This window comes from Cricetulus griseus, chromosome 3 (assembly GCF_003668045.3).
Source record: "Cricetulus griseus strain 17A/GY chromosome 3, alternate assembly CriGri-PICRH-1.0, whole genome shotgun sequence".
Taxonomy (NCBI): Eukaryota; Metazoa; Chordata; class Mammalia; order Rodentia; family Cricetidae; genus Cricetulus; species Cricetulus griseus.
Window position 1 is genome coordinate 6,224,367 of NC_048596.1, and position 129,083 is coordinate 6,353,449.

Here is a 129,083-nt window from a genome sequence, read left to right on the forward strand (position 1 = left end):
CACAGCCACACTCTGAAACAAGTAAAGTTACTACCTAATACAAAGTCCCAGGCCTCACAGACTCCTGGTCCCTGGGAAACAACTTTGATAATTGAGCTGAATAAATCAGTAAAGATGGCTGCCGCCACCACTGGTTAAAAAAATCAGATAGGAAACCATGCGCTGGCATGGTCATGCTGTGGCTTTTGATTTAGTGGTCCAGAGAAAGGTTCAGGAATCTTATAGAACTTACTCCTCCCCTCTGCTTCAATGACATCTTCACGTCCTCCAAATCTGGAGAATGACCATCTTTATAAGAAATGTGCTTTAGCCACATCATAAAAATCCAACCAAAATCCCTAATGGCATCTTCCTCCCCTTTGGGCTCACACATCTGACATCACCTTCCCCAATCCATGTTGTTATTTTCCATGTTTTCATTGTAACTCTGTGACCTGTCAACCACACTCCTCTACGAAAAGAACTCCCTTATATGCAGCCCACAAGGACCTCATATTTTCTAAATTAAAGCCTAAACTCTACTCCAACATTTAGCAAGGAACTTTCTATATGGAAAGTTGCACTCATGGACATCAGAGCTCTTTCCAGTTCAAAATGTGCAGGCGCCTCTCCTGGCTTGTACTTCCACTTACAGGCCCTGAACAGCCATGGTTGCTCATCCTCACCCCCCAGTTCGGGCTGTGGTCCAGGCTGTGAGCATCTGCTCAGGCTTGTGACATCATTTAGCCATGTGTCCCCCTTCTGATTCTCAGGTACACTAAATGCTGCCTATATCATGCTGGCCTGATGCTTCTTAACCACAAACTGCTTGCCTTTAACAGTCCTAGGACCAGCTCTCCTGACATCACTGGCAAAAAGCTATGACTGGAAATTCATCTAATAAAGATCTCCATTTTACTAAATATGCTCCAGGTTCAAGTTATTTATTATGTATTAATATTTCAAAATACTTCCTGTCAAAAATAAAAAAGTTCAATAACACAAACTAGAACCGTAACAATCACCATAATGATTCCACAGTCTGATGAGGAACTGGAAGCATCGTCAATGCTTCCAATGTCTATACGTAATCTGTGTTCTAGAACACTGTTCATTCTCACTACGGCTCAGTGTGGCCTCTGGTAAGACTTAATGGCAGTATTAGAATGAGAGAAAAGGCCCAAAGCATATGAGTGATGGCATCATTTCTTTGGGCTCCAGGTCTATGGCATGACTTGGCTTATGTCGACACTCGTTGGGGCTGGGATAGAGGTGGAATTAATGCTGTCAAGATGCAGTCCCCTAGAGCCTCTCAGAACAATCCCAACAGAACAGGGCTCCTACCTTATCATAGACCCTGTTAAGGAGTCGAGGCACCGTGGGAAACACCGTGGGTTTCAAAACCTTCATGTCGTCAGGTAGCAACCGAATATCTCCTTGGAAGAACCCAACTTTGCCTCCACAGGAAAATATGACAGCCTGAAACAAGATGGAAGACAGGGCTCAGAGCCATGGATCACTGTAGGTGGGGCCAATCTCTGATGGAATTAAGAAAGTAAGCAGAAAGCCACAGGCACTTTCCTTGGCCTAACCCTGGCTTCCCACCAACCCAGAAACCTAGGTATCTCTGAGATGCTCCCCCCAATAAAGGATGGAACTGTATTACTGTTGAGGTGGCAAGACAGATAACAAGCTGTGAGACTGTGGGTCCCGCCCTGAGGCTCTCCCACAGCTCTGTGTGCCAGCCTAAGATACCATCCTTCAGAAGAAACACTCATCTTGTGGTATTAAGAAAATCCACTGCCAGTTAAAATAAAAGAAAAAAATGCCTTCAGTTAAGAGCATCCCAATTTGAGAAATGCTAAAACATATGTAAAGTTTTGTTATAATCACTGTGGCATTTTATGTGTCAACCAATCATCCTGAGTAAAGGGATCCTCGGCAGAGAGTGAAAAGACCTTCCACCCACAGCACCTGTGGTTGTGAAAGCTTGGGGCTTCTATTGTTCTCAAATTGGCTTTAGAATGGCTGCAAATCTTGTAAACCATTCCCAGTAGGGACACACACTGTACCTGGCAATACCACCTTACACACTCAAGTGAGGGTTAGCAATGCTCCTTGATGACAGCTGATCCTTACACATTCAAGTGGGGGGTTAACAATGTTCCTTGGGGACAGCTGGCCCTTGGTCTAGGTCACATGTTCCTTCCCTGGTCCCTCTGTGGACACTTTTTCTCTAACCCTAGACCCTCTCAAAATGCTAACCAATACAGAAGTATAAAAGAAGACACGATGTCTGGTGAGTCACCTCAGGGCTAAGGAAAGACAGACAGTATGTACTGTGTGAAGTCAGAAGCAAGTATTTACGTCCTTAGGTATGCAGAGTTTCTACATGAAGGACCTCAGAAAGCCAGGGCACTACCATGATGATGACACAGGATCCAATGGCATGCCTGTGTTTGATTCACTACACAAAGGACTAGGACTAGGACTGCCCTGGCTTTTAAATAAATGTGGGGCCAGCAAGTCAGAAACTCTATTTCCTACATGCAAGGCACACAGGACACTCACCTGAACAACCCTCTCAAACATATGGGCCAAGGGAAGATAGGATATGGTCACATCCTCAGGGGTGGGATGGAAGATAGGCTGTAGATAAGGAAATAAAACAACAACAGTGAATCGATGTTAAGTTTCTCTTCCAATAGCAACTCAAAAACTACCACTCTCAGTCTTCTCTAAGTAAGCCTGGCTGACTGAAACCATCCCATCTAATTGAGAGACTGGTCAGGTAGACAAAAAAAAAAAAAGGAAAACCTGATATTTTGGCATCATCTTTAGGATTCTTAAAATCAGCACACGAACACCTTTCTGTGTACTCCATGTATCCCACAACTCGTTATGCTCTGCAACCATTAATTGCTTTGAACTATATGGAGTACAGGGAATAAATAACACAGGTTCTCAAAGACTGAGGCTTGACATGGAGTCCTAAAGACCATGTCAGTGTTTTCCATACTTAGATATTCTTGTGGCTTACATGCAAAAGGCCCTGTAGGCTCGTGTGTTTAAACAATTTGGTCTTCAGATGGTACTACTGTTTCCTAAGGTTGTAGAACCTTTAGGAGGTGGAGCCTCACTGGAGGAAGGGGATGACTTGGGGCCTGTCTTGAAGTCTAAGGCCCAACCCCACTTCCTGTCTACTGTCTCTGGATCCACCAAGATATGAAGAATTCCTGTTGCGCATGCCTCACAAATGAAGCTGCCTGAGTCAAGCCTTCTCCTTCATGCTGGACTATAACTCCACAAACGTTAAGCCAAAATAAGCCCTTCCTCCCTTAAGTAACTTATATTGGTTATTTAGTTCACAGTAATGAGAAAAAAATAGTAGACTTTTAACTGTATTTTCCCACCTCTTCTCCATCTAAATTCCACAATTAAAAATCTTACAGCAGATTCACATTTTAGTGAGGGCCTCATTTTTTGACTGACCACTTACTTCCAACAATCTGAGGAAAGCAGCCATGTTTGAAACAATATTTTGATGGGTTATCATAGCTCCTTTGGGGTCACCTGTAGGAAATCAGAGGTGAAGAGAAAGATCCTTAGTGTGGCTAATTGATAAGATTTGGCCTTGAGAGAAGCAGTTTTCAGTTTGGTTCCATTCTAGAGACAAAGGTGTGGCCTCTTGCTGTAGCTCTCTGTAGATATATATGCCTCTGCTTAGGAATGATGGCCCCCGAGATGCTACACTTGACCTTACTGATACATCACAGCCCACAATCTCAGGTGACAATGGTCACGGAGAAGATTACAAATAAGCCCTTCCTGTACTGTTCACATGTTTAAGACTTTATACCTAAGATCATCTAACAATACTGCTAATAAACTTTATAAACCAGACATATTGGAATGGAGCACAATAAATACAATTAAACCTGATACTAAATGTTGTTGAGTAAGGACACAACCATCTCAGTGGCGTGGGTTTTTTTTGTTTTGTTTTTGTTGTTGTTGTTGTTTTTGATATGTCTAATTGAAACAGTGGAAAGGTAGAGGACAAAGCTGACATTTTGACATCATCTTTAAGACTGCTGAAATCCATAGTATGTGAATATAGCCATGTGTATTCAATGGAATCTATTTCTTATGCTTCTGTTTTTCTATCTGGGAATCTACTCATTAATGCCTCAGGTTGCAAGCAGGGCTAGTGGCAGGGTATGCCTCAGGGACTTGAGCCTTGTTTCCCGTTCCCTGGGAGCTCTTGTCAAGGTCTCACAGGCACTGACCTGTAGTTCCACTGGTGAAGCAGACAACACTTAGGTTTTCTGGGTTTGGAGGCTGGAAGAGAAGCACAGGAATGTGAGTCTGCCATGAACTGAGAATGGACTATTACAAAACTCAAATTCAGGAAGAGCACTTACCACTGGCTTTTTGAAGTTCTCTTTGCCTAGATTCTACGTGCACAGGAAATCAAGAAGAAAAAAGAGTTGTTGAGGATGGATAAAGTTATGACCAACTCAGCTCTCTTTCCCTGTTCCCAGCTTCCCAATTCCCACCCTGGATAAGGTCCATAAGCCAGTGCTGATGGAAAATTGAAGCACCAGAAAAAAGCAGAAGGGTTCTCAAGCATGTTGATCTAAAGAAGGCAATCTCAAATGTCCTAACTTCTCACCATTTCTTAAGGTCCAGTCATCTAAGACCATGATTAAAACCTTTCTTGGATGATGTAAATCGTGAACATGCCAGGATCTACACGATGCCAGTCATTTTGCTGAGCAGTTCACACACACACACACACACACACACACACACACACACACACACACACACACTAACTCATTTAGCTCTTGCCAACATGCCTGTGAGAATAGGACCATTTTAATCCTCCATTTATAGCTAGGGAGAGATGTGCTTCCAAACAGATGAAGAACTAGAATGCAGACCAGGCAACCAGTATCAGGGGTCAGATTTATAAGCATACTTGATTTCTATCCAGACATTCTCTACTCAGAAGTCTATACAGCCAGTCAAGGAACCTTGTCATGAGTTTTGTAGTCATCTTGAAGAAAGGTTCTTCAAGCATCAGAGTCTGATTTATGTCTTGTATGCCATCCCTGGACAACAACAGCCCATATGTTTTTGTGTAGATGCCCCGCAAGCCACTCATAATGATAAATCATGTATAATCTGCAAGCCAGTTTTGATTCATACCTCAGCATCAGACAGGGATAATATCTCAATCCCACTCTTCTCTCCTCTTTCTGTCAGGTCATCATCAAAGGGATCCATGATGATGACTATCTTCAGGCCTGGTGTAAGGCCCTTCTCTACATTTTCTATTAGCATTGTTGCTTTTTGGGGTGTATCACAAATGACCACAGGGATATCAGCTAAAAGCAAAAAACAAAGCCAGAGGTCACCAACCTACTCTGCTAAATACGTGACAACTTTGCAAAAGGAGGAGGGGAATTTTTTTTAAGTCAAACCCAGTAGGTCCCTGAATGAGATTACATCTACAAATTAGATTTACAGAGTTCAAGCTGAAATACTCTATTAGTTATTTTTAAAATAAGAAAAAGAAAAAATGAATCTAAATGGAATACAAACCCCACCCTTTTAACGTTCCTGACACATTTTATTTTCTGGAATTATGCAAATCACTTTAAGAAAACTCATTCAAACACTTTCAGTTGGGGCTCATCCCTGCTGATGGGCTCTGCAAAGCAGATAACCCACAAGGAAGCAGAGCACAAATGAGATGTTTCATAGATCAATGCTTTAGGATTCTAAATGCCATCATTTTCTGATTCTTATCCTCACAAATAGAATGTGTGACAGGGTTGCTGCTTGCCAGTAGTCAGGGTAGGATATGTTTCTCTAACAATGGCAATTTTCGTCTACATATTCACATGCATATTGGTGCATACTGCTTAGCTAAACTGACTTAAGCTTTCAAAGGACAGGAAATAAGCCCTATGGTTATACTGTTACTTAGGCAGGCCTATTGTATGCAGACTTTTATTCCACGTGTTTAAAGTAGTCTTGTCTCTAAACATGTTACTGTCCTACACCATCTTAAATAATTTCACTGAACCTCTTATCTGCGTATCTTGGTCTCATAAGAATTTTTGAAGTTCCCATGTAAATGATATCCTAAGTACTATAATATCAGAAAAATAAGAAAAGAGAAAGAAGAAAAAAGAACTAAATTGAAGAATGACTCTGCATTAAGAAAGCATAAAGTTATAACGTAATAGCAAAGCTTTACCCTTGTTGATAACGTATATGATGGCTTCTGCTCCCAAAGTGTCATACAGGGGCACAGCTACCATGGAATATGTGTAACAGGCCAACTCAGAGATGACCCACTGCAGAGAGAAAGTTTAGGTGAAGACCTAGAAGACAACTTTGAAAACATTGATTCAGACATTCAATTAACAGATACTTATTTGACATGTTTATGTTTAAAAAGAAAACTTTAGGAACAGCCATAGGGACTGTCTCTGATCCTGCTATAAGGGACATTTAAATAAACAATGTATGTACAGAAATAACCACCAAACGGAGGTAGACCAGTACACAAAGGAAGAGAGTGGCCATTCCACCCACAAGAGAGGTGGGAAGCATTATGGAGACAATGGGAGGCAGAGATCATTTTCAGGAGTTGGGGTCAAAATTATCTGGGACTGCTCCAGCAGCTAAATAAACTGGACATTGAACAAAACTTCAAAGGATTGCTAGTATTGAGTTATGAACATGGAGGTAAAAATACATCTAAATACAGTGATAAAAAATACATCTGGGAGCCAGGCATTGGTAGCACACACCTTTAATCCTAGCACTCGGAAGGCAGAGGCAGGCGGATCTCTGTGAGTTCGAGGCCAGCCTGGTCTCCAGAGCGAGTGCCAGGATAGGCTCCAAAGCTACACAGAGAAACCCTGTCTCGAAAAACAAAACAAAACAAAAAACAAACAAAACAACAACAACAACAACACAAAAAAATACATCTGGGGGCTGCAGATTGGACTCAGTAGTTAAGAACACTGGCTGCTCTTCTAGAGGACCCTGGTTCAATTCCCAGCACCCACACAGCAGCTCACAACTGTCTGTAACTCCAGTTCCAGGGGATCCGAAACGCTCAAACCAGTATACATAAAATAAAACAAAATATATTATTTTTAAAAAATACATCTGATGTGGTGGAAATGAACAAAGATAAAACCATGCCACTATGTCCACACACTCACAAGCATGAAGAGTGTCACAAAGAATACCATTATCTTCTAACCATTGGCCTTAAATGGCAGCCTAGGTCTTATAGGCTGATTTGTGCCCCTACTCTCTTCATCAACATTCATGTTGAGACCCTAACCATCAGTAGGGCTGTGAAGCTAAATATGAACATAAGAATATGGTCATGATCCATAGATGAAGAGGATAACCCAGGGATGCATGTACACAGGGGAAACAGAGAGAGAGAGCAGGACGAGAAGACAGTCACCTGCACATCAGCGAACCACTGTAGGCACCTAAATCTCATGCTTCACTATGGCAGGTTTGATGCTGAGTTCCCAGAGTAAGGCCACTTGTTCTTACTGAAGCGCCCAAACTGGTGTAGACAGTGCTTTTCAGGACAAATTTAAAAATCTAACTAAAGCAACAGGCTTTAGCCAATGCATGGGCCTCAAAAAATCTCTTCCTGAGGATGTTGGGGCTAAGGATTTTTTTTTTTTCTTTTTTGATTTTTCAAGACAGGGTTTCTCTGTGTAGCTTTGGAGCCTATCCTGGCACTCACTCTGGAGACCAGGCTGGCCTCGAACTCACAGAGATCCGCCTGCCTCTGCCTCCCAAGTGCTGGGATTAAAGGCGTGCGCCACCAATGCCCGGCGGGGCTAAGGATTTTATTGTAACTTGGGAATAAGATCATTTTCAACCTTCTTAGTATGTAGCATCTGCTTCCAGCTCACTGTGGAAAGATGGTGATGGCCAGACTCAATGGTTGATCAGGTCAAGTATAAAGCAGAAATTCTAGTTCTAACCCAAAGTCATCCTGTTCTTCAACACCTTCAAGGTTTTATTTGGTCATCTCTCACACTGTCTTTATTTCCCTCATAAGAAAAGCAGACTGACTTAAAATGACCCACATAGAGGTAGGAAATGCAAGTCCAGCCACTCAGACTAGAGCAGTGGACATTCGGCAGGGATATAAGGAGGCTCTGAAGACCGGCTCTTTGACTAGAAGAATAATATGGTATCTTTAGGTAGCTTTGGAAAGTGATTAGCAGATGTCAGGATGCTGTATTGGGGATATAATTTCATTTAGTAAGCATCAACATGGTACCTCTGGCCTATTTTGAGCAAAGATGCCAACAAATTGGTCCTGAGATGGCTTATATCCTTTGTGCAAAAGACAGGAGCCCAGGTACTCTGCTCGATCAGACACCTAGGAAAGAAAATAAGGGTGAGGGAGAAAAGGCCAAGATCAAAAAGACCAAATCAGCCCATGACATATCAGCAAAGGCATTTCCTAAAGCACAAGCTCAACTTGCCTGTTTGTAGGATATCCATCTGTAGGGCTGGTTTGGCTTTCTGTATCCCAGGCATGGTCCATTGTCTAAAACATATGACATTGAAAGCGAATCAATTCTAGCTGTAAATTGTTTGGACCAGACAATATAAAAGAGCACCCAGAAGAGGCAAAGACACAAAGAATAAATCTAGCAAGAATCTGAATTTTTCTAGTATCCAGGAAATTTAAGGGCAAACATTTAGGAACTATTACAAGATAGGGTAGTTCAGTATTGATTCCACAGCTACCACAGCAAGTCAGGCAATCAGGCCACCAGTATGGATTAGCCATGTAACATGAAAAAAATAAGTTGCACAAATAGACACAAACAATCTGTATTAAATGAGAGAGAAACTGAGCATCTCTATAATAAAAATATGCTAATAAAAATAAAAATATGAGTCATCATCATTCTTACTATAGCATTATTAATACTATTTCCTTCCATTGTCCCTGTACACAGATGTGCTCTGAAATGAACAGAGAAATTTGGTCCCATGCCTCCATCCCCATTTCCTATAAACATTTCCATGCTATCTTTTCTCTGTAGAGATTTCCACAGCCATCTGATGGAGGACTCTCCAGTAGTTGACTTCTTTCATTGTGGATCTGTATAATAGCTCCAAGTTCCTGAGTCCCTCTAAATGCTACGGTAAATATTGTCACATTTACCATTTCAATTTAGAATATCCCCTTAAGCAGTGTTCCTAAGTATGAAATAAAAAGGTTGGTTAGTTTTTTGTCAGCTTGACACAAGCTGGAGTCATCTGAGGAAAGGGAACTTCAACTGAGAAATTGCTCCATCAGATTGGCTCATGGTTGGGCCTGGGGGCATTTTCTTGATTAGTGATTGATGTGGGAGGTCCCAGCCCACTGTGGGTGGTGCCATCCTTGGGCAGATGAGCCTGGGTTGTATTAAAACTCAAACAGGTAAGCAGCCCCCCACCACGGTTTTTACCTCTGTTCCTGTTTGAGTTCCTGCCCTGACTTCCCTTAGGAAGTGACTATGAAGAGGAAGGGTAAGCCACACCCCTTTCCTTCCCAAGTTACTCTTGGTCATTTTTATTTTTTCACACCAATAGAAAGCAAAGTAGGACAGAAGGGGTTGGAACTTTGGTCACCTAGCTCTGTGCTACTTGGCAGGACTGTTGTGAACATTCACTTCTGTCCAGACAATTGGGTTTTGACACACCCATAGATGTAAATAGTGCTATTTAAAATTGATTTGGGGGCTTTATAGATTGGAAAGTTGTTACTTTCATCTGTTTTAGCAGATAATGAGACTGGACCTTTCCCAGTATTTTTATAATGATCTATTCTCATGAATCAGCTGTTCCTGTACTTTATTTGTTTATCTGAGAGCATCTTTTAAGATGGGGAGTCTTACACAGACCTGTAAGAACACAGGCTTGGCTTCAGCATTTCCAAAATTTGTGCCTCACAATGGACAGTAAGACACTTATAAACATCTAAACCTCTTGGCCTGACTTAAAACCAGAACAAGTCTGGGGGATTCTGGGGGTGTGGCTGAGTGGTGAGTGTGGTTCTGGCAGGCACAGGGCCCTGGGTTCAATCCTCAGCACCACCAAAATAAATAGGGAGGAATGAGTGACAGTCCAGGAACTCAGCCATGTCGCTGAGAAGAATTCAGGTCTTGCCCAGGGAATCATCGCTGACAATTGGGGCAAAATGTGAACTTCTCAATCCAGTGGAAAGAGATAACCATTCTGATTGGGGGGATATAGAGAAAATGAGTGAGGAAACTGAAGGGACACTTTCACTTCTCTCCCTGCTGAAACAGCTATGGGAAGTTCCAGAAGTAAAATCCCAAGCCAAAATACTCCCTGGAGTGTATCAAGTCCTGATATGCCCATTGACCATAGTCGCTAATCCCCAAGGGCTGTGTCTCTGGGCCCACCAATGAGATCCTTCGTCCTGATACTAGTCACTAATGACAACCACTGTCGATTGACAGCATAGGCTATAGCAGGCACATTAAACACCTGGTCTTCATGACCATTGTCGTTCCCACTGGACTGAGAATTATGAGGGACTTGAAACTCACCTAATAAGAGGGGGAGTCCATGCATGTGGGGGAGGCTCTTCCACACATTCTCATTACTTCCTGATTAATAAAACTGCTAGCAGAGGCCCTAGCCAAGGAGCAAGTCAAATAATTAGCCCAAAGGGGCAACAGCTCAAATCTCATTAAATTCTATGCCCGTCATCTTGAGCTTGCAAACTCCTGACCTCTTTGTTTAACTTACTCAGCTTGGACTTGGTTGGGTTCTAGGGTGTGGCTAGCTTCAAAGAGTACAGTTGAGAATAACACCACAGCTAGGTGGACACCCAAAGCTAAGCAGGGTTTAAACTGCATGCAGAATCCCCAGAAGTCCTCTTCTTAACTCTTCCTAGATCTCAATTCCTGGAATTCTGATTCAATGGATAAAAGTTTGAACCATGAGTGCACATATTAACCAATGTTCCCAGATAAGTCTGGGCACTAAAAGGACTGACTGATACATCCAAACCCCAAGTAACATCAGAATGGTTGTTTTCTTCTACAGCGGTAGCCAAGCCAGTCCATAAGCCTGCTTGCATAATAGGCTATACTAGCCCTACCACTTGAATTCTCATTTAAATTTTTCAAAATGTCCTCTCAGTCACATATAACATGTGGAATGACTTGTTTTTTTTTTTTTTTTTTGGTGAAAGACAGAACATAGAACTTCTAAAATCACAAAGGAAATTTCATTTTAGCCATCTATCATCTGAAGTCCCCAGAGAAATAAAGCCTTTAACATTTGATTTGCTTTCTTTTTTGTCTGCATGGAATCCAAACAAATGCTGATTTAGAGCCAGAAGTACTAAGCAAAGGCTCTTGTGAAGACATCTTATGGACAGTTCTCTTAAAATAAACTTACATGATTTTGTATCTACAAAATCTAGGAACTACAACTGAGAGAAAACCTGACATTTGCTTTCTGAGACTGATTTGATTCACTTAATATTATTATTTCCAGTTGTATTCATTTTCCTGCAGACAACACACTTCACTCTTTTCTAAGGCTGAAAAAATTCTATCATTTGATAAACTGTATCAAAACAATGCACTGTGCATCCAATCTGCATTTTAAAAGTCATAGCGTGGAATCTGCTCTAATTTTAAAATCAAAACAGATAGGTATGCCTTTGTGTGACCAGGAGGTTGTATTTATTTATTTATATATAGTCTTGTATATATACACTGAGCAAAAAAGGAAAATAAGCAAAAAGGTGAAATAAGCAAGTAAGTTTAGCAAGTCGTCTTAGGATTTCCATTGTTGTGATGAAACACCATGACCAAAAGCAACTTGGGGATAAAGGGGCTTCTTTCACTTACATTTCCAGGTAACAGTCCATCACTGAGGGAAGTCAGGACAGGAACTCAAACAGGACAGGAACCTGGGGGCAGGAGCTGATGCAGAGGCCATGGAGGGTGCTGCTTACTGGCTCCCTTCCCCTGGCTTGCTCAGCCTGCTTTCTTATAGAATCCAGGGGTGGCAGCACCTGTCATGACCTGGGATCTCCCTCATCACTAATTAAGAACATGTCCTCCAGGCTTGCCTACAGCCCAGGCTTACAAAGGCGTTTTCTCAAATGAGGTTGTCTCCTCTCAGATAACTCAAGCTTACGTCAAGTTGACATTAGCTAGTACACAAGTGCAATATTATGTTCCAGTTCTCAGTTTAATTTTTTATTATTGTTTTATTGACTTTCTGTATTTATCATCATACATAATAAATTTAAATTGACATATATATCTTTTCCATAAATATTTCAGCATTTACCATGCAGAATGTCTTTTGCACCCAAATCTTTGGCAAAAGAAAATGCTCATCTCAGTAACTTACATTTCAAAAAATAATATTTAAGAATTCACCTGTGAGGATATTTTTGTGTTCTGCTCACACAAATTATTTCTTTATGGACATGCCATTACACCATGCACTGAAAATTTGCCAAGTCTACACTTTGAACAATATCTAAAGTCATTTTAGAAATGTACTATCTTACTCTGAATAAACAATATGCAAAGAAAAATTTGTATATTGTATGATGGGGGATGTCCTTCTGTGTATATGTCTCTCTTATTGGTTAATGAATAAAGCCCTGTTGGCCAATAGCACAGCAAGATATGTGGGGCTAGGAGTCCAGGAGGATTCTGGGAAATGTAGTAAAGACACAGTCACCTTGTGATCCCAGGAAGATAGGATGCTAAGGCCAGCGACCTCAATAAGGTAAGTCTTTATAAAAATATATAGATTAATGGTTATGGCTAATAATTAAGACTGAGCTAGCAAATAAGAAATCTTAGTCATTGGCCAGCAGCATTGTAACTAATATAAGTCTCTGTGTGTGATCTTGGGGTCCTAACATGGTGACGGAACTCAGGTGGCTGGAGGAAAGAGTTATCGTTACAAAATGGCGCCCACGTGGCTTTACGAACCTCCACATAAAAACTTCACAAAAGCTTAAAAAGGGATTTTAGAAGCAAAAGAACAGAGACAAGCACAACTTCTTGGTAGCAGCATTTTCTCGGGTGGTCTCTGTTTTGCTAGAGACAAGCAGAGACTCGAGCGGCTCCCTTAAGGGAGGTTTCCTGGCTCAGCATAAGCTGAAAAAACCTCTTTTAAGAGGCCCTGCTAACAAATGAATGGTGTGTACGAGCAGCTGCCAGTGGCGGTGACCACATCTCCAAGCCGGCAGCATGCTCCTTGATGGCAGCATAGACCAAGGCAGTGAGCACAGCTCTCAGTGCTGGTAGTAAACATACCACCACCATCTTGGAAAGATGGCAGCTAAAACAGCCATGGCTTTAGTTTTAGCAGTGCTGTTTAAGAGATAAAAGGCTCATGGCCAGAAAAAGATAAAGATATACAGTAAAGACAGGTTCAGAGGGGAAAAATAAGACCTTTTTGTGTTTAAAATATGCGGCGGCTTGTTAGAGAAAAGAAACAGGATAAAGAGAAAGAAAGAAAGAAAGAAAGAAAGAAAGAAAGAAAGAAAGAAAGAGATGAATGAAAGAAAAGAGGCCCGGTAGTGGTGGCACACGCCTTTAATCCCAGCACCCCAGAAACAGAGGCAGGCGGATTTCCACAGAGAAAACCTGTCTCAGGAAAAAAAAAAAAAGGAAAAGAAAAAAAAAGCAAGTAAAAGAAATAGAAAAATAAAAAGCCAGGTAAAGATGGAAAATGCTCACAGAGTCTGGATACTATATGTTATACTGTTGTCTTTAAATTGTTTGATTGTGGAGAAAAGAGCTACAGCTGCTAAAATACATTTGATTATAAGTGCTGCTAAATTAATCCAGCTTATATATTTTAAAAATGCTTTGACTTCTAAATTTAAATATAAGGACAGGTTACTTGGAAAAAGAATTTTTGCTTATGTTTCCACAGAAAATGTAAAGCTATGGATTCCTTCCAGACTAATATGGTTTGATCTAGCAAGACGCCCTGAAGCAGTGGCCCAACTGATCCTACATCCAAAACAGCTGAGATGATGCAGTTATAGACCTGGACAAGTTTCTGTGTTTTATCATGATCCCCATGGTATGGACATAGTCCCCAACCAGCAGGAAGCGGTTTGGAATGAATGAGCCCCAAATTCCCAAATATTGTTTATAAATGTTTGTTTTCATTTAAATGGGGTTAGTTATAAATGGTAATGATCATAGTCAATCTCTTTTTAAAGAAAAAAAGGGGAATAGGATATAGAAATGAATACTTTGCATTGGTTTAGATTTTCATTTATTGATACAACTTTAAGGTCAATTTTGTGATATGTGTATGTCTTCTCTTGTTTAGGTATTGTGCTTATACAGATCTTTTAAATGTAATGTATTAATTAAATACAGATCATATAGTCACCTATAATAGTCAGAACTTCTAATTAGGTTAGTTAGGTTTTCTAGATATACAAAGATGTATTTGAGATGGATAAATATTCTCCAAACCTTTCAAAGACCTATAGAATATATGGCATTTAAATGGCTTAGGGTTTTTTCATGACAGTGAGACACAACTGCTCCTGGCACACCAATTATGTCAGAAAGGAGGATGGACATCGAAGAAACTCAATATGGAGTTTGCCTTCAACATGACAAGATTACCCATTTGGGCAAGAAACTGCTCTTCCCTGGACTGTTTGATAAACTGGACATGCAGGACCCACAGGAAAATGACTGCTGAACTTGCAAAACAAGACAGTCCTGAAGGGTTCCTGCTTCATGGAGAAGTCTGCCAGACACACTGTGGCCTATAGGCTGAAGATGGATGCTCCAACATTACAGAGGAACTTTGGGTGACTGTTCAGGTAGCGAGATGTCTCTGTCAGATCTACAGTTATATATTATCATTCTGTGGTCTTTGATGGAGTTGAAGACAGATAGTTATGGTTATAGTTTTCTTTAATTATTATAAAAGATAAGTTACATATAAGACCTTAGACTCACAAAGATAGGATATATAATAGAATATTTTCTTTAAATCTTGCTAATTCTTACTTGATAACTGTTTTGTTATATATTTTATTATGTTAATGTTAAAACACTTTTTATTTAGACAGAAAAGAGGAGATGATGGGGGATGTCCTTCTGTGTATGTCTCTCTTATTGGTTAATGAATAAAGCACTGTTGGTCAATAGGAAAGCAAAATAGGTGGGGCTAAGAGTTGAGGAGAAATCTGGGAAATGTAGTAAAGACACAGTCACCATGTGATCCCAGGAAGATAGGATGCTAAGGCTGGCATCCTCAATTAGATAGGTCTTTATAAAATATATAAATTAATGGTTATGGTTGAATTAAGACTGAGCTAGCAAATGAGAAATCCTAGTCACTGGCGAGCAGTATTGTAACTAATATAAGATTCTGTGTGTTATTTTGGGGTCCTAACATAGCGCCAGAACTCAGGCAGCTGGCGGAGTTATTGTTACAATTGCACATACATGTGCAATTGTAACAATATGCATATATATTTATATATGTACGTATATCACATTTCCTTAATCCATTCTTCCATTCTTAGACACCTATGTTGGTTCTATACCTTAGCTATTGCAATGCTACTGCAATAAATACTGGCATGAAGGGTCTTTGTGATGTGCTGACTTGGAGTCCTTTGAGTAAATACTCAGGAATGCTGTAGCTGAGTCATTTTTCTTATGCGTTTTATTTTTATTTGTGAGGAACTGATCTCTTTGTACTTTATTCTAGGGAGAATGAGAGAATGTGCTAATGTATGTTATATACTTACATGAATGTGTCCTTATGTCAAAGTACCGTGTGCAATGAATATACACAATAAAAATTAAAAACAAGTGAATAATTTTTAAAGGGATAAAAAATAAAATCTTTCCTATGGAGGAGTGATGGGGGATGTCCTTCTGTATGCTGTGAACATATGTTTCTTGTATTGATTGATGAATAAAACTGGTTTGGTCAATGGACAGGCAAGAATTAGCCAGGCAGGAAATCCAAACGGGAATAGAGAAAGGTAGCAGGGGAGTCAGGGAGACACCATGTAGCTGCCCAGGAAGAAGGAAGCCCAGGATCACCAGGAAGCCAAGATCATGTGGAGATACACCAATTAATAGAAATGGGCTAATAATTAAGAGAGAGCTAGCCAAAAGAAGCCTGCGCTATCGGCCTAACAGTTTATGATTAATATAAGCCTCTATGTGTTTATTTAGAACTGAATGGCTGCAGGACTGAAGAGACAAAAATCTCCTGCAGAGGAGTAACTGTTTTTGTTAAAATATTGACCAACCTATCTAATAGAATCCATCAGACTGCAACCTAACAGACGTACGCTTAATACCAGCCCCAGCCTTCTCTACTTTTTTAACCTCATGAATGTCCTTGAATCCTGGAGTCTCCATTTCCTAATCTTGAAGATGGAGAGTACCAATAACTAGCTAGTAATTGTTGTGTAGATAACGTGTCCCATAGTTGTTGCATAGTTAGTTAATCTTGGGGGTTGACTACTGACTTGGTTCCCCTAGCCCCCAAGTCCCAGAGATAACTACTTAGTGTGATATTAAACGTGATGGCATGAGGTGGAAGTCAAGAAAGAGCCAAGAACATTTTTATGTCTCAGCTGTTAATCATAACTCTGGTTGTCTATGTGATTGACTGCCAGGGAATACATTATGAAAAAATGTTCTTAACCAATGCACCTGCCTACACAGTACTGGTCCATGCCTGGGCAGGCAAGCTTCCTGTCTGTTGAGCGTAGATTCAGAAAGCACATTGCACTGAACCCTGATGTGGAAGACCTGACCTCCCAGCAGCCCTCATTGTGATACGGTGCTTCCAGCCTCTCTGTCACTGTGGATCAGTGTGGAACACAACTTTCCCACTGTTGGAGGAGTAGAAGCCCAGCAGGGAGGACCAGGGTGAACCGAAGCCAGCCAGGGCTTCTTACAGACAAGGCCGGGCACTCAGGCTTACCAGACACAACAAGTCCTCTTTGGAAAATCTCATACACCGTCTTGGCGTCTGAGAAGTAATAAAGGATTAGCTCGTTATTCTTCTGGAAAGCCCCACGCCGTGCTCCTCCCTAGGACACAAGACCAAGGTTAGGCAAAGTCTGAGTTTCTCTCTATTCTCTCCAAAATGTTAAGGAGATACCATAATTGCTGACTCCTGAAGTCATAGAACACTGTCTTCCTCAGTCAACTTGTAAAATTACATTTGTTCATTGAAACTTTCATACATGTATGTAATTTGATCTGATCACTTTTGCCCCCTTACCCTCCCTGACCCTTCCCACTCCCCCTTCTCCCACTCCTACCAACAAGTCCCCTCTCACTTTCATAGGGGCTCGGAATCTGTATAAACTGATGGCATGACCACCCAGTGGCCTGGCTAAGGGGAAGGTTTTCATTGTAGAGAGCAGAAAGACCAGGCAGAGGCACCTGGAAGAGTTCAGAGCAGAGGGAGAATGGAGTAGATGAAAATGGCCAGCAGACTGGACGTGGCCACGAGAGGGGGGCAGGGAGTGGAGCTGAGAGAGAGAGAAATAAAAAAGCGGGGTTATAAGGAGAATGGGGGTGGTGGGAGCCTATGAGATGGAGGGAGTTGAGAGTAAGGGCTAAGACCCTAGCATGCACTTAGAATGTGTAACAGCTACTTTTGTGATAGTGAGGGAGCCTGGAGACCAGCACGGGCTGTGGTATGCTAATAGTTATCATAGACAGCCGTCAGTCCCTTCTGCCAGGGAGAAGTAATGTGGCTTCACTAGTTCTGAGGAATGCTGCTGCTGGCCTTTGTCTCCCATAGTCCAGGATTGCCTTTTGGAGTTTGGGAAATTAGAGTTTCCTTTTGGACCTGACGGAGTCCACGTGAGTATGAGTGAAGAACATTCCAGTGGATTGTAGGAAACTTGCCCTTGGTGACATGACTGAATACTCTAAGTTCCTATATATAAAGCAGCTTCCAGCAGTTGACAGTTGCCCAAGGGGAGGCCAGGCACAGCCCCCATGAGCGCCTCCTTCTTCCATGCTCAGACAGTTAAAAAATTAATGTTTTTACTTATTTATTGCATGCATGTGCATATGTGTTGGCATGTGGACCATACATGGCACACTTGTGGAGTTCAGAAGGCAACTTGGATTTGGTTCTCACTTTCTACTCCATGTGGGCCCTGCTAGGTGTCAAACCTGGGACAAACCGGTGGTGAGGCACCTATTTAACATATCAATTGGCCACCAGGTTCTCCCAGCATCCCCCAGTACTCAGTGTTACAGGGCAAGGCTGGCATAACATGGCCTCTACCCTAAACTTCTCCAGCCAAGGAGCTGGGTTGTCCTTCTCTATATAATGCAGTCATTTTGGTTACACAGGCCGTCTTGTCTACCCTTTACCTGCCTGGCCTCCTAAGGTGCGTGCGGATCATTTGTTTCTGCTGGCTCCTGCCATCCATCAAATCTGGTCCCAAATTCTCGGTTCACCTTCTTAGCTACTCTCCCCTCCGCATGCTCCCCTCCCACCCTGAAGTCTACAGCATGAGTGTTGAGTGTCTCTCCGGCTCCTAGAGCCTTCTATACGCTCCCAAGCAACCAGCCTGGGCGCTCATCTCACACCTCTCAGCTCCGGCCTGCTACACCCTTCTGGGTATCTCTACTACAGACACTTAGAGCCTCCCTTTCCCCCTGCCCTCTGGTCCTCTCTAGCTGTCTCTTGCCTTCCCCTAGCAATTCCAGTCCACCTCTAGTCTCACCTCTATGCCACAGCTTCTGCCTTCAGCTCCTTCCTCCTTCTTTTTTCTTTTTTTCAAATTCAGGCCCCAGGGGATTGAACTCAGAGAGTCAGCTCCTTTCCCCCTGAGCATCCCAGCAGCCCCTCAGTCAAGGTCTTAAACCTCAAAGTTGTGGTAGGGTCAGATTACATTTTACATGTATGTGTGCACATGTACATGTGAGTACATACATGTGTATGTATGTATTTTGTTGGGATAATGTCTAGGTGTGCATTCCACGGCACGTGTATGGGGGCAGAAAACAACTCTGTGAAGTTCATTCTCCCCTTCCATCCTTCCACAGGCTCTGGGGACTGAGCTCAGGTCACCAGCGGGCAGAGCAAGCACCGTTATCCACTGAGCATTTCACTAGCAAAAGCAGAAGACTTCCCAGAGTGGCCAGGCAAGTGTCCGAATCTGGCCTGCCTGTGTTTATATGAATAAAGTTTTATTGAACGCAGTCCTGCTCATTTATTTACACAGTTGCTGGTGCTTTCACACTGTAACAGACACCATGTGGCCAGAAAACTGACACAATTTACTGTCTTCCCCTCACAGAGGTTTCCTTGCTATAGGGGGATCAAAAGATAAGACGTAAACCACACAAAAATGAGCGGCATGGGCCTAGATGACAGCGATGTCTTTCCTAGGGGTGAGGAGGTAGTCACTGAAGGGGAGGTGTAAGATGGGGGCGGGAGTCAAATGAGCTGACAGGAAGGCTGAAAGGAGGTGGGTGACAAGTGGAGCAGGGGAAGGAGGCCTGAAAAGAACAGGAGGGGCCAACAGGCCGTGGAGAAGGGTTCTCCTTTCTCTGAAGAGGGCACAGGGTGAAAATGGGTTGTGCCGCTCGTGGAAGGTGAAGGAGGAAAGGATAGGCAGGAACATCCTGGTTACTTTCTCTCAGAGGTCAGGAGGGAACTGAGCATCTGTGTGGCAGACAGAGGAATCAATGAAACAGCTTCTCTACCGTTCTCACGCACTGGATGTTTCCTTGAAGCAGGTCTCCCAGCAAAGTATCTCTCTGAACAGCTAGGCAGTGCATGGTTTAGGCTTCATAGAACATATCTGAGCTGCCCTTTATAAACTATCCATTTAAGGATTTGAGCACTATCCTCGGCTTTCCATCCACAAAGAAAAGGGAGTGACTTCCAGCCTGTGGTCCAGACCACTGTCACCCGAGGCTCTAGTACTTGCTTTACTTTATTTCAAGGGAAATGTGCCAGAAGGAGAAATTTACATTTGGAGAGTGAAAGTTCACTTTCCCACATTCTCTCTGTTCGCATGCTACCTCCAGGTTTTGCATTGCAGTTTGTGTTCAGTCAAGCTGACAAACTGAAGATGGTGGGAACATTACCTCAATCCCCACAGACTGCTTGTCCAAGTCAATGAGAGGTAAGACTGGCTGAGGCCTGTTGATCAGCCACAGGAAGATGGCGGTTCCAAATGTCAGGAGGCAGATCAGGGCCGGGGTCGGAAGTGGGGAAAACAAGAAGTTAAAAATAAAAAGCATCTTTGTGAATACCAACAGGGAATTCAGACCTTAAAAAAAGAGAGAGAAGGAAAAAGTTAGAGGAAGTTCTGTTTACAGAGGTGCGTGTACATACACACACACACACACACACACACACACACACACACACACACACACACACAGACACTCCTGCTCTCCAAGCAGAGCTGGGCCTCTCTAGAATTTCTTGCACTGTTTACCTTAGCAATGCCGGAAATAATGGAAGCGATCTCCACCCTGGCCACTTGACCGTCCTCACACAAGGCAGAAAGGGTCAAAGAAGACAAGTTAATCATTTCCCAACTGTGAGAACCAACTGCCTCTTAGTTTGTGGCCCACAGAGCCTAGAAGGCCGCCTTGGCACCCAGTACATGCTAGTAGGAAAGAGTACGCCAGACAGCTTCCCCTGCTCAGCAGAGTCTGGCTCTTCCGTCTGGACTTCCCTTGGCATACACTAAACAGAAGGGACCTCGGCAGAGGTGACGTCACAGATTTCACAAATCAATCACTGTGTACAAAAGACATTTCCTGCTGGCCAGATAGGCCTTGCTTATTGCTTTCTGTTTTGAAGCACCAAGAGGATCACTAAGATTAACGGCGGCCGCACAACCTCCTGCATCCAGTATCCCGCCCCCACACCCATCTTAGGAGCCCTGAGGAGCCATCTTCCCCTGAGACAAACATGTGAAATACAGAGAAAGGCCGTCAAGAGTGTACTCAACACACGGTCGACAAATAAGGGCTTGGGCCAGGGAAGGCTCTTACAGGGACTGAAGCTGCCTCTCCCTAGCTTTCCCTAGCATTTCCAGCCACATTCTGCTACCAGGTCCTCTGCAGGAAGAACTAACTTGCGGGAAGGCCCTAAGAGCATCCCCATAAGGGAGCCAGCCATTCTTATGTCTGTCTATCTCATAGCTTTCAGACTTGGTTAGGCTGGTAGCAGCCAGTGAGCGCTGACACTGAGGCCACATGAAGAACCATTTCACAGACAACACACAGAAGCCTCTACTGGTACAGTGACTTTTCCGGGTTCTCTCACTGGTTTCCTTATCTTAGGAGGAGCTATAAAGCATATACCTTGTTGTTTTCTTATCATTTCTAGGCTCAGGACCCAGAAACCAAATATCTGAGGGCTTACAGATCACAGCAAATGAAGTTCCAGATCTGCATTCTTCAAACTTGATGGCAACACACGACAGAGCAGCATCTCAGAGTCCAGGCCAAACTGATCCTACTCAAAAATCAAAGTGGCAAAACGAGCCCAATAAAAAGTTTTATCAGATCAGGATACTTAGCTACCTTTAAGAGTGTTTTGAGGCAGCTGTCATTATTTGGCATTTGGAACCTTCTTCAGTGAAGGTGACACTTCATTCTAGTCCAAGCAAAGCCATAAGGCATGGGAGCGGTCAGGGGCAAGAACAAACACAAGAGAATTCTGGGTCACTGTTCTCATGGGTGGGTCCGTTGCCTGACTGTGGAGTGCTTTCTTCCCATTTTATGGAGGAAAACCAACTTCCAGAAGCTGAGACAACAGACCTCAAGCTCCATGTTTTCTACATTGAAGTCAGGGATCGAAAATAGAGGAGGAGCAGGACCCAGAATTACCTGGCTGGGATGTGGAACAATAAGGAGCTATTGTGATTCCCTGTAGGGCTCTGCCAGCGGGGGCTTGGGAATCCAGCTATGCCTGGGCTTGTGCAGCCACGAGGGACTCCAGGAATCAGTGTGTCGGTGCAGCCAGGTAGGTCACCATTTTTCAGACAGCCATTCCAACACAGGACAAAAGGGAGATGGCCCCAGGAAAACTGTGGCTTTGGCAGCAAGTAGCAAATCCAATTAGAAATCTGCTTGGTGCTTGCCTGCACCTGCCCCCAAGTCCTCTCATGGGGCTGGGGCACTGCTGTTAGCCAAGCTGGATCTTATCACTTGCGCTTTCTCCCTCTGCCCCAAGCTCACCTGCAAGCAAACAGAGCCTTACCTGACCTCCTTCAACTGTGGAAACAAGCTTGTGGCGCGAAGAATGTTGCCCTCTCCTATAGATGGCAAGCTGACATTAAATGGGAGACTTACAAACACTATCTCAGAGTAGAGTGAAGTTTCTGTTCCGTGGTGGTAGGGTGGGGTAGGGGTAAAAAGGGAGAGGGAGGGCCAATGGCCTGGTAGGTAAACCACTGGGAGAAAGGAGACTGGGAACCCCTGACTTGTCTCAAAAGGGGCAAATGCTCTCAATCACAGCTAATTGTTACCACATAGTCACATGGGCCCAGGGTCACTGGGCTGTCAAAGTTTTGCTTCTCAGATAACCCAGAAGACTAAGATATTATAAAACCTCAGTTTTTAATGAATGGGAAGCTTTCAAAGAAACCAATAGGAACACGTCTCCTACTTTAATTTGAACCACAGCCTGGCCATATTTGGCTACTCCTTTTAGACCTACTTTTGTCATATTGCCTATAAAGAGAATGAGTCTAACCGTGTCACTACAAATAATGGGCAGGTATTGTTTTTCGAGACAGGGTTTCTCTGTGTGGCTTTGGAGCCTGTCCTGGAACTTGCTCTGTAGACCACGCTGGCGTCAAACTTGCAGAGATCCTCCTGCCTCTGTCTGGATTAAAGGCATGTGTCACTACCACCAGGCCGAATTAAACATTTGAAGAGAATAAAGGCACCTCAGGTATGCCGGCAAAGGATCTGACTAGCAGAAGGTACTGAGGGTCCATTTATCTGTCCTCAGAAACCGCTTACTTGCTCAGCTTGTTGCCAACTGAGTTTCAAACTCAAGAGGATTCCTCACCGAATTTCAGATGGTTCTCCTTTGCTGCCCTCACGTTGTTTTTGAAACTGTGACAAAAATCATCCAGCAGAATTAGCCATTTAAAAATGTATCACTCAGGGGCCAGGGAAGATGAATCAGTCAGTGAAGTTCTTGCTATACAAGTGTGAGTTCCACCCCCTGGACCCATGTCAAAACTGTGGGGTGGTGGCATATATTTGTAATCCTCACAGTGGGAAGGCACAGATCCCTGGATCTCACTTCCCAGCCACTCTAGCTTCATGAGCAAGCCTCAATCCCAGTAACGGAGCCTCCAGGCTCCTGGAAAACCTCACCCGTGTACACCCCCCCCCCAGTGGTGTATGAATGCTCCATGCACACTCACATAAACACACCTGCACACACACATACACCCGATGACATTGGTTTAGCACTACATAGGATACAGAAATGTAGCTGTTCTGCGGGGAAAAGGCAAAGTCTGAGAGAAGGTGAGTTTCTTAGGTTCTTGGGTTAAAACGTCACTGGATGAGGGTGCTATGGTTACCATTCTATCCCTTAGAATCTACAAACACTGGCAGACATACTCAAATAAACCAGGGCAAAGCCACCACCCCTCTTGTCCTGGGTTCTGTGTGAAACAAACTGAGCTTGCGGTCCAGTCCCCTCTAGAATCCCCTGCAAGCATTGGTGTGGTGTGGTGTGGTGGCTTTTGCTATTTGCTTCAATGCCATGCCTCTGTGGGAAAAAATAGGGAGAAGTTCCATCATCGTAACAAAGAGAGGAAGGGGGGGTACCCTGCTGTGACTGGAACCCTGTAGAACCCTCCAGGCTTCTACACCCAGAGAGGGAGCACGTTATACACGAGGACACCCCAACGGGACAGCTCCCTCTGCTTTTGGATCTAGGGGGACAACATACCTCTACCCACATCCAGCATGGCCAATTGTCAGGGCCCTCACCTCCTGGACGGCCACGGCCAAAGCCACTCATTTCCTCGCTCCTAATGTGTAAGTGTCTGGGCCATTCGGAAACACACCTCCTGTTGTAGACCTTCTCACACGCGCCCTGGACCAGGGCTGCTGCTGAGGTTATGAGAACTCTATGTTCAGCTTTGGATTTTGCCCTCCGTGGAGTCACAGCAACACTTATTAAGTTTATTTTATTCAAATGAAGCTCTTAAAGGCCCCTTCTCTATGCTACCACTCAAGCCACCCTTGTTTGTTGTTGGAAGTCTTTTGGGTTAAATCTATAGCCTAGCATTTCCCCTTGATAGTCCCTTCCTTAGACTATATTTTGTGCAAGGGACTTGGGTTGGAGTCCTAGCAGCACAAAATAAATCCTAAAATTAAACAAATAATAGACAGGTATTTGGGGGTCTGACAAGATGGCTCAGTGGTTAGGAGCATGTCCCGCTCTTATGGACAAGCAGAGTTTGTGTCTTAGCACCAAGAGGGTGAGGATGGCTCACAACCACCTGAAACTCCAACCTCAAGAACCTAATGCCCTTCTGGCCTCCACAGGCACCTGCACACACATGGCATTCACTCACACAGATAAACACACACACACACACACACACACACACACACACACACACACACACACACACGATTATGATGATAATCTGAATTGTTTGTTTGTTTGTTTGTTTGTTTTGTTTCGTTTTTTCAAGACAGGGTTTCTCTCTATTGCTTTGGAGCCAGTCCTGGAACTCTCTCTCTACAGCAGGCTGGCCTCAAACTCACAGAGATCTGCCTGCCTCTGCCTCCTGAGTGCTGAGGCATTCACCACAGACATCAGGCTAATAATCTGGAGTCTTTAAAGATTGTATTTGCTCCACTTCTATTTTGTTGGGAACCTTACGGTGACATTCCTTCTCAGCTCAGAGCCTATGGATTTGCTCATTTCCTTGCCTGCTGCCCCCCCAGCTCTGATAGGACTGTGCGTTGTTCACAGGTCTGGACTTCTCCCCCCCCCCACTTGCCCTATTTAATGCTGCTTTCTTCTCTCGAGTCATGGACCACTCTCTCCTCTAGTACTGGTCACCATCTGAGACAGGCCCAGCCCTGTCACCCACTGTCCTGAGATAATCTCCATACACAAAGGGAGGGGTTAGTTTCATTGGCTGCTGTGCCTCCCATGTCTACACCATGCTGAGCTTCTAGTACACTTTAAACTGAAATCCTCCAGTTTAGGATAATCTGTTCTAAATAGTTTTGCTTAACCCACTTTCTCAAATCTTAAACCACAGAAAAGTCAGACACCACGGCATACACCTGTAACAATCCAAGCATTTAAGAAATCAAGACAAAGGAGTAACAAGCTCAAGACTAGCCTGGACGATATAGTAAGGCACTGTTTTGCTTTTGTCTTTTTAAGAAGCTGAGCTGGAGAGACAGCTGGTTTGGTATAGCACTTACTACACAAGCTTGAGTGTCTGAGTCAAACCCCAGACCCTACATAAAAAAAAAGAAAAGGTAAGCATGGCTGTGCATGCTTACAACCCCAGTGCCACACGGGGAAGGCAGAGAAAGGTGGATCCCTACAGTTCAGGGGCAAGCCAACCCAGCATACTTGGTAAGTTTCAGGTCAGTGAGCGACTGGGTCTCAAAAATAGATAGATCTGGGCAGTGGTGGTACATGTCTTTAAGAAAAAAAAAAGAAAAAAAAGATAGATAGATAGATAGATAGATAGATAGACAGACAGACAGACAGTGTGATAAGGGGGAGGAGATTCTCCAATAAGAAGCCTATACCCGTGTTCTTGGTATTTCTTTCATTTGAATCTTTCCCCCAATTCTGGTGCTTAAAATCTGCACTCCAACTCTTCTCCTAATGGGAAAAAGTAAAACTAAACAGGAAACAAGGTATATAGTATAGTGCTCAAGGAATGACACCTGAGGTTGTCTTCTGGATGCTACACTCACACACAGAGACATATACACACATACTCACACACACACACACAAACACACACACACACACACACACAGAGAGACATACATACAAACACACACTCACACACAGAGACATACATACACAGAGAGAGTCATACACCCACACTGACACACTCACAGACAGGCACACACACACACACACACACACAGAAAGAGAGAGAGAGAGACATACATACAAACACACACACTCACACACAGAGACATACATACACAGAGACATACACCCACACTGACACACTCACAGACAGGCACGCGCGCACACACACACACACACACACACACACACACACACACGTGCATGCACTTCACTCCTCCTGCATCAATATTTTGGTGAAAAATGAATTAGGGATGGAAGATGGTGGAAAGGTTGTGTTTATAATACCATCAGAAGCAGGCTCAGAGGAACTGGAATTAAGTGGTCTGGGTTTTCACATCTGTAGAAAGTCTAGCCAGCAATCACTATGTAATTGGAGCCTTAGGAACTGTTGATGATAAGGCAGGGTATCTTTGCTTTCTGTTTCTGGAGAACTAATTATTTTCCAAGCAATAATGATATCTAAATTTGCAATTATAAAGTTAAAAAAAAGCTGCCTTCTAGAAGGTGGCCAGGCTCATTTAGACCTAATTGGTTTCTCTGTTTTCCTACTGCATAGACGCTTATCCTGTGGTGAGTAAAAGCTCATTAAAAGTAGACCGGGCCCCCCCAAGTTCTCAGGCCCAAATAGTTAGCACACTATTCCATACTCTGGTGTGCTTTTTTGTCTCCTAGTGACTATGCCACATATCTTAGAACTCCCCAGGATGCCAAAGGGGTCACTAGGATGCTGAGTGTGAAAGCTCTGGCCTGGGCTTCCCTTTTCTAATTCAGCCTTCAACTTAGGAGGACCCTCCTCAGCTATCAAGCCTGTATGTCCAGAAAAAGCCATGGCCAATAGCATCATTAGCATACCTGGAAGGATGGGATAGCCTCTTCATTAATGGGCAATGAAGGTCAGTTGGATGCATGTTCTTTTTCCAGGCAAGGGAGAAATGCTGTGGGGGGGGCCTGCGGGGGGGGGGGGGGCCCATGCCTGTAGTCTCAGTGCTGGGGAAGCAGAGCATGGAGGATCCTGGGAGGTTGGCCGACCACAATCTAGCTGAACTAGTAAGGCCCAGTTTCATTGAGGGACATTGCTTCAAAAAAAAAAACAAACAAAAAACAGGTAGGAGACGCTCGGCTGTTGGCCTCTATGTGCACCATGTGCATGCATTCCAGTTCATACTCATGACCAGGTACATACATACACATACAACACACACACACACACACACACACACACACACACACACACACAAAGTATAGCATCAGTTTTCACTACCGAACAACACAAACCTTGATAGTATATTCTCATGAAACAGAATCAGGAAGAACATTTGATCCCTGGAGTTGGAAACCAGCCTAGGCAATATAGTGATGCCCTATCTCAAACAAAACATAAGCCAGGAGGAGATCCTACCGAAGGAACAGGGGCTGTCTCTGACTCTTTCACTGACTTTTGGGACCCTACTTCTCACACTGCGTCACCTTGCCCAGCCTTAATACATAGGGAGGTGCTTAGTCTTACCGCATCTTGATATGCCATGTCTAACTGCTATTCATAGGAGACCTCTCTTTCGTGGATGGAGACAGAAGTGGAGAGGATTAGGGGTTTGGGGGAGAGGTACTGTAAGGGGAGGATGGAGTAGGGGCAGGCTGCAGCCAGGATGTAAAATAAACAGATGGGGAAAAAGCTGAGAGGAGAAAAAAAAAAAAACTTCTACGGGAATAGAGGCAACTAGTTCTTTTTTAATTTGTAATTACTCACATAATCCAGTAAGGTGGCTAGAATAAACTCAGCAAATAAGGAAGCCAAAGCCCCCCATACTTCATACATAAAACTAATTTAAAATTCATGGAAAGAAACAATTATGGGGTAAATGTAAATGCTTAGGGCTGGTGAGATGGCTCAAAGGGTATTGGTGCTCACTATCAAGGCTGGTAGCTTGAGGGTAACTCCTGGAAGCCCCGTGACGGGAGGACAGAGTTGACTCCCAGGACTACCTCCTAACCTCCACACGTGCACGGCGGCATGTGTGACGGAACACACAAGCAATAATGTAATAAACTAAAAAAGACACAAGTTCACGTAAGAGAGCTTGAAGATGGAAGAGTATGCCTGAAACAGTTGAGAGCTCTCTCTTCAAATCTACACATCCGCCACAACTCTAAAACCAAGATGATTTTCCTGGGAACCTGATGCTATCTGTGAAAATACCCAGAAAAATAAAATGCACAAGGATAGTAAAAAATGCTCTAAAAAAAAAAATAATGGAATTGGGCGATCTTCATCACATTTGAATTTCACTAATGAGCTATGAAAGATTTCCAGTGGCTGCTGGAAAACAGTCATGAAACACACTCAGTAGGCAGCATAGACATATACTAGATAACACTGAAGATCAAAATAGATTTTCTTTATTTACAATAAATGCATGGGATAATGTGCCAGCCACTCAGAGAGAAAACAGGTAAAGCGGATTATTGGCTTACTCCAAAAAAAGGAAGCTGGAGATGGATCCAAGTCTTCAAATAGACACAATGAAAAGCGTAAGAGTATCTGGGACAGAGGGTCACAGAAACAGTTCACAATGCTGGAGGAAGAGACTCAAGATGGACATGTAAACTGAGATGCAGAAATGGAAACAATGACAAGCTCGATGACATAAAACATGAGGGAAATATCAAACACCTCACACAGGCCAAGAGCTAACTCACTGCACTAAACACTCAAGCCAGATAAAGATAAAAATCTAACCCAATGAGACAAGGGCAGGGGCTTCAATAGCATGGATGCGGCAAAAAACAAGTCCTTAAAATGAGGACACAACATTCGACTTTTGAAAAATACTTTTTGAAAAACACAAACTTAAAAGTGCTTGTCTGCCTCCCATCTCCCATTAAACCAGCAGAAACAAAGTACAACTTACAATGTTACTTATGGAATATAAATTTGGTATAACCTCTTAAGAGGGGAGTTGCTCTCTGCTATAATTTAAATGTTTGCCCTTTGCCCCAGTGATTCTACCATCAATTTATCCAGTAGACAATTATTAGCTTAACAAAGGGCATTAGAAACATTGTATGAAGTATAGCCTGAGGATTTGGGCTTGAGTCAGTGCGCAAGCTTAATTCCTGCATGCAGTCTTCTCTCATCCAGGAAAAGTAAGTTATTCTCTGGGTGGCTTCTGTCTACAAAATGGCCACAATATCTCCTAATCAGGCTGTTGCTGTGATTTAAGGACTAGACAGAAGTATGCGTAGAGAAATAGAGCTATGGCCATCCAGTCTTCGCTATTAAGGTCAACACCATTAAAATTAAATGGCTGTTTTGAATACAAAAGCCCAGAAAAAGTCTACCTGTTTAAGTTGGCAACCAAACAATAGCACTTCAACACAATGGAAGTCTTAGTAGGCAAACAGATCCAAAAGCAGCTCTAGCTGCTGAGTGAGGAGCATGTGGACAACTGTGATGGATTGCATAGGACTTGGTGCTTCTGGGGGGATAGGAAAGAGAGATGGAAGGCAAATAATTAGAAGTAGATTTTTTCCGAAATGTTTTAGGTATCTCATCATTCAAACGCTTTTAAAGGACCCAGAACAAATGGGGTAATTATTATTGGTACTGAGCGTACAGCTGTGAAATCCTGCCTTCATGGGATTGCTATTATTTTGTGTGAGGGGTGTGCAGACAGGATCTTATGTAGCCCAGGTTAGCCTTGAATTCACAATTCTGATTCCACCTTCTGAGAGCTAGGATTACAAACTCAGGCCAGCTGGGCGGTGATGGCACATGCCTTTAATCCCAGCATTTGGGAGGCAGAGGCAGGTGGATCTCTGTGAGTTCAAGGCCAGCCTTGGCTATAGAGCAAGTTCCAGGACAGCCAGAGCTGTTACAAACCCCTGTCTCCAGGGGAGAAAAAGAAAAAAAAAAAAAAAAAAAAAAAAAGCACAGGCCGTTCTAGCCAAGTGGGATTGTTGCCCATTGGAGAATCTGAGTACTGCATAGATGACTGTAGTGTGGTGGAACACTGAAGACTAAACAACACAAGCAAAAGGGTCTGGGTTCTACAGGAAAGGGTGAGGTTTGGTCAGGGAGTCCTGAGTAGCTCTAACTGGAAGGAAATACTTGATGGTATATATTGTTTAATCTGAAATGCATATTTTGTTTTATCTACAAACTAATATAAACAACTATTGTCCTGACTCTGACTTGGGCAGCTGATGTAGAATGTCCCACGTCCAATTCAGCACAGCATCTGTGCACACACCTGGGAACACCATCACCTCCCAGCCTTGTTTCCATCAGTGCCACTCTCCCCTCGCCAAAACAACATTCCACAGGGGCCTCTTCCAGGGCTTCCAGTGCGGAAAGGATATCTCAACCACTGAGCAAGCCAGCCTGAACTGGATCTCTGCAGGTGGAAACCTTTTCATTCATCTCTCCCGCAGATAAGAATCCAGAACAAAGGTGGAGTATGAGTCACAGTGCCAAAAGAGGTATGAATATGCAACTTTCAACATTTACTCCAAGTAGCTGAGAAGGCTGGGGTGAGAGCCTGACCTATGGGCCAGTAGATAAGTTCCCAGTCACTGAGCAGTATCTGGGCTCTCAGGCCAGCACCTCACATTAGCATGAGATCAGGCATAGACCAGCTCCTGGGTGTTTTGAAAGACACACACACACACACACACACACACACACACACACACACACTAAGTCAGGAACACACACAGACACACACACACACACACACACACACACACACACACACACACGCTCACTCAGGAAGTCAGACAAATGGCATCTTGGACTCTTCACAAAGATTTGTGAGCAGAGCAGGACATAACAACCTAAGAGGGAGCCCTATTAAAGACCCCAGGAGATTGATGGGTAGTCTTTCCATAGCACAGAACAATTGACCTCTATTGTTTAAATGATTGGGGTGAGGGGGGATAAGATGAAGAACCAAGTAAGAAGTGCCTCCCACTGCCCTCTCCCTTTTTAGCCCAACTGCTAGGATGAGTGCCACAGCTGGAAGATGTAAAACACCTGCAATAAGCAAGAACACTGTCAATGAATCGTAACAACTATCCAAAAAGATGTACTGTACGCACAGGGCCATGATCTCAGGAGAGCTCTGATGACATCTTCTCCTGATTTGGTCCTCATACAAGCTTCCGTAAGTAGGCAAACATCTCTGTGATGTGCTCTGAGCACCCTGCATGAAGGTCATCCCAGCCTTTAGACTCCAGTACGCCCAGCACAGACCCCAAGTTAAAGTCCACCAAGACTGCACCACCTCTTTCTTTTGCTCCCCACTGGCACATGCTCAGAGAAGGACAACCAGGGGGAGGGGTCTGTTGAAGTACACTCAATGCAGAACTCAGTCTCAGCCAAAACACAACGTATGCCTGGACTGGAGTCTGCTTGATCTTTCTTGCGAGTACCACAGTTGGGACTTCACACATGAAGGGCCATAGGTGCCCAACGCAAATGGGGTCAAGGCAGAATCCCAGGCATATCATGTGTGCCCTCAGATATTCAAACCCACTATGTCCAGGTATCTACAACACTCAGCAACGAGGAAGGACTTGGAATTCTTCAGGTAGTAGGGGATAAAGTCACTTTCTCAGAGAGTTAAGGTGCTCTGTTGCAGTGTGTCCAAGTGTTGGCTGTTATGGGTAGACAAAAGTATGTGTGGTATGAAATATGTTTATTTGCCCTGTGACACTGTAATTTCTGTTTATTTTGGGAAAGGTGAGTGGTGCTGGGGTGTAGCTAGTTGTTAGAGTATTGGGTCAGCATGCATAGAGCCCTGGGTTTGATCCCCCAACACCAAATAAACCAGGGGTAACAGCACACCTCTGTCACCCCAGCATTCTGGAGATGGAGGCAGGAGAATCTGAAGGTCAGATTCAAGGACATCCTCTGCTATACAATGAGTTTGGACACATAACAGTCTATCTAAAAGCAAAATGCCAAAACAAAATAAAAACAAAAGACCCCAACAAAACAGAAAAGAACAAGAGGAAGATAAAAGAGAAAGGAAGAGCAGAACAGAAGGAAAGAGAAGGCAAACAAAGACCTCAGTGTTAGTATTCAGGCATCTGTACTGGCCTGTCCTTGGGGTTCTGATGGGATTCACCCTCAGCTGCAGCCACTAAGAGCAACACCTGTGCTCATTCACTGTGTTCCCCACTAAACAGGCCCTGCCTACCTCCCATCCTTCTCTCTCTCTCTCTCTCCCTCTCTGTCTGTCCATCCACCCCCCCCCCATCTCTCTTTCTTCTCTCCTGCTCCTGTCCCTGGAGGCTACTCTTCTCATCTTCCCTTTCCCCTTTTTATGATCCCTTCCCCCCCATAAAAAAAAAAAAAAAAAAAAAAAACAACCCTCTGCTTGACCCCTGTCACACGGTGTCTTTCTCTCACGAGCCGCTCTTCTTAAATCACAACACTCGGGCCTATGTGTCCAGCAGTGCATCGTGCCAGTCGATGGACATTAGAACTTTTAACTCCCACCCTGTTCTGCATCGCAAGTCTTTGCAGCATGAAAAAAAAGGTGTAGAATGAGTATGCGAGGATGAGGGAGAATGGACCCTTGTAGACAGTAGTTAGACAGCCCTTTGGATCATTACAACCCGAATGTGTGGTCCTTGATCCCATGCCTTGCTGCTAACAGCCTGCTTTCCAGGCTCCATCAAAGAAGGTGATCCAGCCATGAAGCCCATGGACAGAGAGACACTCCCACACACTCTGTTTCCAACCCAGGCTGCTGTCATCAAACCCAGCAAACATCTTTCTCAACCCTTCCTTGTTTGTGTCTTATCAACCATCTTCCTGAATAAACCTCCTCACCACAGGTCGGCTGGACCTAACCAGAAAGGAAGAAAGGAAAGGAAAGGCCCAGGGGTGGCTGGAGACGAGGACGGGGAAAGGGCAGCACTTAGAGGAAGGAAACGAGGGAAGGGTGTTTCTTTTTAGTAACACTGATTGTGCACAACAACGGGTCTATTAGGATGTTTTCTTGGGTGTCTAATGTATTTTTGCTCCCATTTGCTCCCATAACCCTTTCTCCTCCCTCTCCCACTGAACCCTGGGAAATGGTCTTTTTAATGGAGGTGGAAGGTTCATTTGTAGTTAAGAGAGCAAAGCAAAAGGCTCCAAGAGGAACCGGAGAGACAGTGTCGGTGCTCAAAGCACCCTGGGGTCAGTTTGGTTCTCAGACACAGTCACTGGGATATGGTGGTGACAGGCCTTGGCCAGTTGAGCTAAGTGGTACTTAAAAGGACACCCCTTGTTAATTCAAATTCCAACAGCATATTAACTCAGTCCTTAGGATATTTGTGGAGCCACCCACAGGGTGGTGACAGGAAGTGACAAATCCCACCGGCACTCAGGTTGATAAAACTAACCTTGATCTACTATTATGCTTTGAACAAATCACAGTCCAATGGCCCCACCCTACAGAAAAACTTGTCAAGGTGACCATCCTCAAAGGGCAACTCTAGCTTCTTGCTGACCAAGTGAATTTTGAGAGAACAAGTTAAGCAAAGCCAGTACCACAGGTCCCCTAGATTTGATAAGAGGGTCTGTAAAAAGATAGAGTGGACAAAGTGCTTGGCTCTCATCATTCCTTTGTGATAAAGAGTGGATGATGTAACAGGTTGTGAAAGAGAACTTCCTGCCTGGGTTCTCTGCATAATCAGGTCTCACACTACCCGGCTAAACCAATGGTCAAGCAACACCAGATCTGAAGTGAGCTTGACTGCCAGGACTCCCCTGTCCAGAGACAAACCTCTAAGGTCATTTGACTTCAGAGCAGTGGATCTATCATTTATCAGACAAGTGGACCCAGGGGCAGTCACTAAACGTCACTGTAAATCTGCCCTTTCAACTGCATGCAGCAAAAACGCTGTGGTACCTGGTGCACTGGGCATGTGTCAAGTCCTGAGGAAAAAGCATCTCTTGTCAGGGCTGGGGAGATGGTTCAATAAGTACAGTATTTGCTGCACAAGTCTGAAAACCTAGGTGAGGGTCTCAGAACCTAGGTCTGCAAAGACAAAAGTCAGGTGTGATAGCTCATGTTTATAATCCCAGCCCTGGGAAGGTAGAGACAGTAGATTTCTGGGGCTAACTTAGTCTGCTTGTTGAGCTCCAGGCTGATAAGAACCTTGCCTCACCAAAGGTTGTCCTCTGGCATCCAGGTGCATTTACACATGTCTGCACACACCTGCATGCAGTGATATATTAGTTATGATTTATTAAAGTTTGCCTGAGGATTCAGAAAGCAAAGTCAGCCACAAACCATAGAAGCCAGGCACACACCTTTATTCCCAGCAGCCAGAAGCTAGGAGGTGGTGATACACACCTTTAATCCTAGGACTCAGGATTAAGAGATAGAGGAATCTCTGTGAGTCCAAGGCCACCCAGATCTACACAAGATTGAATCAGTCTAAAAGAGAATTATAGCCCACACTAGAGGGGTATAAAAGACAGAAGCAAGTAGTTAGTATCAGGCATTCAGTCTCCAGCCACACTGAGGAGAGGTTACAGTCTGAGACTAGGTGAGAGCTCATGGAGACAGGAGCAGCCCATTCAGACTAAGGTAGAGGTAAAAAGCCAGTAGTGGCCAGCTGCTTTGCTTTACTGACCCTCAGTTTGAAGTTTGAACCCCCATTATCACTCTCTGGGTCTTTCATTAATTCGTGTTACACCTGCACACGAGTGTTCCTGCACCCACACCAACACAAAGGGCTTCTTCTCTCTTCATTTACCTCTGTTTTCACATCCTTACTCCTGTCACGTGATCTGCTATGAGACATCCCAAAAGATACCATCCTCTTGGTTCCTCTTACAGACAAATGCCTTAACAAGTCCTCATGATGTCTGTTTACGCACAGCACCTCTAATTGGAGGAGACAGGGCTATCTCTGACCCAGCCGCACTCCCTCCCTCCCACAAGCCACTCACAACTCCACAGTCTTAGAATAGAGTGACCCAGGAAGACGAGAGATCTGCCATGGCAGCTCGTTCGTGTGTGGACTGACTGACCTTCCAAACCCTATGAACTCATGTGTGTAGTCACATACCAGGAATGGGGAAGCCGGGAAGAATCCAGCCCTGTGCCAGTGGGAAGGGCTATGGAGAGACTGTGTCTAACATCATGACAGACCATGGAATGTGGTGTGAGCTGTGAAGGCTGACATCACTCCTGGGACCACAACACACTTTTGGAGTGCTCCAGACTCAAAAGTCACCTCTGGCTGCACCCAGCCAAGAATCACTGTATCTGTTAGGCACAAGTATGAGACTCAGCAAGCAGGCAATAGACTCTTGCTTTTTAAAATGCGACCAAGTCTGGGACTGGGAGCCCATCTGACTGGAAGAAGGGAGAAAATACACCTTCCTCTCTTATTTTTCTTTTTTAAAGGAGAATTCATTTTTAAAATTTATACTTTTTAAATGGACCCTCTGACACATCCATAATGCCATGCCCCTGAATACTTCTATTTAATTCCAAAATATTTGCATCATCCCAAAAGGGAACCCTGTACCCGGGAAGCACTCCCCCTGCCCCAAGCCCCAACAACTAGTCTGTCTACATTCTGTCTCTATGGATTTGAGATGGCAGGATTTGCTGAAGGTTCACTACCTTCCAGTTTCTTATTCTTTGGCCTTATTCTTAAGTCAGACTAAATGAGCCCACGTTCAGACTCCAGGTCCCACCATCCATGATGTGTTGAGTGTCTCTCTAAGTCACACTTTTAACATTTTACCCCATAGGTTCTACTGAGAATCAAAAGAAAAGGGGCCCATAAGACTCTAAGCATAGAGCCTCCCCAATGATAGCAGCAGTAATATTCATGGTTCCAGAAAATTCTCAAATGGATGATGACCATATAAACCCAATACCTGGTATCCAGGGTGCCACACATGAAAATCTTTCTACCAGCTAAAATTTTAGGCTATTCAAAGGAAGGCTAATCCTATAAGCAAGTGGAGAACAAGTTTTTAAAATAAAATTGTAAATATTTTATTTTTGAAAGCATTAGCCTACAGTTCCAATACAGTTGACAACCTGCTTGCTCTGTGACCCTGGGGAAGTAGCTGTGCCTCTCTGATAGTACTCTCTTAACCAAAAATAGCGAAACCATCCACCTAGAAGATTGTCTTGACCAAATGCATCTCTGCTATGTGTTGGTGATTGACTGAGCCTCTGTCCTTCTGTGCTGTCCACCCTCCTTGAGCCTGCATCCTGCCTCATTGGCACTGAGGGCCCAGAGGCACACTGATACCGTGCTCTCTGTCCTTGCCCTAAAGAACTCTTATAGCTCCGCATGGTGGCACACACCTTTAATCCCAGCACTTGGACAGCCAGCACCTGAGTCAGAAGTTCCAGCACAGTCTGGACTACAATGAAAGTTTAGTTCAAAAAAACAAACCAAAACCACAACAACAACAACAAAATGATAGCATGGCCTTAAGTCAGAATGTTTGGCTGAAACTTTGGTCTGGACAGTATTTTTTTAAAAATTAAATTCAACGTGCTTCTCTGGGTTACATGTGCTGCACATTTTTCTAGTGTTCCTATCACCAATATCCCATTATATACCAACTACTCCACCGACTACTTCAATGTTACCGGCATTTCTCAAACCACCTGCCTGCTTGCATTTACAGCTATTTCTTTATTTGGGCTTTTGTGCTTTTCACTGGCTGAGACAGGCGAATGAGTGATGCTGGAGAGGCTTTATACTCTGTTTCCTCCAAGGTGCGTTCTAAAATCACCTGAACCCCCCCCCCTCTCTCTCTCTCACACACACACACACACACACACAGGGCAGGGTCAGGATCTACAGCTTCCATCTCCAGTTTTTAAACCTGACCAATGCCTTTATTTTATTTTAGACCCTGCCTCTTAAGAGGGCCCCAGGCACCTATAAGTAGAAAGTTTAGATTCAATCCTGCCATTCAGACTAGACTGTCACGGTGAGAGGGGAGCGACACCACGTGGCATGGGGTATCAAAACCCAGCCTTGGAGCCCCTTCTCAATACTCACTCCCTCAAAACCATTCAAGAGCATCTTGGATCTAACCTGTGCTCACAGCCCTGAAAAGAGACCCAACTTCATTCGAAAGCCATTCATTCTGTTTCTCCACCTCCTTGGTCTGATTCCTCATCTCCTACCCTCCGAAGGGGGTCAAAGTCCAGCGAAAATCAGGGTTAAACCCCCGGCCCACCCCAGGGAGCTATGCCACGTGCTCAGGCCGGCAAAAAACGGTCTCTGTAATCCACCTCCGGAAAAGAGAGGCAGAAAGTCCCCTCCCATTGTCCCTTCCTCCATCCCCCACCTCTCCATACACAGGGAGCACAGGTAGCCCTGGGATCCCCCACCCCCATCCCCGGGGCAGAAAGAGCATGGCGCACACGTGGGGCACAGCGAGCGAGCCGGCGGGCGAGCGGGCGGGCGGGCGGGCGGTGAAATTACAAGCAGCTTCCTGAAGCTGGGCAGGGAGGAGGGGGGTCGGGATGCCTCGGTCACACGCCCAGGAGCCCGTCCTAGGATCACACCCGGCTACAGATCCCTTACCCTGTGAGGGGCCGAATGCCTTGGAGCTTCTGAGTGGGGCTTCCTGGCTCCGGCTTCTTGCTGGCCGGGGAGCCCCTATCCTTCCTCCTCACCCCGGGCTTCTCCAGGGGCCGGGCGGCTTCCGAGCGTCCATGCAGCAGCCTGGCTAGTGTCCCCGCTTCTGCCCTGCCCTGAGCTGTCCCGGCCAGGCCATAGCCCGGCTTTCTGACATGCTGGTGCTGGGACTTCACTTCCTGGTTTGGTTTTTTTTTTTTTTTTTTTCCTCTTTCACAACTGAAAGTGGAAGCGCTTCTGACCAGGAGGAGACAAGCAGCCAAAGCTACCCGGGCTGGTTTTCAAAGCCTTTAGCCCCAGCACCTAAGGGCTGAAACAAAAGCCAGCTTGCAATCCACACACTCCACCTGCTCCCGCTGGTCCCACAGCTCTCCTCTAAGACGAAAATCCAAATGAAACCGCGTTGAGGTTGCCCCTGGGTTCACTGCCAGAGAGACGGAGGTGACGTTGTTCCCCGCTGCGTTCGCAGGACAGGAAAGTCCAGCTAGAGGGACCGCCGCCCTTGGGTCAATCTCAACACAACTGTCTTTACGGAGCCCCTCTCACCGTCCTCAGAGCTGCCCAGCTCAGGAACACATGCATGCAGACTTCACAGAGACAACAGAATAAACAAAATAAGCCAGGAACCACTGGGGCAGCCAGCCATTAAATTGACGTGGCTCCTTTTTCCTCTGACACACCAGATCGGCCTCTTGCTCAGCCAAGTTTAATGGAAAATTGTGTTTTGCGACCCCTCTCACACCTCAGCCCTACCCGGGTTCATGGCTGCCTGGTTTGATCACCCTTAAAGGCTCTGGTCTCCCAGGGGCACAAGGAGACCTCATTCTAGAATTTGGAAGAGAGATGACAGGTTCTGCCCATCACCCCCACCCCCACCCCCACCCCAGCAGCAACCTCAAGAACAGACAGAATTACACAGCACTTTCCCAGCCTCACTCTCTCCAAGAAGGATTAGATCAGCAGGAAGTTCAAGGTGAGCCTGGCTCCTCACTAGCTACTAGCTACTTTAGGGTTCCTTCTCTCCGCAGAGAGCACCCCCTCCTGCTGGAAAGGCCAGGAAAATGGACCCATATCTCAGAGAACAGCAGGTCTATCCCCTCTGGCTTTTGTTTAGTTCTGGAGCTCAGCTTCCCCGGAAACAATTTTCTTCGGAGGAGAGCATTAGATGTTGGGTGGATGCCAAGCCCCAGTGCCTGGGATCCAGTGGCTCCTCTCGAAGGCCTGTCTTAGCCCATCGTCGAAGGTTCAGAGGACACCAGCTAATATTGTTGGTCTCTGGAATTGACTGTCAAGTTCAGCGAGGTCTGGATCATTCTAAAATCTTACTGGGTTGCCTTTCTCTGCAGCCCCCACAGGTGGTAGTGACACTCCAAAGATGTCCATGGGACAGTTCTGACATCCCTCAAGATTGTTGTACTATGGAGCAGACCATAGAGACTGACCACTGAGTCCTGTCTAAAGCCAGGCCAAACGGCTCAGCAACTCAGATGCATCCAAAAAATGAGGCCAGTGCTGCCTCCCTTACAGGAGATGCCCCACTGAGCCAACATGTCATGTTCTTAGGATGCTTGCCCACCCCTAATAGCATCACAGCTGAGAGGTCCTTTCTCTCCCTCCCTTCCAGAGACAGAGACAGGAGTCTCTCTGTCATCAGCATCTATTAAGTAGCACCTCTAAGAGTTTCTGAATGGAAGATGAAGGAAACCTGCATCCTAAACTCAGCCTTGAAACTTCCAAAACTTTGTGCCTTTTAAAAGGTAAGATTGATATTTTCTCCCAATCCTTTCCCCCCTCTCTTCTAGAATTAAAGTGGCTTAAATGTTTCCCTTTCCAATGGTTTCTTTCTTTGCCTCCCACACAAGTCAGCTGAGATTACCACTCATGTTATCAAAGAACTTTAAGCAGGTTGAGGATAAATATGGATCCCTCTTTGCCCCACACTGCCCTACGCCCCCCCACCCCCATGTCATAGACCAGGGAAGGCAGCTCACCTTGTGAGGATGGTCACCGTGGCTGGGTCGAGGAATGGCTCCTCTTGCAGCTAGCTTGTTGGTTCAGCACCACATCCAGCTGCCTGTGCCTCTCCACGCTCCGCTCTGGACTAGGCGCACTTGAAGCCACTGGATCCTGTCCTGAGAGTGTCGTTGCCAGCTCCTCTGGAACCTTTGGACCTGTCGCAATAGAGGTGCAAAGGTAGAAGCTACCTGCTCAAACACTCAAGAGTTACCTCTGACAGAAGCACAGAATTTGGCAAAAGGTTAAACAAGAGATTGTTAGGCAATGGACTTAAGAGGGAAAAAAATAGAGCAGTTGGCTCAGGAAAACCACTATTAAGTGGAGTGAGACTTTTATAAAGCCCGGACTTCAAGGGGGAAGGGGTAGGCATGCGCAGGGCTTTGCATACGAGCTTTTGCTTGGCCACTATCTTTGGGACTGAGACTGGAAGAGACCAGACTAGAATAATAAGGCAGAGAAAGTGCACCTCAATTTTAGGATGACAGGAAATGGGAAGTCACTTTCACTGACTCGGGCTTTAAGATGTGGACAGAGTAGAAGTTTGTTTGGAGTTAAGCCTTCTAGGATAGTTGGGTATTCAGGGATACTCCAAAGCAAACAAACAAGCAGAGCTGGCCTGAAGTCTGGAATGAGAACCAAAAGACAAAGCCATGTGGACTGTCTTTCCGAGAGAGCAGGGTCATGGACACAGCCTTCCCTACTCGCCCCTAGCAAGGCACCAGAAGCTGCAGTATGGCTGTTGCCTCATGGTTCAGTCTGTCTTCTTCCTTTTGTCCGAGTGGAAGATGTTCACCACCATTCTGTCCCTCAGTCGGGAAGACTGCAATGGTGTCACTGACCAGAAGGAATCCGGACAGGGAGAAAGAAGAGAACCTACAGATCCCTCACAACCTCGACTTCACAGGTCTGGCCAAGGAACCTTCTCAAGGAGGTCCGAAAATCTTGCAACCAGGGAGTAGAGGACCCAGGCCTGAGGCAGGGCCCCACATGCCCATCACCGTGTTTTGTCCCTCTGTGATGCTGTCCCGCTGATCAATGCCACCAGTGAACCTGACATGCTTCAGTGTGCTTGCCCTTTAGAAACGCAGGTCAAGGCTTACTTTGTAGTGTACCTGGCCAGGTGTCCTATATCAAAACCAGGTACCAGAACCACTTCCTGCTTGATTCTGTGTGGGGTGGCTAGCATGTTAATGACATAGGGTCTTCTCAGGCCAGATTCTCATTTAGGTCTTAGAGGCATGGACCTCAGAGGTCGTCTCTTCCTAAGGGACCTTAACCCTTCCTCATTGTCAGAAAGAAAAAGACTTCTAAGAGGCTCTGAAGAGAATGGTCTGATGAGAACTTTGGGTGTCAGTGTTATCAGACTGGACCAGTTGCCAAGGTATGTTGGCCATCAAACTACTGACTGATCACCTGCTGATACCACGCTCTCCAGAGAGTAAGAAGCGCCCAGCCAAGCTGTGGTTTCCAAACCTTAGTAAATGTCACAGTCCCCCAAAGGGAATGTTTCAACACAATTGTCTGGGCCCATGCCACAGTTTCGATTCACTAAGCAGGAGCTGGAGCCTGGGAATCTGCATTTCATCAATGTCAGGCAATATGGGTGCTGTTGTTCTTCAGCCATCCTAGATGAATGTTTGCATCAAACATCCACCCTGCCTTCAATAGGACCAGACTCTGAAATATCTATAGGGGTTGCATTAGCTTATAAACAAGTTTGACCCAGCTATGAACTGGTGCTTTTGGAGAATGTGGCCAGCTGGCAGAGCCTCAGTGGAAGACTTTGGCTGAACAGGAGTGCTGTCGCTGACTGTCACACCACCTTGCCACAGATCTAACTCAAAGTCATGCAGAGTCAGAATGGACAACGGGAGTGGGTAGAGTGTGGGTATGATTGAGCCATCACTGACATAGCGACCTTGACTTCTCTCAGGGTCACTGGAGACTCCAAAAGGTGATGTAATGACATGGTGAAAAGCCCAGAGGCCAGGCCCCCAACTTTCTAGCAGGCTCTACCATCTTTCCCTTTCCTAAACGATAACAATAAAAAATAAAATATTTTGTACATGTCCGTGTGACAGGCATTCGGAATAAAGCACATGGGGACCTTGGTGGATCCCATGGAGGGTGAGGGTGACCAAGGTGGTAGACAAACACACCAGGCAGACAGAGCTTAGTGAGAAGTTTTATTAGAAAGGGAAGGTGGCAGGGGAGGAAAGAGAACAGAGGTGAAGAGACACAGAGACAGAGAGAGGACAGAGAGAAGAGGGAGACAGGAAAAGTCCTGTCTGCCCCAGGGGAACAACAGGAAAGAGAGAAACAGAAGAGCAGCAGAGAGAGCGTAAGTGGGCGGGGTCTTTCTTTTAAAGGGGTCCTTTGCACCTGCGTGCACACTAGTACTCATGGAACCCTGGGCTGCCTGAGTGCATTCTGCCAGGTGACAGGAGCAGGCCAGCATAATGCCTGAGTCCTCACAATATGCATGTGTGCCTGTTGAATGTGTTTGCAGGTGTGTGTGTGTGTGTGTGTGTGTGTGTGTGTGTACATACATGTGGAAGCCACAACTGATGTTGAGTGTTTTCCTTGGTTGCTCTCCACCTTATTTATTGAGGCAGAGTCTTGAACCCAGAGCTTTCTGGCTAGTCCAGCAACTCAGCTTGGTTGACAGGAAACCCTCCCTTTCAGTCTCCCAAGACTGGGAATTCAGGCATGTCTCCATATCCGCCTGGCATATATGGTCTGTTGTGTATCTGAAAAAGGAAGTGACTTTTTCCACTAAACCATCTCTCTAGCCCCCACACCATCTCTTGATGAACCACTGTGTCTGGTGTGTTAGGCAAGGCTTCTTTATAGTACCACAGCCGTACACTTTAGAATTCAATGAAGTTTGTAAAACAAAAAAAAAAATCCCTTTCAATTTGGGAATTCAGCAGCCCCTAAAATGTACAAACCTTCATTCTTTTAGGCCACTCACAGGTGAGGTTCTTGAGATGTGTGGCGTCTGAACAATAGCCTTGATTCTGACGCTCTCTTCCACACAATGCTCTGGAGGGCTTCATATACCTCCTCTCCCTTTTCTTAGGGACAAAGGAACCACACATTCAATACACCATAGTTCTGGAATCTCAGAAACTAACATTCCAGAACCCCGTAACACAGCTTGGAAACAGCTATACTACCTCTTAGGCTTGGGGCTGGGAGTACTTCACAAATAGAAGCCAGCTTTCCCAAGGCCCTGAAAGCTAGAGAAGGCAGAAGTGTTTACACACCACTTCCTAGTTTGTAACTCTTCCAAGCTGCCTGTTCATGTATGTGAGGTGTGAATGTCAACCAGACCTTCAAACATCCAAACCGGTAGTGAAAGATGGGAGTCAGACCCCAAGATGAATACTTCATTTGGTTCTTGAAATCAGCTGGACAGACTCTGCAATTTTCCTGAATGAGAAAGTAAAACCTCAGAACATGTCACCTCCTGAGGTCCTATGATGGTGTGGGGAAGGAGGACACACATATTTCTGAAATAATTTTAGGGATATTTTGCAGCATCTAGTGATCTCTCTTTGTTGTCCTTTAAGAGTCTGACATGGCAGCAAGTGTTATTTTAAAAATTTATTCACTTCCAACATTGCAGCAAAAAAAAATAAAATTTTACAATAGAGGCTATTTCAAGATTGGGTGCAATATTGAATCTAACAAGGCATAAGGGAAAACTGAAATTTCTTCCTTTAATAATAGCCTGGCCCCAAAATCTAGAAGAGTCTTCTTAAGCTTCTGGAGTCCCTGTTTCAGAATTTTTTGTTGTTGTTAAGATTGTAGAATGTACACAAAATATTGCTTCCCTCAAGAAGTTTAGGCGAGAACAAAGATGAGAGGTGGAACATGAAAAAGGGAAGACGTGGGCTGGGGAGGAAGTCCAATGGCAAGAGCTCACTGGGCATGTGCAAGGCTCTGGGTTTGAGTCCCAGCACAGAAGGGTGAGGAGGAGGAAGGAAGAAGAAAAAGAGGAAGGGGAGGAGGAGGAGGAGGAGGAGGAGGAGGAGGAGGACAATGTATACACAAGATGTCTGTAATGGCTAGAGATGTGGAGGCGTGGGACACATACATGGGAAAGACTTCGCTTGACCAAGTCAGGCAGAATGGCTCAAGAGCAAACAGACGCAGATGAAACAACTTGTGCCAGCGTAGCAATGATGGACCCGAAGAAAGGCAGCTGGGATGGCCGTCCCAGAGTTCACTGACTAGCAGGCAGAAGTGTCACAGAGCAAGGACTGTGAGGGCTGAACTTTAGCTTCCACATGGCAGAGCTGACGGTGAAGTTTGTCCTCAACTGAGATATGGAAAGGAGGGGGCAAAGTACCCTAAAACTCTTCCCGAGCAGGGCTGTCCTGACTGATTGACTGTTGGAATTCCATGCCATTCTGCTTATCTGACATTTCAAAAGGCTAATGATACTCAAAGTACACTTCCAAGACAGCAATCTAAGGCCCTCAGGTTCCCTCATCCTCAGTCCAGAGCTTTGCAGAGGCCTTCTATAATCAAGGCCCACAGTGGAGAGCATCACGGAGCACTTGCCAAGTGGCCGCCCTGCACTGAGAGACTTGCAACATCTCATGTAATCTCACAGCAACCTTAGGAAGAGCTTACTGCCTTTGGAGGAAAACAAATGGGTTCTCTTGGAGAACGAGACCAATGAACGTGTTCAAAGAAGATGGCTAGCAGTCAGAATAACCTCATGGTTAAACTTTGAGCTCAGGAAGTCTTGTTCCAGAGCACAATGCCATCAATTGTACAACTCCCCATATTCTCTTGTGTGCAGACACACATTTCTCTTGAGAACTCTTGATAGACATTAAAGGACCCTTGCTCTAAGTCAGCATGACCCAATAAGCCATTGAAATCAGATGTCAAGCTGGCCACCACCTCCTCCTCCTCCAAGGGGATGGGCGGCTTTTCTGCCCCTGAGCTCATTTCCCACATAAGCCACACTCTGTCTGCACAGCCGCAGACACTGATGAGCGGCACGCTCCAGCTGGGCAATCTCTCCATCTGCAGGTCTTCTTTCTTAGCAATCTGTTAATGCCACGAAGGGCTACGGCTCCACTCTTAAGTGTTGTTATCCCTACATCACTGGGGGCTTCACGGAGGACAAGAGGAAATCTCAACCCACAGCTCGGTATCTGCAGCTGCTGATTTCTCTCAGTTCCAGTCACTAACAGCAATCACTCGGGCATGCATTATCTTGAGGTGACTTGTTCATTCTTTCTGGGAAGGAAGTATTACCCAAAGATGTGCAGTTGGCTGACAAGAGTGGTGTTTGCACAATAGCAAGAAGAAGAATAGTCCCGCAGACAAGGTTCCTGAGCCCCAACCTTTAAATGGGGAGCTATGAACAATTAATTGCTCCTAGGGAGGGACAGTCAGTTTTCTTTAAGGGTATAGCCCACGGTAGGTTGATCACACTCCATTGGATGGTTCCACACCCAGAAATATATGGGAAGCACAAATTGGACTTGGTGGGTTATCAAAAAATTAAGACACATAGTTGGGGGTGTAAGCAGATGGAGTAGTCTAGGAAGTTAGGGGGACCAAAGGGGGATAGATAGGATCAAGTAACATTATATGGAATTACCAAACAATTAAAAATATATATAAAAAGAAATCTTCCCAATTTCTATCTCTTCATCCCACCCTTCCCCCAAGCCACAGAAAACAAATTGACTTACAGACTTGGAACTGAGCCTCCCAGTCGGTGATCCATGACACACTAGTAGGTCAAGACCTACCAATTAATTCTTACTCAAGGTGGCTATTGTACTCGTGGACAGCTGTATTCTAAGGGTTCTATTACGCCACACAAATACCATATTTATCACTGCCGTGGGGGTAAGCAATATCAGAACATTGGGATCTGAGCTACCTGCTCCTTTATCATCAAGAGCTTCTGAAAGGCATAAACACCCAGACAGAGATTCAGTAATCCTACTTCTGGGTGTATATACAGGAAAATTAAATCAGTATGTTGAAAGAACAACTGTACTCCTATCTGCATTATGGCATTATTCATAAGACACAAGACAGAAAATTAACCAAAGTGTCAACTGATGGGGGATGTCCTTCTGTATTTGTGTTTCTCTTGGTTGATTAATAAAACACTGTTTGGCCAATAGCTAGGCAGGAAGGATAGTTGGGGCTACCAGACCAGGAGAAGGTTGGAAGAGGAAGGCAGAGAGAGGCCTCGAGGAAACTCCATGTAGCCGAGGAAGAAGTAACAGGTCCAGACCCTTCTCTGGTAAGATGAGACCAAGTGAAAATACTTAGATAAACAGAAATGGGTTAATAATCAAGAGAGAGCTAGCCAGTAAGAAACCCTAGCCATCTGCCAACAGTTTAATAATTAATATGTCTTTGTGTGCTTATTTGGGGCTGAAGGATGGCAGGACCTGGTGGGACAGAAGCCTCCATCTTCAGTCAGCAAAAGAATGGACAAGGAATGTACATTCTGTAACTAAAACAGAGGGGCTAAGGCCATATCTCAATGGGGAGAGTTGAGTTCTTGCCTAGCTGTGTGCAGCCTCACGTATTCCGTCCCCAGCACTGCATAAAACTGAATGTTAGTGATACTTGCCTACCATCTCAGCCTTCAGGAGGTGGAGGCAGGAGGATCAAAAGTCATATTCTTCCTTCATTTCATACTGAGATTAAGAGCACCTTGAGCTATATGAAACAGTCTCAAATAAATAAAGTAATATACACACATTTAAAAAAAGCAAAACCTTGTCATCTATGACACTGTGGATGGACCTGGAAGGCATCATGTTAAATGAAATAACCAGGCATGAAAAATTTAAAGCTATATGATCTCTTTCATAAGTGCAAACTACCAACATGGATTTCCCCAGGGAAATGAAACAGTGGTTACCACAGGTGAGTGGTGAAGGGTAAGAGGAGGGTGAGAGACAGTGGTCAAAGGGGGTATAATGGCAGCTAAACAGGAAGGTCAAGTTCAGGAGTTCTGTTTGTAACAGAGACTACAGTTGATGGTGGCTGTCTTGCTCACTGTCTTATTGCTGTAAAGAGACACCAGGACCACGGCAACTCTTATAAAGGAGAGCATTTCATTGAGGCGGCTTACAGTTCAGAGATTTAGTCCATTATCCTCATTTTGGGAAACAGCAGCAGACAGACAGACACGTGCTGGAGAGGTAGCTGAGAGTTCTACATCTGGATCAGTAGCAAGTAGGAAGAGAGAGTGACACTGGGCCTGGCTTGAGCATCTGAAACCAAAAACCTACCTCCAGTGACAAAATTCCTCCAACAAGGCCACACCCACTCCAACAAGGCCACACCCACTCCAACAAGGCCACACCCACTCCAACAAGGCCACACCCACTCCAACAAGGCCACACCCACTCCAACAAGGCCACACCCACTCCAACAAGGCCACACTTGCAGATCCTTTCAAACAGGGTCACTTCCTGTGAGCTTATGGGGACCATACTCATTCAAACTGTCATGGTAACATATTGTACTCTTTAGAAATTTTTTATTTATTTGTGTGTGTGTGTGTGTGTGTGTGTGTGTGTGTGTGTGTGTGTGTGTGTTGGGGTGCATGTTGTCATTCTTGGGTGTGATTCTTCAGGTGGGCTGGGGTGGCCAGGCAGCGAACCCCAGTGACTGGCCTATCTCAGCCTCCCCTGACCAGGATTGTAAGCTCCTTTTTTTTTTCTTTCTTTTTTTTTTTTTTATGTGTGTGCTAGGGATCAAATTCGAGCCCCATGCTTATGTGGCCAGATGGGTCACCCCCATTCTGCTTTCACTTTGTAAATACATCAGCTAGGAAGATGTCGATGACACATGTGTCTTACATTGCATAGTTTGGAGATAACGCTGATAACTGGAGGCCAAAGGTCTTTTACTCAGAACATATAGAACAGTCACAGATGCTGATGTGAGTGACATACAGAAACCTGCCTACGTGAGCTTTCTTTTTTCTTCTGGTAACCAGCCCAAGCTTTGTCATCTCATTTGATGTACCCCCGCTATATACGCACATACATTAAAAGCTGTGCCAGCAATGCCCTTTACCTGTTTCTCTGGCTTCTGCAGACGTGGCAGCTTGTCTATTGTCTCCATTCGATAGAGTTTATGATCTGAACTGTAGCTACAGTCCTTTGTTGTACTGTGTTGTTTATTGGCTCTTGTTCTGTGCCACGCACTACGCCTGGTGATTTATGTCTATTATTCCTTTTACTGGTCACATAAATTCATCCTGGCTAATTATAGATAAGGAAATTGAGGTTTTAGGCGACCTTAACTTGTCCAGGCCAGCTCATCCCACACTCCACACTCACAAATGCTCTGCAGCAGTGCTCCTATAGGAGGCAGGCACTGAGGAGCACAGCTCCTGTGTGTCACAGGCAGGAGACTGATACTTAGAGCAGACTTTTTTTTTTTTTTTTTCACCTCCCCAGGTCCTTAACGATACCTTCTGCTTTACAGCTGTGGTTCTCTGAATTTACAGCTTGGAGTGAGCCACCCTGAGGGCCTGGCTGGCTAATTCAGGGCCTTTAACTGGAATTGAGAGGAAATGTCAGGAAGTGGGAGGGCCTCTGTTGTCTACAGACAAGAGACTGACGAGGGTGGGGCAATCAGGAGGGACATCCTGCCTGACTCTCTGTGACTGTCTAGCAGAGAGCTTAGGGCCAGATGCCCAATGCAGGACACATGGTTCTGTCGATTGGCACAGATGGGAAACATTTTCTCATGAGTCGAAAGCATGTTATCACCGGAGAATGATGAATTGGGATAGAGTAGACTCACCCAGTGTTTAGGATATGTACAATAAAGAAGTTCTTGGGAGAAAAGGGAGATAGCTCGGTAGGTGAGAGTGCTTTCTGTGTAAGCATGAAAATCTGAGTTCAAAATCCCAAGGGCCCATCTTAAAAAGCTGAGCATGGTTGCATGCGATTGCGACCCTAATGTTGGGCAGCAGAGACAGGCAGATTCTAAGAGCTCACTAGCCAACAAATCTAGCTGAAACAGAACTTCTGGTTCAGTGGGAAACCCTATCTCTGGGATGAAAGGTGAAGAGTGACAGACAAAAACACCTGACATCCCGTTCTAGCCTCTTCTCACCTCTGCATACTGTGTGCACAGCATGAACACACAAACACGTGTATGCACACACCACACATATGCACATACCATACATACACACACACACCACACATGGGCGAGCGTGCACACACACACAATCTTGGAGGCCTGGTCTGGGATGTAGATCAGTGGTTGAGTACTTGCCTATCATACAAGAAGCCCTAGGTTCAGTTTGCCAAGAAAAAGAAGAAAACAAAGGTGAGCCACCCTGAGAACATGGGCATTGGAGATGGGGCTGTACCTCTCATCTGCCATGCAGTAGTGTGGATGAGAGATGCCCTCCCCCACCCACTCCCACCCCTCACCACCTGTGGCAGGTGGGAGAGCTGGCCCTGAGGTCATGAGAGTGGGAGAACTGTCCCTGCCCCTCACCAGCTGCAGTACTCTGAAGAGTGGCCCCTGCACCTTGCTTGGGCAACTGGCCTAGTCGTGTCGTTGTGGATGAGATGACTTTGAGGGCTTGAAAACAGGACAACCAGAGACCGGACCCTTACTCATTGCTTCAGAGGGGGAGCTAGCCAGAGCAGTGCTGGAGAGCTCATTGTATGAGGTGGTGAGGATGAAGGAGAGATGGCAGGCTGACCAAGCCCGAAGCCACCCAAGCCCAGAACCAGGACTATGAGTTGGCCCACCAACATCTACTCCATCTGTGATCTACTGAAGCACCTGAGGGACTGGTCCTGCAGATCCAAAGCTGCAGAACCTCCAAGACACAGGACAACAACAGGACATCCAAGAGGAGTCCCAGTGAGGGCCCAGTGTCCATAGCATAAACCGGAGGCCTGGAGCCAGACCAATGGCTCACTGCAATGAACACTTGCAAGTCAAGACATATGAACTAAAGGGTTTACTGTGTGACTCACTGTGCCACACTACAGCGTCCATGAGTTTTTTCTCTTAATTTCTTTTCTATTAAATTTTATTATTTTATGGAGGGAAGGTTGCAAGGGCAGAGAGTGGATACAAAGGAGCAGAGTTACGAATCAGATCAAGATGTAAGATGGGGAAGACATAAATAATAAATAAAAAGTTTTTTAAAAAAGAAAATATTTTTGGAGGGGGGAACTAGTATTGTTCAATGTGCAATATATGCTTTAATAAAAAGACAAATTTTAAAAGATCTTAGAAAATTGAAAATCACAGAAAAGTAGTTTGCAATTAATTGCCTACTGCTGGTTATTGAGCTTGTTTGAATAACCACACACCCCTGGGGCAATCAGCTTCCTCTCCCCCTTGCTAACTTCGCATGGATTTTATTCTTCTCGCCGTGATTTTAGGGTCAGTAATCTTGGAAGTAGAATCAAAGACTATGAAATAAATATTTAGAACTCTAGGCCAGCCCAACTAGCTAAGCTTGGATTTTGATGATAGCTGGGAGAAAACTCAACCACTGACCAGAAGGCCCAGATCTTCAAAAGCAGCTGTTCAGGTGTCAAAGATTCATTCCTTGTGGAAAGAGGCATGGTAGGTATCAGAGGGATTGAATGCACAGGTGGCTGGCAGAGCCTCTAAGAGTGGGGAAAGGATACTCTCTTCCTTGTGTGTGGAGCCTTTCAGGAACACCACCATTCTGTCCTTAGCAGTCACCCAGAGCCAGTGATTGAGCCTCCATCTTCCAGGAGCAATGGATGTTGTTTCTAAAGCAATGGTCTTTGTCCTGGGGAAACTGTTCTGTTGCAGACCTGAGATACAGGGTCCCCCAGCTTGGTCTTAACTCTTCTTGCTGAGTAGAAGCCTTATCTCAGACACTGGGTCCCATTGGCTGTACTCAGGGCCTAGGGATACAGTGGAAGTTGGAGGTTCCTGCCCAGACAGTTAACAACTGCTTTCCATTTTTCCCAAGATGGCTAGTGTAAGGCATGCTTGAGAGGAACTGAGAGATCCAAAAAAGAACTTGTACCTGTCACTCATCATGCCATCCCATAATACTCAGCCCAGGATCCACCTGGTATCTTAGGGTGAAAAGCTGACAAGCTTATAGTTCTCTCCCCTCTATCCCCACTCCAGAGAAGCAGACAGGCTCCAAACATTCAATGTCTCTCCCTATAGCAGGCCAGGAGTTGGACTTACACACATCCCACTAGCTGTCTTCATTTCTCCCACATGCCATCTTGGACCCCTCATCCAAGGAGCTAAATTCCTTTTTTTTTTTTTTTTTGCCTCTCATCCTTCCGGAGGGAAAGTTTGAGTGATGTTATTCCAAACCCTCCCCCATTAAATTTGACTGAGTTCCTTACTAAATTCGAGGTCTCAGGTTGAGTATGTACACTCATGGCATCCACACAACGTCAATCTGAGAGGGCTGGTGACGTCCTCATTGTGAAATTGAGGAAACCTCATCACCATCTGACTTGCCCAAGGCAAAAGATTGGTGAAATTTTTAAGGAAGGAGGTGTTCCAGTCAAGACCTCGCAATTAACTCTAAGAGGAGAGAAACAGCCTCTGTAGCCTTCTGAGTCCGGCCTGAGCTTAGGGTCAGACCTGAGCTAAGGCTGTTCAAGGGTTTGCATCTGAAGGAAGACAAGCGTAATTGATGTCCTTCCCTTGCTCTTACTCAGACCAACAGGGCTTCTCAAATCTTAGTCACTAAGACTCGGTGCATTGAAGATAAATGAGAACCTCAAATGCAGTTTCTTGGAGCACACTCTGGTCCAGAAAGTCTGGAGTGGGGCTCTAGAATCTGTGTCCCTAACCTTCAGGAGACACTGGTGGCTTGACAGAGGAAGCTTTGAGAATCCTAGCAAGTCTACCACACAAAGATATCCACGTATCAGATGAGTGTGAGAGGTCAGACTTTTCCCAAGTTAAAGCCATGAGAAGCCAGAAGTTAACCTTTTAGTGTGGACAGGCCTGGGAAATGGCCGGGCCATCTTACCTGGGATGGCTGTGACCTTCCAAAAGCCCTGGTGTCCCTGAGATATGCCAGGCAGTGAAGAGCTGATACCATCTAAGCTTCTTGCCCTGATCTATGCAGAGAGAAGGCCAATATTTTTTTATCTTTTCATAAACATTTGTTTACTTTTTCTAAGGTTTTTCTGTAAAATGGATTGAGCAAGTGCTAACCACCATTGTCACTATGATAACCATATAGAATCTAATTTCTTGTGTGTTTGAGTATGCATGTGCACACATGTGGATGTCACCATTGTCACTATGATAACCATATAGAATCTAAATTCTTGTGTTTGAGTATGCGTGTGCACACATGTTGAGACTGCTCAACACCTTAGTTTTGAGACAAGGTATTTCACTGATTCAACTGGATTGGCTGACCTGCTAGCCCCAGAGATCCTCTTGTCTGCCTGTTGGTCTCTCTGTCTCTGTCTCTGTCTCTGTCTCTGTCTCTGTCTCTGTCTCTCTCTCTCTCTCTCTCTCTCTCTCTCTTGTGTTGGGATTACAGGAACACATCACCATGTTCATCTTTTAAATGTTCTGAGGGTTGAAGATAAGTCTTCATGCTTGCATAGTGAGCATTTTGCCAACTGAGCTGTCTCCCAGGCCCTAAGACTCTTTGTTTAGGCTTTGTATTGAGGACGAGATTTACATGGCCCCCTGCAATCCCCTCTCACAATGGTCTTCTGCAATCCCCCAACCAGGACCTCCTGCAATTCCTCCCCCCCTCCCCCCGCCAGCACATCACTTTGGAGAAGACCTACACCATTTAGGTCCAAGGCACACAAATAACATGAAGTGCATTTAAAATTATAGCACAGGCTTTCTTACTATGTGAGTAAACCCCATGTTTTCACAAAGGGTCATGTGATTTTTTTTAGTGACATGAAGGCTGTCAATGATACTGTTGGATCAGCATCCAGGGACTTTTTTGACTCTCCACTTCTGCCTGTTTTCTGTGAGACTCAGAAACAGACTGCTTCTGTTAATTAGCTGCACTGAATAGAAAGCAGACTTTGGTCTCGGGGGACTCTTCACTCTGTTATAAGTTCTGGGCATGACTGGTCAGAAGGCTGAGAGTTGTATAATGACACGTTGTTAGACTCTATCCATGGCTTCCAGGACACGATCTGAGGCCCCACCAAAGTCTCGGTTCTGTGTTGGAGCTGAAAGCCATACTGATCACTCATGTTTGGTTTTGATACTCTTTGCCATTGTGCTACTGACTTCTCTTGACGCTGCCAAGCTCACTGTGGGGTTCCATGCCCCCTGGAACATTTCTCATCCATTTAGTGTGCAAAGGCTGGGGGCAGGCCTCCAGATTGCTATGGACAAGCTCAACTCAGAGCCAGTGGGACTTGGGAACTTGAGCTGGGAGTTCACTTACACCAACTCAGCATGCAGTGCCAAGGAGTCTCTTGCGGTTTTCATCGACCAGGTACAGAGAGAGCACATTTCTGCGCTGCTTGGACCAGCATGCCCAGAAGCGGCAGAGGTAGAGTGTGGAGAATTATAAAAATGTTGTCTGGGTTTCTACTGAAAAGGGGTGTATACACAGTTGAAGATACCGATTTCATTCATCTCTTCTTACTGATTTTTTACATTTTTGATTAAAAGGTTAATTGTATATATTCATTGTATTCATGGTACTGCACTATATAAGGACATTTTCAGACAAGTGTATATTATCCATCTAGTATTATTAGTCTGGGTAAAAATCTTATCACAATTGTCTAAGTCTTCATTTCCTTTTTTTTTTTTTTTTTTTTTTTTTTTTTTTTTTGAGACCATGCAACTAAAGAGTTAAAAGTCTTTAAAGACTTTCAAGGAAAAAGGGTTCATGAACCCATTTCTCCCGCTTGTTTGACTTTGGCGTTGGATGTAGGACTCATTCACTACTCTCTTACATTGTCAGTCACATGGTTTGGAGAATTTGAGATTGACAACAATGCTTGCTTTTAAATATAACAGAATCAGTTGTTAAAGGAGGCGTCCTTTGGTGTGTATAGTAAATTATTCAGGAATGCTGACAGTCCACTGAGGGGAATACAGTATGACAGCTTGCTTTGAGCTAATGAGGTTAATAGGATTTGCTTAGTTAAGCAATGTGACTAAGGAGGAATATTGCAGATCTCACTCTTCCAATACTGCAGAATTCTCTGGAACTGTTGCTATAAAATTCAGTTGACCTTTGTATTTGAAATAGCCATCTCCCTGCATCTGACACCTCTCTGGCTATTCAAACCCTACTCCTCCTTCAAAGTCAGTTTCTGCTTTCATCTTACCTGTCCATAATTCCTCAGTTTGAAGTAATTTATCATTAACTTGTAAGAGTCTGTATCTCTCTGTATATGTATTTGTCTCCTTATTTTTTTTTTTTTGTAGAAAGTCTGAAAAACAGACTAGAAAATACTCTTTGTTTTCCCCCAGGGGACATTGAATTCTATTATTTAAGTTCATTTATAAATTTTGTTTTATAAGCTTTATCGAGGTGAGATTGAAAACCCATATGCATTTGGTAATTTCTTCCAAATTAAATGTTTTGGAAGTTAAAAATGACATATTTGATTGCTTTCCAAAAAGCCTATGTATATATCTATAAATTCTATAGGGCATATTGCTTTCTAGGGCTAGTTTTGTATATCTGAACTCCCATAAGGGAGGTATTAGATTTTTGTTTAAATTAAAGATAAAGAAGAGGAGGAGGATGAGACGTAAGACTAAGAGACATATTAGACATATTAACTGGTTTATTTTAGGACTGGCAGAGTAGGGAGACTAAGAGAGAAGAGGAACAGGGGTAAATGGCTGACCGCCATGGCGGGTTGCCATAGAGAGGCAGAGAGAGCACATAGGTGAGAGAAGAAAAGAACAGAAGCAGAGAGAAGAGTAGAGAGTGTGGAGAGAGAAGTGTAGAGAGAGTGTAAATAGGCAGGGTCTGTCTTTTAAAGGGGTCCTCTGCACCTGCGTGCAGACTCAGTTCCCATGGAACCTTGGACTGACCAGGGTACTGCCTGTTCCGCCAGGTAACAGGGGCAGGCCAGCATAATGCCTGAACCTTTCAATCCCACCTTTACTTATTATTTTAAAAAGATGGGGTGTTAGACATGGCAGATTAAGGAATAAGGGCGTCAAATTCTCAAGACTGTTTCCTGCCTACGTGGGGGGCATTGACCATCTTTGGGAGACCTGAGAAGGTTGGGGTGCTGCCACGTTCTGGGGTAGCTGGTTGTTTCATCGCAGTCCAGGCTGTATGGAACTCCCTGATGCCTCTTAGACCTGGCAAGATGTTTGCAGAGTAAGGTTAAGTTTAGAAAAAAAATTTTTCCTAAGTCCTGTCACTTGAAGGGAAGATTATAAGATGAGGGAGGGGTTCCTGAGGAGTCCCAACATGAGGGAAGGGAGTCCTGGGACCAGGGAAAGATTGAATAACTGGAGTGAATCTGACCTGTTTGTTTGGCTCCAATTCAGCTCCCTGGAACTTACAAGAATCCTTAGAGTTTGTGGAAACATAAGTATTAGACACATTAACAGCATATTCATGTTAGAAGCAATTTGGCTGAAAATTACCATTAAATTTAAAATTACCATTACCATTTAAAATTACCATTTTAAAATTGACAGATTTTTTTTAAGACAATGAAAAGCATCTTACTCTTGACCTTGTAGTTATGATTCTATAGTGGTATTGTAGAACTTTACTATGAACAGTAGTATGAGAAATAGAGAAATCAGGAACATATTTAATTCTTTTTAATGTCTCAACTCACTTTATCATCACTTAAGCCTTTTTATCCTCAGACCTTCATAACTTTAAATCATACACCTTACATTACCATCTTAGACCTTCCATTTTCAGACCTTTACACCTTGCTTTCTCAGACCTTCATAACTTGCATTTATCCACCGTATTAGACCTTTCCATCCTCAGACCTTTATAACTTACATTCCCAGACCTTCATATATCTTATACTTTTCTATCTTCACATAAACCCTAAAATACCTGTTCCTGAAATCTGTTTTCCTTTAAGCTGGCAAGACTACCAGTCGTCAAAAGCATCAGAGTTCTTGAGAAGGATAAGATTTTACCTGAATCAATGATTAAAGAATAACAGAGACTTGCCAGCAGGCTGCATGGACAGCCACTCCCCAAGATCCTCCATCCATAGTAGCGGGCTGCAGGACACCTGCCTTCTTGCTGATAGCATGTGACCTGTGGATTACGGACTACAGGAAGGCTCACTTACCATTGGCCCAGGCAACACAGGGAAAGTCGATTCCACTGTCCTCAGTCTGGAGTACTTTGTAGCAGTTGAGGTGAAGGGTAGGGTTGCTCAGTGACCAGCGTTGTCATTGACTCGAAATGAAGTTTCTTCAGTGCCCATCAGTCTTCTCGGAGGAAATGGGGTGGAGCCAGCAGCTGGCCTGTCTCTCTGTTATAAAAAGCTTTTTAACAAAACATTTTAAATGCCATATTCTCTAGATCTCTGAGCATTTGAGGGTTGTCTGTCTGATTAGTATCTCAGCAGTCAAAAGCTTGCCTTTAGTTAGAGAAAAATCCCTTTTGTAATAAAAAAGCTGTACCTTTGTAAACGGCCTACAGGATGGACTGAGTGGTATAAATATTTTGTTAATTTGAAATGGACCTTTGTGATTTTAAACTTTCATCATCATTTAAAGATACATGAGTTAAATTTAAGTTGTATAGACTTAGCTTATATTTTAAGTGTAGTTAAATTAGACCTTTATGACTTTAAATGTTTACCATTATTTAAAGATACATAGCAATTTAGGAATATGAGACTTAACACAGTTTAATTTAAGTTGTATATAGTTAGATAGGTATAAAGTTAAATTACAGGTACAGAGACAAGCAGAACTGAATAAGAGTGAAAGAGGAACCAGAATGCAATCTCTGATCCATACATTGTAGCAAACAGACAGGAGATTTAAAGAGACAGAATAGACTTAAACAGAGGGCCCTGGAAAGACACAGTATTATGTAAACAAACCATGAGCAACAGAGCCAGTGAAAGAAGAAATCACAGACAAAAAAAATAAATAAATAAAAAGCAAAAAGATCTGGCAGCCAGGTTTGCTGGCACAGGCCGCTGGAATGGGCATGCCTACAGGTAGGTCACATGGCCAAGATGGTGGTGACCATAAGCTGCTTTTTTTGTCTGTTTACCTGCCTGTTGGCTGTAACCAGAAAGGTTCCTCTATGCATTTCCCATGGGTGAGGCAAGTGGAAAAACCTGCAAAAGCTCCTCTCCGGATGCACGTCTGCCCGTGGGAGTTGCCAGGGGCCTGGCCCGGAAGGGGACACAGCTGTCCTGAAACTGAAAAGGACCCAGGGTCGGAACTGAAAAAGCAAAAAAGCGCCACTCCTGGAGCAGGATCCCAAGCCTGACCCTCAGGAAATTTAAGGGATATCTTACTGGATTGTAGCAAATAGGCAGATGAGTGGGTTCCAAAGATGGTTAGTTGGAAAATCGGCGAGTTGAAGTGTACAGAGTTCTGGCATCTCAGGCTGCTGCAGGCAGAAGGAAGTATCAGGAAAAACTGGGATGGAAGTGGGTTATGAGTTCAGATTTTAGGATCCCTGAAATTTCCCGTGCCCCTGGCAGGAAAGGTTACAGAGAAAGCCTATCCAGTGCCAATGGTAAAAGTTTTGCTTAAATTAGATATAAAGAAAAAAAGGAGCAAGATGAGAGATGAGACATAGAGACATATTAGACATATTAACTAGTTTATTATAAGCCTGGCAGAGTAGGGAGACTAAGAGAGAAGAGAAACAAGGTAAATGGCTGACCACCATGGCTGGTCACCATAGAGAGAGAGAGAGAAGAGAAGCAGAAGCAGACAGAGAAGAGTAGAGAGTGTAGAGAGAGAAGTGCCTGTTCCACCAGATAACAGGGGCAGGCCAGCATAATGCCTGAACCTTTCAGGGGGTCATAAACTTCCTTAAGATGAAGGTCCTCAAAATTCTTTGTGAAATGTAGGATCTTAAAGAAAAAACCTGAGAAACAAATGATAGGTAAATTCAGGAGGCATGTAAATGGGAACCCACAGCTTGAGTTCTAATGCCACTCCAGGAATGTTAGCCATATAATTCACATCCCTGTGTCTCCCCGTTTTCATCTTTAAGGTGGGAGCCATGGCCATTCGTATCCTGTAGAAATGCTAGAAGCTTAAATGAGTGCTCAGCCCTAAGTGGGATGTCTGCATCCTGCCCCTCCTCTCAAAGCTCAGGAGTCCAAGGCAGTGGATGACCACAACCAAGTAGTGCTTTCAAGACCCAGCACGGAAGTTGCAGACAGGGAAGAGCTTGTATTAGCTGTAACAGCATACGCAAGACTTGTGTAAGATCAAGTCAAGCAAAACCTAAGCATGGAGGGAAAAAGGCGGTCAGGATTTCCCACCCTTAGATGAGAAACTATTGGCAACTGTTGACTGTGAAAGAGGGAGAGTTAGCTTACTTCAAGGATGCAGGCCCTGTGAGGTTACCTGTGTTCCAGGAGATGGCTTCAGGCTCCTGCATGTGCTACCAGCTCTGAGTGGACTCAGTGGGTTAAAAGACAAAAAGAAAAACTACATGAAGTTGGGAAGGAATAGTTGTGGGTTGGACTTGATTGAAACACATTGTTGCATGTACAAAACTCTCAAACAATTAAAAAAACAACTTGAAAACTATTGCAATTAATCAAGTTTGATCACAGTGTTTGTCACAGTGTTTTTTTTTTTTAAGAGAGTTTTCAAAAAAAAAAAGATTGACATGAACATGGAAGTTCTTAATAGAGGGCTTAGAACATGGCAAGTGCTTGATAAATCCTTACATTACTCCTGTCACCTGAGGTCCCTGCAGTGCAAATTGTATGGAAGACATGTTGTTGACATTCCAAAGAGGAGTTGCAGAAATGACCCATAGGTTCCCTGAATCTGCGTTCTCTGCAGACACTGTACGTGAAGGCTGAGTGTAGCATAAGCTCTGTCATGGAAAGGCGCCCCCTGTTCACTTTCAAGGTTATTGGCTTGCTGGCTGCTGAGTGGAACATCCCCACCTTCGACTTTGTTGGACAAATGGCAGCACTGGAGGACCACTTCTGGTGTGACACCTGTGTGACCCTTGTGCCCCCCAAGCAGGACGTGGTTGCTGTGCTTCAGGAAAGCCTGCGGTACCTGGGCTGGGAAGACATTGGGGTGTTTGGAGGCTCCACTGGGGCTTCCTCAGGTGATGGAGTGGATGAGTTGTGGGAGGCTGTTGAGAGTGGACACCAGTGGCGTTTCTCCATCACTGCCAGCAAGAGGTACAGTAACAGCAGCCCAGACCTTATGCAGGAAGACCTCAGAAACATATCCTCTCTTGCCAGGGGTGAGTAGTCAAGAATCTTCCTTTGCTTATGTTTGAAGATTATTTAGAAACAGCTTTGGACTTTTTGTCTTTATACTTACTTTCCTATAAGTATAAAAGGTAGGTAGAAAAAAGGTATAAAATTAATAATACATTAAAGCAGTTTTTTATGTATGTATATATATATGATATGAACTCCTGGTTGTTTTAGTGTTGTGCTGCACAGAGTAAGTTCTAGAAGCATATTACTGGTAATCTAGGTCCTGGAATTTATTGGTTCATAGAGAATATGGGCTTTGCAGACTGAAGCACTTAGTTTTTTATTTCAGTCTTCCCACTTTCTAGCTGTGTGTCCATGGCAAGAATCCTAACCTCTCTGTGCCTTGGACACTTTCTCTATTACATAGAGTCAACCGTCATAGTTCTCTCCAGGGAAGGTTGGGACTAAGTAGGGTCATATGTGGGAAGGGCTTAGTGCCACATCCAGGTGACAGACATCAACTGTGCTGCTGAGAATGCCTGTATCTGTCACTGACTCCGTGTTCCCAGTGAACTCATTCTTCATGGCCTTGGGACACTGGGATTGCCAAATGATTGTCCTCAGAGTGACACCCATGGCCACTCACAGGAGCTGTCCCTCAGCCACCCAGGCACAGCCCAAAGTCCCCTTCCTCTGGGAGGACTTCTCTGAATCCCCCTCCAAAACTGGGATCAGATCCCTGCCTCTCTGGTGAGTGTTCAGTCTTCCCCTAATCTCTCCACTCTGTCTAGGACTCCAAAGATGTCCTCTGTAGACTCATGTGCCCAGTGCTTGGTCTCCACCTGGTGACTATTTCAGGAGGCTCTGGAATCTTTAGGACAGTGGTTCTCAACCTTTGTAATGCTATAGCACACTTCCTCATGCTGTAGTGACCCCCACCATAAAACTTTCATTGCTACTTCATAACTGTGATTTTGCTACTGTTATGAGTCCTAATGTAAATGTCTTAGGTGACCTCTGTGAAAGGGTTCAACCCCCAAAGGGGTGAGACCCACAGATTAAGACTCACTGCTTTAGGGAATGGGGCCTGGCTTCAGAAAGCAGGTCACTGGGAGTGTGTTTGGGGGTTACACCTGGTCCCAACTCTTCCTCATCCTCTCCTTCCTGTCTACCGTGAAATGAACCGTCTGCTCCTCCATGTGCTCACACCCCTGTGATGTTCCATATCAACATGGGGCTTAGGAGACCATGGACCGAGCTCTCTGAAACTGTGAACCCAGAGCCTTTCTCCAGGGCATCTGTGTGAGAGTGATGAAAAACAATGCCCTCCCCGACAGTGGGGCCCATTCTGTCCTGCTCACACACAGTGCCTGTCACACTTGAAGATTTAGAGGAAGACAATAGCTCATCCAAAAGCTAAACTGTCATTTGTGTGACTTCAAAATGAATGATAGTGTTCCTGAATACAAAAGAGCAAAGCAGCGTGGCCATTTCCCCACATCCCAACTCAGAATGGCCAAATGTCCTTGACTCCGGGTCCATTTGCCTTCCTCTTAATTGATACACAGCTGATGAGTTGTTGATTTTGCTGTCAGTCAAATAAAATCAAGGCATAAAAATGATCTCAAACTTTGTGGAGTTGTACATTGTGGTGGCGGAAGACTGTAGCCAAGATTAGTTGGCAACTTGTGTGTCATAGGCTTAGTTTAGATAGACTGTCCTACAACAGCCTAGGCATGCCTCTTCCCTGAAGCATATTAAAAGATATAAGAAGACTGTGTCTTGTTTGGGGTGGTCTTATTTTAGACATAAAAAAGACTGTGTGTTGCGGGGGGGGGGGCGATGTATGACCCACACACGTGCCTATGTGAGCATGAGCAATGGGCTGACTCCGTTTTTCCTTCTTCTAGTTATTGTTCTAATATGCAGCTCAGAGGACACAAAAAGCATTCTGCAGGCTGCAGAGAACCTGGGACTCAACACTGGAGAATTTGTTTTCATCGTTTTACAGCAGCAGGAGGTAAGGGTCTAGGCACTGGTCAGGGGCTCTGTAGAGAGAGGTGATGAGAAGGACCACGTAACAGGATGCTTATGGGAACCAGATACTCAGTACAGCTCTAGGAGGTCAGTAGTCTCGAAGGTTTATCTTAACACCAGGGCTGTGGGCCTGGGGTACAGCTCAGTCTGTGGTGCTTGACAACCTTGGTCCCCACTTTAAAATGCTGGGTGGCCCATACTTGTCTTCCCTGTCCTGGGGAGGTGGGGAATAGATTGCTTCCTAGAGCTTAATTACTACTCATCCTAGCCTGGTTGGTGAGTTTCGGGCCAGTGAAAGACCCTGCTCAAAAATATAAGAGGATGGCATCGAAAACAACACTCAAGGTTGACCTCTGGCCTCCACACATACGCATACACACGTGTACATGCACTCATGCGTGTGTGTGTGTGTGTGTGTGTGTGTGCACACACACCATCATGTGAGCATGAATGTATGCATGCACACACACATACACACACACACACACACACACACACACACACACACACACACACACACACCAAGACTAAACTGAAAGTATTTACCCAGAGTTCCTCTGCACAGTTAGTGAAGGACAAGGCCTGGGCTGGAATGAAGTTAGCTGGCTCCCGTGTGAGCACACACCAGCCAAACTCTCATTTCTGCAGGTACATAAGCCCATCTAAAGGACTCTCAGGTGGCTCTCATTTCTGTTCTTCTGTATATTTCCCCGTGTACTGTTGAACCTAACAAAGGCCTGTAGAGGCCATAGCACTGGCCCTGTGAGGCAATTCTCAGGTGGTCTGGTTCTTTGATAACGGTGGGCCAAAGAGCCACACACTTGCCATAGTAGTGTTAGATATTTGACATATGTTGCTGCAAGGCAGACATGATTATCCTTCCAGCTTTTAAAAACAAGACTTAGATAGGCAAGTGAGGCACCTCACCTATGATCTCAACACTCCCGAGTTGCCAGGCTGGTGTTTCAGACTGAGTCTTTGTTTGTTATCTTCTTTACAGAGTAAAAGGTGGAGGCCCAGAGAGGTGAAATAACTTACCCAATGCTGCACAGCTATCACTAGAATATTCTAGCCTTCAGTGTCTGCACATACTACACTAATGCCACCTAGAAGGCCACTGTCTTTCCTTCACTGTGTGTCCACAGTGTAGTTTCCCATAGGTTTTGTTTCTAAAAGGAGCTGTTTTATATAATCAGAAGGAACTAAAAGGGGCAAAGTGGATGTAGAAGGTTGTAACAGTGACCATATATATATATATATATATATATATATATATATATATATATATAATCTCTTCCTTCGTCAGGAAGTATTGGATGGCCACACCGCCTCGGCTCTCTCTGGGTGGAAGCTGGGAATCTCCCGCTCTCTACTTTCCCGGGTATCTTCCTGCCTCCTTTTGTTGTTACGAACCCTCTTCTTCACCTTCTCCTCATCTCCACTTGCAGGAAATGATGAGAGGAGAGGATGACACAACCCTAGGGTTTTCAGAGAATCCCTTCCAACCCTTCCTTCTTCCTTTATAAGGAAACTCTGACGGTCAATGCCAACTGCTTTCCAGTTCAGGAAGAACACAGAATATGAAATATACCATGAAGTGTCCATACAATTGAGTTCATCCTGCTTCTTAAAAATCCATCTGGTGAAACCAGTTAGGTTTATGTTGTAAAAAAATCAAGCTGCAGAGCAACAATAGAGTGTAATATCAGTTATGTAAAATACATACACTTTGCATGTATACACACACACACACACACACACACACACACACACACGTGTGTGTGTGTGTGTGTGTGTGTGTGTGTGTGTGTGTGTGTCTATACATGCTCATACTAGGGAATTTGGGATACATGCAGTGTGTAGTATGCATTTGTCAGAGTAGTGATAATAATATAGATGAAAGCTATGGTAATAAACACTGAAACCACAAGGCAAAATGGAGACCAGATGGTCCTAACCCTGTTCAGCTTTGCAATCTTTGCCGTTACATAAGCTTTCTGTGTCTTAGCTACCTGGTGTCCCACTATATTCTTCCTTCTTTACTCGTTGGGTTCCTTCCTGCTGCTTGCGTGCTAGCTAGCAAATGTGGACCTGGCATTGCAGAACCTTCTGGAATTAATGTATTTCCAAGAATACAATACAATACAACAATTAAAGTTCTGAGCTGTCTTGAATGTAGTTGGGCTCCATGGGTCATTTCCTACAGCATGGTGAAATTTCCTTTTTTACTTTTCAGGACAGCTTTTGGAAAGAAGCACTGACAAATGGCAAAGTGATAGGTTTCCCCAAAGTCTATGAGTCAGTGTTTGTCATCGCCCCCAGCTCCTATGGAGAAGGCACTGGAGATGATGGCTTCCGGAAACAAGTCTACCAAAGGTTGAGGAGGCCACCCTTCCAAAGCTCCATCGCCACAGAGGACCAGGTCTGGTGGAGGTTTTTGTACAATTTTGCATTTATCTTTCTTATTTCTGCCCACCCCAACCCTGCATCACACACACACCATTGTCTTCCACAGCCTGAAGGAAACACTGTTTTGATGTTCTTACATGAAATCCATACTCATGACCACAGAGGAGTTGGAGTTACAGGGTAGAAAGCTACTGGCCTTTGCTATCTACTAACATGGATGGAGCCTTGGAGTAAATAACCAAATTTCCTCGTATCTGGGTTACCTCAGACATGAATTAGAATCATTAAAGGCAACTACCTTCCAGGCTGGCCCTGAGTGTCCCAGGGAGTCTGTTGATGGAGCAGAAGAGATGCCAAGTGGGCCCTCAGGCTGCTCTGATTGCCTTTACCAGGAGATGACAGGACTAACAGCCAGGATGGAACAGTCAAGCATTGAGCCAGCACAGTCCAGGCAAGCAGATAGGCTCTGTCAGGATGGTCACGAGAGAAAGTATTAGCCATCAGGAGTAGGAGTGTATACAGAAGGAGAACATGGGGAATGTTTTGCAAAGAGCATTGGCAAGAGAGGAAGCTACTTTCCCTCTGCGGCCATGTTGAGACACTGAAGACAGGATTTTATGAGGAATGAAGGTCAGACTGTGGGCCCTACCAGGGTGAGGAGATGCTTATTTTAGGGATGGCTCTGAGTAGGCACTTATACTTCTGTTGATGAGACGAGCAGGCATTGAAGACCTACTATGGACATCTGTCCTCTAATAGTTTACATATTCAGCCTCATCTGGCACCACACATATTTCAGGAGTCATTTTGTCTCCATATTTAAATGAGCTAGCTGAGGTCCGGAGAGGCCGCAGAGCTCGCCTCTGCTTATAGCCACAATATGGTAGGCATTCTGGCTTTTGGTTATTTCACCCAAGGCATAGTCCCCTCCTAATGAATAGCCAATAGCACCCTGGAGCTGATCTTGGTCTGAACATGTGATCCACCAAGAAAACGGGGGGACCCAGCAAAGGTGAAGACTTGGATAGCTAGGTTTGATATCATCGGGCATGGGTATAAGGTAGCTCCCTTCTCCTCTCAGTTAGGCTGTTCTTGTGCTCAGACAATAGAGAATTATTTCTTCTAGTTAGATGGTGAAAGTTGGGGGCGATATGCACACCACACTTGCTTCTCTTGTTTGAAGGTGAGCCCTTACTCTGCCTACCTCCACGACGCCCTCTTACTCTACGCTCAGACTGTGGAGGAGATGATCAAGACTGAGAAAGACTTCTGGGATGGGCAGCAGCTGATTAACACCCTGAGGACTGGCCAGATCACACTGCAGGGTAAGGTGGTCTCTGAGCTCCAGCTTCTTAGCCTCATCCCTGTGGAGTTGGAAATGCTGGGCATGAGCTATAAGCTTGCTGTGTTAGCCTCATCCCTGTGGACATGGAGATGCTGGGCTTGCTGTAAGGTCCACCTCACTCTGCTATGAAATAGCATCTTATCCTTTTCCCTCTGGAACTCTCTCTCAGCTTTTCTTGCAGAGACTTGCCTGTAGATCACATCTGAACAGTAAGACAGTATGACATCCTGGGAAGAAAAGGTCACCAGGTGCTATATCCATGGGTTGTGTGCCAACACTGCCTCCCATGGCTCTGGAAGGCAGACTTGGGACACTGATCTTCTAGGCCGCCTGTATTAGGACTGAGATTCTCCCTTTTCTGAGACTTAATGTGTAAGGTCTCCAAGATCACAGAGCCAGGCACATAGTAGGTACTTCATAAGTGGCAATATTGTTTCCTGTCCACAGTGGAACCTAATGTCAGGGCATGGATGCTGGTTTGGGGTGTAAGATAGGTGTTCCCTTTCCTGAAGTCTCTCTGTGATAAATAAAGTTTAGCACATGCCAAGCAAGGGCAGCAGAACTGCTGGCTGGAACTGAGCGCCCGGCCAAAGCTTCAGCACCTACCAAAGTCAGAAGAAAGGGCCCAGAGAGAATGAAGTTTGCAAACCTCTGTCTCAGGAATGCTTACAGGGATTAGCCAGCACGGCAGGGACCAGAGGACAACTGTCTGCCCTTCATCCCCAGCCCTGTGGCCATTCAGCTTCCAGGCGCCATGATTTCTGATTTCAGAGGAGGTGGTTTCATGCGCAATGCATGCAAGATGGCTTAATTTTTCCCTCAACACTGGATGAGCCTCCCTGCTAAAGAGAGCTAAAGAGATAGTCTACCTTCCCAGTGTGCCTCCACTTCTGAGCCACCTTCTGTCCCTTGGTGTATATGTTGACCCTGGCTCAGATTTTGTCAAATGGCAGAACCTGTTATCCATGTCTGGTGGGGAATGGGCATGCCAATCAGAGTTGGCACGGGCTGCTGTTCTCAGCCATGAGCACCACTTTGTCCTTACCCGGTGTAATCTCTCTTTCCAGGAATCTCTGGCCCTGTGCTTTTGGATTCCCAGGGGAAAAGGCACCTGGATTACTCAGTCTATGCTCTACAGAAATCTGGAAACAGATCCCTTTTTCTTCCTTTTCTTCATTACGACACTTTTCAGAAAGAGATCAGGTATTGCTGGTCACTTCGGTAAGACTGGTCATTCTGTAAGAAGAAACTGGGTTGGGGGATTAGAGGTTTCGGATCTAGGTCTAGAACATCCCACTATGTAGTCTATTCACTATGGTTATGTCCAACCTGTGTCTGTGGGCTGCATATGTTTCAGATTAGTGATGAATGCAGTCCAACACAGTATCGTAAACTCATGTAAAACATCAGGCTTTTGGGGGGATATGTACACACACACACACACACACACACACTTCTTTATTTTTGTGGTTTTTGAGACAGGGTCTCTCTGTGTAGCCCTCGCTGTCTTGGAACTTGATTTATAGACCAGGCTGACCTTGAACTCCAGATTGCTGGAATTAAAGGTGTGCACCACCACTGCTTAGTCAAAATCAGGTCTTCAGCAGGGCAGCATCCTGTTATGACATCAGAGCTTTCTGAACTCACAAAGACCAACTTGGTTTGCCCAGATTGTGGGTATCACCCTTTTCAGGATCCCAGGGGAGAACGCAGAAACAGAGTACCCCAACTATCATTCCACGGGGGGGGGTTGCCTCCTTTGATGCCCCACCTGGATCCCAGTTCCACACAAGGATCCCAGAGGAGGACACAAAAAACACAGTACCCCAACTGTAACTTCATAGAGGTTTGCCTCCTTTGATGCTGGATCCCATTTCCAGTGGTGGCCAGAAGAAGCCCTGATCCCCTAAGGCAGTGAATCTTGGGGCCACCTATGGGCTCGAGCCCACATTCAGTAAAGCCACTTGCCTACAAAGCCTGCCTCCCACAGACTCCCAGGGACATCAGGACCTGTGCTGTTCTGGGCTCCCAGTACCAGGAATTCCTGCAGAAGTCCTTTGTATTGTTTTCTCAGCTACAAACCAACAAGGAAATGAAAAGGAATGGTAGTGCTTAACTCCAGGTCTACCTGCCTGCTACCGCTAACCCAGATTCTGTGTGAGACATTTTCCCTCCCTTCTTTGAGAAGAGTAAGTGCCAGAATAGGCCAGACAAAAGCAAAGCAACTCTAACAAAGCAGGTCCTCTGTGTGGTAGGAAGGGGCGCACTCCACTTAGGGAGTAAACTGTCAAGATACTTGCTATGCATTAAGATCTGTCTGTGCCAAGCATGGCTGACACTTGTAGCATTGGCATGATTTTTTAGTCGAGAGACATAGTTTAAGTTAGAAGATTGGGGAAGTTATTCCACCTGGAAAAAAAATAGAAGACATTGCTTTCCCTGAATTTCATGACTGGATGTCAGACTTGAAGTTTGAAGAGCTAAGGAAAGTAGAAAACACTCATCAGGCCACCAGTGGTTTGAATTAGGGGGCTTAAGCCTGTTTGCTTTCACTGTTGTTGTTGTTTATTTACATTTATTCATCTCTGTGCATGCATTCACAAATGTGTAGCTACAAGGACAACTTTGGCGAGTTGGTTCTGGCCTTTCATCATGAGAGTTCCAGGGATCCAACTGGGTCATTCTACTTCACAGTATAAGTGCCTTCACTCACTAAGACATCTCTCTAGGCACTGGGTTTTGTTTTATTTTTGTTGTTGTTGTTGTTGGTTTTTTTTTGTTTTTTGTTTTTTTTTTTTGTCTCAGTTGCTCTTGTTGTGTATGGGGTGAAGACAAGTAGAATAAATGCACTGAACACAGACCTTTGTCTTCTCTGCTTAAAGACCCTGGAGGAATTTCTCTGACATCTCTTGGCTCCATGGCTCCCCTCTGGAAGACAGACCTGGTTGTGGATTTCATAACAAGCTTTGCAAAATGGAGCCTCCTGCTGTAGCAGGCAAGCATGACAGCTCAGACAAGGTGGCAGGGATGGTTTCTCAACAACACTGTCTTGGGGCCAGAAAGCCTTTCTGTGTGAGACTGTCCTGTGCTTGTGGACAGTGAGACATAGCATCCCTCTAGCTAGAACTGAAAGTGTTTTCAGACATCATCATGCCCACCTCCCCTGTTTAGAGCCATCACTATCAAGAACCCAAGCTTCAAGTCTTAGAACTTCCTTCAAGGAGGCAGAAGCAGTTTGGGCAGAGGCTATGGCTGAATAACTGGTTAGGAGCCTGGTTTATGAATTAGACCATGCCTGGAGGACATTATAGAAAATGCATAGTAATTGTTCAACAAAAGAGTTGGAAGTCATTGCTATGTCCTCACTATAGAAGTTTCTGTTAACAAAAATGAGGTGACTATATTTGCCATGGTAGCTGGTGTGTGTGTGGGGGGGGGAAGGGTAGCAGATCCAAGCTAGGGGTCCCAGCAGAGCCAAGTCTAAATGGTTTCAGCAGGTTATAACCTACACCATATCCAGAGAGCCTTTGAGACACCTGCTTGGCAGAGACACGTTTACCTCTGCTCACAGGTGGGACTGAGTAATGTCTGTCTCTACCTCCAGGTGAGCCTGCAGCTCTGGTGATTATCACAGTGACACTCCTGGTTCTTGCCACAGTAGCTGCCATTACAGGGCTGGTGTTATGGGTGGTGAGAGGAAAAGCACAGAGCCATCACAGAAACACCTCGTGGCAGATCTGTTATGACAGCATCACTGTTCTGCCCCAGCACAAGGTGAGGCCACAGGTTTCCCTGGTGACTTGCAAAGGGACCTCCCCTAGGAACTTATGACAGACAGCAAGGGGAAGACTCACTGAGAAAAGTCTCAAGACTTGAGTTAAGTTTCTAGGCTACATTCACCAGAGAACACTACCCTGCCTCTCAAAACTTCAATTTCTTTAAAACATTAAACTATTTTTATTTGTATCATGTATCTAAACAGTGTACCCATACCTCCATTCCCTCCCTCCAACCCTCTCCCCCCAAAATATCTCCATTCCCAATTTCATGCCCCTCCCACACTAAGTTCATATGCAAATGTGGGGAGGGGTCATCTACAGGGGGTGCGGAACCTACTGGTGGCCACCTACTCCACTCCAAAAGTGGCTCTCTCCAAACTTCCTAGAGCTCCTCCGTGCTCCCTGTTGGACTTATCTAGCTTGATCGTGTGTCGGTCTTGTGCTGGTAACCACAGTGTGTGTGAGTTCACTAAGGCCAGCCTTACTCCTCCAGCGCCTACATTCTTTCAGCCCCCTCTTCCAAGGCTCTCCCTGAGCCTTGGGAGGGGAGATTGATGTACAGTTCCAGTTCTTTGGAAATGGCTGGTAGTCTTCTAAAGCTCAACTCTTCTGTGGGGTGTCCCTGTGGAGCACCGCAGTCCTATTGAAAACATTAACTCTTATTTGCATAACAAGCATATCAATGCACCATCCAGGGTAGCCTAAGCTCAATTCAAGGCTTCAGGATGCCCTAGAGGGATACAGAGGGGTGTCTCCATGGTGAGGTGAGGGTGCTATGGAGGCTTCTGAGAGGAAGTGCCATTTAGGAAGAATGAATTGTTAGCAGTGACAAGGAGAGAAGTCACAGAGACCATGTCAGGATGTCAGAATGTTAGAACATGTGGCTGGGAAGACTGGCTGGTACCAAGTCAGGGAGATTTCAGGGTCCTAAACTAATTAGTCCGTTACTTCCAAATGTCCCCAGGGATTTGAATCTGTTCTTCCCTCTCCACACACAGAGCTGTAATCTGATTTGCTCCGTTTTGCACATTAGGGATCCATTAATATTCACTTTAAAAAGGACTAGGCTTCTGTGCTCTGAAGCTGTGCTGTAGTTTGTTAAAGAGGTTCTGGAAATATTAAACATAGAGATAACTTACATGGGTGGTGGTGGTGCACGCCTTTAATCCCAGCACTTGAGAGGCAGAGGCAGGCAGATCTCTGTGAGTTCAAGGCCAGCCTGGTCTCCAGAGCGAGTGCCAGGACAGCCAGGACTGTCTCACAAAGAAACCAGAGGTACCCTGGATGGTGCATTGATATGATTGTTATGCAAATAAGAGTTAATGTTTTCAATAGGACTGGGGTGCTCCACAGGGACACCCCACAGAAGAGTTGAGCTTTAGAAGACTACCAGCCATTTCCAAAGAGCTGGAACTGTACATCAATCTCCCCTCCCAAGGCTCAGGGAGAGCCTTGGAAGAGGGGGCTGAAAGAATGTAGGAGCTGGAGGAGTAAGGCTGGCCTTAGTGAACTCACACACACTGGGTCAGGAAAACAATTCCATCTCTGCCTCTGCTTAAGTAGCACAGCTAGAGCATGAATATAGGTAGCCTGGCTTCAGAGCCTGTACTACCCATGGTAGTGCTGAGGCCAAGAGTGAGGCATGCAGCAAGTAGATACATTTTGGATCAGAAAGAGCAGAGTTCAAAGCCTGGCTTTCCCAGGCATTGACTATGTGGCCTTGCAATTCATCCTCCTTATCTACAAAATATACCATCCTGCGGGTACTAGGCCATGCTGCTGAGAGCAACTGAGCTGTGTCTTTTTTCCAGCCGTCCCAACGAGGCACACCTGTGTCGAGGCACAATGTTAGTGATGCTTCTTTGGTGAAAAGCTCTGAAGATTGTAGCTCTTTTGTCAAGAGCCAATGGGGCGAAGAGATGTTTTATGCCCCCGTGGGGCTTTACCAGGTACTTCTGTGCATATGAGTGTCAATGTGGGTTTCTGTCCTTTTCTCTTAATTTGGTCAGGCTGGACATTATGAATATAAGAACATTCTCCAAACAAAATCCCAGGTGGTTTTGTGTCTCTAGACTGCTGTTTCTCTAACTTTAAGAACTAAAACACCATCATTTTTTTTTAAATACAGCAAAGTATATATAGATACTATGTTTTACTTAAAAAAGAACTTAAGAGATGTTTCTGAAGTGAAGATTTTGGGTCACCAGGGTGGAGACTGAGATTCTGCATTTGTGACAAGCTCCCCTGTGATTCCTACACTAGTAACTCGATCAGACTTAGAACTCCCAGTAGAACCTTCTGCGGTGATGGCAATATCCCAAAGCTACCACAGCCACTGGCTACAGGTGACTGAACACAAGTATCTCTAGGCAAATTGGATGTTAAAGATAATTAAATTTAAATAGCTAGGGAGCTGCAGATATGACTCAGCCAGGGCAGCCCTCACTATAAGCACTGGGACCCGACTCTCAATCCCCAGCACCTAAATAGAACAGCAGCAACCAGGAGTGGCAACACATGACTGTGACCCCAGCGCTGGAGAGGTAGAGACGGGCTGATTAGCCAACCTTTCTGGCTGAATTGATGACCTTTAGGTTCAGCAAGAGACTCTGTCTCAAAAGTAAGGTGGAAACCAATAGAAATTGACCCAACATTGACCTCCAATACCACATACATGCCCAGCTATACACACACAATTTAAATAGTCCCAGGTGGCTAGTGGCAAACTTAGAAGGTAGCACAGTCTCAGAGTGAGGATTTCTTTACCCCAGATTCATGCCAGATACTGATACATCAGCCATGTAAAACTGGCAGCTGTTGAAGCTCAGACATTACTCCCGGCATCCTTTCTCAGCTGGCCCCAGAACACATGCCTCACCAGCCTTTAAAAGCTCAGCTCCCTTGGTCCTGGGAAATGGAGGCAGAAAGTGCCAAGCAAAGCAATCACCGACCGTTGCACTCAAGTGTGGTTTCAGTTTCTGGCAGTGTCGTGTCCACTCTGCCTTCCCCACCCCAGCTGGAACCTTCTCATCCTTCATGTTTCCACACGGGCATCACGTCTTCCAGGAACCTTTCCTCAGTTACACAGGAGCCCCTTCCTCCATAGGAACCGGGTCTGTATCCCAACCCCTTCACAGCTGCTTCTTCACTGAAAGTGGCAGACCTGGGAGATGATATTTAGCTGATCTGAGCCTTGCCCCGCCCCCTGCTGTTGTGTTTATAGACCACACCCTCCTTTCCAATCAGCCCCTACCTCACTATTGCAAGTTGTTGAGGTTGGGGATTGAGTGACTCTAAAAGCAGAACCAGCAGGTAACAAAAGTAAGATCTGCCATTTCATGGAAGCTTTATATGCCACGTGCTGCTTAAACTGACCCCATCCTTCTCCAAAACATACAAGTTTGGTGGTGATGCCCTCTGACATTTTACAGGTGAAGAAAGGGAGGCTGGGAGAAGTGAAATTGAATTGTTACAATGGGCTTGAACTAGGCACCTGACTCCAGACATAGGGCGTCAACTCACTATTTTCTTGGATGATAATGAGACATAGAAGAGAGAGCTGGCCTTGCAACCAGATATTCAGACCTGGCTGCACTACTGCACATCTGCCACCCTGGACAAGCTACCCAACCTCAGTGATCCCATCCAGAACGGGGCTAAGTGCAGCCCCCTTGCAGGGCTGTGCTGACAGGCGAAGGAGGCCTTACTGCTGAACCTGGGCCTACCACAATGTCACCAAGGGGGGTGACTGGTCAGTGGGGATCTGGATGCTATCGCCCATAGATGGCGCTCTCCCCAGTTTTCCCATTCACCATTCTCACCTTTCCTGAGTGGTGATGTTTCTGGATCATCCTGAGTTAAGAACATTCTACTTTGGGGCTGGAGAGATGACTTAGTGGTGAAGAGCACTGGTTGCTCTTCCAGAGAACCTGGGTTTGATTCCTAGCACACACAGGGCAGCTCACAACCACCTATAACTCTCATCCCAGGTTGAGAACCCTCTTCTGTTCTCCCCAGGTACTGCACACACGTGGTACACAGATACACATGCAGGCAAAACATGCAGGCAAAAAAAGGGAGCCGGGCGGTGGTGACAAACGCCTTTAATCCCAGCCCTCAGGAAGCAGAGGCAGGAGGATCTCTGTGGGTGGTCTACAGAGTGAGTTCCAGGAAAGGATCCAAAACTACACAAAAACCCTGTCTCAGAAAAAAAAAAAAGAAAAGAAAAAAGAAAAAAAAAGAAAAAATACTAAAAGAAAAAAGAGATTTTTACTTTGTCTCTGATTCTAGGGCAATCACGTGGCCCTCTGCTATATTGATGATGAAGCAGAAGCATGGCTTAAGAAGCCAACTGTGCTACAGGAAGTCTGGCTGGTGAGGCTCCTCTCTGCCCTGTCGGTCCTCTGTTCCCATTGTGAGAAGCGGCCTCCCTCCCAAAGGTTCAGTGGTGGAAGGGGGTTTCCAGCTTGACACAGGGCTCTTTATCGGCTGCAAGGGCTTGGACCTCAGGCTCTTGGTCCTTAGGCAGGAGCCTGAAGTCTGGTTCCCTCCTACTTCTGTCTGCTCCCTTAACTTTTCCTGGCCTTAATTCTGGCCCTTCATCCTCTGATGTGATGGGTGTCTGCTTCCTCTTGAGCTTGGATCTTGGATCTTGGGGAGGGTTTGACGCTTTGCTTCATGTCAATGACCCAGTGTCACACACCAGGGGATGGGTGCAGGATCTGCCTGTGGTGATGAGGTTTAATTACTACTGTGGCTTGGATTGGACTTTGATAACCCCTGGTTTGTTTGCCGGACTCCCTGGGTTTACTTCCTGGCTGTGCCATTGAGCTGTGTATCCCCTTCAGTAAGTCATTCCACCTTTAAGGCATCGTTCCTTTGCCTGTAAGATGGAAGGAGTTCTCGCACAGCACCTTGGCAATTAACTAAAAGTGGATAAAGCACACAGTGTGGTCCCCGTGTAAGGCACCCTCTGTGCGTGTTATATATAATATTGCCACTGTTGTTTCCAGATGTGTGAGTTAAAGCATGAAAACATCGTCCCCTTCTTTGGTGTTTGCACAGAACCGCCCAACATCTGCATTGTCACACAGTACTGCAAAAAAGGAAGTCTGAAGGTAAGCAACAATATTACGTCGTTGTCGGGCTTCATTAGACAGCCAGCGGAAAACCTTACCCATCTTTCCCCCATTTATCCATGCATGGTTCCGTTTGTTGTCTCACCAAAAGTCCTGGATTATCTTAGACTTCTTCCTGGGATCTGCCAGGAATATGAGTGAATCTGCCAACTACTGGTTCCCTTTCCTCTGGGTGGAAACTGAATGAACTCGATTTGTTCTACCATGACAGCCCTCTGCTTGAATCCCACCCCTTCCGACAAATGGCTATCAGTTAGTTTTGTGTCAGGGAAGCGAGGTGTTGGTAGAATTCAAGACTGTATCCTTTCTCCACATGGAGTGAGACTTCACAGTTTTCTGCAAAGATTTCCACTCAAGTGTCACTTGCCCCTTCTCTCATTAGTTCCAGGCAGAAAGACATGAGTTACGTACGTGATCATCTGTCCTGCTCTATGTGGGGAGCTTAAGTCCAAGTGATATTTGCAATAACTGTTTTCTAGGATGTCTTGAGAAACTCAGATCATGAGATGGATTGGATTTTCAAGCTCTCATTTGCATATGACATAGTCAATGTGAGTATAACAGAAACTGACTTAAAGAATGCATGCCATATATTCCTGAGTTGTTCTCCATCTTTGTTGGCTCTCTTTCAATGTCTTTAAACTGAATGACTCCAGGTTTAAATCTGATCACTTCAATCAGATGTTCCATGGTTTTCTCATTCTCTAATCATACATCAATGTAGAGGGAGAAAAGTGTTTTAAACCAAAGATGGAATGAATGGTAACCCTGCCCGATCAGGAAATAACAGGGCATCTAGGCTTTGGGGAGAACTTCTTGTCCCAGAGAGAATCCAATCACTGCACCACAAGTAGAGCTGGGGAGGATATGTCTTTCTTCTCTCTAGCCCCTGAGTCCCTCCTCAGAACCTGGGAATCAGTACTACAAAGATAGAACTGTGGGCTAGAGGTGTAAATATGAGAGGGTGTGAAAAGCACAGCCTTTGTTTGGGGCTGCAGTTAGGAAGAGGATGATAATCACTGTAATAGCACACACATATTACATAGAATGTGTGGATACTGTTCGATAAGGACATTTATTAGTGTTTTGTCTTATTGACTTATTTATTTCTTACAACAAGGCACACCTGTTGTTGCCCTCATTTTGCAGATGGGATAACTGGATACAGAGCATTTATATAGCTTGCCTGAAGTCCTACAGCTTCTAAATAGTTATCAATATGATTCATATCTAGGCATTTTGAGTCTTGTAGCCTGATTTTCCATACCACACTATGTATCATGAAAAACTAGAAATTTCTGCTATGATTTATAACAGAGAGGAACCCTTACATAGGTGTCCTCCATAGGTCTCTTACATAGGTGTCCACCAGGGTCTGACAAGGACCATTCAGAGGTGGGTAGAGAGAGATCCATCCCTTCCACGAAGGTAGGGAACATGCAGAGAGAGGGTGACTAGACCCAAAAGTCCAGATGACTCATGGTAGGTTTACAGAGGGTGGTGAGGGATGAGCAAGGCAGATATGGAATTGAAAAGATGAGCTATGAAGTGTGTTACAGCCAGTAAGTAGGATCCAGCAACTTGAGGCTGTCTCCTCAAGCAGGACTACTGCGTAGCTTAATTTGCTGTGTTACCCCTCTGCCATTTAAAAGGACCAAGAAAAGTACCTGGAAGTAAATCCTAGAGATGAAGGTACTCCAGCTTACTCATGGTAGAAACTGTCCGAATCCTCCAGCCAGCATTGCACTCATCAATAAACAAACCCCTCAGAGGACACCCTGCTGGGTGGTGGAAGGGCTGCAAGTACAAAAGCTAAGCCCTGTCCTTGTTGAGGCTTGGGACACCTACTCAGAGAATGACCTTGTAGTCTATTCCCCTCTGTGCTTTCATGTAAGAGGACTGAATGTTGGCCTGGTTGGCTCAGAACCTTTGCTTTCTCAAAGGTTTCACTGCCCTTTGTTCCTAAGGCACTCGGTTGGTCTGCTGAGACCCTGGTTCCCCAGCTCTAGTGGAAGGCTGGCATCTTGTTGCCAAGCAAGGTAGACAAACACAGTCTTCACCATCATTATGTCTCCAAGGGCAATCCCGGAAAGCCATTGTTGTTATAAACTGTAAACTTTGGATGAGCATCTGCTAAAGGCTTGTTTTACTCTGGGACTGTTTGAAGACAGATGAGGACTTAACTGTCACACCCCATTCATAAGACACAAGTCTGCTCTGGGTGTGTATTTGCCAGCATTTCCTCTACATCAGAGAGAGAGAGAGAGAGAGAGAGAGAGAGAGAGAGAGAGAGAGAGAGAGAGAGTCCAAACAAGCCAGTGAACCGAATTAGAGGGTTGAGTATTTACTTGGGATCTGATTGTAGTCTGAACATGGAAGGCATAGGGGAATGAAGCTCACTTCCTGCCCCCAGGAACCCAAAGCAGTGGGATGATCTTTGCAAAAGGCTTTGGAAATCATAACAAAGTCTGCCTGAGTAAAGGTGGTCCCCTCATTTTTAGCTAAAAGAAGCATCGATGAAATCTGCGGATAAGAGACAATTTGACATAGAAATTGGCTTAGAGATTTACACGAGTCTGTCACATACTGGTCACATGACTGTCACCACCGTGAGACTCAGAATTAAAGACAGTATCAGATTCCATCTCTGAAAGTTGATTTGAGAGCCAAAGTACATAAAGCGCCTAGCTCTGTGGCTACCCCTGAACAGATATGTAATAAATGTGTGAATTTTTAGTACTGTAGTAATTATCAGTACTCTCATTAACAACTCCAGTATGGGTATTAAAAAACTGCAGTCTCTTGTTGAAATCTACCAAGAATTCTGTGGAATAATTCTGGTCTGTCTGAATTTGGCACCACAAGGAACATGTGCTAACAACAACGAACACTAGAAAGGTAGCTAGTCCCACTTGAGATATGTCTCAAGTATAAAAGAGATCCACATGCAATTTGAGAGCTTAGTGAAAAAAGAAACCCACAGATGTTTTTCACAAAAGATTTTTAAATGCACCAAATTAAGTTCACAGTATGGTTAAAATTATTTTCACTTGTTCAGCTTTTCTTAAGGTGGCTGCTGAAAAAAATGAAAAGTACACATGTGGCTTGCATTGTGTTTTGGTCAGATGGTGCTCTTACTAGCTAACCATTAGTAGTAGTAAGGACTCCATTTTCAAGAGGGAATACAATGAGGCCTAGTCAGGTGAAATCGCTGGCCCAACTGGTGAGTGTCACACTGGGGGTGTGGCAGTGTTTTCTTTCATGCTTCCTGCTAAGCACCAGTGAACACAAGCATGAGAGTCAGAGCCCTGGAGCCCTGGGGTACCTTCCAGAAGTTTCCAGTAGAGCAAGTCGTACAAGCCATGCCCAAGTGCATGGAATCTTCTCATGAATCATGAGCACACACTACCTCTGTTTGCTCTCTGACAGCATTGCATTGTGACACTGTTTTATTAGGAAGAAAAGAAAAACAAAAGCATGCATGCCACCTTGTGGAGGCTACTGTACTCCCAGATCCCCACCACCCCTGGCAGGCTCATTTTATACGTGTAATGAGCTCCATTGCAGTCCCCGCCTCCCGGTGAGCTCCATTGCAGTCCCCGCCTCCCGGTGAGCTCCATTGCAGTCCCCGCCTCCTGGTGAGCACTTAAACTGTTGTTTCCTTGTTGTGAGGCAGAGCATGAGGAGCTACATGAGACTGTGAGTCTCCTGCCCAGGACTGGACCAGCAAGGGCAAAAGACAAACCTCGTGTGTTTGCAAGGCCAGGCAGAGCTCTGGTTTGGGCTCAGGTCTCACTAGATGGTACACTTGGATCTTAGACTCCTTAATGAGAATGGGGGTTAAGTTCTGCCATCTCAACAAGCGTGCTGCTGAGGTAAAGCAGCCCTGTCTCCTGATACAGGGGTGAGGTTAGCGATACATGCACTCTCTTGGCCATTTTCTTACTGCTGTCTGTATTGGCCCACATTTCCAATGCAGTATTGGCTCTAGGATTCTGGACAGAACAAGATGGCTTCACTGGGGAGCCACTGAAATAACATGCAGTCAGCATTTCTAAGTTCTTGGGTTATTTATTTATTATTTATGGCACTGCTGTAAAAGCTCTGGGCCTTTTCAGCCAGTATCTCTCTGAATTGCTCATTTTTGGAATTTTGATAGGAGCTGGCAGAAAAGCAACAAACTCAGTATGTCCAGGTACAAGGTCAACATGAAACATGGGAACCTGGGGTAGCCTGGGTGTGGTGGCCCCTCCCACCTGCCTTAGGGAACAGGTGTCAAAGTGACAAGAACAAATGACAGTGTTTCTTTCAAGGGTCCTGTAGGATTTTGTTTTTCTTTCTAAGGATAACTGTCAGGTGTGAATGCTGTCAGGTGTGAATACAAGCCCCTTATATAAACTAACTCATGCAATATTCCTGAATGATCCTAGAGAGGAGGGTGGCACCACGGTCAGCCTCTCTCACGGGTGAGTAAAGGGAGGTAGAGAAGTCAGCCTGCCAGGCAGTGCAGTGGCGGTGAGGGAGGTAGGCTGGATACTCTGAGGTCAGATTCCAGCCATGGCCTTGTCCAGTTCCGGCTCCCTCTGCTGAGGAAAGAAGCCAGTGGTGTGCTTAACCCATCAACATCACTTGAAATGCTGGTTAATAGGCTCAAAGCTTAGGGGTCCCAAGCTTTAACTTTTAAGAATGCCCCCCTCAGATCCTCCTTACTATGCCATCTCATGCCTTGTAAGCCAGCCTACCTGGGCCCTCTGTCCTTCCCAGCTGCCTCAGAGCCTATTGGGATCTCGTTTGCTGTTGTGCAAGGGTGTTGGAGAAATGTGGTTCCCTCTCCCATCTCTCTCACTAACCTTAACAACCACACAGAGCACCGGAAACAGAGTGCTCCGTGCTTGAGAAGTGGATAGGGTTTGAAGGCTGTGAAGCCTGGGCTTGGACCAGCTCTGTCCCCTTCTACGTGTGAGCATTTAAACTGCTGTTTCCTTATGAGAATAGTGACCTGGCTCAGAAAAGACTGTGTAAAGCACACATAGTATAAGTGCTTATGAATATTTACTACTGTTTAATTGTCCATCAGAAACCAATCCCACACACACAGTATGAGTCTCCACAGAAGCTTATGGCTGGCAGTCATGGCTGTCTACCTGTCATTGGCTTCTTTCCTCAGCAGAGGGAGCTGGAACTGGTCAAGGCCATGGCTGGAATCTGACCTCAGAGTATCCAGCCTACCTCCCTCACCGCCACTGCACTGCCTGGCAGGCTGACTTCTCTACCTCCCTTTACTCACCCGTGAGAGAGGCTGACCGTGGTGCCACCCTCCTCTCTAGGATCATTCAGGAATATTGCATGAGTTAGTTTATATAAGGGGCTTGTATTCACACCTGACAACATTCACACCTGACAGTTATCCTTAGAAAGAAAAACAAAATCCTACAGGACCCTTGAAAGAAACACTGTCATTTGTTCTTGTCACTTTGACACCTGTTCCCTAAGGCAGGTGGGAGGGGCCACCACACCCAAGCTATCCCAGGTTCCCATGTTCCATGCTGACCTTGTACCTGGACATACTGAGTTTGTTGCTTTTCTGCCAGCTCCTATCAAAATTCCAAAAATGAGCAATTCAGAGAGATACTGGCTGAAAAGGCCCAGAGCTTTTACAGTAGTGCCAAAATAAATAAACAAATACATAAATAAATATAACCTTCATCTCACTGCTCCCAGTCTGCCTTGGGAAATTATAGACACATGCAAAGATCGTTTCTCTAACCCTGTCTCAAATATGAGAGTTTTCCCCCTAAAGTTACTTCTTCCTCCCACCTACCTTCCTAAAATTTTTCCTGCCTCAATCTGAGATGCTCCTATGAGCCCCTCCCAGCCTGTGGAAAGGCTCCAGTCCTCTGGAAAAACACAGGTCTCTCCTGGCTGGACCGGTACGTTTCCTGCCTTGATGAGTCACAAGCATCTTCCACACTGAGCACCGGTCTCCCCCATTCTGAGTACTCTTTTGCTTCTGGGCCCTAAACACTCAAACTCAGCCTGAGCCATAAGTGCTCTGCTGCTAACATAGGCTCTGAGATTCAAGGCCCAAGCATGGCGTTTTTTTTCTAACTACCAACTTCCCCCTCGGCCTGGTGGTAGAGCTGAGATTTGAGCTCAGATTCCTGACCATGAGGAGAGTCTAATATGAAGCCACACTTGTCTTCTCCTTCTTTGGTTTTCCTAGACAGGGTTTCTCTGTGGCTTTGGAGGCTGTCCTGGAATTAGCTCTTGTAGACAAGACTGGTCTCGAACTCACAGAGATCCGCCTGCCTCTGCCTCTGCTGGGATTAAAGGCGCGTGCCACCACCGCCTGGAGTCATAAGCCATGTTTCCTCCTGTTTCTGCCTCGATCAGCTTCATAGACAAGGAGCTTGCGGCTTTTCTAAAACAAGCACGGAGTGGGGGTGTCTGTGTGGCTATGAGCAGTGCTCTTCTCCTCTGTCTCCGTGCTCACCATCACCTTTGCAGGGTATGCTGTTCCTCCATGGGAGCCCGCTGAGGTCTCACGGCAACCTGAAACCTTCCAACTGCCTGGTAGATGGCCGTATGCAAGTGAAGCTGTCGGGGTTTGGGCTGTGGGAGTTCAAGCATGGCTGCACACACAGGATCTACAACCAGGAGACCACCGACCATTCAGGTAGCCACGGGCAGATCTTAGACCCAGTTGCATAGGTTACATAGTCAGTCAAAGGTTTTGTTTTCCATTTTTGCTTCATGGTGCGGCCTAAAGGGGCACCCGTGGCTAGTTTTTCTCTTTCCAGATGATGAAGTGAAGCTGTTCGGTTCATCCTTGGAGAGTGAGGAAAGAAACCACCATAGGGTGGCATGAATCTATGGTACAAGGCTTGGGTTAGGAGCCTGGTTTTCATCTTGCCTTAGTTGGGTTACTGAGCGCCACCGACACACGGAAGCTCTTTTCTGCTGTCTTCTATATCCCTTCCTATTTTCATCCCACGTTCTCAGTATAGGTGGTAAAATCTGCCAGGCTGTCCTAGTTAGGGTTACTATTGCTGTGATAAAACACCATAACCAAAAGCACCTTGGGGAGGAAAGGGTTTATTTGGCTCCACATTGCTGTACGTCATCAAAGGAAATCAGGTCAGGAACTCAAACAGGGCTGGAGCCTAGAGGCAGGAGCTGATGCTAAAGCCATGGAGAAGAGCTGTTTACTGACTTGCTCCCCATGGCTTGCTCAACCTTCTTTCTCATAGAATCCAGGACAATCAGCCCAGGGATGACCTCACCCACAACAGACTGGGTCCTCCACCTTCAATGCTAATTAAGAAAATGCCCTGCAGTCAAATCTTATGGAAGCATTTTCTCAGCTGAGGCTCCCTCTTTTCAGATGACTCTAGCCTGTGTCAAGTTGACATAAAATTAGCCCGCATACAGGCTGTGCTGTGATAAATTACTTATGATTTAATAAAGATTACCTGAAGTATCAGAAAGCAAAGGCAGCCACACTAATTAGCCGCAGAAGCCAGGCAGTGGTGGTACACACCTTTAATCCCAGGATTCAGGCAGATGGATCTCTCTGAGTTCAAGGCCATCCTGGCCTACACAAGAGTGAAGAGTAACAGAGCTCATGCGTTTGATCCCAGCACTAGGGAGGTGGAGACAGGAGGATATGGCTGGGTGGAAAACGGATATGAGGAGGAGGAGACAGGAACTCAAAGCTTTTGCCTCTGCAGATTTGCGGAGACAGGATTGCCATTTCAGCTGGGTAGAGGTGAGAGCTACTGGCTTGCTTGCTTTGCTTCTATGGTCTTTAGGCAATCTTTATTAAATCATAAATAATATATCACCACAGGCTGTTTAAAGAGAACTGAGTCCAGGAGTGAGCTGCCTGCCAGGCCAGACATGACTGAATTTTTTTCCTTACATGACCCCCTTTCACTCAAGTTTTTATGCGACTCAGGGCATCTAGTTATATACAGTAGGCACTCGAATGAAACATTTACTGACTTAAAAATCATATACAATTTATTTTCACCAACTATTTGATTTACATGTAAGTTTAAACTTAATACATAGTAACATTCTATTGTATCATGGTACTGAGTAAACTATGGTAACCTTTTTCTCCATGGTCTTTCTTATGGATATTGCTTTCCCAGGCAGGCACTCAGAGGGTCAGCCTCTTAGGATGCTCTGTCCTCATATAGCATCTGCATAACAGAAGGAAGTAGATGTCGCTTTCCCTCAAAATGTCACCCCATTGTCATGCAGAGCTCTACTGGACGGCCCCAGAGTTGTTGCGGCTTCAGGAGCTGCCCTGGCCTGGCACCCCACAAGGAGATGTTTACAGCTTTGCTGTTCTCATGAGGGACTTGATCCACCAGCAGGCCCATGGGCCCTTTGATGACCTTGAGGGGGCTCCTGAGGGTAAGGCTGGAGTGCGCTGCTCATGGGAAAGAGTGAAGGGGCGTGTGTGTGGGGAGGGGTGGAGCCATGTGGTGGGAGGGAAGTAAGAGGTGATGAGGGTGATGATAAACCAGAATGTAGCACACATTCGTGCATGCACACACACATGCACACACAAATGCACACACATGCACACACACACACACACACACACACACACACACGCATATACACACACATGCACACACACATGCACATACACATACACACACGGGCACACACACACACACACACACTGGCACATGTGCTCACACACGCACACGTGCACACATACATACACACTCACACTCACGCTTGATAAAAGAGCAACAACAAAACAGATTAGTCTTTAGGCTACCATCCTATGCAATGACTTTCTAAGCCTGAAGTTTCTGTGTGTGTAAGCAGTTTCTTTTAAACAGTTTCTAATTAGTAGCTAAATGAAACTATCTCAAAATGAGGTTAGTCCCAAGAGTAGTAGCTCAAGATCCAGCCAGGCACTCCTGAATTTGGAACCAATCCAATGCACACATGCCACTGGCTGAGTCCAAGTGGAGGCCACCTTCAGTGTCACTCCCATCTGCTCTTGGCTGCTGGGGTCTGAGTGAGCCATGAGAAAACTCTGTGACAGCCAAAGTGCTCCTCACTGTAACAACCGCTGGCTTGTCACACAGACCTGTGGCTTCTCAGTTGTGTTCTTGGGTCATAGACAAATCCACATCTGTTTGCTTCCCATGCTTCCCCACAAATAAGCCAGGTTTCTTGTGCATAGCAGCCCAGTGATTCTCACACTGTACTGTGTGCTGGAATAACCTTTCTGTCTTTGCTAAAAGACAGAATTGCTGCTCTCCCCTATGCTGGCCCAGGTTTCTGGCTCAGGAGGTCTGGAGTGAGGCCTGAGACTATGCCCCTGCATCAGAGTCCCTGCTAAGGCACATTTGAGAAGAGCATGCCTTGGTCTGCCTTGTCTTTGGACCAGCAGCGAGACTAGCACCTGGAAACTTACTAAGCGCTGTTTTGAACGGCTCTCCAATCCTGTTCTGGAAATATGGGAACAGGGCCAGAAGTATTTACTCAGCCTCTCCACCCCAGGCCAGTGTCCTGCCTATTTGCTGAAGACAATGACAGCTTCAAAGTAGCTAATGCACTGTAGAAAGATGGAATGGAAACAGGAGGTTGCGTGTTGCTAGGTAACAAGCCCACACCCCACTGGTGCGCTCAGGCTTCATTATCATCTGATGGTCTTTGGAGGAAGTCCTCAGAGCTAAATTCAGGGCAGCAGACAGCACAGCACTGTCTTTTATCTCGGTTCCTCGGGCCATTGCTGTCCCTCTGGTTGGAATTTTACTTTGGGATATAAAACATAATTGATTAAAGTCCTTATTATTATTTTTTTTCTGGAGATACGGTTTCTCTGTGTTCTAGCTGTGCTGGAACTCAGTGACCAAGCTGGCCTTGAACTCACAGAGATCCGCCTGCCTCTGCCTTCTGAATGCTGGGATTAAAGGCGTGCGCCACCGCCACCACCACCCGGCTTAAAGTACACTTTTAAGGTACTGCTTCAGAATATATTTTAGGTATTAAAATGTAGACTTAAGGGCATTGCTCACATACAATTTTGTTTTGGTTTGGTGTTTGAGACTGAGTCTCATTTTGCCCCTCTGGCTGGCCTGGAACTCACAGACTGGCTTCCAACTTGAAGTGACACTCCTGCTTCAGTCTCCTGAGTGCTGGGATTTTAAGTGGGCACGAGAAACCCAGCCACATATAGTTTGTAACCCATAGTCTGTGTTAGTTTAGGCCATGCTTTATTCAGATTGTTCCGGTTTCATCTGTCTCAACATCACATCGTGGACGCCATACCATGGTTAGATGATTTCTTATGCATCGTCAACACCCCTCCCGGCTTTATGACCTTGAAGCTTTTGAGGAGTACTGATCAGATTTGGTTTTCGATGTGTGTATGATCTGTGTGTACACCTCTGTGTGTTTCCTGTGTATTGGTGTACATGTGTACAGGTGTACATGCATGTGCATGCCTGTATGGAAGCCAAGGTTTGTCTACAGTTTGTCTGAGGTTAGGTGAGGAGCATTGCAGTCTGCAGTCACTCTGAGGACAGGATCGCCCACTTTGGTCCTAGCTTTGGTAGAGGTAAGAGCTCTCTAGTGGCTGGCTGATTTGCTTTTCTGATCTTCAGTTTGGACCCCAACATCTTTCTCTGGGTTTTTGTTTTGTTTTGTTTTGCTTTTTGTTTTTGGTTTTTGGCTGTGAGCCTAGCCTTTCATGACTGAGCCATCTCTGCAGCACTGTCTTTGGGTTTTTATTATTCAAGCTGCATTACAATTCAAGGCCGGGTCTCTTACTGAACCCAGAGCTTGCCTTTCTGGCTATCCAGGCTACCAAGCTTTCTTTCTTTCTTTTTTTTTTTTTTTAAGTTGGAATTTTTTTAAGATTTTATTTATTTATTATGTATACAACGTTCTGCACACCAGAAGAGGGCACCAGATCTCATAATGGATGGTTGTGAGCCACCATGTGGTTGCTGGGAATTGAACTCAGGACCTCTGGAAGAGCAGTCGGCGCTCTTAACCTCTGAGCCATCTCTCCAGCTCAGCTACCTAGCTTTCTTGGAAAAGCCCCTGTCACTACTTTTCAAGTGCTGGGATTCTAGGCAAGCCACCACACCCACTTGGCATTTACACAGATTCTAGGATTCAAACCCTAGTCCTTCTTTGTATGGCAAGTGCTACACCCCAGAAGCCATCTCCCCAGCCCCTGGTCAGGTGTTATAGAGATCACTTCTCACTTGGAACATCTGATGTTTTCTTTTTCTCATGGTTATTCTGGGGTTATATGTGTTGGGGGGGGGAGCTTGTTGATGTAAATTGTCATTTTTGTGACCCTGAAAATTCTTAAGCACGTAACCATGAACACAGCTGTCAAAGTTGATGTTGACTTTGGTTACCTGCATGAGATAGTACTGTTGATATCCACGCTGTAGGGTTCTTGATTTCATCTTCCATATTGGAAGGAGCTCACTATGTATAGTTTGTATTAAATCAAGAGTTACTATAGGTAATATATAGAATTCTCTGTAAATGATTGATCTACTTGTTTCCATTTATTTTGTTTCTTCAATTATTAATATCTATCACAACGACTCATGGAAATTTTCTGCTTAATGTGTGGCTCAAATGGTTCCATTTCTGGCTGTCCAATTTCAGTTGGTGGCACGCCCTCTGGACACATAACTACTACTGCGTTTTCGTTAACTGTTGAGTACTTTCCTACTTCCTGGTACTAAAGATTCTCTATGTTTGTGTTTCATACTCCCACTCAGCACTACACCCCCTGCTCAATACTGCACTCCCCACGCCAGTGCTCAGTGCTACAATCCCCCACTCACTGAGATTGAGACTGCAGATCGTTTTCCAGGCAGCCCTGGCTTCTTTCTGTAGATGGTGCTACCTGGGCAGTAAGGATGCCTTTTGTTCCCGGAGTGTGGTTGCTTCCAGCCCCTCTGCAGTGGATGGGAATGCAGATGTGTATAGTAACCCAGATGTGCACACAGAAGACACAGGCACACGTCTGCATCTATAATAAGCTAAGCATGAGTTCACAATGATGTGGCCAACTTGACCTCATCACCTCTGTGGTTTGTTTTTTCTGTTTTTTTTTTTTATTTTTTTATTTTTTATTTTTTGTTCAAATTAGGAACAAGCTTGTTTCACATGTCAATTCCTTCTCCCTCTCCCTCCCCTCACCCTCACCCCTCCTATCCACCCCACCTACCCCCCACCCCATCCACCCTCCACTCCCCAGGCAGGGTAGTGCCCTCAACGGGGTCTCCAAAAGTCCACCACATCATCCTGGGCTGGGCCTAGGCCCTTCCCCATGTGTCCAGGGCAAGAGTGCATCCCTTCACGTGGGATGGGCTCTCAAAGTCCCTTCTTACACCAGGGAAAAATACTAATCCACTACCAGGGGCCTCCTAGAGTGCAGAGGCCTCCTCATTGACATCCATGTTCAGGGGTCTGGATCAGTCCTGTACTGGCCTCCCAGACAGCAGTCTGGGGTTCTTGTGTTCCCCCTTGTTCAGGCCAGATGTTTCTGTGGGTTTCTCCAACCTGGTACTGACCCCTTCAATCTTCATTCCTCCCTCTCTGCAACTAGGTTCCAGAGTTCAGTTCAGTGTGTATCTGTGGATGTCTGCCTCTGCTTCCATCAGTCACTGGATGAGGGCTCTAGGATATCATAAAAAGTAGTCATCAATCTCATTTTAGGGGAAGGGCATTTAGGTTATCCTCTCCACCATTGCCTGGATTGTCAGTTCGTGTCATCCTTGTAGATATCTGGAAATTTCCCTAGTGCCAGATCTCTCCTCGGACCTATAATGGCTCCCTCTAATATGGTATCTCTCATCCTGCTCTCTCTCCTCTATTCTTCCCCCAACTCAATATTTCTGCTCCTCCATTTCCTCCTCTCCTTTCCTCATCTTCTGCTCTCATTCTGTCAGCTCCCTCTCCCCTACCCTCATGCTCCCAATTAGCTCAGGAGTTCCTGCCCCTTCCCATTCATGGGGTCCATGCATTTTCCCCTAGAGTACTTCATGTTTCCTAATTTCTTTGGTGAAGAGGATTGCAGGCTGGTAATCCTTTGCTCTATGTCTAAAATTCATATATGAGTGAGTAATACCATGTTTGTCTTTTTCTGACTGGATTAACTCACTCAGGATAGTTTCTTCTAGTTCCATCCATTTGCCTGTGAATTTCAAGATTCCATCACTTTTTTTCTGCTGAGTAGTACTCCATTATATAAATGTACCACATTTTCTCTATCCATTCTTCAGTTGAGGGGCATCTAGGTTGCTTCCAGGTTCTGGCTATTACAAACAATGCTGCTGTGAACATGACTGAACATATATCCTTGTTGTATGAACGTGCATTATTTGGGTATATACGCAAGAGAGGAATGGCTGGATCTTGAGGTAGACTGATTCCCATTTTTCTGAGCAACCGCCATACTGATTTCCAGAGTGGTCTTACAAGTTGGCACTCCCACCAGCAATGGAGGAGTGTTCCTTTTTCTCCACATCCTCTCCAGCATAGATTGTCATTGGTATTTTTGATTTTAGTCATTCTGACAGGTGTATCTCAGAGGTGATATCTCAGAGTTGTTTTGAGTTGCATTTATCTGATGGCCAAGGATTTTGAGCACTTTCTTAAGCGTCTTTTAGCCATTTCAGATTCCTCTGTTGAGAATTCTCTATTTAGTTCTGCACCCCACTTTTTAATTTCATTGTTTGGTGTTTTGGTGGCTAGCTTCTTGAGTTCATTGTATATTTTGGAAATCAGCCCTCTGTCAGATGTGGGGTTGGTGAAGATCTTTTCCCATTCTGTGGGCTGTCATTTTATCTTACCGACTGTGCCCTTTGCCTTGCAGAAGCTTCTCAGTTTCAGGAGGTCCCATCTCAATGTCTGTGCTACTGGTGTAATGTTCAGGAAGTGGTCTCCTGTGCCTGTTCATTCAAGGATATCTCCTACTTTCTCTTCTAGAAGATTCAGTGTGGCTGGATTTAAGTTGAGATCTTTGATCAATTTGCACTTAAGTTTTGTGCATGGATCTATCTGCAATCTTCTGCATGTCTGAATCCAGTTGTGCCAGCACCATTTGTTGAAGATGCTATCTTTCTTCCATTGTATAGATTTAGCATCTTTGTCAAAAATAAGATGTTCATAGGTGTGTGGGTTAATATCAGGGTTTTCAATTCGCTTCCATTTTTCTACCTGTCTATTCTTTTGCCAATACCAAGCTGTTTTCAGAACTATGGCTCTATAATAGAGCTTGAAGTCAGGGATGGTGATGCCACCAGAAGATCCTTTATTGTACAGAGTTGTTTTGGCTATCCTGGGCCTTTTGTTTTTCCATATAAAGGAGTATTGTCCTTTCAAGGTCTGTGAAGAACTGTGTTGGGATTTTGATGGGGATTGCATTGACTCTGTAGATTACTTTTGGAAAGACTGCCATTTTTACTATGCTGATTCTACCTATACAAGAGCATGGGAGATCTTTCCATTTTCTAGTATCTTCTTTAATTTCTTTCTTTAAAGACTCAAAGTTCTTACTGTACAGGTCTTTCACTTTTTTGATTAGTGTTACCCCAAGATATTTTATGTTGCTTGTGGATATTGTGAAGGGTGATGTTTCTGTGATTTCTTTCTCATTTATCGTCTGTATATAGTAGGGCTACTGATTTTTTTGAGTTCATTTTGTATCCTGCTACTTTGCTGAAGGTATTTATCAGCTGTAGGAGTTCCCTGGTAGAGTTTTTTGGATCACTTATGTAGACTATCATATCATCGGCAAACAGTGAAAGTTTGACTTCTTCCTTTCCAGTTGGTATCCCCTTGATCTCCTTTTGTTGTCTTATTGCTCTAGCTAGAACTTCAAGTACAATATTGAGGAGATATGGAGAGAGTGCACAGCCTTGTCTTGTTCCTGATTTTAGAGCAATCGATTTGAGTTTCTCTCCATTCAGTTTGATGTTGGCTGTTGGTTTGCTATATATTGCTTTTATCATGTTTCGATATGTTCCTGTTATTCCCGTTCTTTCCAAGATCTTTATCATGAAGGGGTGTTGGATTTTATCAAAGGCTTTTTCAGCATCTAGTGAGATGATCATGTGGTTTTTCTTTTTCAGTTTGTTTATAAGGTGGATTACATTGATGAATTTTCATATGTTGAACCAACCTTGCATCCCTGGGATGAAGCCTACTTGATCATAGTGGATGATTTTTCTGATGTGTTCTTGGATTCGATTCGCCAATATTTTGTTGAGTATTTTTGCATCTATGTTCATGAGGGATATTGGTCTGTAGTTCTCTTTTTAGTTGTATCTTTGTGTGGCTTGGGTATCAAAGTGATTGTAGCTTCGTAAAAAAAGTTTGGCAATATCCCTTCTGCTTCTATTGTGTGGAACAACTTGTGCAGTACTGGAATTAGCTCTTGTTTGAATTTCTGGTAGAATTCTGCAGTGAAGCCATCTGGCCCTGGGCTTTTTTTGGTTGGAAGGCTTTTGATGACTGCTTCTATTTCATTCGGTGTTATAGGTCGATTTAAACTGTTTATCTGTTCTTGGTTTAATTTTGGTAAGTGATATCTATCCAGGAAACTGTCCATTTCCTTTAGATTTTCCAATTTTGTGGAGTACAGGTTTTCAAAGTATGACCTGAAGATTCTCTGGATTTCCTCAGGGTCTGTTGTTATGTCTCCCTTTTCGTTTCTGATTTTGTTAATTAGCATGCTCTCTCTCTGCCTTTTGGTTAGTTTGGCTAGAAGTTTGTCTATCTTGTTGATCTTCTCAAAGAACCAACTCTTTGTTTCATTGATTGTTTGTAATGTTTTCCTAGTTTCTACTATATTGATTTCAGCCCTCAGTTTGATTATTTCCTGGCGTCTACTCCTCCTTGGTGAGTTTGCTTCTTTTTGCTCTAAAGCTTTCAGTTGTTCTGTCAATTCTCTCATGTGACTATTCTCCAGTTTCTTCATATGAGCACTTAGTGCTATGAACTTTCCTCTTAGCACTGCTTTCAAAGTGTCCCATAAGTTTGGGTATGTTGTGTTCACATTCTCATTAAATTCTAGGAAGTCTTTAATTTCTTTTTTTATTTCTTCCTCAACCCAGGAATGGTGTAATTGAGTGTTATTCAATTTCCATGAGTTTGTAGGTTTTCTGCAATTTGTATTGCTGTTGAATTCTAGGCAAGAGAAAACAGGGGTGAGGTGTGTCCAGACTCAGGGTAGACCTTCCTGGACTGAGGAGGTCCACTCTTTTCCAGGTGGGGTCAGGCAGAAGCGAGCAGGTGTTGATGGAGAAGGTTGGGGGCCAGCAGAGCAGCGCCCAGACTCACCTGAGGCTAGGGCACCTGCCGCAGGACAGAGCCACCACTGGGCTATGATCCAGCCTCCGTTGCTTCTCTGTAACCTCCATCTCCAACAGTATGAAAATGGCTCCTGCTGTCTGTTGTCTGTCTACTTACTGCTCAGTCACAATACAGGTGTAAGGTGGTTTAAACTCAGTAACTGGACCTCACAAGAAGCAGCTAGGACATAGCTATGGGTGGAAGAATTGTGAATGGCTCTTTTTCTTCTTGTTTTATCTCAGATATCATGTTGGTCTGCACCTTCCCCCTCTCTTCAGCAAAGTCATTACGCACACACAGCACAGTTAAACCCTTTCCTTATGGCCTGGGTACCACGGCCAGCTTCTCTCAGTCCTACTTGACAATTTTAAAAGTCAATGTTTTCATCCCTTAAACCTAACTGTACTATAAACTCCCCTAGGTGTTGGAAAATATTCAATGCCCACGTGACCACCACCATTACAACATCAAACAGAATATGACCCTCTCCCCATTTCTCTCCCCATTTACCCACTCAACCGTCTCCAAAAGTCTCAGGCACCTTTGAACTATAATCTTGCTTCTCTAGCCTTCATTACCACGTCATACACATACACACTCTTTTCATGCCAGCTCCTGTTACTTAGCTGCATGTGCTCATTTATGCTGTTGCTGCATAAATTATTTCTATATCAAAGTATCTATGCATTGTTCTCAGAATATTTTTAAGAGTGTGGGAGATGCAATCCCTAAACAAATGTTGGTGGGAAGCCAATGAAGAAGTGAAAACAAGGGGGTTTGCAGAATTGGGCAGTCAGGGAGACAGTAGGGTTTATTCATTAAAATCACGTTCATGAAGCATGGGATACAACATCGCACGAGGCACACTTTGGAAAGCTGGGCACCAAATGCCTCCCCATCTGGAAGGTCACCCCCAGGAGCTCTACTTTAAAAAGCCTGTTTGGAAACTGAGAGGTCAGGGGTTTTTACATTTCCATTGGGCTGTTTAATTTTCTAGCAGGATCTAGAATATCTATGTACACGTCTAGATTGTCCTGGAATTTGAATATGTTGTTTATTTTAAACTGTTTTCAAATTGGTGGGTGCCATCACCATTTAGACAGGTGGGTGGTGAATGACAAAGCTATGTAGCTCATTTCTCCAAATCCCAAATGGATTTCAGAAATCATCAGCCGCATCAAAGACCCCAGGGGACCATTTCCACTGCGACCAACCTTGCTGGGGGATAAAGGTGATGAAAAGATTGTCCTCCTGGTGAGGGCCTGCTGGGATGAGTCTCCGGAGCAAAGGCCAACCTTCCCTTCCATCAAGAAGGTGTTACAAGAAGCCAGTCCCAGGGGGTAAGCTAACTGTGCAGTAGGTTCTGCCTTCTGGTCTTTTAGCCATTGGGAATTGAAAAAGTTCCGGCTTTTCTCTCCTTCCTTCCCTCTCCTCCCAACCCTTCCCTTCTACTCTTGTTTCCCCCTCCCCTCTCCTCTTCCTCTCCTGTCTTTCTTATCCATCTTCCCTTCTGCCCCCTCCTTCTTCCTATCATCATGTATCTACTTAATGTCCACCATATGCAAAGTATGTTCTATACGCGGCTAAAGTGGAGTGGTTGAGTCATCATTTACTTTGTGAACATGGGTCAGACAATGAGGTCACTGTCCACTGGGCCCATTCAGACATCTCTAATCAGTTAAGGCTCTCATTCCCAGGATGTTTTGAGACTGCCTTAGTATCCTTTTCAATTGTTATTCCAAGGATCATAACTAATATTTGGGGTTGGATCACAGGATGAAAATCATTCGCCAACCTTAGATTATCACTCATTTGTTTTATTCTACAGAGCTGAGGATGAAACCCAGGGCCTTGTGTGTGCTAGGCAAGGGGACACCACTGAGCTAACTCCCAACCTTACAGCTGGCAACTGACTTTGGGTTAAGCTTGCCTCTCAAATCTGTTTTCTCAATAGCAGCTTCCTAAATATTAGACTTACAGAATAATTTCTAAAAAAGTATTTATGTGAATGTGTGTATGCCTTCTTAAGTTTATGTGAGCCAGTGACTTTCAGTGTCCCTGGATCCCGGAGTTGCTGTCCAATTCCCTGGAATTGGAGTTATAGGCAGTTGTGAGCTGCCCTGTGGGTACTGGGAGCCAGACCTGGGTCCTCTGCAAGAGCAGAAAGTGCTATTAACCACTGAGCCATCTCTCCAGCACCATGATATTTCCTTCCTTCCTTCTGTCCTTCCATCCTTCTTTCCTCCCTCCCTCTCTCCCTTTCTCTCTCTCTCTCTTTATTTCTTCTTTTAATTTCCCTCTCTCTCTCTCTCTCTCTCTCTCTCTCTCTCTCTCTCTCTTTAAGACAAGTTCCTACTATGTACCCTGCCTGGCTTGGAACTCACCATATAGATCAAGCTGGTCTTGAACTCAGAGAAGCCTAGGAAAGCTTTTGCCTCCTTAGTTGGGAATAAAGGTGTATGTCACCACTTCCTGGCCTGATGGTATAATTTTTAATACAGTGAATGTTTAATTCCCCAGAGGTATCTTGAGGAAGCAGAGAGAGCCCTGTCATGAAAGTGTCTACTTCTAACTTGCCCATTTAACGTGGCATTCTTAACATAACAACCTGTGTTCTCCAGGTTACATTTTTTAATTTATGATTTTTATATTATTTTAATTGCTGTATGAACTATTGATACTAATTATACTAATCAAATAAACTATGATGTTTCAAAATATGCATTCTTTGTCTTATGGTCCCAACACTAAGACAAACTTATTTCCTACCTGAGTCTCAGTCTTCTCATCTGGAGGCGAGGGATTGAGGTGCTGTCTCAGGGGCATTCTGAAATGGAATCTAGACAGGATCCATGTTGAGCAATCTGAGAAATGCCCCACTCTGCAATCTGTACTTTTTCACTTTGTTGTAACTGTGGCACAGAGCATGTCGGGAAGTGAGGAGGAGTCATCGAAGGCCACTGTTGACTGTTGGCTGGCCACAAGATTCACCCCTAGGCATTTTATACACATTAGCTCCTGGGATCCCCAGAAACCAATTGTAAGGTACATTTTTCAGAAGAGTAAACCAAGCTCAGAGAAATAAAAGGTGCCGCTTCATCTTCAGGCCAGGAATGGTACAATCTTAGTGTGGGGCTTTGCCACTGTTGTCGTGGCCAGTCCTCCAGTAGCACGCCTTAAGGACAAGAAGTGTTTTCCTCGGTCCTGTGTTTGGGAGTTGTCTCCACTGTGGTTCAGTGGTTCCTGGAAGAGGATGCTAACATTTGCATTGTTTTAAAGCCATGTAAGCCTCTTGGATAGCATGATGGGAAAGCTAGAAATGTACGCCAATCACCTGGAGGAAGTGGTGGAGGAGAGGACCTGCCAGCTGGAGACCGAGAAGAGGAAGGTGGAGAGGCTCCTGTCCACCATGCTGCCCAGGTATTCGGGAGCAATGGCGGGCAGGCAGAAAAACAGCTTGAGGAAGAAGAAATTTTCTGTCTCAGCAGCTCCACTGGAGGAGGAATATTTCCATCGAGAATATCAAGCTTTGTGAAAGGGGACCAAGCAGGGGGAGGGGTGCTGGGTGGTGGGTAGGGGGAAGGAGGGAGAGAAGAGGGAAGGAGGGAGGGGAGGAGGGAGGGAGGGAGAGCTGTGTATGTGTGCAAAAGTTGGCAAACTGGCCCACCTTGTAAATGAAAATGCAGGCAAACCAACCCAATCCACAGGAATGGAAGATACAGTGTGGAAGGTAGCGAATGCAGCAATAGGATACTCCCACTAGATGGCAGACTAGCTTCATGCCTAACCCCTAAGCAACAGCAACGCCATTGCTTGCAGGAGCCTCTGAAATCTTTGCTTAGTTCAAAACGTGCCTGTAGCATCAAAATTCAAAAATCACTTCAGCTTTGCTTCTTTTTCCACCTGTGCATTCTTTGGGCACTAGGGAAAATCACTTGCTATTGAAATTCTTGTACATTTGAATGGCAACCAAAAAGTGGGAGGGGCAATACTTATTTTGAGATAGGGTCTCAATATGTAATCCTGGCTGCCTTGGAACTTACTGTGTAGACCAGGCTGGCCTCAAACTCACAGAGATCCATCTGCCTCTGCCTCCCGAGTGCTGGGCTTAAAGGTGTTGACCATCATATCTGTCTAGAGCGGTGGTTTCCAACCTGTGGGTTGTGAGCCCCCCAACCTCTATCTTCAAAACTATTTACATTATTATTCATAGCAGTAGCAAAATTACAGTTATGAAATAGCAAAGAAAATAATTGCATGGTTGGGGGTCATCACGACACAAGGAGCTATGTGTTAAAGGTCTCGGTGTTAGGAAGGTTGAGAGCCACTGCTTAGAGCATAGGGGGTTTGAGTGCACTCATCTGCACACCGAGTCTTTACCCCACATGCAATAGGAAGGAATAACATATTTTCAGTGAGAAAATGTCTCTAATGAAGCCATTTATGTGACCTGTCCCTGACCCCACCCTTTCTTGCAATTTACAGCCAACATTTAAATTGTCTCTCTAGAGAAAGCACAAGTGAATGCATGCATGCCATGAGAAGCCCTCTATGAAGCGTTTATCTGATTATTCTTTGTCAATAGAAAATTGGGGGTTAGATATCGGTGCAAGAGCCTGAATGATCCGAGAATCAGCACAGCAGCCACCAGTGACCCCGTCTCTTCTTGTTGCTCCGTCCAAAGGGCAGAGATTCTCTCAGCCTCGCCTTACTACATCCTGTCTCCTATCGGTCCTTAGTCCTCTTCAAAACTCTATGGCTAGTTTTGATCAGCTAGTGGCTATCCTCTGACTCCAGGCAAGCTTTAGTGTCAGAATATGATCAAAATATCATACGACACCTCTAGATGGTGAATTTAATAAGTAAAATCCTAACCCACCAAAGCCAGAGGGTCTGTAGAAGGGTCGCCTTTGCTGAGAGCCGTGGAAATGGAACCAAGTGTGAGCTGGCTAAGAACTGCCCTTTCTGTGATTACAGCTTCGTCGGAGAGCAGCTCATAGCTGGAAAGTCCGTAGAACCAGAACATTTTGAGTCCGTCACTATCTTTTTCTCTGACATTGTGGGATTCACAAAACTGTGCTCTCTCAGCTCCCCCTTGCAAGTGGTGAAGCTCCTCAATGACCTGTACAGCGTGTTTGATCACACAATACAAAGCCATGATGTGTACAAGGTGAGCACACTGTCTCTGGGCTGACAGATGATAGACCTGTGATGTATACAGACTCCTTCTCCACTGTCTCTGGGCTGACTGATGATAGACCTGTGATGTATACAGACTCCTTCTCCACTGTCTCTGGGCTGACTGAGTCAATCTCAATTCACAGCAGCAGAAACTCCATGATTTATTTCTGTTTGTCTTCTTGGGAAGGGGCCTGATTAAGTTCCAAATGCACATGCTTGTCCAGAGTCACCATGTGGAGACAGCAGATGACTTGGTCACTAAAGTGATTGTCTTGCAAGCTGGAAGACTTGAATTTGACCCCCAGAACCCGTGTAAAAATAAGCAGGGCTTCATGGTACAAAGTTCTCAGTGCTGGGGAGACAGAGCCAGGTAGACTGCTGGGATTCACTGGTCAACCGTCTTAATTGGTGAGTTCTAGGCCAGTGAGAGACATTGTCTCAAAAACCAAGGTGGGCTGTGCCTGAGAAATGATAATTGAGGTTTTCTCTGGCTGCCATCTACATAAATATACTCTCTCCTCCCTCCCTCCCTCCCTCCCTCCCTTCCCTCTCTCTCTCTCTCTCTCTCTCTCTCTCTCTCTCCAACACTCTCTATCTCCACCCATTATTTTAACCTCACAGTAATTTTGCAAAGAGGCATTGGCCAATACAAAATGGGTGTCCTTCAGATCCGGGGAAGCTTATAGCTGCCCACTTTGCATCCTCTGCGAATCTCACTTCTGTGTTGGCATGATCCTTAGCAATCCAGGGTGAAGACAGACTCTTCAAATTTAGACTGTTGGGCTGGGGCTAAAGGGGAGATGACAGCTATGACCTGCATGGTGCCACTCAAGGGAACACGTAAACATGGCCCCCCAGAGTGAGAAAGGAGGCGGAGGAAGACAGCAAAAACAGTGATGTAACGATAACTCTTTCCGCCAGCAGCCTGGGTTCTGCCCCTGCTCTAGGGCCCCCAAATAACACACAGTCTTATATTAGGTACATTGCTGCTGGCCAATGACTAGGATTTCTTATTTGCTAGCTCTGTCTTAATTATCAACCATAACTATTAATCTATATATTTTTATAAGGACTTATCTTACCAAGGATTCCAGTGGCATGTGTCCTCTCTTCCTGGCCATCACATGGCGACCCCTTAATACATTTCTCAGAATCCTCCTAGACTCTTAGTCCCACCTATCTTGCTTCCCTGTTGAACACACTCTGTGGGGCAGATCACCGTTAGGGAAGTTCTGTGTGCCTCCATACACCTGCTAGTCAGCCACAACATATCTGCCCTGCCCATGACCCCAGAACCCTGCCTCTACCTCTATCCATGTCCTGGGACAGAGAAGGACTGGGAAGTTTTGGGGGACAGTGCGGCCATATCCCTGAGTGATAGATACTGAGTGGGCATCCCCTAGTGCTCCCCACAAATGATGATGGCACAGAGAACCTTTGAGACCTGATCCCCAACCCTGCTCTGCCTAGGGTGGAGCCCCCTGGAATTATCTTCCTAGCTTTCTCTCCTAGAGGGCACTTGGCATGGGTGGCTATCACATCTGGTTTGTGTTTGTGAAGGTTGTTCTCAGGACAGGAAACGTGGTCTAGAACAGGGTTAGACTTGTTGGGTAGTTGACTTATTTTGGGGTCACCAGGAGAGAAGTGTTCCCACAGGCAGTTTTCCTACCAGCTGACCAATATAGTGGTCTTCCACAGCATCTTTGGGGTCTGCTTCTATGCCAATACGGACTGTGGTTTTATTAGGAGGACTGGTGGAGGGGGGCACAGATAGTGATACAAATGTTGAGATGTGTGTGTGAGTGAGTGCATTGTGAGTGGTGTGTGAGTGTTTCTAAGACCTTATGCGGCATGAGGACTTTTCGGGGTGGCTAATATGGACTCTGCTTGAGAGACCCACTCTATGCTCCAGGATTTACCCAACTTCTATATGGCTGCTTGTCTAATTGGTTCTGACCTTGGGCTAGGGAAATATGGCATCAGGGTTATCAGGTCTAGAGGTGCAAGTGGTGGCTATAGGGAGGAGCAATGGTTTGTGGAGGAACCAGGACAAGAGCAGACACTGGAAGAAATGCTAGCCCTAGGTGGAGCGGAGGTCAGTGAGAGTTGGGCTTTGGAGTATGAGGCCTCAGGAGAGGGTCTGGGAAGAGGGGGGTCTTGTTGTCTAACCCATCTCCTCATTGACCCCTGTGCCTCCCTAAAACTCAGAACACTTTGCTGTGTCATTTGCAGGTTGAAACCATTGGCGATGCATACATGGTGGCCAGTGGGGTTCCCATTCGCAATGGAGCGCAACATGCAGAAGAGATTGCCACCATGTCCTTGCATCTGCTCAGTGCCACCACCCACTTTCAGATTGGGCACATGCCTGAGGAGAGACTCAAGCTCCGCATAGGCCTCCACACAGGTAGACAGAACCGATGGTGGGTGGCAGACGCTACCTGCGTGATGAGCGCAGGTGGCTCTGGATTTGAGTCCTGTGTCTGAGGCTTCTAGGAACACAGTCATTAAATGGCTATGGTGCCAGGACACCACAGAATGCACACGCATTTCCAATTAGTTGAACTGGTTCTTGAGAATAAGAATACACAGAAAGTCAGGTGTTTAAAGCAAACAAAAACAAAACAAAGCAAAACAAGACAAAAAAAAAAAACAACAAAAAAACAAAAAAACAAAAAACCTGTGCAGGCAGAGTGTGGGAGCCATACTGGGCTGTATTTCCTTCATGTTTCCCTTTAACACTGCTTTGATACATTCTCTTTTTGTCAAACTCATGGGCTTGTGACTTGCAGGTGAGCGATCCCTATTTGGTTCAGTATTCTTTTATTGCTGTTTTGAAAAAAAAAATATGAGGGAGTCTTGCAGCCGAGAGTCCCAGCTGACGTTGGCCATAAATTTGTCATCTTGCCTCAACCTCCCTGAAGACACAGGCAGATACTTGTCTTGATACCCCTTTGAGCAAATGCTTCATATTTTCCTTTTGCATGAGTGTCCCCCGTTCCTCCTCACCCCCACCCCCGGCCCCAAATTATGTAGCCATGGTCCTTCTAATAGTCCTTCTATCCAACCGAGAGCAAACCTGATCTCCAACCAGAATTAATTCCTCAAGTTCATGCCGCTGTGGGCTTTGCTTACATCTGCAGTTCATGAGTAATGTGGTTAAGGTTCGACGTGCGTGTCCTGCAGATGCTTTACAAGCACTCTACAGTGCAGATTGTCCAGCATTGCTCCAAGGACACTTAAATAAATACTTGTTGACTCAATTTCCTCTGTGTGCTTGATGGCCTGCGTGGAGCCCAGCCTTGGGGAATGCAGGCAGTTAGACCCTTCTGTTGTCCCCTCCTCAGGTCCTGTGGTGGCCGGTGTGGTAGGAATCACCATGCCCAGATACTGTCTGTTTGGAGACACAGTGAACATGGCATCCAGAATGGAAAGCAGCAGTTTCCGTGGGTATCTTTTGCACCTCGATGCAAGCACAGTATCCCTGTCCCTCTTATCTCTAAGCTGTGGGTATTTTTAGAAACTCATTTGCATTTTGTCTCTTGTTTTCCATCTGGAAGATACGATCTTTATTCCCAGGAGACAATCTGATCCACCAGCTATGTAGACAGCAATTTTTTCCCCCTGCGTGCTCAGTGGAGCTACATAAACACACATGGCTTCTCCTCGACCTCGTGTGTGTGTGTGCGTGTGTGTGTGTGTGTGTGTGTGTGTGTGTGTGTGTGTGTGGTGTGTGTGTGCGTGTGTGCGTGTGTGTGTGTGTGTGTGTGTGTGCGTGTGTGTGTGCGTGTGTGCGTGTGTGTGTGCGTGTGTGTGTGTGTGTGTGTGTGTGCGTGTGTGTGTGTGTGTGTGTGTGTGCGTGTGTGTGTGTGTGTGTGTGTGTGTGCGTGTGTGTGTGGGTGTGTGTGGGTGTGTATCGGGGGCAGATGTCAGGTATTTTCTCTACCATTGTCCACCTTATTTTTGGGGACAAGGTCCCTTGCTGAAGCTGAAGTTCACTGATTGACTAATCTGGGTGGCCTGTGAGCTCTCAGAATTGACCTGTCTCTGCTCCCCAACACTGGGGCTATAGCCACGCACAACACCCAGCTCTTACGTGGTGCTAGGGATCCAAACTCAGGTCCTCAAGCTCACACGCAAGCACTTTATTCACTCACGAAGCTATCCCTTTAGCCTTTCTCCCCATTCTTAACAGACTACACATAATGGAAGCATATAAGAGCAAAGCAAATGTATTTTCTGTAGGCCTAGATAGTAAATATTTTAGTTTTAGGAGCCATATAGTGTCAGTTGCAACTACTTAATTCTGATGTTGTAGTTCAAGAGTAGATTTACAAACATGTAAATGTAAAGCCAGGCATTGGTGGCGCACACCTTTAATCCCAGCACTCGGGAGGCAGAGGCAGGAGGATCTCTGTGAGTTCGAGGCTAGCCTGGTCTACAAGAGGTCAGCCTCCAAAGCCTGCTTCGGGAAAAAAAGAAAAAAAGAAAGAAACATGTAAATGTATAGCAAGACCCTGTTCCAATAAAACTTTATTTGCAAACACAAATAGTGAGCAAACTGCCCTGTGAGTAGTAATAATTCCATCTCTGATGTAGAGTATATTCCTGGTGGTGCAGAGGAAATCTATGACCAGGACTCTAGGAAGCAGCATATTCTTGTATATTTTCTAGTGATTTTATTGAACCGACTATATATACATACACGATACATGATATATATGCATGTGCTATTTTTCAGCTGAAACATGGAAAAACATTCAAAGAATTTAGATTTCCGTCTTTTTGAATGCCCTGATTTCTCACAATGTATAAACACATGCAGTTCTTTCATTGCCCAAGTTGATGAAGCAACTTTAAAGCACAGATTTAAAGCTGTTAGCTTGTGAGGGAAAGGCTAGAGGAAATGCGGAAGCTGGCTGCTTAGGCAGCTCCAGAACTGTTTCTGCATGCACCTTTGGTTACGGCAACATTTTCAGCAGTATTTCTTCAGTGCATCTCAGGAAGTTTGAGAAACCCAGTGAGCCTCCATTCATGGGGACTGTCAACTTGCAAAATGAATCAGTTCTCTGTGTTGCTAAACCAAACACTAACAAGCATCCATCAGTATCCAATGCCTGGGTGGTTGAGGGTCCCAACCTATGTGTTCCAGACATTGGATATTATTTGTGGTTTACATTTATTTATCTATCTGTCTGTATATGTATGTAGGCATGCATGTATGATCTATTTATGATCATCTATCTATCTATCTATTTATCTATCTTCTATCATCATCGACCTACACCTATCTACCTATTTATTCAAATAGTGTCTTACTGTATCCCAGGCTGGCCTAGAACTTATGATGTAGTTAAAACTGGTCTTGCACTCCAGATCCCCTGTCTCTGCTTTCCATGGGCTGGGATTATGATACTCAGCTCTGTGTTTTGTTTCACAAGAAGTTCTGGAGAATAGAGAATGAGAGAGTAAGGTTGGTCTCCTCTCCAAAGAAGCCCTCACACCCTAACTCCTGTCACACTGCTCCAGTGACATGATGTTAACTAGGCAATGCCTGGTTTCTGGCAGCTCTCCGAATCCATGTTTCCCAGAGCACTGCAGGAGCTCTTCTCGCAGCAGGAGGGTACCATCTGCAAAAGAGAGGCACCATTTCAGTCAAGGTAAGGCCAGGTTGACTGTGTTTCACTTCCCAGGTTTGTGTCCGTGATAGACAGGCTGAAGAATTGGGGGAGATGAGCCAATCTCTATACAGAGGAGCAACGAGACTTCTGGGGGCTCTCCAGAGGCTTTTGTAACTGCTGAGTCTGCCTCCTAAGGAGAAGGCTCAGACCCCTCAGTGGTCAGTTTTGGATTTCTGATGGGGGAAGTCCTTCTGTGTATATGTTTGTCTTATTGGTTGATAAATAAAAGACTGTTGGCCAATAGGGAAGCAAATTAGGTGGGAGTAGGAGAGAAGGAGGATTCTGGGAAATGTAGGAAAGGGAGAGTCTCCATGTAAATCCCAGGAAGAGAGGACACATATGTCAGGTGTCCTTGATAAGATAAGTCCTTAAAAAATACATAGATTAGTGGTTATGGTTGATAATTAAGACTGAGCTAACAAATAAGAAATCCTAGTCATTGGCCAGCAGCATTATGACTAATATAAGACTCCATGTGTTATTTGGGGTCCCTAAAACAGAAGCAAAACCCAGGCAGCTGGCGGAAAGAGTTATCATTACAGATTTCTAATAGAAAATGCCTTTGCTGTCACTCCTGAGGGATGACTTTTCTGTCACCTAATAGTTTGTCAGCTTCCACTTGGACACTCCCATGGAGTCCCTCTACAAAGCCACAGTGAATGCAACCCTCTTTTGTAGGCGGAGTTTTCCATCTAGGCAGATGCTTCCAAAGAACCACTCCAAGGCTGATATTAATTGTAAATGTTTGGTCAATAGCTCAGGCTTATTACTAACTAGCTCTTACATTTTAAGTTAACCCATGTTCCTTATCTATGCTCTGTTACATTGTGGTACCTTTATTAGCATGATGCATTTATCTCCTGCTCCCTCTGTGTCTGCCAGTGACTCCGCCCTTCCTCATCCCATCCTTCTCTTAGTTTGGCTTCCCCACCTAACTGCATCCTGTCCAGCTATTGGCCGGTCAGCTTGTTTATTAAACCAACCATAGCGACATATGCTCATACAATGTAAAGGGATATTCCACAACACTCTTTCCTTCTGTGTCCCTTCCCCTGGGACCAACATGTCCAGATAGAGGGAACAGAAATCTATCGGTTGGCCTAGGAGATAATAGGACCTCATTTGTGTATAATACAAAATCACTCTCACCGTTTTCTTAGTCTTCTTCGTCCTGTCCTATCACAGAAATGATTGGATGACATATTCTCATCACCCCATTCAGACTTGCCTTTCCCTGGGGTGGGGGAGGGGAGGACAGATGCTCCTCTGGAGGCATTCTCAGTATCATCTTGGAGATGTACACACAGCAGTGGTGGTCACTACGACACTGGCTGTTTGGGTAGGGTTGGCTGTTTGGGTAGAAAAAGAGGTGAAAAGAGAAGAAAAGAGAAGAGTTGAAAAGAGAAGAATTGCCTGGCATGTATGAGGGCCTAGGTTCATTCCCCGGTACTGCCAAAGGCAGGGCATTGAAAAGTGAGAGAGATGCGAGTGACGTCAGCTCCCTGGTACCAGCACACTGTATCCCTCAGCAAGTGGAAAGAGGACCTTTTGGCAGCAGTGTGGTAGAGCTTTCTTGGGATGATGTCCCCTCCTCACTGGGGATCTGACCGGAGGACTTGGTTGTGCATGTGAAAAATGGGCCTGGCTGTAATGTTGAGCATGCAGATTCTATGTGCACATGCATGTGACGAGCTTTCCTTGGCAGTCAAGTCACACCATGAATTCAGATTATATTTTTTAAGATTGGGGAAGGGGCAATGAAATTTGTTCTCTGCCGCACAGAAGAGCATGACTGCCTGTCCGTGTCAGGAATTTTATACAGAAGGAGGTGTTTCTTCCAAAGAGACGGCTCCTGCTGTCTAGCCGAGGAAGCCAGACCCAGCCAGGCTTCCATGTCAGCGGCTCACCAGACAGACCCTCCTTCGCTTTCCACAGGGCAAGGGAGAACAGACTACCTTCTGGTTGAAAGGCAAAGACGGCTTCACTGTCCCGCTCCCCGAGTTTACCGAGGAGGAAGAAGCTAAAGTTCCGGAGATCTTGTGAGGCGGGTATGTTCTTTCAAGAGGTTTATGGAGCGTGGGGATCCTTTTGGGGAATGCATCCAATATCCATCGCTCTGAAGAGGTGTAGTTCTGGGGCATTGAATGGATCTCCCACTAGGGGGCACTGTCTAACTGGTATCCCCTCCTGCTTCACCCTTCGCTCCCAGACTGCCTCCTAGTGTGCCCTTGGAAGAGGTGGATGGCTTGCCAGGGAGACGCATGCATTTGCTTAGAAGGAACTAGGAACCCCAAACGGAAAGCGCCCCACCATGAGCTCAAGACAGAAACTGTCCCATGTGGGCAGGCTCAGAAGCTGTGCCAGGCCGGTGCAGGAAGACATGCATGGCGAGCTAGATGACCGGGTTCTCAACTCTGTGAGTGCAATAGGTACTATTCTGTTCACAATTTATTGCCTATTTCCCCTACACACCAAGCGACATCTCTTGAAGCTGAGACTTGGATTTACCTGGAATTTTCCATTCATACATGCGCGAAGAGCATAGTTTAACAAATCCAGCTGTGGAAGATGAGCCTATCTGGTCCTGGGGTGACTATTTTCTTTTTCTTTTTTTCTTTTCTTTTTTTTTTCTTTTTTTTTTTGCATACATACAAACATTAATTCTCTGTTGAATTGTTTGGGGGATTATTTTAAGGGGTCTACGGACACTTGTTTCTTTGCACCTTGCACCTGCCTGGCCCACGTGGTTGCTAGGGAATGCAGAGACCGTTTGGATCAAATGCTGCTTTTGAGACCTTGTTTAGATGAAGATTTTCTTTGTTGCTGGTGTGTACCGTGGACACATTTTTGAGTACCTTTTGATTTATTGGGGGGCACTTTCATGCCAGTATTTACAAAAACCGCTCCGTTTAATGTTTAATTCTTGCCTTTCTTCACAACCATGGAAAGCCTTCCTGGAATTATGCTTCCTTCCTCCCCCCAGGCCCATCTGCTGGAGTTTGTGTCTTCCCAGAGGTGCATGACTGATTTCTCTGGCCTTTAGAGACTTCCTCTCCTTGGTAGAGTTCTGGCAAGAGGCTCTGCTTCCTCCTAAAGCCTTCAGCAGCAAGGGCTGACCACCTTAGACTGCGGCTTAGGAGGAGGGAAGGCAGAAGGCATTTACACTAGGGAGTTTATCCCTCCTACTCCAGCATGGAGACAGCGGACCCAAGTGCCACATCTCAGGCTTCCTACCTTGTTCCCATGTTGAGCATCATGGCTTCTTTTCCTAAACACTTTGCTCCATCATGAGAGAAAACAAATCTTAATATCTTGTGTAGTTCTTAGATTGATCGGCCAGGCCCTTTACAACCATCCATGCATCTTTCCACCCACCCATCCATCCATCCACCCATCCATCCATCCACCCATCCATCCATCCACGCATGCATCCATCCAAGAATTTCATGGACTCAAGGTATGATATAGATATCATGGACTCAAGGACTATGTGTTAAGCTTTTACTTTGATAGCTGCCATGCTGGGAGTTTATTCTCTTATAAGAATATGAAACTTTCATCTTTATCTTACAGTTTAGTTGGAAGGAGATATTTTTAGCACACAGTAATGCAACATTAGGGACCAGCAGAGCTATAAACAAAAAATGAAGTAACCAAATAATCTAATATCATTATAGTAAAGGGGCATTAGCAAATGCTATTCAGTTCCAGAGAGGGGATTGAATAAGGTCTATTATTGTTCCATCTTGGTATTTGTATCAATGAAGTACATTAGCTCTTAGCCCTAGCCCATCCACTTACCTAATCATATTCATATAATAAAGACTTTGTTAAATCTGTCTTCATTTAATATCATAACATAAACATTTGATATCTAGACAGGCACGTGCACACAAAACACACAGACTTACATGAACACAGACACCCACATATATACCTATATTCTTCATACATACATACCTATATTCAAATATAGATACCCACATACATACATGTACTAGGTATATTTGTGTATATATACATGAGAGAGAGAAGAGAGGGAGGGAAGAAGGGAGAAAGACAGAAAAGGAATGAATATAGATATCATAGTTAGGAATTTTTATAAGAGCAGTTTCCACAAATCTGTATCTAATAGTTTGTGCGTGTGTGTATGTATGCATGTGTGCGTGTGTGTGTGTGTGTGTGTGTATGTGTGTGTGTGTGTGTATGCATGTGTGTGTGTGTGTGTGTGTGTGTGTGTGTGTGTACTAAGAATACCTATGGGAATGTTTTTCTTTTTCTTTTTTCTGGATGTCTGTTTTGTGTTTGATATGAATTAGAATTTACAGCAGATATTACAATGAAGGCCCTGCTCTTAATCCCTCATAGAGAAGTCCTAAGGCAGAAAGGGTAGCCAAACACTGTGTGGGGCTACCAGTTAAACGTAAGCCAAGCAATCTAGAGGCTGGCAAGGGATGCTAGAGTTTCAGAGGCAGGGATGGCCCAGGTGATCTTACCTGCTCTAAAGTTAGCCACACAAGATGGCTTTACCTCCTTGCCTCTGGGTCTGTAAACTCCTGTGCTGGAGTGTTTGAAGTACACACGATGGAAAGTTTGTGGAATATTTGAATAAATGAAGCCTAGAAGCCCTTGGAAAAGTTGTAGGATTGGCTTCTATCATAATACACGAACATGTAAACTGCAATCATAGGTTATTTATTCCAGGCATTTTATTTAGTCCATAGCACTAGGTAGAGATACAAGATCATAGATCATGGTGAGAAAGTTAAACATTGCTTTAGCCTGACAGCCAAAACTTGGCTATATGTATTCTATGTAAGAGTTTCTTACCAGACCAATGAAGCCTGTTTTCTGTATTTCCCAATTACAATGAACTCTGACTTTACTTTAGGAAGAGATTCCAAACTGATTGGAGCACCAGCTAGATACCAATTGTAGACTGCATGGAACCAGTCTAAATTGTTCCCAGCCTATGACCAAACAAACACAACTTGGTAACTGGTTTAATTTCTAGGTGCACTTATGGAAGTTGTAAAATGATCATCACACTGCAGACCTCAAAACCTCCCAAGGCCATTAAATACAGAGGGACAAACTGACACAGGATTTCAAAAGTTAAGTCTGTGTGTGACATAGAACTTGGGCCTCTCCTGTCACACCACAGCTGGTGCCCTAGCGTGGTTGGTTTACTCAGTTTCTTGTTGACAGGTATTGCCACATTGGAGGTCATGGGATGGCCAGTTATGAGACCGTGTTGTCACGTGACGCCATTGCTGTATTTACACTGCATTTCTGATGTTTTATTGGTTCAGTTCCCACAATCGTCAGTGATCGAGATGAAAGTTGACACAGGCTTGAATGTTTTCAGTGAAGGTGAAGTGCGTTAGACCATCCCAGACAGGAAGCCCTCCTAGAGCAAACCAGGGTGTACTCTGAACGCCATAAGCTGTGTGTGGGGCTGGGCTCTCCAGTCTCAGAGAACAGGACTCGGGCAGTCTTCCCGCTGTCATGCAAATACATCTCATGTAGGCAATGCCCCACTATCATGTGAAATGAAGACAAATTTTACTCTATTTTCCTACCTACTTCTGATTGCAGAAATATAGTCAGTTATAAGGATAAGGTTGTTATAATGCCTACTTAATGTTTATGTCTATTTAAGAAACCCTATAATAAAAACAAGGTAGTACTAGAGGCTCTTAAGAACCCACTTCTTGTCTGTTACAAAAGTTTGAGCAAATATATTTGACTTAGATCTCCACATGGTCACTTGAAGATTGGAACTTCCTGTGTATGGGCTCAATTCTGGTCCTTAGAGCTCTATTGTCTCTGTAACAGAGTGCCTGCTGGGTAAAAATTGGCTATCCCCATGGATTCTGTAGTTGGCATTGGCTTTTGAGGTTATAGCCAGTCTTTGCCTCCAAATGCTAAGCTGCTTGTGGTGTGTGTGTGTGTGTGTGTGTGTGTGTGTGTGTGTGTGTGTGTGTGTGACTGTTTTATTATGAAAGTAGCTTTCAAATGCTGCCCTAATTTGAGTAGAGGAGAGAAGACTCCTTCCTTCATGAAGGGGGATTGGCAGGATCAAATGGCCACAGGAAGGAATAAGAGGAAGTGTGTCTCCAAGGAGCAGTGGATCACCAAATTCACACACACACACAAATCACAGGGAACACATATTTGGCAAAGAGCTATTCTCAGCTCCCCAGCAATGAAATCTTCTGTCTCTTCTTTTTGGCAGTGCAATAAACGAGTATGTCATAGTTCAAGGTGGCCTTGGAGAGAGTTGCTGCCGCCGCCCAGCTATCTCCTATAACACAGCGCAGAGCCCCAGCATCAGGATGAGGTGATAAAGAACATCTGTGAGGAAGAGGGGGTAGAGACAGCACTGAGTAACAGTTGTATATGGTCAAGGGTCAAGGAGAACTCAGCCCGAGTTAATGCAATGGGGCTGCTGTAAAGCTTCCACATTTTACACATAGTCATTCCTGTTCATTCCCTGGGGCTTGCACGGTTCACTTCTACCTCACACAGAGGCCCTGCCATGTCAGGGACTGTTGGCAAACAGACATGTGAACTTGGACTGCACAGTGATGGCACACATCTCTCGATGTAGAATATTCTCTGGGACCTTCCCTTTAAAACGAGAAGTGGGTATTGAAATTGATTTTCTTGTGATGACACAGTGATTTCTATCTGTGAGTCTGCACAACACTGCACTAGCCCCACCCCAAGTCCTTCACCCTCATGTCCTTGCCATCTTCCAGGGACACTCTGGTTGCAGCTGGAATGGCTCTTTCTCTAAGAAGCTTGCTGGCTGCTTGCTATGTCACTTGCCCCGGCCCTCTCCCCATGATTGTATTGTTTAATGCTGAACTATAATTAATTCATAGCATTATGAATGTGTATGCTAGGGACAATCATAGCCCAGTTCACGGAGAGAAGCTGAGTGGGGAGGACTGAGGCTCTTTCTTATCCAAGTCACTCCACTAATGAACAGCAGAGTCATAGCAGGGCCTCAAATATTTGCTAATGAGCAGATGAGCAATCAAAAGGTATATTCTCCAAATGCCGGAAGTTTAGGAAGCCACTTGGTGATGGCTTTGCTCAGAGGGTGCTGTGGACTCGGGTGGTTCCTCACCCACTGGAAACAGCTCCTCTCTTGCGTCGCAGGCTGCTTGCAGTGAGACCCCTTTACTGCTGCCCCCCTCTGCCCTACTCAGGTGTACCGTAAGATGTATATTTTCAAAGACGGATTTTGCTGGGGCTAGAGTAAACCTCTCTAACAGTATATCCATTTCACAGAAGCATTGTCCCATGACACATAACAGTGCCTCTTCTCCTTACCTGAGAAGTCACACAGACTGGAAAGTCCCCTGCCTGGAGTGAGCAAAGAGAGAGAATGCAGGTTGAAGAAAGCTGTGAAAGAAGTAGTAGGACTGTTTCTGAGCCACAAACCCAACCATGTCTGACCCCCATCAAATCAGACTGAGGTTTACAAGGGCTTCCTGTCAGCATCATCTCCTTGGCTGTCTAAGGCAGTGGCTGCTAAGGGCTCTGCAAAGCACAAGCTATTAAATACTTTTGGCACTGCAGGGGGCCATGAAGTAATTTTTTTCTGTACTTTTTTTGGGGGGCAGTCTTACCATGTTTCCCGGATGGACCACAAATTCACTATCCCCCTGCCTCAGCCTGTGTGTCAAGGTTACAGGTGTGTACACCTGTGTGTACACCTGTGTACACACCAAGCATGGCCTTGTTGTCCTTGTAGTGTGAATACACCCGTAGACATGTCATCTGTGTTCTCAAAATACTTTATAGACATTGAGATTTTAATTTTATTGAATTTTTATGCATAATGGTCTTCCTTTCTTTTTAATTTTTGGAACCACAGGAAAGTGTACAAAACCCATTTAAGTTTGTAGGCCCCACATAAACAAGAGGGAGCCTGGAGACTTGGCTCTGGTCTGTGGTTTGACAATTATGCTTTGAGGTGCAACTCCAAAGTCTGGCTCACCCCCGACTCACAGCATCCTCCAGGCCACAATGACATTTTCCAGCAGTCTATGAGGCCTCTATGGGGCCAGTTCCTATGGCTATACATTCCTGCATCACTCTACCCATTCCCCAATCCTTCAACATTCCCTGTCCCTCAGCGTGTATCATCTCTTCTAGCTGGAAGGTAAAATCCTGAGATAGGGTTTCTATGAGTCTTGTTCATTTCTGGAACTTAGTGTCCAGGCCAGGCTTGGGCAGTGAAGGCTTCCTGACATTCCCAGGACACCTGCATTTCCGTTCCTATTGGTCTCTGTTTGGAAGCTCAGCTCAGCATTTCCTAATTCCTTAGGAGCATTTGGATTTGGACCCAAATAAGACATTCAGGGGAGTCAACAAACCTCATCTCCTCGGGCCCTCAGAGCCCCGCCACTCGAGGAGCAGGTGAGTGTTGTGTCCACAGGCACGCCTGGTTTGACAATTCAATCAAAATGCTCAAACCCGCCGTGCCTGTGGACACAGCCCAGAGTGCACATGACAATTGGGCAAGCAGCTTACTCCGCAAGGACAGCTCCACAACCAGGACACCCCCTGTCTGGTCACGTAGCATACGCTTCCGTTTGTCGCAGTTCTGAAGAAATGAACAGTGGAAACAAGAAACAAAACAACAAAACCAAAATGAAACTTCATGGAGTCCAAGTCCAGTCACTACATACATAAAGTGTATACACACACACACACACACACACACACACACACAGAGACACACACACAAAACACATACACTCACACACACACATGCATACACATACACTCACACACACATGCACACACACACACACACACACACACACACACACACACACACACACACACACACACACACGCTTAGAGTGTATTGGCTTTCCACTGGAGTAGTTCATTATCATTCCAGTGGAGGATGGGCACCATGCCTTTAGATAGGGAGCACGGGTTTTACTTTTACTCTTAACTCAGTGACATGAGAAGAGGACACTCGCAAAATGTGTTTGGCTGCCTTTTCTTCTGTCAAAACTGCAGCTCCGCTGCCCAGATGCCCACGCTTTGATGGGCGCTGCTTTCCTCCACCCCCAGCCCTGCACCTCTGGTGCTTTCTCTTTTCCTCCCTGTGTTCATACGCATCTGTTTTTTGGCCACATGAGTGGATGGAAGGAGAGATTCAACCTCCTTTCTGCTGGTTCCTCCAGGCCACGTGGGCTGCAGCCTCTTTAGAAGCGTGGGCCTCTGAGGCCTCCATTCTACATGCAGGGCAGGACAGTTTGGAGCACTTTTAAGTTCCCTAGGAGGAGTTCTGAAGCTCTGTAGACCCCAGAACCACAGGGCACTGGCCCTTCCCCTTACTGTGCCATCCACCCTGACCTAGATTTTAATATTTCTCTGAAGACAGTCCAATCCAGACTACAATCACCCACCTTTAGAACTCTGTCTAGATCTTGGATTCCTTGACACTTTTAACTTTTTCAAAGCATTTTCATGCCTATGGCTACGTTCGTTTTTATCTCCCATTGTTCTCTGAAAAGGGGACAGCCATCAGAACTGATGGATGACCTCTATCCAAACATGCTGAAACCAGGCCCATTGGGTAAATGGCACATACCAAATTGTTAAGTTTTGGTAACAAGGCAGACAGACCCAGACCTTCTTCTGCTTCTGCACCCAGGACCTAATTCTCCGAGGTCAATTTAGCTCCTCCAATTCCAGCCCCTTAGGGTAATATCTTCCTTCCAGAGCCAGGACCCTTACCACTGGGCAGGAAAGCTTCTCACTGTCACAGATGAACGTCTCACAGTGTAACCAAACCTTGGAGAGTTTGGGGATGTTCTGGAACCGGAAGGCATTGAATTGGAAAGTTGCTCTGTGGTCCTTGCCGTTCTCATGCACGAAGACTGTTTCATCGGTGGGGCAGCTGGAATACAGTGTGTGTGGGGGGAGAATGAAATATCACACCAGAAAATTCCAAAAAAATCTCTAAGGCAAAATTTCACACAGTGCTCTGGTAGGCTTGTGTGCAGCTATTTGTCCTTTCAGAGAACTTTGACCCCTGAGTGTGAGGTCAAATTGAAGGGATATAGGGGTGAATATGATTGTCTCCATCCTAAAATAGGGGGTGACTTCCACACATCTGGTAAGCTGAAACCCTATCCAGTTTGGAGCACTTCTACGTTCCCTAGGAGGAGTTCTGAAGCTCTGTAAACCCCAGAACCACAGGGCACTGACCCTTCCCCTTACTGTGCCATCCCCCCTGACCTAAATTTTCAATATTTCTCTGAAGACAGTCCAATCCAGGCTACAGTTACCCACCTTTAGAGCTCTGTCTAGATCTTTAGGTCTGGCCTCCAGAAGACCCCAGGGTAACACAAGGTGAGGCCACTATAATGGATGGGAGCAGGGTGTTCCCATAGACACCTAAACTCAAGCCAAACCCACTGCTTATCTCTACATGCATTGTTAGTGCATGTTTGCCTGCACTCAGAAAAAGGAATTTATTTTCAGTTAATTATACATATATCATATAACAACCTTTGTGAAAAACATAGTAATATTTTCCATATATTACCTAGATAATGGGAAGAAATACATAAATGTATGTTTGCTGAGACAGAAGCAGGAACTAAAAAAATATCATCTCAGAATTGTCTCTGAGAAGTCCTGATCCAGAAACAAAGGTTGTACCTTCCTATCTGGGCCAAGGGTCAGAGCTATTCCTATTTGTTGTGGCCTTGGCAGTGACAGGGCTGTGAGAATATTCCAACTATATGAAATGAGGATCTAACTGGACTGGTTGGCCAATAAACCTGAGATCCTTGTCTGAACTCAAGACACGGAGCCTTAAAATAGCTCTTTGCAGCCAGAGTGCCCTGGGCCTGCATCAGCCAGTGGAAAGTAATGAAAAAGGAGCCTTGTGGCGGGGAGGGGAAGGCAAGCAAAGGGCAAGCCTAGGTGTCTTGTCACCACCAACTCTTGGCACAAGCTGTGTCACCTGCCTCTAGGTGACATCTCACTCTGGTTGGTTGGATGGTGACAGCCTGCTGGGAGGTCTCCATCTCACCCTGAACAAGTCCCTGCCCACATGGAATCATTGTTAGAGGGGAGTGTACTGTTGCAGTGGCGCTAATGCGTACAGGAAAAAATTATATATATGTATCTATGTATGTATGTATGTATATATGTATATATATATATATATAGTAATGCATAGTTATATACATGTATGTATTAATATAACTAAGGACTCTTGAAAACTGGAGTTCCACCCAAAGGATCTGGTATGAACAGGTTCCTCTCAAGCTATTCCAAGCCATCCCAGAAGAACCATGGGACACTGGACCCACTGGTTTGCATTGATTCCAGAGAGTAGCACCTACCCCTTGTTGATCAGCTGCCACTGCAAGGGGTACATGAAGTCAGCTGAGGGGGTGGCCCAACAGCTGTTCAGGACCACTTTAAACCTGGGAATAAAAAATGAGAAGGTGTCACCGAGAACCAGTCTCGTGTATACAAAGGTCTGGCGACTAGAATCTGTTGGCTCGTCTTTTTTTCCTTTGCACTTAGAAATGCACACAGTGTAAAGGGACTTACCGGGTGCTTAGCCCTTTGGCTTCCACTCCTGTGAACAGGTCTGAACCGATTTCCGATGTCTCCAGAATGAAAGGGGCTTCTCTCTTGGTGGAAAACTTGGCATTCTTGGCAAGGAAATGGAAGACTAAGCATTGTGACCTCTCAGAATGAACAGTCAGGTTGGTGGGAGCAGACATTTGGGGATGCACAGAGTTGGAACCAACCAACCCAAGGAACAAGCTCATGAGACCCAAGAAAAACTGTACCTCTGAGGATGCAGATGGCATCTTATAAGGGGTAAGGACACTTGCTGGCCATGGTTTGACTCACCTTGTCTCAGTGATGCCAACAAAACTGCCCAAAAGAAAAATCTTGGAACCTGAGGGTGTCAAGACATAGTTCCACAAACCACTCAAGGTCAAGAACAACCAGACGCAGAGAGCCCCTCACTATCCTGATCCCCTGCACTCTGAGCAAATGCTCGCCTGAGTTCTAAAGTTTATGACTTGATTACCAGTGTGATTACCAACAGACATGTCAATAATTGCCTGCAATGTATTTAGGTATTGTTCTAAATATTTGGATAGTTTCCATGTCTGTATTGAGATACAATATTTGTGAATGAAGCAAAATCTGTCTCCAAATGCGCTGATTTCTAAGCTGGAGAAAAAGACAATAGGAAGGAAGCAAATTACACAGTATGTTAGGGTAGCATACAGTATGTAATATCAGAAGCCTCCCATATAAAACAAGATGGACTGGGAACACAAGGAAGGGCAAGCTGCATTTAGTGTGTGTGTGTGTGTGTGTGTGTGTGTGTGTGTGTGTGTGTTCATAGGCATGTTTGTGTGGGTGTGGGTACATGTCTGCATAAAGATATGTATGTGTGGGTATGCACATGTATGTTGAGGTCAACCTCTGGTTTCATTCCTCAGGCACTGTCTACCTAGAGTTTAAGACAGGGTCTCTCTCTGGCCCAGAACTCACCAAGTGGTCTAGGCTGGCCAGCGATAAGCACCAGGGATCAGCTGTCTCTGCCTTCCAGCACTGGGATTACAAATGTTACTATGCTCAGCTTGTCTTTTTAAGCGTGGGCTCTGAAGAAGCCAGCACAGCGGCCACTTCACCCCTGGAGCCGTCTCCCCAGGCCCATGTTGCATGTTTGAAGAGGGCAGTGGGGAAGCCTCATTGAGGAGGAGGCATTTGAATAAGGCTTGAGCGTGGGGGTTGTGTAGCCACACCAGAAAGAATGTCTGCCCTGATTCTAGGGTGTGGCTGACAGGACAGCAAGGAGGCCAGGTCTGGAGGAGTGTTAGAACCTACAGAAATGGGCAGGGGATGGGTTACAGGGCTGCTAGGCTGCTAGGTAGATCAAGGAGTGCAGGCCTTGAAACCTGAGTGTGCCAAAGGGTCAGGCAGGCTCAGGAGTGTCAGGGTCTGGTCCCTGGCCCAGCTGACTCTAAATCGATCATCTTCAGATAATGCTCATGGAGTTATTAGGAATTATAGCTGTGATGCCTTAAAGGAGGCTGCTCCTCTCCTGCTCCGTTCACTTGAATGAGAACTATTCCCTGGCATTAGCCATGAGAGACAGGGGCACTGGCCAGAAGGGCGAAGATCCCAGGATAATCCTGGCCCCCACTGGCTAACTTTAGACCGAGTAGAAGGGAATTAGTCTTTGGAATTCCATTTATCCACTCCTGTGAGATGGGAATAGCCTTAGTGACATTGTAGCATAGAATCATAAAGCTTAGACTAGGGTGTTTCAAAACCTGAATTTATGATCTTAGAGATTGGTAACTTGGTCTGCAGCAGCAGACAGAACTGACATCCAGTCAGAATGGTCTTGGCCTCTTATGGGTCCAGCACACAAAACTTTATGAGAGGACCCCAAATCCCTCTCAGGATGACTTATATTATTCTACAGAAGCAGACCCAGCTGAAGTGCCTACAGTAAGCCGCCTGGAAGCTGGGTCCCTTCTGTCCACTTGTCAGGCCTCTGCTTCACATTAATGGTTGCCACAATTAAGCAATACCAATGCCAGTCATAAGTGATTCGCTTGCATAGCATGCAGTAGTTTTTTTTTTTTTCAGTACTTTTGGTATTGCCTAAAATTTATGAGATTTCAGCAGACATTGCCAACCATGGAAACTAACTTGGGAATGGCAATTTAGTCTCCAAATCTCCAGAGATCCTTCTGTGAAATTTTTTCCTGGATATCATCTGGTAGAATGTGGTGTCTACAATGGTGGAACAATTGTCCAGTTCTCCACCAAAGCAAAGAACAGAAGCTGCAATCTTCATTTCTGATAACTACAACAATGCTTAGCATGATTTTTTTCCTTCCTTCTTCCCCTCCTGCTCTCTCCCTTCTTTCTTCCTTCCTTCCTTTCTGGGTTTTTCTATACAGCTCTGTCTAGCCTGAAGCTCATTATGTAGACCAGGCTGACTTCAAGCTCCCAGAAACCCTGCTTCTGCCTCTTGTACTGGGAATACAAATATGAGCCACTATGCCGCCACCTCCCCTGCTTTCTTTTTAACATGAAAACCAGAGACCTGTCTTCAGAAAGCTTTACTCTGGTAAGATATTATAGGCCAGGGAAGTTTATCTTGCCATCCCTAAAAGTAGGAAGACCACAAAGACTACGTCTCCACCATATAGGATGGGTGAGTCCATTGAGAAACTATGTTCCAGCGTTCCTTCCCTTGACCAAAAGGTTGACTCACAACTAGCTAGTCACCCAACTTAAGGATATGTATCCCTCACTGAGCACAAGTTCATAAGCGGGATAGCAATGAAAGAAAACTAACCCAAAGTGAATACTTCAGGACATATTCCTACATTTTTTTCCAGAACTTAAGTGGTCACTTGTGGCCTCCTATGCCTCTTATTGGCTCAACAGAGGACTAAAATGGAACATTTCAATTCTGGGTCCCACTTTGTAGCAGGCACTGGGCAGCTGGCTTGTGCAAGGAGGAAAGTGACCAGAGAGAAGATGTTTAGTGAGGATGGGTCTCTTTGGAGAGCCATGACCAACACAATCCCACGGAATTACTTCAGCAGTCAGAACCAATACAAATAGGGTTCAGGGGGTCGGATTTTACATGATAATCTAAAACACAAGGCCCAGCTCACCTGTGTCCCTGGAAGAGGTGGAGAGGCCTGCCCTCGGCAACAGAAGCTGTGTGGACTTCAGGTGGGAAGTCAAGGGTGGTCTCTGGAGTTCGCTCTCATTCTGGAAGGATCTTTAATCTTTGTTTGCCTATGTCTACCATAAACCTTTTCATTTCTTTTTGAGTCACCACTAAGAACAGTCAGTACTGTTTTGATGTTAAGAAGCTACCCTTGTCTCACACCGACACTAATATTCATCTTTGTAAAGGCAACAGTTCTAAGATGCTCACACCATCCATGTGAAATGGGGCTGTCTTCGTGGGTACTTACCAAGTTCACGAACTGTGCTGAATGTTTAAAATTGACTTCACCAAGTCTCCTGCGATCTAAGGGACCCATGCCACTAAGTTCTTACTTTATGGCTGCAGAGATGGAGGTGCAGGGAGGCTCCCTAACTTTCCCAAAGTCATTTAACTGGTAAATAGTAAAACCAGGCTTTGAAGCATGGCCCATTGTTTTAAACTCACAGTCCCTGGCTGTGTCTGTAGACCAATCACCTTTCTTGGTCTTCAAACGGGAGTTATAACTTTCCCCTGGGAATATCAACTATGGGTCCTTGGCCAAAGTTAGTGGGAAGGGATGGAGAGAAAGGAGGGAGGACACATGCAGAGTAGGAGGAGTGTATTTGGGGGCCCTGGCTCTGGACTTCCCAGAATCCTAAGTAATCAGCAATGTGTTGGTTCCATTGTGCTATGTAGGGCATGGTTCTGTTTCTGGTAATTTGATGGAAATATATGCAAGGGGCAGTTGTTGCTTTAGAAACACCCAAGAATGCCCTCAAAGTGGGGGAAAAAAAAAAAAAAAAACATGGGTTAGGCGTAGGAAACATCCCACAGCAGAATATAAACCAGAACAAAAGTGTCTGGACAGAGGAAGCTGTTCTTTGCTGAAACCCGTTTGTTCCAGAGGGACTTTGACGGTGGAGTTTTGGGGACACCTTGGCTTCATTTCTAGACAATTCAGGAAGTAATTTGTCCATCTGTTTCTGCAGCTCCGAAGATGGCCTGCTGGTGAAGATTGATTGATTGACTGAAGCAATGTGTTCCTTCTATTTCTGAGGTTATGTCTATGTCTTAGACTCAACACTGTGTGGTTGATGGTGAGAGATGAATTTTAAAAACCCTAATCTATATCATCAACTGTTGTAAACATTTGTAGGCTCAAATCTTCAACCTTATTCCATTAGAATCACAACTACTAGCTTCCAGATAGGACTGTGGTCCCTCTGTGGAAAGCTGTTTTACCATCATTTTATCACCCCCAGGGACCCACAGTGTGTTGGTCCCTAAACACAGGTTAAGTGGCTGTGAGTATTTCTTGTCTTTGGTTCAGCCACTAGTGATATGAAGCCAGGGCTAGGCTGGATTTTAAGGAAACTTGAAGCAATATGCATCTTCTTTAATAATAATTTTTAAAAACAGTAAGAAGTTTGAATCCCACATTAGACATGGGCTTTGTGGGTGAAGGGCTGTGACACTGTGCCCCATACCCTTTGCAGGGAGCATCTTGGCTGGGGAATCTCTGTTCTCACCAGAGGCGTCTCTAGGCCTCTGTGTGGTCTTGGGCAGACACTACCCTTCTTTCGGGCTTCATGTCTTATCTGCAAGATGGACTAGGTTGTTTTCAGATTCTCCCAGCATTCTTGGATGAACTCGGGGACAATGGCTTCCGAGCAACAGGTGAAACATGTTCAGTGTTAGTGAGGTTTCAGATGGGATAGTGTTTTCTCTTGCAAAAAGAAATGGGTCAGTGCTCTCTAAGGACATTTCCAGTGCCCCACACAAAGGTGGTGTTTCTGCCTGCACCTTCCTCTAGCCAGCTGGGCTAGCATTTCCTCTGTGTGCCTGTGTCCCCCCTGGAAGCAACGGCTCAAGAACAAAGTGCCTTTTCTATCAGGAGAGCAGCTGGGCTAAGGGCCAGTGCATATTTAGTTTCTCCACAGCACTTAATTTTGAGAGAGACTGAAGTGTGCCTTTAACTTTCCATGTCAACACAGGCGGCCAGTCCAATTAGAACAGGGAGGAAATCTTACTGAAAGGCTTATAGGATGAAAAGAAGTAAGTAGCAGAGGTTAGCCCTAAGTCTTGTCTTTAGCTCTTGACTATTGTTTTTGAGATCCTAATGGCAAATAAGTCTCTGTAAGAGAAATGTAGTAGAAATTAATTTTGATTAAGAGTCAGACATGGTATCCTATCGTCTGTCTAGTCACCTCGCCTTAATTTTTATATTGGCAAAATGGGGAGATAAGCGACATCTGTGGTGTTTAGTTCATCTGTTGCCCCTTGACTTAAAGCCAAGCTAAGGCAGTACACCACCGTGGGCCCGGAATGGGGCTCTGCCCAGAGGCCTGGAGGGAGAGTGACTCCCTTGGAAGGAAGTGTCCCAAGGAAAGACAACCTGGACTTACAGTGTAGAAGTTGAGGGACAACTGGCTCTCAAATGTGCCCATGCTCCCATTCTTGACATGAACAGTGGCCACTCTGAAAAGGGGAGAGAATTTTGCATAAGGACTGAAACATGTCTGATTGACAGGGACTGTAGCAACCTCGCAGTGGCCAGCCCTCCACCCCCAGAGCGGCTTACCTCTGGTCAAAAGCAGCCTGGTTCACCAGGTAGGTGGAGTGGTAGGTGCAGGAGAAGGAGTAGTTGACAGGCTGGTTCTTCACAATCACTGTGCTGTCATTGGACACGATGTGGCTGTAGAAGTGGTAGATGGGAGGCTTGTACTGGGGGAAGGAAGAAGGCAGTTAGGGTGGGCACTGTCCCCCTCGGGGGACTGAGGCTTCTGGGAGAAGTGGTTGGAGATGGCTTAGTAAAAAAAAGCCTAGGGAAGAGCAGGGCATGCTGGTGCGTGCTTGTCATCCCAGCACTTGGGAGGCAGAGGTCGGATGGTGAGGGGTTCCAGGCAAGCTTCAGCTACATAGTGAGTTTGGAGCTAAGACCCTGTCGAAAAATAAAACAAAACAAAACAAACAACCCCATCAAGGAGACAGAAATGTTTATCAGGAACAGTAGAATTCTTGGTGTGTGTGTGTGTGTGTGTGTGTGGTGAAAATATTTGCAGAACTCTGGAATCCCTTCGACGAGGCAGATAGAATATGTATTGGAAAAGTCCTACTGGGCTTCTGACTGAGGGGTTGGATCCTGAGTCTCCATTTCCAGCCTCAGCTTTGTATTCACTCCCTTGTCCAGTATCCCATGAATGACTCTAGACCATAAGTCTGTAGTTAAAATATATTTTACCATAATGCTCCAATTGTGAAATTCTTCCTTCTGGCAAGTCGGTCTCAAAACTCACCGACATTAGAAGTGTGGGCAGCTCTTTTAGAGGAAGTGGCCTGAGGGCGTGGGGACATTCTCCACTTGATGCACTCACAGATAGGATGTTGTGTTCACAGATAGCCACCTGACTGTGGCTCTTCCCATCCAATCTGAATCCTTCTGTCCCTCCAGGGAGAGGAGCTGGCTTTTATGCTGTGAGGCACACAAGCACATACTCTCCTGGTAGTCGAGACAGTAGGAGTTCTGGCCTGCACTGGCAGGGACCATGTTCCTAGTCTTTCTGTGGCTAAGAACCGATGACTATGGGGGAGGCCTCAGATTTCTCCTCTGTCATCTAAGGACACCTGTCAAGAGGCTGTGGTTCCCTGTGATTCCATGGTCCCCAGCCGTGGGTACATCACATGACCCTGCTTAGGGTCCTGTTAGCAATTTCCCAAATGCACTTAACTCTCACTTGTTATTCTTGGGCAAAAGATGGCTCATTGATTTGGGTATCCGGTGCAGGGATGAAAGCTCCAAATCTAAGTGAAAAATGTGCTTTGTCCCTTTTACAGAAGGGAGCTTTGCTGCTGTCCCCACAGCCCAACAAATTAGGAGACTAAAATTCAAGTCCAGAGAGTCATCTAGGGCTGTGGAGGTGGCTCAGGGGGTAAAGTGCTTGCTTCATAGACATAAGGACCTGTGTTTGGATCTCAAACACAATTCTAAACTACTGGGTGTTGCGGGAGACGGGGGGACACATGCCTGCAATGCCAGCCCTGGGAGCTGGAGAACTCAGGGGCTTGCTGGCCAGCCAGTCTCGCTGAATCAGCAAACTCAGGGTTCAGGAAGAGACCCATCTCAAGAGATAAGGTGGGGTGCGACAGAAGAGGACACAGCGTTAATGTGGTATCGGCCTCTGCTGTCTGCACTTGTGTACATGGGCACAGAGAGCAGCACACGCAAAGGGCCATCCAAACTAGGTGAAAGGCGGTTTCAGTCACTACGGTCTCCTAGGGGATCTGAGCAACAGGACTGACTTTTGAAAGGAATTTGGAGTGTTGTGAACCCTCCTAAGGATGACGGCAAACATCTCACTCCTGTGTCTCCTTGCTTTCGCTTAAGCACCCCTGCGTAGGTGGGCTGGCCTTACCTCTGACTGGGTTCCGCAGTAGGACCTGTTCTTAGGTGATAGGTCTGGGATGACAAACTGGTAGTAGCCTCCTTCATGGACCCCGTTGTAACACGTCCCCCCGAGGGCCAGCTGATGCACTTCCCAGCCATAGGGACACTCGGGGATTTTAGTGATGATGGTTTTGGGATAACAAAACACAAGGATGACATCTGGAAGAGCACACACATGGTTTGAATCAGACATGGCCAGCAAATGTCAAACAGAAGCAGTTAAAAATCATGTTCTTGCTATTCACCAGCTGTGCTGGGTTTTTCCAACTTCAGCCACTGAAATAATTCTTTTATAACTTACGTCACATGTAATAGCATCAGTATCTAGTATTTATTTAATTGGATCTATTTTTTAAAAGTGTCACTTTATATTAGAGCAAATGATTTCTCTCTCTCCTTTCCTTCCTCTCTCTCTCTCTCTCTCTCTCTCTCTCTCTCTCTCTCTCTCTCTCCACCATATTGGGTCTTAAACACATAGCCTCATGCTATTGCCCCAGTCCCAAAACATTTACTTGGTTTTAAGGAGTACGTCTGTGAAATCACAGCCTGCTAAGTGTATTCCCGTGAAAATGACAGGATTTCTTATCATTTAAATGTCCGCTGTGTCAATGCTGCAAAATATTGTTTAAAGACTTGAAGCATTGAGTAGTCAAATATGTAAAAAAAAGTGGACCTATCGCATAGAAGAGGAAGGAAATATCCTCTAATTTGTAGAAGAAAAAAAAAAAAGAAGTTGGTTCCCTCAGTACATTTTGCTTCCTGTGAGAGAATGTCTGATTGGCTCTGGGGGCTTCTAAGCCTCCACCTGGTGACTCATTCCCCTTTCCTAACCAAGCCATCATGAAGCTCGGATGACAGCAAGGTGGAGACTAGGGGTTCCCTGTCTGGGAAAGCAGTGTGGTACTGGGTACCTGCTTTATTTGGAATGCATGACTTCGCCAACGTTTCTGCAAAGAGCGCCAACAGGATGACGGTCCTCACCACCATTGTCTCAGAAGCTGAGTTCTACCAGGTGGCCAAACCAAACTGGCCGGATGCTCACGTCCTCTCCAGGCCCCAGGTCTCCAATGATCTGCATCGGAAATATGAACGGAAAGTTAAAGTGAAGGATGAGAACAAATTATCATACAATCTGGTGGGTGAATTTCCAAGGGAGACCGTTGACGCTGTCCCAGCTCTGCTCATACCACTGGGGAGGTTAACGCCACAGGTGGTTGCTCATGTTCTTGTCTTTCTCATTCTCTCTGGAGTGTAGATGCTCTCACCCGGATGCTTCCCAAACCTCCAGCCCCTGTCCCATTTCCCCCTTATATATCCAGAGGGTGTAAAAGAAACCAACCCCAGATAAGTCACAATGGGCGCGCATTATCCACTGCAGGCAGAATAAAAGGCAACTTGGTACAATATCTGACGGCAGCTCAGTTACCACCTGAATCTCATTTCTTCTCCTTTGCAGAGTTAGAAATCCCACCCCGCCCCCTTTACTGCTGCAACCAGGGTTGAAGAGGAAGCTAGAGTTTTCTCTCTTGTGCAAAAAATCAAAATAATAAACAAACAACTCTCTGATAGAGACAAACATTTACTGTACTGTCCCAGGTAGTAATTCTCTTTTGTATTATTTTCTCATTCTATTTCTTATTGACTTATTTTTATATAGGAGAGTGAGATTTTGAATCTAAAAGGATTCCAGTCTGGCATAATTACATCTGGAAGTCAAACAAAACATAGGCTGTGTTAATGTAAAAAAAAATAATAATCTTAAGGATGATTTTTTCCCCAGTGTTTCTTGATGCCTGTAACTTCATCATGAAACACAACTTTAAATTGCAAAGCCTCAAGGGCTTCCAAGCTATATTAGTCTCCCTGAACAATGACCTTCGCAAAAAGAGTTTTGAAAGGACTCTCCTATGAATCGGTCTTCAATCACCAACCAGAACTTGCTCTAGTCAACCCTGGAGATGTTGCTCTGGTAGGTGTTCCAGACATATCCCTGGAAGTACATGTAATTTCATGTTTCAGTGACATTGGGATGTACCTAACAGTCCTATAATAGAGTTGTCTTATGAGCGCGTCTCAGGATTAAGGAAAAAGCTCCATGGGAAGCCATTAAAAATTCCTGGGACTCGGCTTCCTTCTCTGCAAAGTGGAGGCCATCATGCTGGTCATACCCTAGGACAGGAGCAGCCCTGAGATGAAGGTTCTTGCCAAATGGCAAAAAGCACACACACACACACACACACACACACACACACACACACACACACACACACACACGTGAGATGAAGAATCCTAGTTCCTGACAACATGCATGTATGCATCCCTTGAGTTGTGCTGCTTTCTCTTCAAACAGCTGTGCGTGGTCTTGCTGTAGACTTCATTTTCATGCAACAGAAGGCATCTGTCTGTCTTAATAACACACAAGCAATGTGTGTCTAAAGAGAGCAGTAGGAAGGGATGAGTCAAACCATTTTAATACTGGGATGGAGTTCAGTGCAGCCTGGAACCCCCAGCAGCAGCTTTGCTGTCTCGAAAAATGAAGCTGCCGAATCTCACATGTGGATTTTGAGTTTCTTTTGTCTCTTTTTTATTAAACATCAGTGGTGTCCATATGGTAAGTTTCTAGCCTCTACTCTTGGCCCTGGAAGACACAGGTAGCTTAGAAGTTCTTAGAAGTTGTTTCTTCCTCCCCCCTCTATGAACCAGTGTGGCGGGCAGTGTAAGAGCAAGGTGAGCATGTGCTTGGATGGTAGGAAGGGGCTCTGGTTTGGATACGTTTTTATCTATCGCCCACAGTTCAATAGCATCCTGCTTGTGCTGGGACAAATATTCCCATTGCAAGAGGATTCTGTTATCTTCAAATGTGCTCTTCTTTACAGCCAGCTCCGACCCAGTCAGGACAGCAGTAACTCCAGTCTCACAGAGAGGAGGGGCCTGGGAAATTCCACTTCCCTGTCTCTAGTGGAAAGGTTGAAAAGACGCTACAGGGGTGATGGGGTAAGGCTGAGCCGTAAGACACATACCTGGAGACCAAAGACCACTTTGACCATTTACTGGCTGTGTTTGTTATTGGGCAGGTGTTAGGTTCTGTGAGCCTGTTTCTTCCTCTTTTGAAAGGGAATATTAAGGTCTGTAATATAGTGTTATTCAGAACATTAAATGAATAATGCTAACATTTACGCTACATGCATAGGCATTTACTCACTGAAGACAAGGCACTCGGAAAGCCTTTTGTGCTTTTGTTAAGTTCTATCTGGGAAATGTGAAGTCTGCTAGGAGTGGATCCCAGTGTGGGGATATTAGTTTTACTGATGCCAGGTGTGTCATACACCAACGTGAGTATTGGTTCTGGAATTAAACACCATGGCTCTGTCAGATTTCAATGGTGTGATCTTGGGCAAGCAACTTGACCTCGTTAAGCCTTTGGTTTCAAATCTGTAAAATAGGCTTCCCATCTCCCTTGGCTCATCTAAATACATAAAGGAACGGTCCTACAAATTGCTTAGCACAGTGCCTGGCGTGGACTCAGCAGTCAAGACTGCCTATCGTTAAGCATGAGCAGCCAAGGCTAGTGTCCGCAGGCTGGGACGGCATGTCCCCAGTGTTCCCAGATGAACCCTGAGTGTTTCTATGGTAACAGTCTTTTCTTTGGAAGCCCACCCTAACAAAGGAGCAGGCACTTTTGATTTGTAGAAAGGTCTCATCAGGATAAAATTTGGGAACAGAGAAAGAGATCTCTCCTATGATTTCTCGGGGCAGAGACTCAGCTAACAATCAGGTACATGATACTGCTTTCAAGGAGAGGAGGGAGTGGGGTGGGTTGGTGAGTTCACTTTTGTGGCAGGCTGGTCTCTAGATGTTTAATTTGCATAAGAGACAGAAGGGGACCAAATGTGCTCGGGCCAAACAGTATTTGATACTGGTCTTGATAAAAAGGTAGGAGGCATCTATTTTCTGTGGTAATTACCTTCCACTCTGAGGTCCCACTCAGTCCCCTCTCTACTTTTCAACACTCCTCCACCCTAGATGCCCTTGAAACGAGAGGGGCGCGCCTGCAGATGGAATCCAAAAGCAGACCCCTGGCTCAGACCATTGCAGATTCTTCAAATAGGAAACATGGGCTGAAGGGTTTATCAGCCCTAGGAGTTTGAAAGAGCCCGTCAAAGAGAGTTTTGTAGAAAACTCGCCCAAAAGATGAGTTTGTCTTTCCTGCATCTTTGTTTTCTGAATTGCTAGGCAACAAAGGGTACCCTTTCTGTTTGAAGGTCCTGAGTGATTTGGGGGAGCCAGCTTAGGCACAAAAGGGATGCCCTTTGCAAATGCCAATCAACATTTTGAAGTGAAATCGGATGCGAGGGTCCAGGACCCAGGGACTGCAGTGGGCCCTGTTGAGGTAAGAGATGCGACTTTCAAGCCAAGGCTAATACGCGTGCTTTGGTGTGAAAACCCACTTTAGTAGCTTATTTTTTTTATGGCACGCTGTTTTGAGTACATTAAGCATTGGGTTTGTTAAATGGACCCTGCTGTTTCTTGTAAGCCTTCTTCCATTTTGTGGGAGGCTGTTGGCCAATCTGTGAATGAGCGGGCAACCCATTCTAGACTCCACTGACTCTACCACTGCCCTCCCCAAATCTCTGGGGATGAGCACTTCTCCAGAGAAAGTGAGCTCGGGAAGGGAGCCTGAGGATTGAGGAAGGCCCCTCTGCTGATAGAGCATCATCAAGTCAGAGCCATAAACCCCTCCTCCCCATTCTACTCCTGACCTTGTAGCTCCTCAGATGCACAGAAGCCTGTGGTGTCTGTGAACTAAAGTGCCCAGGAGAAAGTCACACCTGTTCAACAGTCCCCAAGGCCGACTGAATGATTAAAACTGACTGTGCAGAACTGTAACGTCACAGGGTGGGAGACCCATTGTCTTGAGTGACTGGCCCCTTAAATAGCCATTAATTGCTCACCTCTGTGTGTGACCTAATATCCTTTTGACTATTAAGTAAACCTTTCAGAAGGTTCAGACCGACTGCTGGCGTCCACCACTGTGAAGGCTAAGAGGTCAGCAGATGGCATCTTCGTCCTATATCACAGACTTCCCTACTGTGTTCTAACCACCTGCCCGGTGCGTTCACTGCTAGACTTGAAAAGAGTCTTGATTTATAGCTTTCTTTGCTCTGCTACTATAGAATTACATGAACCGTTACCTCATCAGGACATCATATTTGGGGTACAAAGCAGAAGAAAAAAACGTGAAGACTCTACCACTCAAGCCATGCTTCACTGTCTTCTCAAATGCCCAGAAGCTCCAGATGGACTCTAGTCAAATGAGCACACAGAAGACATACTGCCATCCCCGCTAGACATCACTAATCAAGACATTCTTTCCCTCTGATCTCTAACAGGACCCCAGGAACATGCCCAACACTGTGATCCAACAGATAGTAGCAATCTACTGGAAATAACACAGGGATAGAAACTCATCACTTGTTCCCCAAACAAACCAGTGTGCTGCTTCTAGGGTCGAACGGTTCACCGTTGAGCACCATCTACTCTCCCTGTATAGATCTGGTTGGGGCTGAGATAGCCGTTGCCTTTTTGCACAGAGAGCCTTCCTCCAGACTGAAAGCCCCATTCAGGCAAAGGAATGTGGCTGGGATGTGCTCAGCACCAGAGCTTTAGTTCCAACACAGGTCATTGGGCATAGCTGATTTAGTAGATAATTTGCTGAATGGGTGGCACAAAGGACTTTGGAACAAGTCTAATTACTCTCTCTCTCTCTCTCTCTCTCTCTCTCTCTCTCTCTCTTTGTCTCTCTCTCTCTCTCTCTCTCTGTGTGTGTGTGTGTGTGTGTGTGTGTGTGTGTGTGTGTGTTTGTGTGTGCGCGCGCCCATGTATGCCAAAGCCAGAGGACAACTTGGGCATTATATCTTTTTTTTCTTTTTTGAGTCAGGATCACTCCCTGGACTAGGACTCATTGAAGAGGTTCAGCTAACAGGGCTTTTGAGTATCAGGGAGCTGTTTAACTAACTCTGTGTCCCCAGCACTGGGACTATGAATGCCCGGTCCCATTCCCCCTTTTTTTGACTTGGGTTGTGGAGAGCAAACTCTGGTTTCCTTCTTGCAAGGCACGCACTTTACCAACTTAGCCATCTTTCCAGTTTCAAATTACTTTGTAAGCTGCAATGCCACTGCCCCTAATGTTAGCTTCCAGTGGAAGGGTATTTAGTATGTGGCCCATGGAAGCCACAGTGATCAACATCAGTGTGGGAAGCATGGTTGGCTGCAGAGATGGACTGAAAAAAATGAGGAGGTTTTGTGACTCTGAGTCTCCACATGGTACCAAGGTAAAATGTGAGAAATGTGAATACATGGACATTGGAGGATTGCAATGCCTTTTTCCTGTAGTTAAATGATTTTTATTATTGAAAGAAAAACCATGTTATAAATTGTAGCAGACTTTCTAGCACAGAGTCTCTAAGTCATTATTTGACAGAGGGAAATAGGACTGCTTTGTTTATATGACAACAATTAAAATAAAGAACTCTTCTTTGTGGTCCTGAGATGCAGTTCTCTGCTTACATGGCCTTGAGGTTTAACTACAGGGAAACGGCATCTAAAATGGATTATCTGATCAACAGTTGCAAGAAAAACAGGAATGTAACACAAAAGTGCCATCTTATTTATCATCCATGTTCTTAAAGACACAGAGCAAGAACTATGATGTGTGGTGACATATTATTTATGATTTATTAAAGCTTGACTGAGTATTCAGAGAAGCAAAGTCAGCCTCAAGCTATAGAGATCGTGCAGAGGCAGCACAACACCTTTAATCCCAGCATCCGGAAGTTAGGAGGTGGCGGTTCACACCTTCAATCCCAGCATCCGGAAGCTAGGAGGTGGTGGTTCACACCTTTAATCCTAGGACTCAGGACTAAGAGATAGATGGATATTGTGTGAGCTCAAAGATAATCCATAGGCCATAATGCTAAGATTTCTTTATTCAGATAAACACCAGCCCAAACGCAAGCCAGATTGTGCCCAGAGGCCGCAAGCTAGTGTGGCCAGAGAGAAGGGGCCTCCATGTGTTCTCGGCCTCTTAAGAATTGTCCCCGTGTCAGCCGGGCGTTGGTGGCGCACACCTTTAATCCCAGCACTCGAGAGGCAGAGGCAGGCAGATCTCTGTGAGTTCAAGACCAGCCTGGTCTACAAGAGCTAGTTCCAGGACAGCCTCCAAAAGCCACAGAGAAACCCTGTTTCAAAAAACAAAAAAAAAAACAAAAACAAAAAAACCCAAAAATTGTCCCTGCATCATCTTCAACCTCCCCTGACCACGCCCTCATGGGCGTGGCACATCTGTAGGGGCTACTAGGAGGTGGGGCTACAGTGTCTCCCTACAGATGGATCTCTGTGAGTCCAAGGCCAGATCTACACAAGAGTGAATCAGTCTAAAAGAGGATTATAGTTCACACCTTTAATCCCAGCATTAGGGAAATGTATAAGACAGAAGCAAGGGCTCAGAGAAACATTCATTTTCCAGCCATGCTGAGAAAAGGTTATAGTTTGAGGCTTGGTGAGAGATCGTGGAGACAGAACCAGCCTATTCAGCCTGAGATAGAGATAAGGAGCTAGTGGCCAGTTGCTTTGCTTTTCTGATCTTCAGCTTGAAGCTTGAACCCTAATATCAGTCTCTGTGTCTTTTCTTTATTCATGTTACAGAGATGAACCCAAGGGATGGGTTATAAAAATTCCCTTGCTCTAGGAAGCCTTTGGGAGCAGGGTTATTGGAATGAAATGTAGAAATGCTAGAGCAGTTCACAACCTCTGAGTCCCAACCCCTTTGGGGATGGAATGACCCTTTCACAGGGTCACCTAAGACCATTGGAAAACACAGGTATTTACTTTATGATTCATAATAGTAGCAAAATTAGTTATGAAGTACCAATGAAAACAATGTTATGGTTGGGGTGAGCACAATACAGGGAACTCTGTTAAAGGATCCCCAGCAGTGGGAAGGCTGATAACCACTGGGTGAGAGGGCCTCCACTGTTTGCAGACGGTTGGAGTAATGTTGAAATGAGGAATATGGTGGCTTTGGGAATCACAGGCAGAAATTATGACTGATGGAGAAACAATGACCAAGAGCTGAAGCAGCCAGCAGGGTACAGTGAGGGCTCTCGAGTTGCTTATTTGTTTAATATTAGTGAAGCAATGACGTCTCAATTGTCCACACAGTGCATCCGCCTGCAAAGACAACCTTAAGGCTTTGAAGTCCTCTCAGATCCTCATTCTTCTGGAGACTGAACTTTTTAAAATGTCTGTTTAGGTGGCCATGCATGTGGCTGCTTTGTAAGTCTTGCCTTCTTAGTTAAACAAGAATGTGTATACCTTTGAATTTCTAGATGCTGAAAATTGACAGAATGATTATTTATGGAGTAAATTTTATGTTAGGGTTTATGCAAGGATAGACAGACGGATGGATGGATAGGTGGATGGATGGTAGGTGATAGATGGATGATAGATGATAGGAAGCTTAAACTCTCTGACTTAATAGTACAGAAATTCACTTTTCACCAACACATTCACAATAGATAGATAGTCTTCCCCAGTCTAGTTACCCAGAGACTAGTTCTTGCATCTCTCTGCACTTTGGGTTCAGGAAGATCTCTGTATTGAATCATCAGACAGGGAAAGATATGAAGGGTCTCCAGTTGGCATTATCAACTCTCATTAAGTTCATTACCTGGAATTCAGTCA

The 129,083-nt window shown here is 45.2% G+C and overlaps 3 protein-coding genes across 3 annotated transcripts in view; 1 reads left to right on the forward strand and 2 right to left on the reverse strand.

The window, feature by feature from the left end:
- Positions 1–38,251, reverse strand: part of Acsl5 (acyl-CoA synthetase long chain family member 5) — a 49,534-nt gene extending 11,283 nt beyond the window's left edge. The window contains exons 1-12 of the mRNA XM_027406994.2: positions 37,747–38,251; positions 20,187–20,371; positions 17,044–17,152; positions 8,532–8,596; positions 8,324–8,425; positions 6,251–6,350; positions 5,194–5,372; positions 4,404–4,436; positions 4,269–4,320; positions 3,479–3,552; positions 2,551–2,628; positions 1,324–1,458 (exon numbers count right to left, since the gene is read on the reverse strand). Of these exons, the coding sequence (XP_027262795.1) occupies positions 1,324–1,458; positions 2,551–2,628; positions 3,479–3,552; positions 4,269–4,320; positions 4,404–4,436; positions 5,194–5,372; positions 6,251–6,350; positions 8,324–8,425; positions 8,532–8,596; positions 17,044–17,152; positions 20,187–20,342 (1,083 nt within the window). The 5' untranslated portion in view covers positions 20,343–20,371; positions 37,747–38,251. The remainder of the gene's footprint in view (positions 1–1,323; positions 1,459–2,550; positions 2,629–3,478; positions 3,553–4,268; positions 4,321–4,403; positions 4,437–5,193; positions 5,373–6,250; positions 6,351–8,323; positions 8,426–8,531; positions 8,597–17,043; positions 17,153–20,186; positions 20,372–37,746) is intronic.
- A 14,724-nt stretch (positions 38,252–52,975) lies between these two features.
- On the forward strand, positions 52,976–103,173 carry LOC100760728 (guanylate cyclase 2G-like). The gene is made up of 21 exons (XM_035443107.1): positions 52,976–53,359; positions 58,888–59,236; positions 61,106–61,215; positions 63,469–63,654; positions 64,825–64,966; positions 66,054–66,189; positions 67,869–67,981; positions 68,591–68,760; positions 70,577–70,714; positions 73,056–73,139; positions 73,778–73,882; positions 74,383–74,454; positions 80,411–80,579; positions 82,172–82,327; positions 91,431–91,608; positions 93,548–93,688; positions 95,246–95,438; positions 97,682–97,856; positions 98,797–98,895; positions 101,018–101,109; positions 103,066–103,173. Exons 1-21 carry the CDS (start codon positions 52,976–52,978, stop codon positions 103,171–103,173), a joined length of 3,300 nt encoding a protein of 1,099 aa, XP_035298998.1.
- A 4,032-nt stretch (positions 103,174–107,205) lies between these two features.
- Tectb (tectorin beta) lies at positions 107,206–121,395 on the reverse strand. The gene is made up of 10 exons (XM_035443100.1): positions 121,253–121,395; positions 120,310–120,500; positions 118,479–118,621; positions 118,303–118,375; positions 112,741–112,844; positions 112,527–112,610; positions 110,905–111,067; positions 109,681–109,753; positions 108,475–108,507; positions 107,206–107,487 (listed from the first exon to the last, which is right to left on the reverse strand). Exons 1-10 carry the CDS (start codon positions 121,326–121,328, stop codon positions 107,438–107,440), a joined length of 990 nt encoding a protein of 329 aa, XP_035298991.1. The 5' UTR covers positions 121,329–121,395; the 3' UTR covers positions 107,206–107,437.
- Positions 121,396–129,083: the final 7,688 nt, after the last annotated feature.

Bases quoted from the DNA above. Each gene is read 5' to 3' on its own strand.
- LOC100760728 (XM_035443107.1), top strand. From the start codon at position 52,976: ATGGCTTCCAGGACACGATCTGAGGCCCCACCAAAGTCTCGGTTCTGT. The intron at 73,140-73,777 runs GTGAGGCTCCTC...TGTTGTTTCCAG, and splicing joins TGCTACAGGAAGTCTGGCTG to ATGTGTGAGTTAAAGCATGA. The intron at 80,580-82,171 runs GTAGCCACGGGC...ATTGTCATGCAG, and splicing joins GGAGACCACCGACCATTCAG to AGCTCTACTGGACGGCCCCA.
- Tectb (XM_035443100.1), bottom strand. From the start codon at position 121,328: ATGGTGGTGAGGACCGTCATCCTGTTGGCGCTCTTTGCAGAAACGTTG. The intron at 112,845-118,302 runs GTAAGTCCAGGT...TTCCTTGCCAAG, and splicing joins TGTCCCTCAACTTCTACACT to AATGCCAAGTTTTCCACCAA. The intron at 108,508-109,680 runs GTAAGCTGCTTG...TGCTCACTCCAG, and splicing joins TGTGGAGCTGTCCTTGCGGA to GCAGGGGACTTTCCAGTCTG.